Source organism: Grammomys surdaster, unplaced genomic scaffold (assembly GCF_004785775.1).
Source record: "Grammomys surdaster isolate TR1022 unplaced genomic scaffold, NIH_TR_1.0 126391, whole genome shotgun sequence".
In the NCBI taxonomy this organism is placed as follows: Eukaryota; Metazoa; Chordata; class Mammalia; order Rodentia; family Muridae; genus Grammomys; species Grammomys surdaster.
Window position 1 is genome coordinate 16,706,616 of NW_021621185.1, and position 144,179 is coordinate 16,850,794.

General features: G+C 44.3%; 2 protein-coding genes and 1 pseudogene across 3 annotated transcripts in view; 2 read left to right on the top strand and 1 right to left on the bottom strand.

The window, feature by feature from the left end:
• The window catches only part of Lhfpl2 (LHFPL tetraspan subfamily member 2), a 135,201-nt gene extending 104,303 nt beyond the window's left edge, over positions 1 to 30,898 (top strand). For both annotated transcript variants that reach the window (XM_028760203.1, XM_028760202.1), the window contains exons 3-4: positions 12,961 to 13,570; positions 30,449 to 30,898. In XM_028760203.1, coding sequence (XP_028616036.1) covers positions 13,162 to 13,570; positions 30,449 to 30,702 — 663 coding nt within the window. In that variant the 5' untranslated portion in view covers positions 12,961 to 13,161 and the 3' untranslated portion in view covers positions 30,703 to 30,898. The remainder of the gene's footprint in view (positions 1 to 12,960; positions 13,571 to 30,448) is intronic.
• A 9,417-nt stretch (positions 30,899 to 40,315) lies between these two features.
• Scamp1 (secretory carrier membrane protein 1) lies at positions 40,316 to 120,314 on the bottom strand. The gene is made up of 9 exons (XM_028760098.1): positions 120,195 to 120,314; positions 86,765 to 86,842; positions 65,206 to 65,304; positions 64,276 to 64,384; positions 61,902 to 62,030; positions 57,477 to 57,636; positions 49,912 to 50,013; positions 46,629 to 46,746; positions 40,316 to 43,048 (listed from the first exon to the last, which is right to left on the bottom strand). Exons 1-9 carry the CDS (start codon positions 120,249 to 120,251, stop codon positions 42,884 to 42,886), a joined length of 1,017 nt encoding a protein of 338 aa, XP_028615931.1. The 5' UTR covers positions 120,252 to 120,314; the 3' UTR covers positions 40,316 to 42,883.
• A 19,515-nt stretch (positions 120,315 to 139,829) lies between these two features.
• LOC114614474 lies at positions 139,830 to 141,258 on the top strand (annotated as a pseudogene).
• Positions 141,259 to 144,179: the final 2,921 nt, after the last annotated feature.

Consider the following 144,179-nt stretch of genomic DNA (forward strand, 5'->3'; position numbering starts at 1 on the left):
CCCACTTCCCCATCCCATGATGTCACAAACCCTAATATGGGTCAGCTCTTGGTATTATAAGTGCCACCCGCAGCAAAGGTCAGGAAGATTGGCGACGGGAAACTCAACAGGGTGGGGACAGAGCTTTATCTTCTCAGATCTTTATTTTCTCAGATCAATAGTAATTGATCTTGCCAGAGCCTATATCCCTTGGCCTATGCCATTCAGGATCAGCATGTTAACGGGATCTATTTTATCAAAGCTTGTAAAATACTGCCTGTGACCAAACGTTTAAAAACAAAACTTTCAAGTCTACCCATCTTCCCATCACCAGGCAAATAAACCTGAAAAAGAAGAAGATGGTACCGTTCTATGCTGCCCTGCCTGCTCTGTATTAGCTTCTTCATCATTCCATGCATTTCATCTTCTGGACTTGTAAGCAAAGATACATCAAGAAGGAAGGGTCTCCTTTAGGACCAAGGCTTGTCAGATCTGAGCAGTTGCCACGTTTGTCTTTGATGCCGAATGCAAAGGGGACCTTGCCTTTAGCTATTAGCCTAAAGGTTGGCCTATGGCCTGTTCTACTGTATTCCCAAGAGTGAAAGTTAGAATTGGGTCTCACACCCACAAAAAGAGATCAGGAAAGGGAGCTGGTCTTAACTTACATCCTCTGGCCATGGCTCTTGGGCAGTTTCTGTGTAGCACCCTACAGTTTATCTGCTCTGTGTCAGTGTGGCCTCGACCGCTTTTGTCAAGTTTAACGTGTCTTATAACCAGCCTTTATGAGCCCTTTGTGCCAGGAGAGCCTGTGTCCTTTGGAGAAGGTGGTCAGAGGTAGTCATGTGCTTGACATAAGTAAAAAGTAGGGGTGAGGGGTCCCACCAAGTCACCTTCCTCAAGGGAGTAGTACAAGGTCACATGCCTAGGACTGGACTCTTGTTTCCCTGGATTCCTGCCTAGTCCTCTCCACCAATTATTTTGCCATAAGACAGACTTCCATCAATTTCTCATAAGGGCAGATGGGTTTTGCCTCATGGAGAAAAGTCACTGGAAAATAAATGTTGGCCAATATGCAATGCTGACTCGTCCTGTGGAGCAGGACTTACAGTTATCCGTGGCTCGATCTGCCCGGTGTTGCAAGCCACGTGAGCTGGTTATTCCTTCATCCTCATTTCCTTGGGGATGAGGAAATTATTCTTATCAAGGTGAAACTTGTTGCTGGGCAACACAAAGCTAGTTAGTGATAGGGTGTGGGCTATAGAGGTGAAACTGCACCAACTCCAGGCTATACTGTTTGAGTCATATGACTTTGTTTACACAGAAATTAGTATTTGAATATGAAGCTAGGCACCTTCAGACCAATGAGCCCATCACAGAAGGATGCCTTGGCATGACTCAGATGTAGACTTTGAGACACCGGGTGGAAGCAAGGCTGCTGGTTCTTATTCTAGAAGGTAGGATCCCCATCATGGAGGACTGGCTTCGTTCTGGGTTCTGTCCTAAGCTTGTTGCTAGTTATAGAATTGGTCCTCACAACGTCTCTGTTTCAAAGGTTCTAGTATTAGCATACTTTACAACAAGGAAGTAGGGAAAGGGGCATGACCATGGCCAGGGACACCACTTAGACAGCGGTAGAACTTGGATCCAAGTGTCCAGTCTGACTCCTGACTGAGTCTGGTCCTGATGCTACTGTGATGAATGGGCACAGCATCCAGCCTGTGTTCTTTTTCATAACCTAACTAGAGCACAGTTCCATTTTCTTTGCTGACTCCTTCTGTGGAACATTACTTACAGTTATCCCTGGCTCTCGATCTGCCTGGTGTTGCAAGCCACGTGAGCTGGTTATTTCCTTCATCCTCATTTCCTTGGGGATGAGGAAAGGATTCTTATCAAGGTGAAGCTTGTCGCTGGGCTGTCTTCCCTTGTCGTTCTCTCTCATTGTGGAGTGTCTTAGTTTGGTTTCAATTGCTGTGATAAACACCATGACCAAAAGCAACCTGGGTGGAAACAGTTTCCTTTAGCTTACGACTCTTAGGTCACACACCATCACTGAGGGAAGTAGGAGCAGGGACTGAGGCAGAGGCTAAGGAAGAGGGCTGCTTACTGACTTGCTCCACCTCTTTGAATACTCAACCCAGGACCACCTGGCCAGGGGTGGCACTGCCCAGAGTGGGTGGACCCTCCTCCCCCATCAATCATTAGCCAATAAAATGCCCCACAGACTTACCTCCTGCCCAAACTGAGTGAGGTATCTTCTCCATTGATGTTCTTCCCAGGTGATCATGGCTTGTGTAAAGATCACACATGCATGAGAAAAAACACACACACACACAAACACACTTTAGCCAGAATGGGGATAGATGACTTCTTGGGGTACTGTCCATTCTGCCCTGGATTGTGCTAGAAAGCAAATGGTTGATCCTGCTGGAAGCCTGTGAGTCCACAGTACTACATCTGTAACTTCAAAGGGGTTATCTTCCTCTTTGCCTGCCTTGTTCCGTGGTCCTTCCGGTGACCAGGCTGTCCCAGGGACAGGACTAGGAGGTGTTTCTCCCAAAAAACTGTGCCTAAGGCCCTTTCTGCCCAAGCCTTCCCAGCTGTTTGTTTCTGTCACAAACCTCACCCCTGCTACAGTTCATTGTTATGAGGGGCTGTGATAAGAGGCCCCTGTTCCCACAAAGAGGACACTGGGTCATCTGTGCATGGGTCACGGGTTTCCAAAGAGGGCCTGGGAGGGCTGTGTGCCCAGGGTGCTCTTGAACTCCAAGCCTGCAGTGACCTAGGCTGCCCCAAGGAAGGTGGGAACGCTGGGCAGGGCTTTCTCTGCCCGTAGTGCATTCCCCAGCCCTTAGGCCAGCCAGTGTTGAAGGCCAAGGATGCTGTGTGACCTTAAGGATTGCTCTGGGTCAGCAAGTAGGTGAAACTTCTGAGCCATGTATCCAATGTAGTATAGTGTTCTCTCAAAAAGTGGGTATCCTTCCAAGTTTACACTTAAGCCTAATTGTGTTCTTAAGGTCATCTGTTCTTAAAAGATGCATTGAATCCTATCTGGGGATTCTTCTTTAGTTAATAAAGAAAATTTAAACTTTCTTTGTTGATGGTTTGAGATTAGTAGCTCTTATCAGGGAAAGTTGAAAAATGCTACATAGGTCGGACCACTAATTATGAAATCATTGCCACATACCATGTTTAATAAGCTGGGTGTGTATGAGGTTTACACATCTGTACACCACAAATATTTGTATATATGTAGCCCTCGAATATTTCTATATATTTTAATGAGCATATCTAGTAGATTCCAATATGGCATATCCATCCATACCTTATCACTGAATTTTTTTTTATTGATGTTAAATCTCTGACAGAAAACTATTGGAGAGGAGACTTTCAGTACATACGTAAGAGCACCGAGCCTCACGCGTAACATCTTGCTATGTGTTTGTTCTTTATTGCACGTGTGTTCAGCACACAAGACTTGGGCTGCTTTCAAAACTTCACAGAGCTTGCTGGATCTTGGGAGTGGGGACTTACGAGGCAGGCCGCTTGGATCTGAGGCCAGAGTTTGTGTTGTTGGAGGTAAAAAGCCGGTGCCCATGTAAATGAGAAGTAAAGGAGAAACAGCATTTCAGCAACACGCTCAGAAGCAGGACCTGAGCTGAGAGTAGACGTCAGCCGGTGGCTTTGTCACATTCTACTACTGCTCTGTCCTACTGGTGAGAAACAAGTGACCTCAGACAAAGAATTGAAGGGTTTTTTTTCTTTTTCTTTTTTTTTCTTTCTTTTTTTTGTTTTGTTTTTTATTTTTGTTTTTGTTTTTTGTTGTTGTTGTGTTGTTGTGTTTTTTTTATGAAAAAGTAAATAGCCACTAGCATTGTCCCTGAGGGCGTCTTATACCATCAGGTCCAATTTGCTGATGATTAGAAATGTGCTCCTTACACAGGGTTTGTAAGTGACCTTACTGAGGCTGGTGGCGCTGGGGTACGCTTGGCATGTTTGCCTTACTGGGGTCCAGGTCAAGGACTGTGCTGTGTTTAAGGCTGCTCCTGCCTCTGCCCCCCAGGAAAAAGCAGGGGGAAATGGTGTTCCCGCTGGAAGCTGTGGGTCATGGCTGTGGGTCTGTCCCCTTTACCACTCTCCCTTCCTCCTGTCCTGCTTTTGGTTTTTCAAGACAGGGTCTCTCTGTATAGCCCTGGCTGTCCTAGAACTCACTCTGTAGACCAGGCTGGTCTTGGACACAGAGATCTGCCTGCCTCTGCCTCCCGAGTGCTGGTGAGCACCTCCACCACCCACTTCCTTTGCGACTTTAGAGAGAGACTTCTACTTACACCAGGGACCTGGGCTCTAAGGCCAGACTGCATGTTAACTACTTCAGCTTGCTTTTGTCCGGTATCAGGCAGTGACGATGGAAGAGAAGAATTTTTAATTATCTGTGCTTGCGTCCAAACTAACATTTTCTCTATTAGTAGTGTTGAGCTGATAGAGTTATATCAAATTACTGTCTTAAGCAAACAGGGGACAATGTAAAAGGAGACAATGGCCAGATTAAAATTGTTCTCAGTGTAATAACTTTGTGGGGTGATGAAAGTCGGCATATGGAAGACACCATGTCAGCACACATGCGTAGTCCTCACCCTGACCTCTCAAATGACGGTCCTCTCAGAGGGGTTATTAGGGTATAATGATAGAGGTGGAGAACTGGGGTGTGTGGCCATAGTCAATCTCTACCCAGGGATCAGCTTGTCACTCTCCCGAATGCTGCCCTATGGCTGTCCCCCTATTCTGTCATCTAAGTTGTCTTTGCCCCCCCTTGGTGACTTCTTACCTCCCTCTGTTCGTTGTCCCAGCTGTCCTCAATCCTAGGAAAGATTTGCCTGCTCCATGTTGGAGGTTGGCCTCTGAGACACCCTACAGTTTTGTTCTGTGCTAACACCTGGTACCAAATGGTCCCTGAGTTGTCTTTGGAGCTGCTCTCAGGGAGGGGGCCCTTGCCCTTGAGACAAGCACACAGCCCCCTACCTGTGAGTACAAGAAGCAAGCTTCTTAGTCATAGCCCTGACTGCAGGGGGAGGAGGTGGCCATAACTGATCCACCCACGGTGATAGCTCCCAGAAGAACGGTGAATGGAAAGACAGGCGGACTGTAAAGGTGTTTGCTGTGGCCCTGAAATCTCAGCCTGGTTACAGCCGAGGTTTGGTTTTGTTACCATCACATGCTCATAGAGGGTTTCTGTTCCCTTGATTCGTGTTGTCAGGGACACAGCAGTGGAGGGGTCTCTGATGTCATAGCAAAGGGAAAGGGAAGCTGGTAAGCTATAGATTGGGAATCCCTCAAGTTAGAAGGCAAAGCCCTGCAGTCAGTCAATGGGCTGGAAAAATGCAGTTCCCAGGAGAGACGGGACTGCATGAGACAACAGTGTCATCTTCTGTGGGAGCTGTTCAAGAAGCTTCCAGGCAGGGAGTGGCTCTTGTTCTAGTTGATCCTTAGATTTTCTGGTGTTTGCTGAAGTTGTATGAGAGTCTCAGAAACAACAGATGGCATAATCCTCTCTGGTTATCTTGTTTGGGGCTTGTGAAATGGCTGGGCGGGCCCTGGCTGATGGCACTGTGGCTGAACAAGTGGTGTTTCTTTCTGCCTGCACACAGAAGGGGTCGGAAGAGCCTGCAGTTGCTGTGCATATGATGTCAGAGTTCCCTGGGCACAGAGCTGCCCAGCTGTCCCTTAGATGAGCTATTGGTCTCTTCTTGTAGGATCATGGACATCATGGACTCTGGACTGAAACAGCTTGAACAGGAGTGGGGTGAAGGGTAGGACGGAGTGGGGGTGCTGCTTGGAGCATCCCCTCTGCTGCCCCAGAGTTGATTCCCCAGTTCTCGATCTCCCTGTCCTTGTGACCTTTTGTCTGTTTCTTTCCTATTGATCCTGGAATGACACCTGAACCCACATTAGGACTTTGGCCTGACACAGAATGCACTATAAATTAGAAAAATACCTGTGGTTTTAAATGATATAGAATGAGGGCATAAAAAGGCACCTCTTGGAAATAACTTTTTACTTCATTAACAAACCAAAAGTAGCTTTGGACCCACGAAGGCACAGGGGCAGTGCAGAGGCCCCCAGCCCAGTCATGCTTGACTGTCTGCCTGGAAGGCTGGTTTGCTCAGTCAGTCCTGCTCTCTGACAGACACAGCAGCCAAAGCCCTGAGGGAGACCCACCTTCCTAAGAGTTTAAATGGGCATATGTAGAACAGGGGAGAGGAAGTTTAAAATATGCAGGTGATTCTCCATGGTAGGTCTAGGGATACCAGTGTGTGTGTGTGTGTGTGTGTGTGTGTGTGTGTGTGTGTGTGTCTGTCTGTCTGTTTGTCTGTCTGTCTGTCTGTCCCCATCTGTCTGGGTCTAGAGTGGTCTCAGATTAATTATCTCTGCCTCAGTCTCCTGAGTGCTGGGATTATAGGAGTGTGACCCATGCTTGCCTTGGGGAAGCTCCATTTTTCCATTTGCAGGATAGTGATTACTGAAAACAAAAGCTAACTTTAGTGTGTGACCCATGGAAAGCAGAGGCAGGGTGCATAGCCCTAGTCCTTGGCAGTCCTTCCTGGTAAGACAGTTTCTACCCTCCTGCCAACCTGTTTCTCAAGCATATAGATTAACATGGCCTTTTCAAAAATTTAGAAGCCCAACTGGAAACACATTGAGTGTGGTAAGCATTGTGTCTATCTAGGTTGTAGAACAGGGGATACCACTGAAATGCAGTGCACTGGTGTTAGAAATCTATTTTAAGTTACACCGTACATGATCTAGACCTCTGACATCTGGGATATCTTTATTGTCCTTGTAAGACACCTAATAGTATCTGTGGTCCTTGAGAAAAGAGTAGCGTATACACCTCTCTCCCAAAAGATGTGACAGGCAATAGTGCATCTAGATATTGGCACATACCGCTGCTTGGGAGGGCACAGTCACCCCAGGTGAGATGAGAACCTCAGCGTCAGCGTCTTCTCAGAGGATCAGAGATGGGAAGAGGAGATGCCTGTCCTAGGAGCTGATGAAGTTTATTGACCAAAGCTGGTAGGCACTGAGCACAAAGAACACAGCACGTGCTGATGCGTTTGATCCCTTAACAGTCAGGACACCCATTTTTCTGTACCCAGCATGGTCTTTGGGTTCATCAGAGCAAAAGCGTAAGAAACTACCTCTGTTTGTATCTTAAAATCTGAAGATAACAGCAGCCCATGCAAGGTGCTTTGCATTTCTACGAGTTTTGGCCTTAAATCTAAGGCATTAGCTCTCTTGCTGTCCCAGGATTTGCTGGAGAACAGCTGCTCTGCTGCCGGAATCCCTTGTTCCCATCAACTTGAGAGCCATCCCGAGCTGGACAGAGAACAGGTGGCTGGCCACTGGCTGTGTCCTGATCACACTGGGTCACACCCTTTTGTCTTCATAAACTATGACGGAATGTGAGAACTGGTTAGAGACGCAGGTCCCCCAACACCTCCCTGTGGGAGCTCAGGCCTTTGTCCCTACTAAGAGATGGAGACTTAGCCAGGGACCATCCTTCAAGGTAGAGGAGGGTCTTCTTCACTTTCAAAAGCAAACTCACATGCAGTTGGCTTTATCCAACTGTCTCATGCTTGCAGAAGACCTGGGGCTGAAGGGCAGTTTGTTAAGACTTTTGTGAGATTCCTGTGTCTAGGGGTGATGGCAATAATACAGAAATAATAAATAGTTTCTCTGAAGTACATGATTAGATGTGCTCCCCCAGATCAAGGTAGTAAATTTACTGATATTTGGACCTTATATTATTAATTTAATATTTTATTCTTCTATACCTACACCTTACTTACAGTTCATACAGCAGAAAAACACACACACCACCCCCGTTTGGTATTTTCAGTGTAAATTACCTAAGCTTTGTGCTTTGAAACCTGCATGGTATTTCTTTTTCTATAAAGCTCCCAAAGGGCCACCCTAGCCAGGGACCCATCCATCTTCAGTCCCTCAGAGGCCAAAGCTGGAATCAGGAGCATCCTTACAGAATCTGTACTAAGCAGGTTCCTCAGCTAAGACCGGGTCATCCATTTTACCTGAGGTCTGACCTGGGGCCACTTCCTTTTGCCCCACTGATTGGTTGATCCTTGCCTTCCTTTTGCACTTTCTAGAGTTTTTTCTTTTCCTCATCTTCAGGTTGTATCACAAAACAGGAGCCTGGGGGTCCCTGTAGTCTCAGTAGGATGTTAAAACAAAAGGATCCCTGCTTTCCCCCCCCCACTTCCCACCCAAGCTGATATTTGTGAGTACTCCCCATTCCCCACATGTTACGTTAATCCTGTGGTAGCAGTGAGTAATCCTGGCTCTGTGGATTGGATGATGTGCTCGGCATCATTCGGATGCCCACATCTTACTCCTCACTGCAGCCGTGGGAAGCAGGGCACTGTTCTCTTCTGGGGGATGAGGAAGCCAGACATGCAGAGGCTAAATGCAAGCAGCCTCTCTGAGACCACAGCTTTTGATTGACAGACCTGAGCTGGTCCAAGATTTGTGTATGAAGCTTTGAAAAGCACTGCATCACCCCATCATGTGGTATGCATGCCCTTCGCCCAGTATGATAGTGTTAGTTAAGGGGCATGGTGGGCAGACAGCAATGTCAGATGACACCAAGTTTGTCCTCTTCCAGTAGCGTCTCTGGATGGCCTGGGATCTCCAGGCTGCTGTTAAATTATGACCTTCCTGGTTCCAGGAACGTCTTTCTCTATGTAACGTGTATCTTCTCGATTCAAGTAAATTCCCCATTTGGAGTTTATCTCCCTTCTTAGGTCTGCTGGTCTTTCTAAATTTTTATAGGTTATAAACAAAACATGGTTGTGTCACAAGGAGAGGCAGAACTCAGTGCTGAGAAGAAGCATCCCTCCCGGTTTCAAAGTGGCATCTCTTAGACTGGAGCTTCCCAACTTCAGCAGCAGGATCTGCCAAGGGCATCCTCAACCCCTTAGCCTGTCTCCCATCTGTTTTTACAGATTTGAGTTCTCTGTCAGCTAGAGAGAACCCTGGGCACAGTATGTCTGTGTATGTCTGAGTTTTTGTGAAATGGATATGCAGAAAGTTGTTCTGGTCCTGAGGTCTGAGTCCTTTCCTCCCAGATAAGTAAGCGGCAGGGATTAAACACATCACCTCCGAAAGATGCTCACGGGAAATGCTCACACTGGACTCCTTGGAGTGAACATCCATCTCTGTGACACAGACTGTGGAAAACAAGCTTAAGGAACAAGGAGAAAGAGTCAAAAACCTCAGGTTATTGGGTCCTCAGCAAGATAACTGTCCTAGCATCTTCAGGGGACGTGGAGTGGGTGGGTAGTTAGGGATGAAAGACAGCTGTTATCTAGAAATAACCAAATGCAATTCATGAGCCTCAATTGAGTCACAGCTTTAAGATGGAGGAATCAAACTAAAAATGGAGCAGGCTTGGCAAAGGGTGGACGAGGCGTTGGATACGAGTAGGCAGTTTTCTTGAGTGAATTGATTGTCTTGTAGCTGTGCGAGGAAATGCCCTTATTTTAGGAGGTCTGTGCTAAAGCATTTAGGGATGAACTATTAGACACACCATTTGCAGATGGCTCAAAAAACGTGTATGTATGCTTTAGAATAGAAAACAATAAGGGGGAATGTTAGCAGAAACTGTTGACTCTGGTGTTGGGTACGTAGCTGTTCCTTGCTTATTCTTGACTCTTTACGTCTGTGTTCAATGTGATTATAATACAATAATAAGGTGTAAGCTGAGTAAGGACTCTGACCTCGCCCCCTTCCCCTGTTGCTTCTTTGCCAAGCTGGGAGGGTAAGATGGGATGCAGCATTGATTGACAGCTCCAGCTTTCCTGCACCTTCGCAGTGGAGATGAACTTTGTTCCTTGGTATATGTTCCAGTAATCTAAGAAATCTGGCCAACGGGCACGGCCTGATTCCGGTTTTGTGTGCACTTTGTTCCCTTCTGACAATAGGAACTTGGAAAAGACAGAGGCCTTATGTTCTACGGCACACACCTAGCTCCGAACTTCTCTCTTGGACAGTTAGGGGTCGTGAAGACTGTATACCACCATGACCACCTCCTTGCTCTCTGTTTGGATAACGGGAAGATAATCTTGTGTCATTCTCCACTTAGTCTCCCTTCCTCTCCCAGAAGGTTTTTTAATGGGCTTTTCATGACAATTTTGTAACATTTTCTGTAACAGGCTCTCCAGGTGACACACAATCACTGTGCCTGTGACAGTAAGGTCAGGTCTCCTGACTGGAAATGAATTTGTTGGCTTTTTTCCCAGGTGGTTTATGAGGGAGTGTGGGGGCTGAAATGGCAGTTAACCAAGGAGAGGCCCCTGCTGAGGAGTACCAAGCCTGGCCCTGTGGTTCACAGAGATCTATAATGAAGATCTATTTCCCCTTTGACACTGTGAGGTTGTCTCAGCAGGTGCCTGCCTGTCAGTGCCTTTAGCCAAATGGAGCCTCTTCTCAGAACACAGCCTAGTCAAGTCCCCTGCTGCGTTCCCAGGCTTTCCCTTGTCCAGCTAGCATGACTTACCCATCTGGGGAAACTGCCTTGTTAGTTAGTCAGCCTAGACTATCATGACATCCTCTGATGTAGCAGTTAGGAAACGTGCTGGGGACCCATGGGCCTTATCTCCCGGTTCAAAATAACGGCAGCGTTTTCATCTCAGCCATTCTGTTACAAACATGGGACTTTGTTTTTGGGGAGGGAAGTGTTCTTTGGTTACAGGCAGGGAAAATGCCTTATTTCATAAGATTGTAATTGCCTTGACTTTGGCATGGACCATTTACCAACCCCAAGGCCTGAAGTTCCTCGCAGCCTTTCTTTCTCTTCACACTCCTCACCGAGAGCACAGCTGACACTCCGAATTGCCACCGAGAGAGAACATGACAGAGACCTGCAGTTCAGCAAGGGGACACATACGTATAGTCTGAAAAGCCACTTTAAATAGAAGAGGGACAAGGATGGGGACAGGCTGGAAGTAACAGCAAGTTGGTTTTTTAAACAGCTGGGGGGAGGGGCTCTCCAGAGGTCTCTCCACTTATAACAGACTGGGCAACTGCTGCCTCCAGGGAGCCCTCCTGGCTCCTTTGCAGGTCTCCTCCAGCCCGGATTATAAACAGTCGGTGTCATTATAGCCAATCCCTGTGAACCGTTTGTTTCTCAGAAGGCTTTTCTGTTTCCACAGCCTTTGGTTAAGAAGTCCTTGGGAGTGACACCTGTGTTTGTGCTTAGTGCTAATCTTTTCTCTCCAGTTGGATTTGGAAGTCTGGTGTAGGCAATGCAGAAATACAAAATGAGGTCCACGTGCTTCTTGAAAAGCTCACCAGACAGGCTTAGTTAGACACAAGTGACTATCCCTGCTGAAACCAGTGCCGTACAGGGTACTTTATCAGGCTTGTGTTTATCTCTTACAGTTGTCTCATGAGGGAGGGGCAGCCTAGCAGTCGCTGTGTAGGTTGTAGCTGAAGACACACTGAGAAGTTACTTACCCACAGTGCCAGGCAGTGGTGGACCTGGCTCTAGAACCCAGATCTGAGGGAATCCAAGTGTTTTTAATGGAACACATGACCTCCTCCCTTAACCAAGTGTGACACAGCCTGGCAGCTTACTAAACACAGTGTCGTTGTTAGTATTGTACAGACTTCGTCTTAATCACATCCCATGTGACTATTGTGATGCAATTTAAATACATATTTCATGTGATGAGTACTGTCACCGCTCACTGCAGTGTCAGCCAGCCGGCAGAGTGCTGGTGTGTGGTACACTGACCGCCATTTTGAGCTTTGACACTGGACTTTGCTATTGCCACATTTGCCTCCCTCTTCCACAGTTGCCTGCCTCACCCAAGCCCAGCATTCAAGGGGCTCTTTGTAGTCCCCATGGCGTTGGCATGACCTCGGTTAATGAGATGGAATCATTCAGAGCAGGGCCATATGCCCAGATGTCAGATACAAGCTGCATGATCCGGCCTGACCTTGGAGAGGGATGGTGAGCTGGGGCTGCAGACCAGCAGTGCCAACTCTGATGGAGGAAGGGTTCAGGCTCTGAAGGAGGGTTGAGCCACTGGGGCAGAGTCCTCTGGTAATGAAGTCATGTGTCCTCAGAAGCAGAATGAGCTCTCTGTGAACTCAGGAACAATGGGGATGTTGAGTCCCAGACCTGGGGTGAATGAAGGCTCGGGCCAAGGGACATGAGATGAATCGGGACAATTCAAGAGATGCATTCAAGGACAACTTTCTGTTGTCAACAAGTGGACCCAGCTGTAATGACACCTAGTTAATGGCCCTCAGTGTACCATTTTGAATAATTTTCTCAAGTCATGACCTCGTTACGGCCTTTTGAAAAGTTTTAACTCACATAAATTAACTTCTCTAAAATAATGTGAGGAACGCATGGGAAATAAGTTTGGGCAGCAATGTCTTGTTTACCCTTTCTCCCCGGGATCCTTTCCCCTTGCATCTTTACTCAGCTAGGAACCAAATACTTGGCCGGTAATTTGATTTCCAGGCAGTTGAAGGTTTTTTACTCTCTCCTATTAAATAGCTAAAACTGGCGGTGTTTGGGAGAACTTGGCGTCTGTGCGAGCACAGCATGGCCACTGCCTCACAAACTCTCCAAGGGGCAGTCAAAGTTCCCTGCCTGCCGCGTCTGCATCTCTCCGTAACGGTTGGCTGCTGGGGCAGCGTCCTAGGTAGCAAGTGTCCCAGCCGAGGGCCGGTGGGAGCCTGATAAAGTTCCCCACCGCCCGCCACTCAGTGTTGGGGCAAAAAAAAAAAAAAAAAAAAAAAAGGGGAACAATGGCAACCAGAAAGCGCCCCGGGCCCCCGGGGGGGGGGGCTGGGCGGGGGAAGGTGGGCGGGATGGTGGCGGGCGTCCCGGGTGGGGGTGGCGCGGGGCGGGGCGGGGCCTGGCCCGCCTCTCACCCTCCTCCTCTCTGGACATAGGTGAAGCTACTGGCCGCTGGGACTCAGCACTCTGTATGAATGCCGTCAGCTCGGGATCCAGACCTCACTGCTTCTGCTGCCTGGGACCGGACTGAGCGACCCTCGCCGAGACTTCCTTCCCGGACCTCCTCGCAACTCACAGCAGTCTTTCTGGATTGACCCGGTGGACTCCAGCCTCGCTTTCCCACCGTGAACATCAATATGTGTCATGTCATTGTCACCTGCCGCTCGATGCTCTGGACCCTCCTGAGTATCGTCGTGGCCTTTGCTGAGCTCGTCGCCTTCATGAGCGCGGACTGGCTGATCGGGAAAGCCAAGACCCGCAGCGGCGACGACCAGGCAGGCTCGGACTCCGAGTCCCACTACCTGGGCATCCTCTGCATCCGCACCCCTGCCATGCAGCAAGTCCCTCGGGACACATTGTGCGGGACCTACGCCAAGAGCTTCGGGGAGATAGCCAGCGGCTTCTGGAAGGCCACCGCTATTTTCCTGGCCATGGGGATCTTCATTCTCTGTGTAGTGGCCTTGGTGTCCGTCTTCACCATGTGCGTGCAAAGCATCATGAGAAAAAGCATTTTCAACGTCTGCGGGCTCCTGCAGGGAATCGCAGGTGAGTGCTGGGGTAAGCGGAGGAGCCTGAGCTCGGGACTCCTGGCATTTATTGCTTGCATCTGTTGGAGAGGGCTGGCCAAGATCACTTTCCTCTGGCTGCACTGTCTCGACAGTAAGACCCAGGCTGGCGATCTGGCATCGCAAGCCACTCCTCCTTGCTTGTTTTCTCTGAGTCTGAGTTGAGTAACTGTTCTACTTTTTGCTTTTCTCATTAAATTAAAACTGTGCTTTCAAGAGCACGCGCCCGGTGCGCGTGTGGTGAGGGCATATCTGCAAGGTTTGGTCGGAGCTGGTCCTAACTGCAGTAAGAACTCTGCTAACACGGAGAGACTTTGCCTTGGAGCCGGTGTTTAGTTAGAGGCAGAGAGGTTGCCCTCCTACCCTGGTGAGTTCAGCTTTGGGCGGGGAGGACTCCAGCCTCCCGGGAAGGGATTAGCATCAGCTGCTCTGTGTTTAATAATGCTCCACTTAACGTTGTCTCCTGGAGCCTGACAGAATGTTCTGTGCAGTCAGATCGGAAGATGCAAGCTAACTACTTTGGGTACTTCTCACTAACGAGCTTGTTGGAAATCGATTGGAAAGTCTTGGGTTCTTGATAGTGATCCCGGAGAGAAGGCTTCAAGAAAAGGTCTTTGGACCCTGGCACTACCTAGGTTCCACCAGAGGATTTGAAAGGTAGACTCTGGTCCAAGACAACATCGGTTAGCCCAGGCTGAAGGGAGTGCCTCTGTGCAGTTGAGTTAGAACACATCCTCAGAGGTAGAATGAACAGGGGGAGCATGCCTATTTTAAACGGGGTACTGTCAGTTTCAGCTGCAGTGGGAAGAGCAGGAATCTACCACAGCCCTGTTGAAGAACCCAGGTGGTTCCCTCACATCACTGCATTAGCAGGAGAGCAGCTGAGCCCGGATCCAGGGAGGCGGGGAGCCAAAGGGCTTTACTGTGAGCTGATTTACTCAGCCTCACAGCGAAGTCGTGAGCTCAGCCGGGGCTGCTTCCAAATAAACAGATCAAATGACAGGGCTTTTTTCAAACAGCTGATAAGATAACTTTTGTTTTTTTTCTGTTCCTCAAACCTTAGGGGGCACTGTATTCAATGACGGAGGATGGGGTAATGGGTTGAGAGAGATGACACACCCTGCCCTGCAGCCTGAGCTGCCTCCCCGGGGTTACTCTCCTTATGACAGTCTTTGGGCACTCACTTATCTGAGAGTGTCTGCCCAGAGTGGCCAAGGAGATGTAGGCATTCACAGAATCTGCTAGACCAGGCTTCCATCTTTTTAGCTTTGCTGCTAACTAGCAGGTTCACTTTGGGACAGAGTGCCATCCCACCTCTCTATGCAAAGTGGGTAGGCTGGAATGTGATGTCACTTCTGTGCGTGTTTTCAGCTTAGGCTTCTAATTCTGTGTGGCTTTTGGTCCTTTAGATTCACTTGTGAAATCTGAACCTATATCCTTGATATTCTCGGTGTTTCACCTCCCAGAATCCTTAAAGGCAGAAGGGTTGGATCCTTTTTTTTTCTTCTTGTCAGCTTTCTTCTCCTCTGACGTACTGCCTCGGGTGTCTTATCTTAAAACGTTTGTGAAGTGTTACCAAAGTGGTTTAAAAAGTCAAACTAAACAAACACGTAGCCTGCACCCAGAATTCAGTAATCCTCTTGAAGGCCTCTGGTTAGCCTTTAGGGTTTTAACTTTCCGACAGGTCCAATTGACCTTCCATGGTTTGTGGGGTTTTTAAACTGACCTGCAAGAGACTCCTGGTGTGTCCTTCTAGGAGCTCTTCTTCAGCTGAAAAGCTCACAGAAATATTTACGTTCTGGCAAACAAACAAAAAACAGTGGCTATTTACAGCGGTGGGGGGGGAGTAGGGGGCACAGTCTGGGCTCCAGCACATCCTTTGTAGTCTTTGGATACAAAGTAGATATCCTTTATCCTTTGGTCTTGAAGACTGTTCTGGTGCAACTTCTTTTGTTTCTTTTTCTTATGTTTCTTTTTTTTGTTTTGTGTTTTGTTTTTTTGTTTTGTTTTTCGAGTCTGGGTTTCTCTTATAGCCCGGGCTGTCCTGGAACTCACTCTGTAGACCAGGCTGGCCTTGAACTCAGAAATCTGCCTGCCTCTGCCTCCCAAGTGCTGGGATTAAAGGCGTGCGCCACCACTGCCCGGTTTTTTCCCTTGAACATATGGGAATCCTCCTGCCTCAGCTTCTAAGTGCTGGCATTACATACTCTGGACTATCACATTCAGCTTCTTGTTTGGTTTTTAACAAGGGTCATTCCAGCAAACTCTATCCCTGAGATGTTAGCCCAACAAATCTTATCATGCTCTTGTTGCTTCTCCTAATTGGCAAGCAGACGCCTTTGCAGAATTCAGTGTGTATCCATGCCCGTGTGTGTGTGTGTGTGTGTGTGTGTGTGTGTGTGTGTATGCCAGCCTGGTAGAGAGGATACTTACAGAAGTCTGATCTTCCTAAAGAAATCTGAGTAAATTTGAGTTTTCTGTCCATCCCTGTGACTTGGGCACATTTCAGAAATTCTGAGATGACTCACAGTTTAAAATTGACAGAAGGCAGACGGCTCTCCTGACTACAGTCTGCTCTCTAGAGGCTATGGACTTAAGGTGACACTCTGAAATACAGAAAAGGCTGGCTGCTTTGTCCACAACTGGGCTCACAGCACACCACAGTGAGGTGATGATAAACATCAGGGAGTTGTTCTTCCCATATTCCCATGTCTGCTAGAAAGGCTACTAAGATCCTTCTCCTAGGATAGGGGTCCACACCAGGCACTCGGCCCCCTATAGGCAGCAGGCCTTGTCCTGGAACATTTGGCTACAAAAGTAGCCACACCAGTGTGGAGATAGTGGCTGGCCTTCTCTTTGCCGGAGACTGTTTCACCATCAACACAACATGAATGGCTGCCCTGAAGTTTTCTGCTATTACGCCCCCTTGTGGTCTGCTTACCATGAAGCAAGAAAATTCTTGCCAGAGCTGTACAGTACTAACACTGGGGTAGTTAGTATTTCTTCTTGCTCCATGGCAAAATGACACTTTAAAAAGTGACTGGATATAAAATTATGAGATGACATAAGCATATTCCTGAGATATAACTAATTTAAAAAAATAAATATTCCACAGGCTTATATAGAAATACAAACTGTGAACTGTATGTGCTGGTTTATATCTGTAATCTGAGCATTTGAGAGAGGGAGGCAGAAGGAACATAAGTTCAAGTCCAGCCTAGGCCCGCTCTCAAAACAAAACAATATTTAAAATATTGGTATTTCAGTGTTAGAGTTACATGTGAAAGATACTGTTACCTCAGTAGAAATTTCTTACCTGTTACTTTAAAAGCAACAAGTACAGTTAACTGAAATAGCAGGATTTGTTTCAAGGCCTGACCTATTGGCAGCCAGGAAGCTAGACATCTCTACCTTCACGCAGAAGCCTTGGTGTTCAGCAGTCACCTCTGGCCATCACTGAAGTTAGGCCTTACCTCAGAAGGCCTGAAAACCACTGGCCAACTAAGCCCGTTTCTCTAAGCTCCAAGTCTGCCCACTTATAAACGAATCTAATCACAGTGCTTAGCTGAAGGCTGTTTGAGGGTTAAACTAGGCAGTGTGTTAGCATGACAAGCATGGTGTTTGGCATCTGGAAATGGTGGTAGCTCTGTGGTGATCATGAAAATGTTGTTGCTTTCTTGCTAAGCTTTTGGATGTTATGTTCCTCAGAATTTTTGTGTTCCGAGGAACAAGATCTCTTCTATAAGCCCTTGTAATTGGCCACATTGTCTTCATGTCCTGTTTTTTTCTGCATGCTACTACTCTCTGGTTCCTTGATTGTCTGCCTGGGATGAGGCCGTAGGGTGCAGGTACAGGGCCGTCCTGAGACCTTGGACTGTTGGGTCTTCCTTCTATCTCGGTTCTAAGAAGCAGAGGAGAGCATCGAGTCTTCCTCTCTCCTGCACGTACACATCCTCACACTTTCTCTTCCTGGAGGCCACTTCCACACTTGAGTCTGACTGCAGGTGGCTGCTCAGACTCCCCTGGCTGCGGAAACTTCAGACTGGTGTACGCTATAGGAGAGTGTGTCTGGGACTTGGCAGAGCCGGCAGCACACATAGGTTCCCATTCCTCTGGGACTCATTACAAAAGCTGGGTAGCAGGCCAGCAGGGCTGGCTTTTGCCAGCTGTCTTCTATAGGTTGTGACCTGGATGTAATCCATACTGAAACTGTAGAATGCAACGATCCAGGTTTTCCATGACAGCATCAAGCAGTTTGTTTTTGGAAATGCATAGAGTGTGAACGTAGAAGTCCATGGAATCCCCGGTGACTCAGGTTTGGGACAGAAGCCATTCAAATGATCTCAGGACTTGGCTCCGTTGTGTTGGCAGGGATCGGTTCTGCTGGGATTTGCCGTGAGGTTTGCTGGGCCTGGCTGCCTGCTGTCTTCCAGTCCTTCCTCACATGCTTCTTTCTGTCTGTTGGGCCTCATACTCTCTACTCCAGTCAGCCCTCTGTCTGTGTGACCAGCCTCACAGGGCATTCTCAGCGAGCTGTCTCTCTGTTCTGAGCAGACTGCTGTGGGCTGGCATCTGTTCTGCAGGTCTGCGGTGGAAGGTGTAGCCATGGGAACTAGGCCTTGTCTCTGAAGGGCCTGGTGTGGATGATCCTGCTTCCTTAGAAGTGAGCAGAGTAGGAGAGAGTAGGAGAGACTGTGCAAGGGAAAAGCAGTAACAGAAGGTAAGAGGATGTGGGGCCTTTGATGACCATGACATCACATCTAAGTGGGAGCGGCTGTGTTCTGTACCAGCTGCCATCCAGGCTTTGTGTTCATGAGCATGAGTGTACAGAGGGGTACAGCATGCACACACCACTGTTGCCAGCCAGGCTTGGTCTTCCCTCATGAACCTGAATGTGAGTGGTAATATAGAGGGCACATCGGACACCACGAGTTCCATCCAGGATTGACCTTCCTGAACGAGTGTCTGTGAGGGGCGAGTGGGTGAGGCACACCATGACTGCCATCTGCAACTGGTTTCCTTACTGTCCAACCATCATGTGAAATACAGCAGCAGCAAGTGGTACGCACAGTCCAGCTTGGCCTCAGCCTCCATGTATCCTTTTCCTCTCCCTGTTCGTTCATAAAGATCAGAAGGATAAACTCACTAAGAAAGAGGAGAGAAATGAAACCTTTTGGGATGAAGAAGAGCCTAGCCATAATTTTATCTCTGAGAAAGTCACCTACCTTATTCTGAGAAGGCAGAGTGACCTTGGCGAGCAACTTCAGATCTTCCTAGGGAGAGGGGACTTAAGGAGAATTGTGAGGACAAGCCAGCTTTCCTTTTTGGTGAAAGCCAGGCACAGGAGACTCCCAGGCTCCAGGGTAGGGGCTCTTGGTTTCTCTATACAGACAGCACCTCTGTTAGCAGTATCCTTTTTGAATCAATGTTAGAACGGCACAGGTTGGGTCTGCAGAGATAACTCGGGTTAAGAAACATGTGCTACTCTTAGAGGATTCAGATTCCATTACCAGAACCCATATTGGGTGGTTCACAACCACCTGAGACTCCAGCTACAAGGAGAATTCAACATCTTCGGCCTCTCCAGAGGCGCATGCGTGTGTGTGTGTGTGTGTGTGTGTGTGTGCACTCTTTAATACATAAAAATGAATTTTTTTTAAAAAGGATGACGCAGAGGATACATTTACAAATTCTCCAGCCTCTAGTAATCCCTTGGTAGAAAACAGAGAATAATATATGTGTTATAAGGCGGCTGGAATTAAACATCAATCCAAAGAGATGTCATTGGATGCCCACTAAGTGCAGAGATCTGTACACCAGGTCTATACATTTCTTGAATTCCTGTTTCCAATTATTAGAGAGTTACCATTTCATAAACTGTACTCTAAAGAAACACAAAGATGTGTGTGTGTGTGTGTGTAAAAATATACATAAAGGGAACCAAGAGCCCAGTCATACCATGAAATAAAGACTAGTGTTTAACCACAGATAGACCAAGCAGCCATTAATGTGAAGAAACCAGAGACTGAGATGCATTTTTAAAAAATAATCTGTTGTAAGGGCTTGAAGAAAATTGCAAATGCTCTTATAATTCTGATACAGTGTTTGATTTGCAAATAGAATGTGAAAACGGTTTGCCTCGGCACCTCCTTCATTGTAGACATAAACTACCGTGAAGCCACTGATGATGCTCTGTGTTCAGCCTACATCAGCAAGTCATGGGATAAAGGCCTAGACATGGTGCTGGATATTTACTTACCTGAGCAGTTTAGGCACTCTGTTTTAAGTATTTTCCAAAGCTGTAAAACCACTTTAAAAATAATCTATATCTCTGTGTAATAGTACAGACATGAGTCTGTTATTTAATAATGTTCTTCCAAGTAGCTTTAGTAAATAGCCACACACATACACACACACACACTCCCACCCTAAAAATACACATACTAAGAATTTAAAGCCAGTATTAAACTACTGCACATACTTGTAACCCTAGGACTCAGGCAGGAGAATGACAGGTTCCAGGCCAATGTAGGTGATGTGGTCTGATTGTGTCTAAAAAAACAAGAGCAGGGCCTAGAGCCCAACAGTAGTAAGCTGGTTTAGTATGCTAAGGTTCTATCCTCAACACTGATTGCTTTACAAACAGAAAGATAAAAGCAAACAGTGCAAGCCAGTGCCCACAACTCTAGTTTCAGATCAGAGTGACTATGTTCTGTCACAGAGGACAATCCCAGTGGTCCGGTGTTGAGCGGTGACATCTGGTGTGCTGTAGGAATTATTTAATATTTGCATTTGGAGACCCACTGGCAAGAGGTTCATTTACTTCTGGAAGACTTCACTCTCAATCACTTCAGGATTTGGGGTTGGTTGGTTGGTTGGTTGGTTGGTTGGCTGGCTGGCTGGCTGGCTGGCTGGTTAGTTGGTTGATTGGTTGGCTGGCTGGTTGATTGGTTGGTTGGTTGGTTGGCTGGCTGGCTGGCTGGCTGGTTGGTTGGTTGGTTAGTTGTTTGGTTGATTGGTTAGTTGATTTTGTTTTTTAAGTCTTTTCCTCACTGGGAGGTGGGGTGTAACTCCTGAAAGTACATGCATGCTCAGTATGAAGCCTTGGGTTTGATTCCTGCACTAAAGAGAAGAGTGTTTTTTATGTGTATGTGGGTGTGCCTGGCTGTACATATGTGGACCATATGCATAGAGAGGTCAGAAGAGGGCACTGGATGCTCTGGGACTGGAGTCACTGTAAGCTGTCAGATGTGGGTGCTGGGAAGCAAACTTAGGTCCTCAGCAAAACAGCACGTGCTCTAACTGCTGACCCATCTCTCCAGCCCCGTGCAAGCTCATCTTGAATTGTCAAACAGGAACTGTCTTTCATGATAGATGAATCCTTTATGAAATATTTCATAAAGTTCTCCTAGTAACCTACCCACAGCTAATATGCAGGTTCTCACTCTGAATGGGCAATCATTTCCCATCACTGGGAAGGCATAAGCAAAACCATTTGTGGGACGCACGGAGTGGGAGCTGCTGCTGCTAATGCTGCCTCTGTGCTGGGAAAGATCTAGAAAGGCTCGGGCCATGGAGAGACCCCATCTCCTTACAGCCTGTATCTCCATGTCCTCTCAGGGCATCAGATGACTCATGACTACAACAGCAGTGTCTCTTCTCTCGGGGCCTTGGCGACAAGGTCCTTTTATCCTACCTGTGCTCCGCTGCCATCCAGAGGACTCGTTCATTTAGGCTTCGGAGCCTCACATCCCCACTCCTGACACTGGAACAGTTTCCTTGCCAGTTCCTCTGCCATGAGGGTGCTGTTAGTAGAAAGAGCTAGCCTGCTGGACACCTGGAGAGATGCTGTAAGCATGACTTACAAGCCCTTTGTTATTATTAATTATTAACGTCTGAAGTGTCACCCAGTTCCTCTTTCCCCTCCTTCTGTAACTACTATTAATCACATACCAAGGCGACAGGCAGACGATACTGTTCCACAGATATATGCCGGCCATCAGCTGACAAGCCTTTTCCTTAGATGACCTCTGCCTCCTGGTTTAGTCTGGGAAACACTTACTGAACATCAAGAGCAGGCCCTGGCCTGCTTCATCTGCTTTATCCATAAACTCAAAGTTTTCAAAAGCAATCCAACTATGGGGAGTTTGTGGCTAGATAGCAAGAAGACAGAAAACTCAAAAGTAGCCTCCTTCCCTCTTATCTCATAAATGCGCAGGCTCCTCAGGTGTCCCTACCTTACACGGGTTCCTCAGCATGTCCTCTAAAGAACTCTGAACCCATAGTTGCTGCTGCAAAGATCCCTGCCAGTCCACAGCAAAAGCAGAGAGCTGACACTAGATTTCATAGACCCGGATAGATTCATTTAAAAAAATAATCCTTTATTCTCAGATTATATCCTACTCCCTTTTATGGTGTTTCTAGTGTCCTCATTTTAGTAAAATAAATACATTGTTCTCCTACTTGTTGGCTAACCACTTGCTCATAACTTTTATTCAATCTGGCCTCTCTGTATTTCTTTTAAAATTCTTCCATGTCTGTCTCTTCTTTCCAAGGGAGACTAGTGGCTGGCTACTTGCGGCTTTGTCTTCGATCTCTACTGAAGAATGTTCCGTGGTCACTCCCATGCCTGTGAGAGGAACCATCTAGGTGGCCAAGAGTGGCCTGGGAGCCAGCTGTGGCCAGTTATGGTGTGTTCTTGTCAGTCTTTGTAAAGTTAACCCTTGGACTGATGTAAGAAAATGGCACCCCCTGACAACAGCTGTTGACCCAAAGATAGCTCTTGGGGACTGCTAAATGACTTGTGGCTACTGGCATACAAGAGAACTTGAGACAGAGAAAAGTTAGAAGAGGGAAGTGGACAGATAACAGCACAGAAATGTTCTTCATGCCGATGTGAACTAGACAGTCCCTGATGTTTACTGATTGAACTCTTAGTCAGTGAACTTAAGTCAGCTGAACTAAGAGTTCAGTCACTAAATATTGTCTTCCTCTACTGTACACACACACACACACACACACACACACACACACACCTGTGAATTGTACTGTCTTCCAGCAGCTTAGCAGGAGTGAGTCTCTGCCCTTGCCTGGCCCCTCCAGGTGGACTTTCTGACCCCAAACTCATGCTATACCTAGGGACCCCTTGTTCTTTTGTACCCCACCATCTTTCTGCCTTCTCATCCCCATTCCCAGCTTTCTCCCCCAAACACTCCCCTCTCAAAGTGCCCTGGCCCTCCTGTGGGCCACCAGGTCTCTTCTGTAGCTGGTGCTCCTGCAGGCAGCCGGCATAGCTGGAAAGTTTGAGTTTTGTGGTTAAAGTGAGACTGGCCTCTAGATACCTGAAAATCAATTACATTTAGTTAACTGCTTTTGTGTGTGTACGCCTCTCAACAAAGAGCCTTTTCCGGTAGTCAGGGAAAGGATTTCAGTACACAAGGAAGAGGCCAGCCAGCGGTTTGGCCTTGACACAGGTTTCCTGTTGGCACAAACTACCAACCTCTGGGGTTAGTGTTATCGACTGAAGGTCTTCCTCCAGCTATTTCAAGAACTCGGCAAGAACTCTGCACGATGGCTTCATGTAACAGTGCAGTGAAATCTTACGGCTCTAGTTTTCATTCACCCATTCAGTGGAGAATGGATGTACGTGTCAGACATTGTTCCAGCAACAAGGAGACAAACATTGCAGACAGTTCTCTCACCCACATGGGATTGGAACTCAAGCTGATAGAGATGGGAAATAAACAAAGAAAGCAAATTGTGTAGAATGCTAATGGCGGTGGCTCTCTTGGGGAAACGGAAGTGAGCTTGGTTAAAAGTCTATGTCATCAGGTGGAATACTAAGGAAAGAAAACCAGCTGATGCCTTGAAGAAAGAAAAAAGAAATTGACCAGGAGGCTATTCAGAAAAAGAGCACTCCAGGCAAACAGCAAGGCCCAAACAAAGGTCAGCAGGTGTCCTGCCACTGAGATAAGAGTGACAAAGAGATGAGTGACAAGAAGCTTCTGGGCTGAGCAGGTGTAAGACTTGAACTTGAGTTTGCACAGTTGGTAAGTTGAGAGACACGGACACGAGTTCCCTGTCAGACATCCATTCACACCTGCAGCTGGACGTGCAGAGCTGTAGCCCCAACTTGGCGGCAGGAGCACTGGGTATATTGAGAGCCACAGGACCACAAATGATCAGAAGCGTGGGCCTGGGCCTTCAGCATATGGATTGTAGGAAGGGCTGGGAAGAATTACAGGGTCCTGAAAAGGGATAGCCTGGGCAGCCTCTGGCCTGGCGCACACCAGCAAATGGTGCAAATTCCACACGGGAATTCCAGCCCTGTCTTGGTTTTCTTTAATCGGCACCAACAGTGCCTGTTGAACTTGATGGTTGGTATGAACACCTCTCACAGGCTTAGGACAGCTTCTGAGCTGTGTTTCAGAATGCAGTGGGTTTCTGGAGGGCAGTCAATCCTTTGATTGAGTTGATTTGTGGTAGATTGTCATTTGGGGTAGAAACCCAGAGTGGTCTTCTGCTGTGTAAGCTGAGGTGGGTCCACACAGACCAGGCCTGAAGCTTAGGTTAGGGCCTGAGTCCACATCTCTTGAGTCACAGACTGACTCGGTAGGAAAATGCCACAAAGTAGACTCCCTCCACACTCCTGTGCTTCCTCAGAGCCTGGGAAGGGAATGGCTACTGGATGCTGGTAGACTGTCTGCTGTGTTACGAGTTGATGGCTGTCTTAGTATCAGGAATCTCCTGAACTCTTGACGGTGGTTATTCAGTGTTGCTGACGTGCCCAGCATGTTTATTTATGATTGAAACCAGATTATGATGTCTCCTTAGGACACTGACTCAGCCAACAGATAACTTAAGAGCATGTGTCACATATGTGCAATATGGAAGATTCTACAATGGATAAAATTTTTATATGCTAAGCAGCTTAGAGGCCCACACAAGGGACTATCTCATCCCCAGAGCTGAGAGAAAAGAAGTACAGTTGTTAACTCGAATATAGCCACTGAATAGATAAAGATAGTAGTGTGACAAAGGGCCAAACAAGAAGGTCCTCAGGGCAATGGAGAATAGAGAAGATATCCTAACAGGATGTGGTAACAGGACTAAGGTAGTGGCGACATCTCCAGGTGGATGTGAGTCCAGAGCTGGCAACCTACAAGGTCTGGTCCAAGTCTTGGATGTCTCTGACTTGGAGGTGCTCAAAGACTATTAAAGTCAGTGACATCCACTACAAGCACACGCGCGCGCGCGCGCACACACACACACACAAATGCGTGTGTGTGCACTGACCCTCCACACAATGCCAGTGCAAGGACAAGCCCATGGTGTGTGTGCGCTCAGCGGCACCCCTCTCTACATCCAGGGACTTTCGGGTGTCCGGTAGCTTCATACTCCATCTCCGGATTATGACGTGGTGAAGTGCTCAGTGTTCTGCCTCACTGTGGTGTTCCGCAGGCAGCTGTCGTTCCTGCTCTTGGGAAACTTACTCTGCAAACTGAGGTCTCTAGTCAGTTCACAGTGTTAAGTCTGGAGGCCATCTGAGGAGCAGGGACTGTCACATGGAGATCCAGCTTGCACAGACATCACACAGGGCAGGACTGCAGAATTCTAATCAAGCATGGGAAATGGCACACGTGTGTAGTGGGCGATCCACACAGAAGAGGCTGGGTCTGGCCACTTGGTCTGCCAGTGGTGAGGCAGTGGGGCAGTTTCATGAATGGTTACAAGAGAGGTATCAGAAAAGATGCAGGAGAGGCTGCAAGGCAGCCACCAGGCCTACCCCGTCCCTGCTGTGCTCCCTCTGATTCCCCCACACAGCCTGAATGGCTGCCTTCTGACTCAGTACAGCAGTGCCCCTCATATTCGTCAGAGTCCAGTCTTTCCACAGTTGAGTATGAGAAGGCTGAAAACAGTTTTCTTCCCTAAAGGGGTCTGATTAAAATTTACCCCAGCTCCCCGTGTTCGGACCCAGGCAGGCAGACATGAGGATTTGTAAGGCATGACTCTGCCGCTGGTCTTTGCCAGCCAGTGCTGACTCTTGCTGAGGAAGCGGGACTTTGGCTTTATGCTTCCGGTGAGTTTCATTTGATTTTAGCATCTTCTGTATGTTGGACAGTGATAAGGTACAGTTGGTACTCACGGGTGGGAGGGCACACTCGAAGTAACCCAGGAAGACTGCCAAGAAAATAATGTGTCTAAAATAGGGTGTAATTGAGGAGGGGGTCACACTGGGGGAACTAGTAACCCACAAGGCTAGCCAACAGTGAGGTGGTTAAAACATTGTCACTAGCCTGAGGTAGCATCAGAGTAGAATTAACCATCAGTTTCTTTTCATCTTCCCCTCCCACCAGTAAGGCTGAGCCATGCACTACGGTGACCACGGTCATCAGATGCTGCCCTCGACTACCCGTCTTGTCCAATAGACTGGGAGGCTGTGAAAAGGTTTGGTTTAGTTATAATGAAAATGGGACCTTCTGGGACACAGTCCTGTGAGGTATAGACCCACAGCACAGACCCCCGGCAGGTGAGAACTCTCCATGTTGGGTCCACTGTCTTTGGTTTCTGGCTACAGAAATTGTCAGCCATCTGGGTACTACGTTAAGGATCCAGTCAGAAGGAAGCAAGTCAACATTCTCCATTGCTCTCCACAACATCCAGAAACATACTGTGACTAAGGGACCCTGCCAGGGACACTGGGACCTGCTCTCATCCTCAGGACAGTGGAGACAGACCCAGGGCTGTGCTCACCACACTGGCTCATATCGGGGAACAGTCAACTATGGCTTCACATGAAGGGGCCACTAGAAGCAACACATTTTCTGGAATTTTTTGGTATAAAGGACAATTGAGATTTTAAAAGTATGTGTGTGTGTGAGAGAGAGAGAGAGAAGAGGGGGGAGATGTGGGACTGTAGAATCCTGGGTGTTTGGCCACGCCCCCAGAACCCAGAGACCTGCCACGAGGTCTCCATGTCCCAAGTAGAGTGGGGGGGGGAACAGATCTCTGCCTCAAAATTTATGTATTACCTGAAGCCCCGCCCACTTCCAATATATAAACAAACCCCTTCTGACATGTTTTGGGAGAGTTCTTTACCATCCAAACCGCCGTGTCAATAAATCTGGACGTGTTTAACTCCACATGTCTCTTGAAAGCCTGGACTCACTGTGTAAGCCAAAACCCAGGCGGAGGGGCGGGAGTGGGAGAGATAAGTCTTTTGTTCTAGCGGGGCCGTGGGACACTTTCTCTTGAGAGCCAGGGTTCCCAAGACCCTCCCCCCCCAACACACACACACACTGCTGCCTGCCAGCCCACGGGGCAGGGGGATGGGAAGCTTTTCTCTCGGTGGTCGGCTCTGCCCAGCGCGACTGCACAACACGCCCCAGGGCTATCACTCCGCTGTCCGCCACCTGCCACCCTGCGCCCCCGCCTGCGACCGGTGTGCGGGCCGTGCCGGACAGGGAGAGAGTGTGTGTAAGTTATGTAAAGGACCACGGTCCCTCCAGCAGACCTAAGCTTTGCATTTTCCTGGCCCTCCCAGCTGGGGTAAGCGGGTGGTAACTGCCGCTTCTGCACACTTTGCAGCCTCTGGGTGGATAAAGCACAGCCCACTTTCTTTCACCTTTCCATGTAGACTTTACTCTGATCCCACGCCCTTGCTGAGGCTTTGATAGATTCACGCTTTGACACGCGTGTGTGTTCAGTTCTTTTACGAAACTTGCATACTAATTTTTCCCACCAAAAATCTTCCCTTCCCCCTAGTCCTAACCAGAATTTGTTTTTTAATGATAGCCAGGTGACTAGATTGAGATGGAATCAAAGTAGCTTTGAATTGTGATTCCCTGGTATCTGGAAGGCTGGACCTTGTGTTTTGTCTGTGGTGTAGGTGCATGTTGTTTTATAAAAAGAAAAGAGAAGCTGGGGGGGGGGGGGATGTTTGGTGGAGGTGTGGTATGGTGTGGGGGAGGGGGTGCCTCTGTCGGCCTATGCTGAGGCATCCCTTCCCCCTGAGGTACCAGCCACATGAAGGTATAGTATAGAGTGTATTTAGGGCATGGGAAGGAGAGTTGAGGGGTGGGGTGGAGAGGGTGTGTGGAGAGGAGTAGAGGCCGCCATGAGCATGTGGAGAGAGAGGGGGAGGGGAATGGGGAGAGATGGGGAAGAGGGTAAGGGGCAAGAGAATGAGGAGGGGGCAAGCAGCCCCTCTTATAGCGAGTCAGGCATACCCGGCTGTTGCCAGGTAACTGTGGGGCGGAGCCTAGAAGGAGTGCCAACAGTGCACGTGTGCAAAGGCGTGAGGAGGACCTTGGGTGTCCTGCTCTGTCACTCTCTAGCTCTAGTTTGTCACTGAACCTGGAGCGAGGCTGGCAGTCAGCAAGTGAATTCCAAGGGCACAGCAGCAGCCCTGGCTTTTACAATGGATGCTGGGATCCAAACTTGGGTCCTCCTACTTAAGCAGCCAGCACTTTTACTCTCTGAGCTGTCTCCCCAGCCCCCCTTTTTTGAGAAATGTTTGTTTGTTTATTGATGACATTGTTTGGTAATTTTGAGTTCTTATGGTCGGAGATTTTGCTGCACAGGAGCTCTTTAATTGTAGATAATCCTCTTAATCGGTTCTTGTTGCTTGAGTGCTCAGAAAAGTCTGCTTGTGTCTGTATCCTCAAGTGTTCTTCCCTTCCGGGTTCAGGTCTTAGGTTGAGGTCTCTGGTCCACTCTTGTACACTCTTGTGTTCTGGCTAGTTGGAGGTCAGTTATGCAGTCATTTGAATTTTAGCATCTTTTTTTTTTCCTGTCTATGAAGAATGCCATTGGAATCCGGCTGAGATCTAAGCATCAGTTTAGAGCATTTTCTGGTAGAGGGCTTAGGGTTTTTGTCAAAGATCAGCTTTGATACCAGAGTTTAACTGAGGTGGGATGGAGAGTCTGCTTTTGGGAAGCTGTAGCTCCTGGCAATCTGGCTCTTTTGCTCTTTTGGGGCCAGAGCTAATGGCTTCTGGCAGTTAAATCCCTTTTACTCTTCTAGGCCAGAGCTGATAGCAATGGACTCCTGCTGATAGCAGCAGGGGATTAGAAAAACTTAATTACTTGGGCCATCTGAGAAAGAAAAAGACAGAAACCACACATTCACAGTCAACGGATGATGCAAAGGGCTCCAACCAATCTTTATTTTTGCTCCCAGCTTTTCTACCTTCTCAGACAAAAGTTCTCTATGTAAGAAAAAACAAATTACCTCACAGAGGAAGTTACAGTTGTTTTCTCTGTGTATTTCATTCTATAAGCTCATTGTAAGTTCAAAGTGATAGTTATTATACGTTCATGGCCTTACTTTATCACGGTGCACAACTGTGGCCTCGTCCTTGGACCTGACCTAGAATGAATATTGTCTTTGATCATGAATTTGTCCCAAGCCTGTTCTTCTTCCTAATGCAATGTGTGCACTTGGAAGGTATGGATGCTCACTGCACGCCTTTTCATGCAGCCTTAACTTGTATTATTAACTTATTCTGAGGGGACACATTTTATTCTTGATTCTAACTCTACTTATATCTTTTTGACAAAACAACTTAAACCATCTCCTTAAACTTTCTAGCAATTATTCTAATTTCCTAAAATTATTTGGAATCAGAGCAGGAATTCTATAAAATCATTAATTCATCTAAACAGCATTAATCCTTTGAAAGTTCATCTTCATGTTGATCTGCAGCAAATTTACCCAGTAGGATAGGCTAATACCCATGAATCAATCATAACAGACTACAGGCAGAAAGGGTCTTTCTTTCCCAGTCACAGCCTGTCAGAACAATGAGGAATACAGCAATGGCAAGCATGAGAAGGCACATCAGGGGTGGTGGTGGCGGCGCACGTCTTTAATCCCAGCACTTGGGAGGCAGAGGCAGGAGGATTTCTGAGTTCGAGGCCAGCCTGGTCTACAGAGTGAGTTACAGGACAGCCAGGGCTACACAGAGAAACCCTGTTTCGAAAAAAAAAAAAAAAAAGAGAAGGCACATCAGGCGCAAGAGCAATCCTGGGACGAAGTCCCTGGGGTCCAGGTATCTTCAGAGCATAGCCATGTCAGCCATGCAATACGCTGGCCAGTTCCTAAAGAAGCATGAACACATACCTCTCCATGGCATACAGTTCAAACAATGCTTTTCATGGGTGTAGGTTAAGACAGAGTCTCCTTCAGGACTCCTGGCTTTTGTCTATAAAATTACGCTAAGGCTACAAGGTTCTGAGTGAATTACTTTATACCAGTGACTGGCAAACCCTGTCAAAACTAGATCATAAGTATTTTGTGTTGTGCAGGCTACGTGTTCTGAAGCAAACATGGCTCTGTTTTAATAAAGCTTTATTATTATGGTATTTTGCATGTATGTATACCATCTGCCTGCTTGGTACCTACAGAGGTCAGAAGAGGCTGGCTGTCAGGCCCTCTGGACCTGTAGTAAGCTATCATTGGATGCTGAGAACCAAACCAGGTGCTCTGCAAGAGCAATACGTGCCCTTCCTGCTGAGCCATCTCTTCAGACCCATTTTAAAGCCATGTTTGACCTAAGTAGCCCTTACGCAAAGAAACAGTAGCAAACTCCCTGGTGGAGACACACTCCAACATAACACAGACTGGCCGACAGTACTTCTAGGCAAGCTCTCGTCTCCCTGATCTAAAACCCCATACTTAAAACTGTACCTTAGTAAAGTGACATTGGCTATTCAGGTCAGGCTTCCACCCAAGACACTAACACTTGCTATTGTAGAGTGGACGGCCCCGCCCAAAGCCAGCTACCATAAGGGCACAGCAGGTGATGCAAGCTGCGAGGCACCAAGGGCTTCACTTGTTCTCTCTTCTGTCCCTCAGGTCTCTTCCTTATCCTCGGCCTGATCTTCTACCCTGCAGGCTGGGGCTGCCAGAAAGCCATAGACTGTGGACGGTATGCATCTCCCTACAAACCTGGAGACTGCTCCTTGGGCTGGGCCTTTTATACTGCCACTGGGGGCACAGTCCTCACCTTTATCTGTGCTGTCTTCTCCGCACAAGCAGAAATTGCAACCTCCAGTGACAAAGTCCAGGAAGAAATTGAAGAAGGGAAAAACCTCATCTGCCTCCTTTAGTCTGGAAGACATTACTGCCACCGTTACCTTTCTTTCTGGCCTTGTGACACAGTCTTCATCATTTGAACCAAGTGAAGAACCAGTCTTGACCTCCTGGAGCCACATCCCACAGCCCCGGGCCTTCGTGGGACCAGTGAGGGGCACCACCCACCAAGCAGCGCTCTTGGACATGCCGGCTGCAGAGCAACTAATGAGACCAGACAAGGACGTGGCATAGACCCTGTGGAGTCCTGTCAGAGACTCCGTGTCCCCGGGGCTCAATGAAGGATAGAGCCCTGACTCACGAAGGCAGGCGGCAATCTCCCTGGCAGCAGAGGAGAGGATAGCCAGCCTCAGGTAATTTGAGGCAGGTCTTGGCCCACAGCTAGGTGTTTATGGGCATCTCAGAATGCCGGGTAGAGGTGGGGGTCTTGGTTTTCTTCCTTCTTGTTTCATGTTGTCTCGCTTGGAGACTGAAAGGAAGATTACAGACTTACTGATGACAGGTTATATGTGGAAGATCACAGCAAGATACCAGGTTTTGCCTAACTGCACAAAGGGTTTAACAAGGACAGCGCAGAACCCCCACTGTGGAACCACTCCAGTTTGAGTTCCAGGGTAAGAGGCGTCAGTGGAACTCTCCTCAGGATTTGAGTAAAGAAAGACAATCACATAAGAATAAAAGTACAAACCTCTGCCACTAAGGCACCTTCCTGCTCCGTACAGCCAGCCTAGTGCCTGTGATAGCCCCGTCTCCTCTGGTAGTTAGTTTTCTCCTAGGGTTGGGGTTTGCTTGGCTGCCCAGGGAAACCTCAGTGCTCCCTGCTTCCAAGGACTGCAGCCTCTGGAGCAGCTGTGGTGCATGCACATGTTCGCAGGGAGGGGTTGCCAGAACCTCAGCATTTGCAGAGTGAAATTTTCTGTTTGGTTACTGTGTGTTCCAACCCCACTGGCATTGTTTGCAGAGAAAGCAGGAGCTAGCCCTGGAAGCTTCTCTAGCTTCTGGTGTTGATCTGCAGAGCAGGCTGGACAACACTGGCTCGCTGCCAAGGAATTCCTGCATCAAGAGTCCCATCCCCAGGTTAGCACAAAAGCAGGGGCTGGACCAGGCTCATTGCACCTGCCTACGAAGGTCACAGAACCACCAAATGCCTACTTAAGAGGACTCAGGGCTTTTAATCCAGTCTCCATAAATTACCCATTTGACCAAAGCAGCCAGAAACACCAGAGTCTGGTATCACATGAACCTTGCAGATACAGAGACCCTTCATAGCAGTGCAAGTGGAGAGAGAGGCCTTATTTGGATTTAGAGATATGTTCATCTCTTAAAGGTTAAATAATATAAAAATAATTAAAAAAAAAAAAAGAATTACCCTCTTGGAAAATAGAAAAAAAAAAGTCAACTAGTGAAGCACCTTCTCCTGGCAGGTGTTTGCTCATCAGGTACACAACCCTGACTCAGATTTTACAGGCTTGTCCCAGTGAATCACTTAAAGCCATGTCAGTTTCGAGCCAAGCCTTGGTACAGAACAGCTCCCTAATCTACAGATGGGCTAGGCCCACTGGGGTTTATTATAGTCTATTTGCCCTTTGGCCTACAACAGAAACCATCTTATCTCTCATGCAGATGAAGGTTATGGAAGGGTACTAAATCAGATCTTAACTTCAGTTCTGAACCAGTTCTCAAAATAAGCAAGATGGAGAGCCTGTGGCTTCTTTAAAAGAGAAGGAGGAGGCACCTAAGCTCAGGAAACAGGAGCAGATCACTGAGTACTTGCGCCATGGAGCACACGGGGAAGGCGCTCGTCTCCAGTGGGTATTGATGACGTCCCAAGCAAGTCCTCTGACGGCACAGTAACTGTGTTTTCAACCTGGGCAATACTTTGCACGAAATGCAGTTTTTGTTCATTAGGAAAACTGTGACAAAACCACCTTGTTTTCCTAGAATTTGCCAGATTAACTTTTCCATCTTTACCACCTTAGCTCATTCTTCACAGACTAGTCCTAAGCTGCAGATTCTGTGTGCATGCCAACACCTGCTCTTTGGGGTCAAGTGGCAGTGGACTTCTAGCAACCTGGTAACAGTCACAAATGAAGACACGACCTCTTTGCCATACTGTTAACTGTTTCTCATTAATTTAAATGTTAGAGAAGACAGCCCCACCACAAAAGGTCATAATGAAAACTGCCTACATACTGACTTAATGGAACAAGATTGCATTTTATAGCAGAGAGACCTTCAAACCAATACACAGACTTTTACAGAGAATGAAAGGACCATCTACAATTGTGCTAATATAGAATAAAACTTTGCTCCTGACTCTTTAAAACCACTTGCTGGCCAAATACCCATTTCTCTGATAATAGGACCATTACTACTACCAGAAAAGTCTTATTTTGCCTGCATTTGCTTCTCGTTAAACTCTAAAGCAGAAATATTTGGGAGTCTGTGGCTTCTTTAAACCTGTGTGGTAATTCAACATTACATTTATAACTGTGGAAGGGTCTTTGAAGTATCTGTGGTGTAATGAATGGCCTTTGTTAAACATGTATTCTGTAAAGTGCCATAGTCTTTTTTTTTATGTGTAGCATATTTAAGTATATATATTACACATACACAAGTTTGTCTAATAGATGTGCAATAACCAAGATGTATGTACATTTTCTTTGGGGAAACTGGACAAGATTCAAACCAGGGATGTTTCTTTTTGGGCAAAGGAGGGTTAGGCATTTTTGCCTTCATGGCTAATCACTAGTCTGCAACATTTTTAATGCTGTACAAACCTTATGTGAAGAAAAGACTGGTATGAAGTCATTTTCTCCTGGGTCTAAGCTAAAACAATCACTATATTTATGGAGAGTCGATCCAGCAAGCCAGGCCCAGCCAGTGCTGGTCTTCCGTGTGAAATGTGAAGCTCGGTGTTGCCTCTTCTGTCAGCCTGAACACTAGACGCTGGTGTAGAATGAGCAACGATTTCTTACTTTGCGTTTATAGGCCATGGAAACGCTAGACCACTATCTCTAAGGGCTGGTCTCACACCTTCTTAGCCATAAGAGTCTGGCTTAAGACAGACCATTCCGTGCAATAACACATGGCTGCTGGAAATCCCAGGCCTGTATTGTGTTTTGGGGAGCAAAGACTCTCAAGGCCAAAAGAGTTCAAGGGATGTGTTGGGGCTTCTGAAACTGTGGGAAAACTTCTTCCATAGCTGAATGGGTCCTTGGGTGCTCTGAAGGAACTTTAGCACTGTCTGATGTTCAATAGCCACTTGAGCCAAATATAAAATTGTACTTAGAGCTGACAGACTCATTCGGAGCCTTCAAATGTGTGGTTATCCTATTATATGTAAACTAATACATTGTTTGTCTAGCATTGATTAGGATTCTGTACTTAAGGATTTTCACAATGTCCTCCCTTCCCCTCTTGAGATCTGAATTAAATCCAATTTTGCAAACTCATTCTTTCAAGTTTGTTGACTTCAATACAGTGCACATAATTTGATCAAAAATGCAAACTTTAAAAGTTTAATATATAGCACAAAACCAAGACCTTTTCTACTGCCGGTTCTTAACCCAATCATAGGATGTCTTTAATTTGCAGCTAAGTTCTTCTTCCTTGGAGAAGTGATCAACATAATTAGAAGCACCTTAATTTTAAAGTAACACTATGAGATGAAGTACTTTAGAGCATTTGCTAACCAAGAGGTACGTCTTCCTTACCACACAAAAAATACTCAAAAGCCAGTTCTATGGGGCCTTCTGTATCCACAGTCCCTGGAGGAGACCTTGACCAAAAAGTCAGGACACCTAGGCTTTTAATCTGTCGACTCAAGGAAGACGCCAAACACAATTCTCATAAGTTTACTCAACTCTGCACATGCCCAGGAGGAACACGTGCCGTCAGAATAAACAAGAGTGGCCATCTCCCTAACCTAGCTTCTGACAGATGGAAGGCACACACATACATTGGTTTCTGAGGATAAATAACCAGGTTTATAATTGAAACAACTTAAAAGTTAGCACCCCTGCGGGGCGCCGCCTCGCCGAAAAGGAGAACGCCACGCTTCAGGATTCTTCTGGCAGCATTTTTATTACAGCTCTTTTAGTGTTACAGCTCTCTTAGATGGTAGTGAGGCGAGGGACCCCAAGCCCCAAAAGCTAGTGGCTTATATAGCGCTTTAGGAGATGTGCCGCACACTCATTGGCTCTTATGATGTCGCCAAATTAGCATACTGATTTTCGCGCCTTGCGCAGGCGCACATTCAAGCAAGGCTCGCAAGAAGAACCAGGAAGCAGGAAACCGGCGCCATCTTCCGATGGCGGACGCGGCTCCTAACACACCCCATCACAAGGAAACGCTTTGAAACAAACCATCTGACTAATGAAAGGAAAACTGGAACCACACTGTTCTCAAAAGTCCAGAGAAAGCACCAGGACTTCAGTGTGAGCAGAGGCTGGGACAGTTGTGTGTATTCACTGTCCTCGGGTTGTCTATCTGTGGAGTGGGTGCAGGGCTAATATGTAGAGGCCAGAGAAGGACACCAGGAGTTGTTTTCTAGCACTTTCTGTCTTATTTGTCTGCATTTCAGGTAGGCTGGCTGGATAGGAGCTCCCACCTGCCTGTCCCCATCCCCTAACACGGGTTAAAGCCCATGCAGCCCTGCCTAGTTATATGGAGAGTCAAATGTAGGTCCTCCTTGTTTACACAGCAAGGATTCTTAACCATTGAGCCATCTCACCAGCCTGAAACCTAAGTTCTCACAGGGAAAATTTCCCACTCGATCTCCTGGAAAACATACTCAACTTCCTCTCTTAGAGCCCCATAAACGTCTTTATTACCCTGGATATTCCTGGTGTGTGGTCACTGTTTCAAATAACTCCCTCCTCGGGGACACACAGCATGAGTGGTAAGGGCACTGCGGCCAACAGAGAGCAACAAGGTCAGAGGCAGAGATTGGAGCCTTAAGTCCCAGGGGAGAGGAGAGATGGCTTTGATGATGTGCACATCCTGTCAGTGCTTCAGAGAATTCATCAGGCCTATGAGGTAGGAAGCTTTCTATAGACCACACCTGGCACTGGTGTAACTTTGGTGAAGTTCTTTGCCTCAGGTCGGAGCTAGGAAGTGGCAAAGCCTGGCATCAGGTACAGGTTTGAAGCCAAATGGCTATGCTGCACCCCCTTCCTGATGGGAGGAGTGGGGGAACACATGTACTGCATCACTGCAGCAACACTTGTGTGACATCAGCTGTATCTCCACAAGGGTCTTATCCCTGCTCTCTTTCAGGAACCTAGCGATTTTTCACACTTGAAGATGGCACCTTATATTTTAACTTACTGATCACAGTTCAGCTCAATCCTGAAAGCAGACAATTCATCAGATCCATGACAGTGGCTTAGATGGTCTCCCCCGTGTCTTAGTGATGGAAATCTAAGTCCTGGGTTATCTCATACAAAGGAAAAGCAACTGTTGGCATCACGTGGGCATACATAACCCAGGAAATACTTAAGAATTTGTCCTCAACTTTCTCCAAACACAAATGCCAAAGACCACTTACCCCAACACACTGCTAAGAACAGGAAGCAGGAATTCACCTGCACATTCGAAACAGCTTTGGTCAAGAAATGGAAAAGCGGCTGGAGAGATGGCTCAGCGGTTAGGAGCACTGACTGCTCTTCCAGCAGTCCTGAGTTCAATTCCCAGCAACCACATGGTGGCTCACAACCATCTATAATGGGACCTGATGCCCTCTTCTGGTGTGTCTGAAGAGAACAATGGTGTACTCATATACATAAAACAAACAAACAAATAAATAAATCTTAAAAAAAATGGAAAAGCAATGTAATGCAATTTTTTCCCTTGGGTAATGATCCTTTTCCTAAGGTCCACTGTCTATAAAGACGGACATAAGTTACCAGAAGTATGGAAGGGTGAGGGGGAATTCAGAACTGGAGAGAAACCACCCCTGGCTGGACAGAAGCTGGAGGACCCGCCCTCCCTCAGACTTTCACCACTTTTACTCACAGGTACTTTGTTGACATTTCCTAATCCTCTAGAAATGGCGACAATCAGCAATTACACCATAGATTTGGTGCAAGGATTCAGGAGCACATAGAAAGTCTTAGTGCAGTCTCTTCTAAGTCCTCAACAGTAAGAAAACAGAATCCTGTCTTCCCAAATTTCCCAAATACATACTTAAGAGTTTCTTTTGTTTTATTTGCCTTTTCTGGACAGGTAGCCCTGGCTGTTCTGGAACTTGCTATGTAGACCAGGCTAGCTTTGAACTCACAGAGATCCACCTGCCTCTGCCTCCTCAGTGCTGGGATTTTAGAAGTCACACTTTGTGATGATACAACCTGTTGTCAAAAGTGATCAAGTTTTAGTTACTATAAAATTAGTAGCCTGGCTACTTGGGGCCACCATTTCTTTGCATCTCAATATCACAGATCATCCTTTACCTTACAGCTCTCTGGTGGTGGGAGGGTCCTCCATGAATGCAGAAGACAGTTATTCTTATATAGAAAAAAAAAAAAAAGATTGAGCAAATCCACAGCCCAGGGAAACCAGAACGCTTACACACGAGACCTTGCTTACTTATCCAGTCTTATGGGAATGAAAGAATTTTGGAAAAGGAAAACCTAGTGCTGGCTAGGACTCCAAATGATGGAAATATAAACTGATAAATTCTTTCTAGAGAGCCAAAAGTTAACATTTTATTTTTATTTTTTTAGCACACACATAACTTTCAATTCAGCAAATTTTTTCCTAACAACAAAAACCTTGAGCCCCAAGATTTAGCAACAATATTATTTGCTGGCAAATCATTTCTAATTTAAAAAAAAAACTTGAAAATCAGAATCTAAGAACATAAGATTTGATGATAGCTACCTGTAAGTCAGAAATATAAGAAGACATTTTTTGTATATTTCTATAGCAACTGAAAAGAGACAAGAAACCACTGTGTGAATTAAGCCTCTTTGGTTCAAAATGAAAAGAAAATAATTCAAGATAGGCCAGGGGGACTGAAGATAAGAACAGGTTGAGAATGGCATGAGCCAAGTCAAGCAGAAAGGCCTCTGAGCTGAAAGCTGCCGACCTGTCCGAAGCCTGAACGAACACCATTCTCAAGCTCACTTCGATCAGCTGTGTTGGCTGGTGGTTCCTTCTCTGTGGGCCAGTATGGCCGCCCGTACATTCAGTGGTGGTAGAGTCCTGCTAAACACATCTACACTGAGAATAAAGATGTTAGGTGGGCTCACCACAGGATACTGCAGGAGCCCAAAGAAGTGTGGGGCTTGTTACAGCAAGGGAAACAGCCATGGAGGGTTGTCTAGAGCATAGCTTCAAGGTAAGCAATCTCACTGCCTAGTTTTAGAGGAAGAAGTATGTTTTCCTAGAAAAATACAAGCCAGGTCTTAATAAAAAGATTTAAAAAAAGATAAAACTGAGGAATTTGTATTGCCTTCTCTTGCTCGTATTGTCTATAACTTACACTGAAATGTGTAATAAACTTTCATAACTACTGGATCAGTGTGATTTGAGAGGGAAATAGAATTTTGAGAAAATGTGCTCATCATACTGCTTGACTCCATGAAACACATGCATACAAAAAGAATGGAAGAAAGCAGGCAGAGTAAAACAAACCCAGCAGTGGGATCCCGGGAGGAGGGAACAAAAAGAATGGAAGAAAGCAGGCAGAGTAAAACAAACCCAGCAGTGGGATCCCGGGGGCAGGGAAGGAAGGGCTTGCTCTGTTTCCCTGTTTGTCACTTTCTTCATCTTCCAAATGCTTTACAGCCAGGATGCATGGATGGCTCTTGCACTAGGGAAGCAGCTAGGGACTGGGATACTGCTGGAAGTCCTGTGACCAGATAAGGGCAGGGCTTTTGCTTTTCTCCTAGACCCAAACACCTGGCTCCTACACACCGGCAGTAAGAATGGTTTCAGCCATCATTTATTGAGAATCACTGCCAACAAAAAAATAAATAACAAGAACGCAAAAATAAAATCTGCATGGTAGGGTGTGTGTGTTGCAAGAAAGGGCACTGTTTAATGTAGAGAAGGTAATACTATAATGACCTTACAGCATATGTAAGAAAACGAGCGCTTCTCTAATTCTCCAGTGTGGAGGGATGACATAGGTTTCAGCATGAGGAATGTTTTACTACAACAGGAAGTCATATTAGGCCCAAAAATACCAAGCTAAAAAGGAAAACACACAAAATATAATACTCATCACATCGCCCTGCCCCTGGCAGCCCCACTTTCCCTCCGAAAACATCAACCATGCTACGGAAGAGTCTGCAGGATGGAGGCTTTGTCCTAGCCGAACCACAAAGCTAAGCAAAATCCACAGGAAGGGGAGAAAACTCGAGAAGAGCTGTCGCTGTTTTCCAGGACTCTTTGGATTGGTGAAATGAGTCTATCCTAGCAGTAGGTAGTCAATGATGGCACATGTGTGGCACAGAAGGCCTCTGGCTCCCGAGTCTGGGAAGGAGGCCGAAATAAGTTTTAAAACCCCAGCAATGCAACATGCATATTGTTTTATAAAGTGTACCCAAAACTTCTTAGATAACTATTTCATTTTCCTAACCATGGCAGTACAACTTATTAGTCTAATAATATGTGTCAAAAATAAAGTGTTTATGTTTACCCTAAAATTAAAAATTAAAAACATCTCCAATATTTTAAATGTATTATTTTATTGTAAATAAATTTATAATATGATGCTTGAAAAGCCTATTAAAGTGAGGTCTAAAGTAACATTAGCCATTCTGAGTTACTCTAAACTAATCACCCCCACCTCTAAATGTCGTATTAATCACAGATCCCTCTAAGGATTGTTCCTTAAGAGAAAAATGGAAGCGAACGCAGCAAAACTGTGTCCCACATATGATAAACTGTAGACTATAAGCACAAATGTGACTAAGAATCAGACCTCAGCACCGGCATGTCAGGAAGGGCGCAGTGATATCCAGCAGCACTGTTACCAGACCTGCAGGGACCACACACAGTCTGACAGCTCAAATCCCCTCAGTGTGAACCACAGCCACATGGATTACAGAAGGTTCCTAAGTGTCAAAATCCAAACTCACTTTTTAAAATAAAAAATGGAAAATACTGTTTCTTATTTTAATTCAACATATATTTCTCAAAATAAGATCTGCTGTGAACATGACTTTAGGTTAAACTTTACATCATAGTTACCAGGTAAGAAATCCAGTACACAAAGAGAATGCCCCTCTGTGCATACAGCAGCAGAGGGAGTGTGCTCGGTAAACAGCAGGGGTTTGGCTATCAGTACAATGCTTGCACAGAAGCACCTGTTTGAACCCATGAAGAAAATCCTAAGCCAAAAATCTAATGTGCTTCTAGGTAATCTTGCCTACCTCAAAACAGTCACCGCCTTTAATGTGGTGAAGTCCAGTCTTAACCACCTATCAAGGTCTAATGGCAGTGGAAAAACTGTCAGGTTGTATTACTGAGGGATTTACACTAAATCTTTTATAGTATATTTAGCATGTGATAAAATGGTACAAAAATTGGTTTTAATAAAAGTCAAATAAGTATATTAAAGCTACAAGTATAATTTGTGCCTCAACTGCTAATATAGTATTTAAAATTAACAAACAAACATCCAGTAAACATTATTTTATTTTATGACACTCTGCATTAATACAATAAATATACAAAACTTCCAAACCACTGAAAACATGCAACATGAGAGGGCCACGTGGAGGGCGTTTACACAGAACCGTGACATACCACAGGGCAGCGCAGTAGTACACGCACCTACAAAATACACAGACGTCCCTAGAGAAATGAACCAAGCCCCAAATCACAAATCACCAAGCAATGATTTTCCAGTGATCAGATCCTAGTTTTAAATAAAATAGTCACCATTTAATATTGCAAACTAAAAAGTGACACGGATGCCTGTTCTCGGGAAGCTCATCTCATGGCTGTGGTAACATTGGTATGAAATAGAAAACATGAACCGTCTTTCACCCAATCAACGTGCATTGTTGACCGACTGTTGCCGAGAGGACAGCAGAGGAGGGTGTCAAGCTGCTCCCCCCGACCCAGCCGCAGACGCCACCATCGCTGTAACGCTCCTTTGTGTTTTCAAACAACATAATCTCGTTCAAACTTGTGGGAATCCAAACAACTGGATTGAAAACAGCATTTTCCTTGTTCATTCACAAAAACATAATGTGAGTTATAACTATTCTTTGCCATTTAATAACACTGCCTTTGGGGACCTCTACATAATGGAGAGGGAACATTCCCAATTTTGAAAAAAAAAAACCTCTATTTGTATTTTTAAAATCTCTGATGTGTCTCTTATTTGTACCTCAGAGAAGAATAAACATGGAATGGAAATATAAGTGCTGGTGTCTGTGTGCACTTTTATAGTCTTAGCGACCTCAGTGTCATCCAATGCACACTGAACGAAGCACAGACGCTCAGCAGCCACCTGAGCAGGCAAGAATGAAGGAGAGCTTACTGATCAGAACGATCCAAAACACAACTCCAAAGTCATATTCTAAATTCTACATTTTTCTGAATCAAAGAAACGGCTTTGAACTATTGTACTCAGAAAATTCCCAAGCAAACCTAACGTGGCCCTGCATGGGTGGATGTATAATCCGGTACCCAGAGACCTCTAAGAACTGCACCCCGGCTCTGCATGGAAGTCCCTCCTGACTGCAGCCTTGGGGAAAGGATAAAGCGACTCAACTAGGCAAGCCCATTTTTAAAGGATGCCCTGTCTTCGACAGTCCGTCTTTAGTTAAAGTCAACTTGGACAAGTCACAGACTATCATTCTGCAATCTAAAACTAGTGAGTCTTCCAAACTACAACAGTCTGACTTACAAATGTTCTTGAGACATCTAATCATTATTAAAAATGATTAAAAGTCTGAACCCACATAGGTTTGCGCTGCATCACAACAATGTCAATTTGATAATATTAATAATGAACACATTACCTGAACTTTCACTCTCTTGCTTGGTGCAATGTTTGTCTTAAAAGTAAAAGACAGGTACATTAAGAAATCAAGTATTAGAAGCATGAGGGCCTTTTATTTTTAATTCAACTAAAAGAGAAATCCCTTAAATACTGTGTGTTCTTTTTATTCAAGGGCTAGGCTAGCCTTTCATACCTGTGTCAAAATCAATTTCTCTCTCTCTCTCGCTCTCTCTCTCTCTCTCTCTCTCTCACACACACACACACACACACACACACACACACATACATACACACACAGAGAACTGCCAAACACAAATCCCAGTTCAATGAAAAAGATCCACCAGAAGAATATACCAAAGTTTCCATACAGTAAAACTTTACTATATGAATACTGAAAATTAAGAGGGGAGAAGAAATTATCACTATATTCTACTGCATCAATTCACTATCCTCTCTTTTTGGATAATGCACTGCACATTATATTAAAGTCTTTATACTCCAGTAAATTTTTACTTAAAAGAAACTATTACAGAAAATCATTTCTGATTCTATAAAGATCCCCAGATCCTACAACTATAAGCAGTACAGAACCCAAAATACTAATTCATTTCACTTAAGAGACACGGTGCCCATGCAAGGTCAGAGATTGTTATCAAAATATCAACTAGTCTAAAAATAAAATAAAAGAAGGTAAAATATACATTATTACTACAGAGCACACAGGCTCTTCTCTGATGACTGAACCTCATATAAAGCAAGCCAAGTTAAAAACACCCAAACTTTTGCTGACCTTGTTCCATCCATACTAATGGGGGGGGGGGGACGCAAAAAGAAACAAAGATGGTTTCATTTCCAATGTATAGTCTGTATCTCTACTGACTCCTGGAAGAACTTCTGTGGTTGGTATCGAGTGCCTTTTAAATCGTAAGTCACATATTCATTTCAGTGTGTCACCACTGAAATAATCTGAGGAATACCATCCCCCAAAAATATGGAGAATATTTATTTAGCAGATGATAGTTTTCTTCTGTGAGGGGCATGGAAATATTAAGAAACTATTAGGCAAAGTAATAAGACAAGGAAGTTTCTCTGGTTTTTAGACCATGCACATGTGGATAGGAAATACCCATGCGTTGTGTACTGTGTGTTTCCAACATAAAAATATCTGTAGAATACAGTAACTGGAGAAAAAGATACAGTCATAAGGAAATAGAGAACTGCTGTGAGGCTCGCTACATCTGGTTACCCTTGAAGGCATTCTGCGCCGCGCTGGTTGCTGCAGTTGAGGCCGCATTTGCAGCTGCTGTCTGAACAGTTTTATTGGACATCACTCCCGTTGCAAACTCTTGCTGGGCCTTCTCAAAGCTAGCACCTGTTGTGCGATACAGTCCATGTACCTGAAGAGGCAGAAACCAATTGGAGATGGTAAGATGCAATCCACACATGTGCTCCCAGCCGGCTGGACTTAATCAAACCATCCTGCTGCATTCGAGGACCACACAAAGGTCAGAGGGGAGATGGGGGAAGGAGAAAAGAAAACTCAAAATAAACAAAGGAGAGGAACACAGTGGGGCTAACAACAGCATAGTGCTTTCAAAGACAGTAACTGGCACCTTGCGTCAGCCAGACCACCCTTTTATATGCATCAGAGTCTCTTCACAAGCATTTGCTGTAAGACACCAATTTAACTGGTCAGCAGGACTCATTCATCACTATTCTGAATCATATGCTTCCAACTCTACACTCTCTACAAATGAAAACAACATCTCAAGAGCAGGTATTTCAGTAAGTTTTTACAAAATTAAAACACCTAGATTATCTTGGTAACTTCAAAAATTCTTTGGAAATATAAAAAGCCATTAGCAACTAGTGTATTAATATGTGCATGAATATTTATGGACAAGATCCCAAATTTCATAGAAGACATAATGGAAACCAGGTTCTCAAGGGAATCCAAACTGTACTGCCCACTTCTCACTTCCGTGTTACGCTGTCCCAACTCTTAGTAGTTACTCAAAAGGAGAGGTTCGGAGCTCCTGACAGCTCTGCGGCTTGTTCCTGTCTTACTAACTGGCTCCTTTAGAATATCTACCACTTTAGCCCTGAAACATTATCCAGTACTTTCTGATAGTTCACTGTAGAAACAGAACAAACACAATTAGAAACAACTGATAGAAAATCAAACCTATTTGTGGAAGCTAAGGATTTCTGTCTATGAAGAAGCTCAAGAGATATAAACTCTTTCAACACTTAGGCAACACAGGCTAAGAAACAACACATGGCAGAAACCAAGAGACAATGAGTGTCCAAGAACCAACAACAACCCACTCTAATTATGTAAGAGTTCAGAATGATAATGAATTCTCAGTGGTACATTTATTTTCATCAAAACGAACTAAGACTGCACTGCAGGTTTAGCAGGAGGTGAAGAGAGGAGTGGTCTGGCTAAGCCTCTAGTCCAGAGCTGGAACTATGCACAGACCTTCCTGAGGGCATGAACCGTCCATGAAGACCCTGACCCCTAGTGGTGACACGTTAGAGCTACATACTTCCAACAAGGGGGGTTGTGTTTTTATTTTTTATAATTTATTATTAATTTTTAAGTCAGTGTTGAAGAATCAGTTCTCGGATCTTGGTTTACATCAGAGGTAGAGAAGGTAAGAGAATTGATGGTTGCTTCAAATTATAATTTAGTTTATACTGCCATGTATTATATTTCGGCATACTTCATAGGTAAAAGACAGCACCAACTAACAGTGGAAACATGAGAGAGTCAACTAGTAACTTAATTATGGGTTTCAGATTAAACTAATATAGAGTACACATTAAAATATAGAATGTACACAATGCTGATAAACACTTGGACTTTATTTAGGAAATGATATTTATGCCGAATGCCTGGCATGTGGATAGAAGCTCAGTTATACAACTATCCCTTTCATGGAAAAAGGGAAAACCAGAAGGGGAGTTGATTGCCTGAGCCTGCACAGCACAGCCGCTGAGGAGTGAGCGGCCTGCAAGGCCTGACCTCCCAGTCTCTAATGCTGGACTGTTCTGGAGTCTTCTGCCCTTAGGCCTCTTCTGGCTCTCTCTAGCTCTCTCAGGCTTCACTCACCTCAGGAAGTCAAAACTTTTCAGTCTGAAAACCCAGCCTAGATTTCTTTGCTTGCTTCTACTTATCTGTCTAGAAGTCTACCAAGCTTATTCGCATACATGCTCTACTAGTACCTGGCCCCCACCCCCAGCCATGGCATCACCCTGACCTCAAACCTGCTCTTTTTACTTTGTGTGTGTTGTGCATGCCATCAAGCACCTATGAAGGTCACAGGGTAACTTTCAGGAGCTGGTCCTCTCCTTCTACCAGGTGGTTCCTGGGTCAGACACAGGTAGTGTCCTTGGCATAAGCACTTTTACCCACTGAGTCATCTCACCAGCCCCAAACCTGTTCTGAAATGGCCACCCCCTAGACCATATCATTGAGTAGAGCCCATCTAGAATGAACCCTGACCTTCTCCTCCCAGTGGGAGGAGTTAACTCAGGCTACCATCTCTACTGGACTCCAAACCCTACACCCTGGTCCACAAATCCTGTATCTACTTCAGAGTAACTCTTCTAAAGCTTGTCATATCAATCCAATCACTCTGCTCCCTAAAACTCTTCTTTGGTGAACTACAACTTTTTAAAGATTGAAACTTTTTATCAACGTCTCCTAATTTCCACACCCCTGCAGGATCTAAGGGTACAGTTGTGTTCCTGCTCATGTCGACCCTCCACCACGGATACCTAGAACTTTCTCAGCCTATGCACCAACTTGCTCCCCCATCTATGCTTGCCTTTTGCCACCCCGAATTTGCCACACTGTGTTCTCAACTGGTCCTGCTTATCCTGCCTGCTTCCCCCATTCTTATTCCCTATGTAGATGGTCCGTCATCACTGTCTCTCAGCTAAGGCTTTATCTTGGCATGTTAGCACCAATCTGTATTCCCAGCTACCCTGAAGTTGGGAAGCAGGAGGATGACCTGAATCCAGGGTTGAGGCTAGCTTAGCTATCCACAGTGGTACAAGATGGAAATGAAGGACTGCAGGCCTTGAGACGTCCCAGGGCCGAGCTTCAGCAGCTCCTGTGCTTGGTACAGAGAGTTCAGAGCTTCTGAGAGAAAAAGCAGCAACAAATCCAGAAACTCAGGCAGGAGTGCAGCTGAGCCCACAAGGCTCCGGGACATGGGACCCGAGTGGACACTCAGCAGATTCCAAGAGCAAAGCTCTTCAACAGAGCAACCAGAATTCCTTCTATATGTATTCCTGTACATGTTGTGAAACTGCCAGTGTCAAGAAAACCATAAAGGAAATCTAATGCTTAAATAATTTAATGTCTTTAAATTTTAAATATGGACAAAACCATGTAGCTGATGCAATAAATCTACGTGTATTTCCTCATCGAGCTAATAAGCTTCATACAGAAACTGATAAAGCACACATTCAGAAGCTTCTTCTGAATGATGGCACCAAAGATGTCTCTGATTTCTGAATACCTGCATATACAGCATGAACTATCCTGGATGGGAGGCAAGCTTAAACATGAAACTCATGTATTTTTTATAATACTGTATATACATACTCTGTATACTTTATATCTTTTAATGTATTTGCCTTAGATAGTTATAATCATAATCTCTCCTGTGAGGTCAGGTAGGAAACTTTCCTCTTATGGTACCTAGTCCAAGACCAAAAAGTTTCTTATTGTTGAGCATTTTGGGTTCTGGATTTTCAAGTCAGGAATGTTTTCATTTTTATGTCAATCATAAAGTATGATACAATTTTTAAATGTGCCTATAAACAACCATAAATCACAATCCTGGGAGAGCAAACATGCAGAACTCCAGAAGTGAGCCAGATTCCCCCTGATCTACAGCAGCGGGGCTGGGGGACCCTTGCCCAGGGCCACTGTGCTGTGTCCAGAGGCCGGCTCCCACTTACTTTTTTAAACATGACGAGCGAGATGACGGCGGATGCTGTGAAGAGCGCTGCGATGATTATCATCATGATCCCGACAGGAATGTTCTTGTTGAGACCAGTGAGGGACGAGATCCAACCACTAAGGGACAGCAGACATGCCATCAGGCAAACGAGTCAGTGCAACTCTCAAAGCAACAACAGGAGCAGCACTACGATGCCAGGCAACGTCAGCGCTCTTCACACGGGATAACTTCACGAGGCCTCCCATGAGACAGCACTTATTTCACAGATAAGGCCCACACTCAGACCTTCAGTGCTGGGTCCTACAGCTAAGAAGCCCCAGTCTGAGCAAACCACACTGAGCCCCAGGAGCTCATTAGATGACTGTATGTTTTAATATACCATGTCTTAAAAGTGTAGGTTCTTCATTGCATTTTAAATGCTCATTTTCAAGTAGGGAAGAAAATATATGCAGACCACACACCCAAGAAATGCTTCCTTCCCTTTTAGAATACAGACTGCAGGTCACAGCTCAGCATTAACGCTTCCCTGTGAAAGGCCACCAGCACATTCACATGTCTGACCACTGAGGACTAGCAGGAGTGCTGTTTTGGAAGGTTATGGACATTTCAGGAGGCAGGAACTAGCAGGAAGAAGTAGGTCACAGGCCACAGGCCCTGTAGGCTTATCTCTGGCTGCCTCCTAGCCCATTCTCTGCTTCCTCAGCCACCCAATGAACTTCGTTATGACAGACTGACAGACAGACATCTCCTATGCTCTACCTTCCTTGCCAGACAGACTGAAGTTCCTGAAGCCATGACTTATGACCCCGGACACTTACTCTCTTAAAGGACTTTTCAGCATTTTCTCACATAGATGAGAAAAGTAATTATTCAGTCACATCAAAATCAAACACAAACCAAAACAATAGGAAAAAAAATACAACCCAACAACTGAAAATAGGCAAATATTGTGAGACATTTCAACAAGAGTACGTAAAAGTTAAGGCAAATAAACAATAAAAAAGATGTCAACGTATTAGTCATTAGATAAATGTAAATTCAAACCACAGCATCAGGATGGACATGGATGCCCCCATACACACACACACACACCACACACACACACACATACATGCACACGCACACAGACACACCACCCCTATCAGATTGGCTAAGATAAATGACAGTAACAACGCCCACTCTCAGCTCACAAGGACGTGGAGGCTAAATCTCTCACAAGTGTTAGAGGGAATAAAAATGTACAGCTTCTCTAGAAAATTTGTCAGTTTCTTTAAAAAGCTTAACACATGATTCCTAAATGAATTAACAAAATGTAAATACTGTTAATCATAGAAATGAAAACTAAGTGTGCACAAAAACCTGGCCCCAAATGCTCACTGTGGTTTTTTTAGAATAACTCCCAAAAGAAAACAATTTAGGTGTCATTCAACTCTTAAGTGGTTAAATAAACTGTGGTATAGCCATACCATGCAATACACTCAAGAATAAAAAGAAGGGGCTGGATATTGATAACCAGTGATAAAGAGCCCTGGTTGATCTTCCAGTGGACCTGGGTTCAATTCCTAGCACCTACATAGTAGCTCACAACATCTGTTAACCCCATCCCAGGGGCTCTGATGCCCTCTCCTGGCCAGTATGGGCACTGCATACGCATGATGCACAAACTACAGACTCAGGCAAACATTCATACACATAAAATACAAATAAATAAAATCTAGAAAAATTAAATAATAAAAGAAATTAGGGCTACATGTATCTGAGGGGGAAAGTCAACATCTAAACTGTAAGATTATAACCTCTTATAATGACAGGATGACACACAGGATAAACAGCTTATGGATGGATGCCAAGGGTAAGGCAGAGGGCTCAGGAGTCAGAGCGGCCATACACAAAGCAGCAGGACTCCTCAGTGATGGAAATGTTCTGTCAGCGTTACGGTTCTTGCTTTTATATCTGACTGTATTTTATCCTACTGGGGACTGGGTGAAGGATGCCTGGGAACACTCTATGGTCTTACAGCAACATGTCAATCTACAATTACCTTCATTCTAAATATGACTAAAAGCACCTGAGTTACACAAGGCTCATCAGAAACAGGGCCTTTCCATTAGCAGACTCTGTGGTAGCCACACACGGACTGTTACGTTCAACTTCACATTTCTCTTTACATTACAGTTATAGTAAGAAACTGGTGAGACTACTTCAACTTCTAAAGAAGTGTGTGAGTACACCATTATAACATTGCATGTTTGTTTGTTTGTTTGTTTGTTTTCGAGACAGGGTTTCTCTGTGTAGCCTGGATGTCCTGGAACTCACGCTGTAGACCAGGCTGGCCTCGAACTCAGAAATCCGCCTGCCTCTGCCTCCCAAGTGCTGGGGTTAAAGGCGTGCGCCACCACTGCCCAGCATAATACTGCATTTTTAAAACATCTAAAGTATTTCCTCTTGTTCACATATCAGATTATTTAAGATAATAATTAAAATAGCTATTTCCAAGAACTAGCTGGAAACAACTAAAGAACACAGTCTGTTAGTGTGTATGCCGACTGGGTACTTTACAAACTGCCGAGAGCTGTCTGCCAGCCACCCACCCCCATGCAGAGGCAGCATAAAGGCCTCTGGTTCTATGCTCACTGCAGCTTTAGCTAACAGACACAATGGCAAACAGCAGTACAATGCATGCCAGTGCACACCTGTGCATACCCATGCATGCAGAAGCTGGAAGGAGGGCAGTTTGCCTAAGGTAGAAAGGTGAGGCGGTATTTTAAAGACACACCTCTTCCACCCACTATCTCACTCAGGAGTGCTCCCCATGGAGAAAGAAATAAAGAGGTCTGTATTACCTTCTAGCCTGAATCCCAAAACAAACGTGTGTGTATGCGCGCACCCGTGGGCCTGCACGCTTATCTGTGCATGTATGTGTTTATCTAAAATAATGCTTTACACTTAACTTGGACTCCTTTCCTTCAGTTCCTGAAGCTCTTCTCCCCAGGCTGACCGGCCCTCTCTCAGGTCTCCTTTATACAACCCCTTTCAGTGCCCAATGCCAGCACATTTTACTTCAAATAAACACCTCATGCACTGTTTTTTTACATCACAGCATAATCTTTGAAGAAAACAGTTTTTTCAAAGTTTTGTTCTGGAACATTTTCAGTTGGGTTTTCAAAGCACTTTTGTTTTTCCGTGTTTGTTTTTGTCAATCTGACTTTCCTGTTAACTCACTAGGATAACCAAGTTATACTAGTCCTAAATTAGCAATTTAAAAACAGTAAATAACTCACCAATTTCCCCAGTTATGAAATCCTGCAGCCTGGAGCACGTGCACAGCAAACTGACAAATATAGACGAAGAAGAACACAAAGAACCTGAAGGAACTGTCACTCCTTTAAAAGAAAAGGGGAGAATGTCATTCTTCACAGCACCTTCCTATACACACACACACGCACACACACACACACACCAAACACTTGAGGACCCAAGCCCTACTTCAGCACCCTCTGTGCAAACCACCAGGACATCCCTGGGTCACTCCACTGTGCTTTCAGCTACACCAGAATCCATCCTGACAGAAAGTTCAGTTTTCCTTTTATTTTTAAAACAAAACAATAACAACAACAAAAAGTTTCTCTAGTGTTGTACATGGCTGTTTTGCCTGTGTATCTGGCTATGCATCCTGTGTGTGTGTGTGCCTACCTAACCCTTGGAAGCCAGAAGAAAGAATCAGATCCCCTGGGACTTGAATTACAAATGCTTGTGTGCTGGAAATCAAGCCTGGGTCCTGTGGAAGAACAGTCAGCGCTCTTAGCCACTGAGCCGCCTCTTGAGGCCCTACTTTTCCTTTTTTAATGAACGACTTTATAAATCAACACAAACTACTTAAAACCTAATTTGTAAGTATTAATATGTATGTATCTGGACTTTACCCCATTGATACTGAGAACTTATCTTAAGCTTCCGCCTCTCTCCTCTGACCCAGTCTCCTGTCATTCAGGCTTGCTGGGTTTTTTAGAATTTATGAATGGGATGTATGCAGTCCGTGCTCTTTCTTGGTCTGCTTCCTGCATTTAGCAGTGACTCAGTCACCTGTGTTTGGCAGGTGCAAGACTCCAGCCCCTCCCACCGCTGCTGAGTGGTGGGAAAGTGTTGCTTCCAGCTTTTCGCTATTACAAATCATGCTGCTATGAACATTCATGTGTGAGTCTTCATAATGACACAGGATTCCTTTTATCATGGGTAAATACCTATAAATGCATGTGGTAAATATACATTTAAGTGTTTAAGAAACTGCTGAATTATAAAGTCGTTCCATTTCACACTCCAGTGAGAGAGTCTTTCAGGTCCTCTGAATCTCATTAACACTTGCTGTGGTCACATGTACAATCCTAGCACGTCTGATTGTGATGGTTAACTGGGTTGGGCTGACAGACTTCTGGGAGAGGTCAGTAAAGCAGACCTCAGGCTTTTCTAGGGAAATTATATCATGACTAATGAATAGTTTAAGCCCTAAGCCAGGGTTGGATTCAGAATCTGAGTGGACTGTTGGGCGATGGCGGAAGTGAGGACTGAGGAAGCCGGTCACAGGAGCATGCTGGTGGCTTTATCCTGCCTCTCCTGTTACTGTCCACTGTGCCTCCTGGCGGCCATGATGAGAACTGCTCCCTCATGCCCACCATTATGAACCCAAAATACTGACACCACAAGCAGGCCTTTCCCTTCAGCTGGTGCTTTGTTACAGCAACAAGAAAGCTAACAATGCTAGCGCCATACTTAGCTCTGATCTACACGTTCTTAGTGAGTAATGCTGTTCACCAACTTCATTTTATCCATAGCTCTTTGTTAGACTGTTAAAATCTTTTTCTGGTGTTTTAACTAGATTTTCCTCTTTATTCTGGATTTTTGAGAGTTTAAAAAAATATTCTGGATATACAAGCCTTTAATTAGATACGTGTTTGGCAAGGATCTTCTGTAGTCTGGGGTTTGTCTTTGCAATCTGTGCATATGTGTGAGGAAGCACTTGAGGCATCCCAAACGTGTCTTCTGAGGAAGTTGTGCCTTTTTATGAATTCCAATGTGACTAGTCATTCCTTTTGGTATTTGACTAAAACAAACAAACAAACAAACACTTTAGCAAAGCCAAAGAGATGAAGACCTTCCCTCTCCCCCAGAAGTTCCCTGCCTTGCAGCTCTGCATCTAGACGTGTGTGTTTTGAACTGACTTTCTGAAAACACGGTATAACATGTTGTTCTCTCAAAAAAAAAAAATCCCTCCTTATTTCTGAAAATAAGGTATGGTTGAATCTTCTTCACACAGGGATAGCCAAGGGTTCCAGCAATGGTTCTTAAACAGCCTTTCTGAGCTGCACTGCCTTTGAATCTCTCTCAAACATCAAAGTTGGGTGCTAGATAGAGTCCCAACAGCTGCCCTTATAGAGGTTCAGTTCCCAACGGTCACATGGTGGCTCACAACCATCTATAATTCCGGTTCCAACGGATGCCATGCCCTCTGCTGGCCTCTGCTAACACAGCAGGCACACAGTGCACGCGACTGACTTTACATGTGGAAGGGCTCATTTTCATTTTTAGACTGTTCATCTGTTTATGGCACGAGTGTCGTTGACACGAAGACATCACTCTGTGACCACTGGCGCGTTCTAGCAAGTCTTCCAATCAGGGAGTGCGTATCACGGTGCCGTCTTGACTGTTCTTCTGTAGATAGACTTTAAATATTTAAGGCTTTGGTATTTCCATACATCTTTGGAAAAACAATGTCATATTTCTAGAAAACAGCCTGCTAGGATTTTGACTGGGGTTATGCTGCAGATCTGCAGGATCATTTTGAGAAAGTTCACACCTTAGAAATACTGAGTCTTCTGATCCATGTAGAGATATTTATCTCCATGTATATTTTCTACAGAGATGATTATGGATCTATAAATACAGTTTTCCTTCTTTTCAGATCGGGATGCCTTTTGTTTCTTTCTTACCTAATTATACTGGCCAGGAATGCTGGGAATTTCTTGACCTCAGCCTTACACATAGTACCTCATATTAGCTGTGAGCTACAGTTTTTAGATTGTACAGATCCTTTGCAGTGTGAAAAAAAACACTCTTCTATTCCCAAATGTATTCACTGTTTCTAACATAAAGAGACATTGGATTTTTGTCAAATGTTTTTGCTATATTAGGATAGTCATTCAATTGTTAAATTTTAGATTATAATGTGGTGGACTTTCTAATATAAAACCAACCTTGTAAGTCCAGTGTTGAGGCACATGCCCATAAACCAGTATTCAGGAGGCTGAAGCAAGAGGACACCAAGTTCAAGGCCAGCCCAGGCCACATAAGTGAGACTTTCAAGAAAAGCGACCCTCGCACTTTAGGAAGAGGCTCCAGCCACCTGATTGTGGAGTAGCATCTTTTCAAGTCCGGCACCATTTTAATCGCCTTCAGTTTACCTTGTCCTGCCCAGATCATTTCCAAGGCCCAGATCACTTTACTTGCTAAAACTCAACCCCAGACTGCTCCGCAGACAGGAAAACACATGACAGGAGTAAGTCCTCCAGCTCCTTACAGTCCCTTCCTACTTCACAGCATCTGTCAACCTTCCCATCTGAGTTTGGGAAGAGCCAACATCTGGATTCTGGAGACTCACACCTGTGTTGAGACCTGGCCCACCCCATCCCCGCCCACTCAGTGCTGTCTTCTCCTCTGCCCCACAAGCCTCCACTCTCACAGTAGGGTCTTGTCGTCAGTGAATACACACGCACCACAGAGTCTCCTCTATGCTCCTCAGAAAGAAGGGCTTCAGATTGACGCTTTCCATTTTGCCACAGGAGGCTGATTTACAAGTGCTGGAGTTCTCAGAGATCAGTGAAATTTCCCTGTTTCCAGCAGAGTGTCCTGCCTTCAAGGCCAGAAGGTGGTCCATATTCCTCAGGAAGACTGAACTCACTTCCCACCTTCACACCTGCCTGCATCGCCCCGCAGCTGCGCCTTGTGCTGCCGGGTAGCCTGGGATTCTCTAAGGATCCTCCTGCCGAGGGCCACATAACTTGGTCTTTATTTTTTCCATTGCTAAGTTGAGTTTCCACTTCCATTAGATCAGTTAGTGCTCATGTGCCCGTGGCTGGTGCTGTTGTTAGTTGCTGTTCTATAGATGGAACTCAGGGCCTAGTGCATGGTAGTCTGACCCACCAGCTTTATATCTGACCTCCAACAGGAATAGACTATGTCTTCTTTCACATGTGTATGTTCGTATGCTATATACTAAGTGCTTATAAGTCACTTAGTCCTTGATACTCTTTAGGCTCTACAACCTTTGTAAACATCATTTGGAACAAAGTGTCAACCATTCCTTCAGACTAGACGCTCAGAGCTTCTGTCTGTTCCTATTTATTACTATGCTGTGATTTCACAGTGGATCCAGGTACTTCAGAGACACACACACAATGGCTAAACTTACATTGGAATATTTACTACTATTTATCTCTTGAATAGTTGTTTAACTAACATATATATTTGATGTTATTACAACATTCTGTGCCAGCTCAGGGTGAGCAAAATAGATCGTGTTGTTCCAGCAGGCCTGGTGATGACTCTGCAAAGGCCAACACGTGGGCCAAGAAGAAAGAAGGCTGTGTCAGGGCTTCTTGCCAGTAACAAGAAAGCTTATAGTTTAGGGCAACAGGAGCAGAATGGGGGATAGACAAGTGTCCTCCGACCCATCCGCCATGAAGGCTGGAGATCATGGGGAGACACAAGAGCTGCAGCATCCACTGGGACTCTTTCCTGTTGTAGAGAATCTTCAAAACGTAGAAAATCATATTGGGTCCTGCCCTGTAAAGAAGCTTTACAGTAACAGAGGAGATGGAATATAGGAAATAAGAAAATAGGAAATCAAGAAGCAGTCTAAGCTGAAAACAGGACAGGAACGAAGTGATGTGGCAGCCAGGAGCAAAGAGTATTTTTTAAAGGATTTTCAATATTGAAAGTAGAAAAAAAATGAAAGCAGAAATTTGGCTTGGAAATTCAAAGATTTTTTGTGACTAAGGAGTTGGGTAGGGAAGGAGAGCTCTGTGTAGAGAAGCAGCAGAGGGAGGAGGGAGAGGAGGCTCCTTTGACAGTTTGTGAAGGGAAGGAGGAAGGTAGAAATCCTGGCACTGAACCAGGGAACACAGTCACGAGGCAGCCCTGCTACAGGACTTCCTTACTGCAGGTCCTGCTCTTCCCTCAACTGTGTTTTTCAGTCCGTTCTTTAAAGTTAGTTGGATTCTTCGTCATGTAAAGTTATATATACACTAGTTGATAGAATGCCACAAGGGAACACTGAAGAAGCAGTGGTCTCCCGGCCCTCATCACAGGTCCCTACAGTTGCAGTTCCCAGGCACCAGTGAGCGTCACTGGTCACTGGGGGCCACACCCTGCATAGCTTACCCTGCTGCTTCCTAGCATTATAGGAACTGTGACAAGGGAAGACCTGGCTTTCCTTTCAAATCTTCCCCGCTTCTGCCCTCATCCCAGTAGATACCCACGTAACCACGGGTTACCAGGAGTCCTGTTCACTTCTGCTCTCATCCCGGTAGATACCCACGTAACCATGGGTTACCAGGAGTCCTGCTCACTTGTTGAGCCCATGTGATTCCTGAACAGTCACAGCTGATGCATAAAGGATGTGCTGTTACCAGGACTGCTCGCTCACATTTCTGCTTCAGTGGATTTAGAAATTATCTTTTGACAATGGTTTTTATACATACCTATCAGTACTTGATCACTAATCTTCTCCTTAATGTGTAAAATTCTTTTTAACCTGTTCAAATTAATTCTATCAATTTTATCTCCCAGGAACTTTTTCTCTTAAAACCTGACCAGCTTACATCTGAGCTTCTGGAGCCAGGCACCAGCTCGCACAGAATGCAGAGATCCTGGAAACAGCTGACACAGAAAGCTCTGCTCCACTGTCTGCAAGCGTCCAGTGCTGCCATTCAAAACTAATGTCATCCTGATGGTTTGAAAATGAGTTAAAAAAGCTTCCTCCTTTATAGAGGGAAAAACCACAGGGATCAAAAAAAAATGAGAGGGAAAAATAGATTTTTCTATTATATTAGCAAGAGTTTTATTTAAAAGACTATAAGCAAAGGAGAAAGAAATAATCAAAGATTGATACAGTTGACTTTCTCAGAACCTATAGGCTGAAGTCTATACCTGGGCAGGGCATTTCAAGTAAGATGAGATCCCGGGCTCCAGCTCCTCAAGAGACTGACAGGGCCACGGGTGGGGAGGTAAGGGAATGGGGCATAGCTTCACTTATAAAAGACAGTTATGACTCACCAGTTTGGATAAACAGGAAGTAACCACATGATCGTGACACAGACACAGAAGTATCTAGAAAGTTCCAGCACCACTCATGATGAAAGGCCCCATCAGCTAAAGACAGAGGAGAGTATCCTCAAGCCAACAAATACATCAACAACCAAGTCTGCAACTTCCATCACAGTTGACGCTTTCTTCCCCTAATACCTGGAACAAGACAGGGCTGCCACCCCACCTTTGCTCTCACTATTCCAGAAACTGCAGCTGGTTACTAAGGCAACAGAAAGAGGGCAGAATGAAGAAGCAAGGCAGAATGGTTAAGAGAACCCATCTGGAGGAAATGAGAGAAACTGCACTGCACTGGATAATCCAGAGACGTGCGTAGCTGTGAGGAAGGTTAGGTACCACCTGACCAAGTTCCAGCACTCTCCTCTCAAAGCCATAATCGCAGGTGTTCCACAGAAAAGAATGGCTTCATGGTCACATCGCCAGGCACACTAGGCACCTGGAGTCTAAGAGATGAGGAAATGAAGGACTTTGCCTACCTGTACTAACTGTCTACTCTAAAACCAATACTAATTAGCACCCCACAGACTACTCATTTAGAAAATGCATCGCCCTGTATATTTAACTAGTGATTGATTGGATGTAAAATAGTATCCTTCATTTTATAGCCTAAATAGGTTTTTAAATGACACTGTCTTTGGAAAAACTAAAGATGACTGACTGTATACAGAAAGGGTTTCCCAAGCTGCTGAGTAAAAGTGCTTCGTGTGATCTTCCCACCTGGATTGATCTTAAAACAAAAGCTGTAATCACCAGGTATAACTCATAATTTAGACATCTAGGGGACAGAGGAGTAAACAGCGAAGTTTTTCCTAAAGTGACGCATAATGCATGTCATTCAATGTTACGTGTTAAAATCTAAGAATGTTTTCTTTCATTAATTTTCATATTTGACTTTCAAGAGAAACAGTGGTTTATGAATTTTACAATCCAACGCATATGCAGGCAAGCTGTATTAGTACTTTCAGAAAGTATGTTATAGCATAACAAAACTGTTAACTTTGTATTATGCTTATATTTATTTACTGGGGAAGGAGGCATGTTTGCCAGGGTGCACACGTGGAGGTCAGAGGACAACCTGCAGGAGTCAGTTCCCCCCATCTACCATGTGGACCTGGGTATCGAACTCAGGTCACCATGTTTGGCAGCAAGCGCCTTTATCCATTGAGCCATCTCACTAGCCCTGATAATGATAAAAAAAATTCATGAAAATACACCAGTTTTCCCTTTGAGGTGTAATACAGATTATTCATCTCATGAGGTGTTTTTAGCAGGGGCTTGCTCTGTAGCCTCAGCCTGACATAAACCATGTAGCCCAGGCTGCTCTGCCCAGCCTGATATAAGACATGTAGCCCAGGCTGGTCTATTGCAATCCTCCCACTTCATCCTCCTCATGCTGAGACCCCAGGGGTGAGCCATCACCCACACACTTCACAAGTTTTAAAGCACAGATTTTAAACACACACTTTACCTGAAAGCTCCGTATAGCGGTCTGTACCAACAGACAAATGAACAAGGAGTAAACAGCAAGAACCAGAGGATGCTCAGTCCAAAATCAACTGCTCTTGAAGAATCAACACAAAACCAAGCCAAGCATCCGAAGATGTTCAGAAACAGGGTTACGGCATGGACTGTGGGATCAGAAGATGAAACGGAATGTTTACATTAGAGTCACACAATCCATAAGAATCACAAATGAAAACACATTTCCTCAGAGCAAACATGTTCTTCCCAGGCTTCCCTCGCACGTGCTTCAGACACTGCTGCTCCTTACACAGGCTTTAAGGCACAGCGTGGAGCAGCCCCATAGCTAAGACCAACCCTGAGGTTTGCTTTCCTAAGAAGAAAAAAGGTGGTGAACTTCTTGAGGCAGGGCCCAAGAGGGCACACAATGACTGCTCAAACACAAAGCAATAGACCCAGGAGCTGACATCTCTTCAGGGTCTCATTTGTAAGGGAAGACCACACATTAGAACTGGGATATAATTAACATACAGCAACAGTGCTCATGTCTGTGGTGGTCTGGGAGGATTATGTCGTCCTCATGAGAGAGCCATTTTTAAATGAGGGGAAATACTTTAATAGAGGATTCCAGTTATTCACTTCACCCCCACTAGGTAACACAGTGAAATATAGGCTGTGGCAGGGCTTCCCTTTGCTTAACGGAAATAGATCTGGGCAACACTTCACATGCTGCCAGCAACGACTCTCCCTAACAAGTCACAACCCCAGTGTAGCAGCCAGCAATGCTGTGAGCCCTCAAGAGCCATACTTACCTCTATAACTGCTGTTTACACTTACTTTTATTTTATGCATTCGGGTGTTTGCCTGCATGTATGTGTATACATCATGTGTATGCACCATGTGTATGCACCATGTGTATGCAGGGCCTGCAGAGGCCAGAAGAGGGCACTATCTCCCGGAATACAGATGTTCTGAGTTACAATGTGGGTGCTGAGAACTGGTTCTGGGGCCTCTACAAGAGCAGCAAGTGCTCCTAACGCCTGAACCATTTTCCCCACCCCACTATAGTTATAAGTGACTCTGCAATAAAGCATTCATAGGTAGAATTTTACTATGAAAAATAAATTATCATAAAATTAAAATATTGTAAAATGCATATTATCAATAAAAATATCAACTAACTATGGCTTAGATTAAAAAATAAAAGACTATTAAACTTACTACAAACTCAATATACATTAAAAACTAATTTTAAAATCTCTTCACAAATCAAAAATAAAAAACTTTATGGAGCAGGATAAAACCACTCATTCTGGTGCCCTGATGCATTACCATCTGAACACTAAACAAGTTAACTATGGCAAAGGGGCTTCAGAGCCTGAATGCAAAGCTACTGCAGCCTTTAAGGGCTTATAGTTTAAAAGCCCATTTCTTCCCATCACAGAAAACTACTAATTACTCAATTCCTACTGGGACTTTATATTCTCAGGAAAGCTGGCTTTCTAATCGAATGACTCAAAAATCCTTTTTCCTCAAAATAAAGAGTTCTAAGACCTTAAAAATAGAACTGAAATTCCTGTGAAATCTGAAATTATTTTGTAGTTCTAAAGGACTTCTGGCTGTCTTAAGGTTTTTGTTTTTCTTTAATGTTAGCATATTCTAACTTAAATTTTAATCTTTAAGGGAATAGCTTTTTACAGAAAATAAAGACCATGTATGTATGTATGTATGTATGTATGTATGTATGTATGTATGTATATATGTATGTACATATTTTAAAGTCCACAAAAAAATCTTCAAAGTACAGAAAATATCAATATAACCTTTTGGAATATGTTACATTTTTTCTAGATTTTTTAAAGCAACCATGACCAGTAAGTCACCAACTTGTACTTGATAAAACCAGCCTGTCTAGGTACCTAGTGAAGCGCTGTCCACCTGTGCAGGGGCAGGTGATATGAACAAGGTGCTATGTATACATACTCTGCCATCTGTGCTGCTAATCTCAGTTTCTATGCTGGCAGATGCTGAGTACAGCCCAAACACTAAACAAGTCTTTAAGCCACATTCACAGATTTATAAGATAAGCTACACTTTTTTTATGTGAGAGATTTATTCACTTTAGGAGGGACTCAAAGCCAGGATTAGTGAGCCTGAATTTGCAAGTGCCAGTACCATATGATTCTTGAAATACAAATCACAAAAGAAGCAGCCACAAGCAGCGCAGCTCCTTTGCTACCTGGTGGCTGGGGTCCACACTTTGCTTTTCCTTTTTTTCTATAATTCAAAAACACATTCAGAAAGGTCGAGCATCACTTCACAGTGATCATTCTGATTGCTATGGTTCAACCGCAGCTTCCATTATCTGTTCCCATTAAGGGACCGCTGAAAACACATTTTCATTGTATTCATGAAAATGGAAATCACTTCTTCATCTTAGTATTCTGTGGATGGCACACTATGGAATCTAGCCCTGGGCTTAGAACCAAAGTATCCAAATAGCGTGATACACAGTGGCTTGTTATATAATGTTGGACCAGTTGGACACTGTTGACAAGTGCCCCAAACTGTCCAAGCTTTGGCTTCTCTAAGACTATGTAATGTAATACTTGCTAGAGGATGTGGTTGGGGCATGAAATGCATCTCCAACAAATGCTAGCAACCACTATGAATGAATGAATGAATGAATGAATGAATGAATGACTATCACAGCTTCAGTCACCCTGAAATGCACCCAGGTTGGTAACTTTAGAATTACCACACTCAAGCAGTCTCTGCTCTTCAAGTGTAGGTAAACCCCTGAGCTGCTCAGACTTCATTACAAGCAATGCTTCTTTAAAACAGACTCCTAACAAGATATTTAGTTCTTCTCCAAAAGAGATTGGCAAATTAAGGGAGACTAAGAAAAATCTACAATTACCTGTATTACTAGGAGATACTCTGAAAGTTATGCATTCTCAAGACCCAGCAAACCTTTGAAACCATCAGGGTCAGTAGTTATCAGCCACACTAAAGTTAGCCATCCTTCCTACTCATCCTCCATTTGTTAGGTCTACTGCAGGATTTTCTTTCTACCATAAAAATTAAGCTAAAAGACTTATGCCTAAAATACTATGTCTATTTTTAAAATTCATATACAAAAAATACAAATGCATATATGACACATAGAAATATATTAATTAAAACACAGGAATTGGTTAGTATGCACATATAGAATTATACTCTAAGTATCAAACATACAGAATACTACTGAGACCAAGGCAAAAATCTCAACAAAAAACTAAAAGTTTGAAAGGAATAGCCAGCTGGGTGTGGTGCTGCACACCTTTAGTCCCAGCTCTCATGGGACAGACATTGGTGGATTTCTATGTTCAAGGTCAGCCTGGTCTATGTGGCCAGTTCCCAGACAGCCAAGGCTACATAAAGAGACCCTGTCTCAAAAAAAAAAAAAAAAAAAAAGAGTAATATCCACTGTAATTTTTTTGACTATTGAAACAAATGTTCTTTTAAAACTATAACAAAAGTATGTCCATAATCAATTGATTTTCATATGCCAGCAGTGAAGAGATTATTACACTCACTTATAGAAGCTGGACATTCAAGCCTCACTATTGTACAGTAAAACTCTCACACTTCGGAAGGAAGGTACCTACAGATTACGTCCTCCCCCATCTGTCCAGCAGACGAGGAGCCACACTGCCGCCTTCCCTCCTGACAGGCTCTCATCAAATAGGGCTGAGGCTGTTTGGAACACAAGTCAGGGGATGGGTGGGACGTCTGTGTATTCACAGCAAACCTTTAGAAGCCCAACACTCTTTTCAGATTTTAGAGTTGTAATTATACTCAGACATCACACACATGCCAGCGGAAAACACACTCTGATTTGCTGTTTAGTTAAACTGCCCCATACTGAGCAATTTCAAGAACAGAAGAGTCTACAGCCTCTTGAGGATGAAAGGTAAGCTATGCCCAGAGTAACGTTTAAAGTCACAGTTCACACTGTGGCATCTTCTGACTCTTCCTAAAAACTGCCAGAGTGCCCACATTTAACTGACTCTGAATGGTGCTCCTTCACATAAAAAATAGGAAGCACTGTGCCAAAGCAAGCCATGCCTAGATAACGTTCTTCAGAGGAAAGAGGTCTCTGGGAAATCTTCCCATGTGACAGACAAGCTACCTTTCAGTCAGCCAGTGTTGGTGTTCCATGTGTGGGCTTTCCTCTGCCAAACACTTGGACTGCTATCTGTTACACAATTTTTGTATCTAAATATACTGTTCAACTCTGAAACTATGACTATTAAGATCTATATGAAAAGACATTTAATATGCATTTTAATATATCATTTCCTAAAATGTGTCTATTAATAATGAAAATATGAACTCAAGATATATATATATATATATATAATAAATATAAATGTTTTATACTCACACATCCATAAGTAGTACATAAGTTTTACTGTCTTTTGGAATTCTACAGGAATGTCTACAGAAAAATCTTGATAGAAACAAGGTCCCACAGGGAAATTGCTAGGAAGAGGTGGCCAATTATTTTTTCTCCCTGTAAGTAAAACAAACAAACAAACAAACACATTATTCCAACAAACACATTCTCTTCCTCTACTTTGGTTCTAAGTAAAGCACCTTGTTTTAGTAGATGGCCTATAAAACACTAACAGTGCTTCTCTCTTACAACTTTGAAAGCCAAGCTTACATTTTTAACTTTTTTTCCTCAGAAACTTTTTTTTAGAAACAATAAATGGTAAAATAATTTCCCAGTGTCATATCATACCATGTCCAGCATGTTTCTATATAGGAGAATCCAGAGACAAACCCTAAGAGTCGCCTAAAACGGACTCATTTCCAAGTCTGAGCGCCTGGCATCTGTGGGGGGAACCATCTCATTCTTAAGCTTGTTTTCAATAGAATTCTGCTACATTCCTAACTGATCTGCAGGGGAAAGACAAGGCTCTCAGCAATACAAGACTGGCTAAAGGATCAGATCTGGACATTTCAAAAAAAAAATGTTATCTAAGGAAATCAGAACACTGTGAGAAAACATAGGACAGTCTGCAGGTCGTGTGAAGGGACAGGGATGCAGCAGCCTGCAGGCTGGAGAGCCCAGTGATCGGTGAGGAGAGGCTGTGTCTGAGTAAACAGAGACTGACAGTGAGCCTTGGGAAATAGAGGCAAGAGCAAAAATTAAACATAACACACAAATTCAGACAAAAATGTAAATAAAAAACAAAAGTCATTTCTTTCTGCTTCCTCCTCCTCTTCTTCCTTCTCTTCTTCTTTGTGTTTGCTTGCTTGCTTGCTTGCTTGCTTGCTTGCTTGCTTGCTTGCTTCGTTTTTTGAGACAAAAAAAACCAAGCTTTTCCTGCAACTCACTCTATAGACCAGGCCAGCCTTGAACTCACAGAGATCCCCCTGCCTCTGCCTCCTGAGTGCTGGTAAAAGTCACTTTCTCATACTAAATATACTATATAGCTTTTAAAATTCAATTATACATATTTTTACTTATCTAAACATTTTTCATAAAGAAAGTATAACCTGTTATTTATTCTCCTTAACATATGTCCTCAGTTACATTAATAATATTAAAATTGGGGGCCAGAAATGTAGCTCAGTGGTAGAGCACTTGCTCAGCATAAGGCCCTGGACTGGTCCTCCGGGAATACACATGATACATCATACTGTGTAAGAAGCACCAAGAATGGCAATGAGGAGTGGAGACTCTGGAACCAGGAGGTCTCAAGCCACTTACTGGCTGGTGGTCTTAAGAAGTGGAAACTTCATTTCTTCAGAAAGTGACTAACTGGCTACACTTCTCAGTGTGGTGCTGAAATTTAATGTGAATTACAGGAGGGAAGTGCTACAGGCTACCAACATAAACAAAATGTAACTATTAACTGTCTCTCTGTTACTGTCTTTACTAAAACATCTTTCATATCTTAGAGAAATAATTAGTGTCAGTCAGAATGCAGAAAGTAAGACACATGATCATTTTGTCTCCTATAGAGGCATCTGTGATTCTGCAAGCACAGAAACAACCAGGTAAACATGTCCCTGAAAGGGCCAGGACCTAAGCATTCTAAGAGATGGGAGGTTCTCAGCATTACTGCTGCTGTCCTTGTTTGGGGTTTATCCCCACTGCAGACGTGCTAACAATGCCTTCCCAGTTCTGCTTATCCTTCTGCTGGGGCTGCTAACTCTCCCTCACAGATTCTTCAAAGTTATCTTTAGCACTCTGAGCCTACACAGACTGCACAGCAAGTAATTCATCATGCTAACACTTTCTTAGCACTTTTTGACAAGTATGGTGTACCTGTGAAGATACGACCAATAATCTGAACAGGCAAGAGTCAGCGGGGGCACACTCAGCACACTCCAAGGTTCAATGGAGGCCACACCCATGCCCTCCGAGTACCTTCCTTTTTTCTGAGGCCTCCTTCTCTTATCCCTCATGCCAAAGCGTACACTAAGATCTTTCTTCTAAGTCCCAGCTCCTCTTTAAAGAAAGAAAGAAAAGATTCAAGAGAGCCAAATGTGGAAACAAAGGCTCCCTGGCTTGGAGTGAAGCAAACTTATCAGATCTGTCTCACTTTCTCTGAGAGAAAGCCAATGCTTTCTAATCTATCAAAAGACGGTAGCTATCAGGCAAGATCAGAGAGCTGCAGGTATCAAGTAAGCAATCTGCTGTGTCTGACCTCTTTGCTAGAATCAGAAAACAGGGCAGCGTTTTATCACCAAGCCAAATGACTCAGAGCAAGGACAGACACTCATTCCAACTCTGTGGATACTACCATGCTGACTCAGGTTCTGCATCTCTCGCTCTCGACGGTCTAATTCTGCGGCTTTTCTCTCCAGCTCTTCTTGGCGCTTGAGAAGTTCAGCTTGAGCCAAGGCATGTTCCTAAACGAAATGACCAACACACTCGGGTTAGCAGACAGTCAAAGCAGTCCAGCATCGCATGCCTGCCTCTGTACCACGAGAAACCTATGGTAAATGTGCTTCCAAAACACAAAGGTTCATTGAAAACTACAGCTTTGGAAAATATTAGTGAGATATTTGGTTCATTTTGCTCTGTTAGTTATGTAAGCCTTCAGGGGCAATGCTGAGGCCACAGGATGGGACAGACAAACAAACAAACAAAAACCAGCTCTCATTAAGGACAGCCAGAGTTGGGGGTAGACCACCAGCTCAGCAATGAGGAGTATGTGTGCTGTTTGTGCAGAGAAGCCACAGTCAGCTGCCAGCCCCTACGGCAGGTGGCTCACCTACAACTGCAGCCTCTGAGGGCACCCGCTCTCACCACACACGGCTACGTGCTGCTGAAAACAATAAAAATGAGCCCTTTAGGACAGAGCAGCCAGAGTCTACTAGCCCTGTGCTCTAACCCTGTGAGAGTGAGAGTGCAGGCAGGGGAACAGCTGAGGAGAGATGGACGGAATAAAGGACAACTGAGTTAGCTCAAAAAGCAGGGTCAAGTGATAAGGTTCCAGAAATGCAAGGACAGTTTAAAAGAGGGCATCCCGCACATCCGCCAGCTCCAACTCCTCACACTGCCCACTGAGCAGACACTAAGCTCTCACCCAGTACAGTTATTCTATTCTTGTTACTGTAGTGGCATGATGCATTGAGACCAAAGGCAATACAAAGTTCACCATATACACTGCACACCAAAATCATATCCGAACCTCCAGTATCAGTTTATACAGTTAACAGGCACTAACCTTTGTGATCTGTGTGTAAGCTGGATGCTCCTCTGTTGGCTTCATTATTGCTGGCTGGGTGTTGGGTACATTAGGCATTTTCACTCCGCCTGGTGGAGGCTAAAAAAGGTTAAAGATAAATTATACAACACAAAGACACAACCTTAGCTTACTTCACAAGTATCATAGTACTAGAAAGCAAAATCCCTGCCCGTCTCCGTGCCCTCTCAGGCAGTGCTACAAAGTGCTTCTGTATCACTACTTTCTAGCACGCTTCTCAGTTTTACAGTGCTGAACCGTACACCACATAGAAACAGCATAATTCCTTCTTTATAGCAAAACCGACGCCATCAGACTCAGGAATTACACTGCAGAGCGGGGTATGGGGCCATCTGCCTGTACCTGGGAGGCTAAGGCAGGAGCCAAAAGCCCAGGAGCAGCAGCCTGGGAACATAATGAGATGAAAGAAAGGAAGAAAGAGGAAAAGAGGGAGGAAGGGAGGGGAGATACTGACATTTACAGTCAACTCTTCCCTTTTAAGATCATACATGTCAATGGCCTCAAAAAGACTTCATTAGAAATCTGCTGCACAACATCACTTAACAGTTCCCCTTTACCAGGGAGCACCAGCCAACCTGAAGGTGGCTGCAGTACCAAAGGACAAACAGATATCTGTAAGTCCATCTCTGAGGATGAGTAAACTATGACATACCCAGTGCGGACATCCAAGAGAATGAGTTAACAATGTACAAGAAATTTTAAAATGCTAAATAAAATATAAAGAGTAAATTTTCAAAGTGAGTATAGATCTACACAGCAAACTACTGTCAAAGGGATTTTACATGGTCCTCCGTTGTCTGCCTCTCCCAACAGACACATCACACAGTATGGCTGTGTGTCCTGGCTGAACTAGAACTGACGTTAAACTCAAAAGCTCTGCCCACATTTGCCTTCCAGGTCCTAGGGTTAAAGGCGTGCACTACCTTACTCTGCCATATTACTTTTAGAAATTCAAGCGAAAAAATAAAAATAAAAAAAAAAATAAAAAAAAAAAAGAAATTCAAGCGAAGCTGGGACCAGGTGTCATGGCACATGACTGCATTCCCAGGCCTTGAGAGAGAAAACTACTGCAGACTCAAGGCTGGTCTAAGTTACAGAGTGAGGTCTGGGCTAGAGTGTCTTGAAAGAGAACAGAACAAAAACAGCATATGAAATCCCAGGACTCAAGAGAATCACAAGCCTGAGGCTAACCTGGGCTAAATACAAGACACACTGGCGAGCACGGGCGAGCATGTGAACATGAGCTTGAGAGCAAGCAAGGACTAAGGCATGGTAGGCAGGCTGCAGCACATGTCAAGAAAACACAGTCACCCGGGAACCCAATCAGCTAAAACCTTTATCAGCACTCAGCTGGCTTAAATACCAAGCAGTGCTGAATGCAGTATGTCTGTAGCAGGCAAAATGGTACAGCTCACAAACACTAGGGATGTGCAAACCTCTCCCGCATCTTTGCACACACAGCTTCTTTCCATCTGCAGATGTTAACTAAATCTCTACCCAGCTTTAGGACCCAGTGTTTCTTCAACTAGAGGACGTGGGGTTACCTCAAGCCAAGTGCAACACTAGAGAAAGACCTTTTGCCCAATCACTATGACAACAGTTCCTAATTCTCCTACATCTTCACCTCCAACATAAGAGCAGAAAACAATAAACCACTTGTGTGTATGTGAGTGTATACATACAAGTGTGTGAGTGCCTGTGCAGGCCAGAGATGGTGCAGAGCTCCCATAAGTGCAGTTACAGTCATTGTGGCTACCACACAGGTACTGGGATCTAAACTCCGGTTCTCATGATTGAGCAGCAAGTGCTCTTAACTGCTGACTCCCCTCCCCAGACCAAGACTGATATTTCAGTATATGGCAGACCTATACTTGTAGAGAACCATAGTATACAGTATCTAAAAGTGCTAGTTCAGTATTCATTTAAATAATATGCCAAATACATAGTGAAGCTAAGGAATCCTGGAAGGGTGGAAGGGCAGAAGATCTGTAGTCTGAGAAAGAGGTGCTCTGATGAGCTGCCATCTCCAGATTGCTGGGGTTTGAAGGACAAAAAGCAAAGCAGTTGCCTTAAAGAGAGCCAGGACTCACTGAAAACAATACCTGCAGGGGATGTGGGAGAAGAAAAAAAAACCCACAGGACAGATAGGAATATTTATATATCCTGTCTCGATCCTTAATACAGAAGGAGGGAGAAAAAAATACCCCTGAAGATGCCTGACCATAAACCTACCAAGGGGGAAATCTGGGGCCAGAATTCATTCTATTCATACAAACAGCAAATTCTAGGGCTAAGTTCTCATTACAGAGGACCCCTTGCGTCCCTCGTCAAGGTAAAGGAACATTCCTTAAAATGAGGCTTCTGAAATTCACAGAGAGCTCTAAAAAGTAGCTGAGTCATGATTTAAGCATATAAAGAAACAAGCCACCCTTGGCCAAGATCAAAATGAAAACAACTGTTTAAGAGCTGAATACACAGGCATAATCAAATACAAAGTAAGGTTTTTTTTTTTTTTAAATAAATATAAGGTTAGTAAAAGCTTAACTAAGGTAATGATGATCAAAATTATCAAACTGGTCTTCAAATGCTTCGGGAAGCCAGACTGCCTGGAGCAGTGTGTACAGGGTTGGGGGGGGGGGGTGGGCATGATCAGACACAAGTGAATGAGTGTGGATCCTACACCACAACCACCGTAAGGACCCAATGCCCCAGAACCAGGAGAAGGGCAAAGCCTTCCCTAGAGGAGGCCAGTGTGGTGCAAAGCTGGAGGCCATTTCTCAATGCTTTAAGACAGCTTACAACACTATATTTGCATATTCTGTGGTGATTTAAAAAGCTCAACTAGAACCAACCAGTAGAAACTAAAGAATGATCATATTGCCTCAATAGACTTAAGGACATTATAATAACCCTAGTCACATAATCGCAAACAGACTGTTCTATACTGTAAAAGCTTTCTGCTCACTGGAAACTAAGGACATTACACACACAAGAACAACATTCAAATTCTCTGCCTTCTAGGCATGAGAGATAGGGACTGTCTATGTCACATAAAAATTCACATCCTTTTGGGTGATAAGACCCTCTTGTGGAAGATGCTACAATAACAAAGATGATGTTATGTCTTGTGGACATAACAAATCAAGCTGGGACTGGGCTGGGAGCTTCCTCCCTCCTAGCCAGCTCCCAGTGCTGGTGGGAGCTACGCTGAGAGAGAAAAGCCATCAGTTGTACTCAGCTCTGGACTCTGCTGACTCCACAAATGATTCCACACAAGGCTTTGCTCACCACCTCGCTGCCATAGAAGGTGAAGAGACTCGTGAGGCTCCAGTACGCTCAGCTTAGACAGGGAGACAGACAGACAGACATAGTGATACAGCTGCTGGGACGGTACATGCTTCTGTATACAAACCATCACTCATGTTCCTATAACAACCCTAATGAAACTCAGAACCACACACACAAAAGTTAAAAGTACAAAGAGTGTGGGCTGTGAAAAGCACGGAGGGAGGCAAGTGGGGCTGGAGGGCACATGAAGAGGGTGATGGGGTGGATAAGCATAGTGCCTCATGTATGGATGCTATGTGCACGGTATAATTAAATCCTCTATCATCAATAATCAACATGTGCTAATAAAGCTGTTTGCTCTCCTTCCCTGTGTACTTCTGTAGTGTAAACATCTAATCCCCAAAGCAGCCCCATGTTCTCTCGTGCTCAGGGTCTGTGAAATGTTCTCTTGTGTCATATGGTCTAGCTTCAGAAACCCCAGATACTTAGAAAATGTACTCTAGGCCTAACCAGAAACAACCCAGGGGTTGAAAGAGAGGGAAGGTGAATTTTTAACTGGCTAACATGTTAAACAACTTCCTCGGGTAATCCCTCCACAAGCAAACGAGACAGTTTCCTGGAGCAGCTTCTATGACCAATGGAACTGCCCCCAAAGAATCTGGAACTTTTTAGATTTCACTCTTCATAGGCAACAGCTGGCTATGGCTATGCTTACCTGGACTCCCTTGGTACTAAGGACAAGGAGATATATACACTAGCTAAGAACCAGAACAAATAGAATTATTTCAATCAATAACCATACTAAAGCAAGGCTATTAAAGACTAGAATAAGCATTTGGAGGAGCTGCATAGTAGCAGAGAAGAGGTGTGCAGGCCAGGAGCTACGCACAGTAGGGGTGCACACAGTAGGGGTATACACAGTAAGGGTGTACATAGTAGGGGTGTACACAGTAGAGGTGCACAGACCAATATGCAAGGTCATGTACCTTCACCCACATATTTACCAGTCACTGATTACTTCATGGGACACAAATACATAATGGAGCTTGTGGCTTAGTAAGGGAAGACACCACACATCATAACCCAGAGCATCTTAGAACAGCAGGACCATGGACTGAAGGGGTCACAGGTGCAGGCTGAGTGTAGGTCGTCTTATAGACATGAAGTCATGAAGATGAAAAGGAAGTCTTCATGAGGGAAGACCACTCCAAACAGAAGCCACAGCCGATGTGAGTGGGACCAGTGTGCTGGCACACAATACAAGACATGCAGAACAAGGTAAGAGGGACAGGTAACAGGCTACTCCTAAGGCTCCTGATTTCATTCTGCTAAAAAAAATAAAAATAAAAATAAAAAAAAAGGAAAAGAGGAAAAGGAGAAAGAGGGAAGAAAGAAAAAGGAAGAAGGAAGAACAAACAGCAGGCACAGCCGCAGCAGGTAGTAAGGGAGACCTGAGTTTCCAGCTCTACATATAAGGGGTGAGGAATGTATTCTTCAAGAGGTTAAAGAATAAACAAGTTGAAAAATCAGTAACACCCCCATATCTTAGGAAACATGAGGACACAGGGCAAAATGTTGCCCCAAAACTGAGCAGAGACAGTTCACTAGAGCACAAATTCTCCATGGACACAGCAGTGGGAAGCAGTACCAGGGCAGGGGAATGTGAACTATGAATCTCTCCATAGCTCAGAGTTAAAACCTCGGTAGGACCAGGAGACACAGTTCAGTCCGCAGAACGTCTGCCTGGCGAGCCCGAGGTTCTGAACTTGATTGCCAGAACCTACCTTGAGAAGGTGGGCATGGTGCTGTGCACTGCAATCTCAGTACTGAGACAGAGCCAGGAGGATCCCCGCTCGCTGGCCAACCAGTCTAAACTAGTTTTAGCTCCAGGCCAGTTGTGAGAGACCCTGTCTCAAGGAGACAGCCAGCATTCCTGAGGATGACCCTGAAGGTTGACCATCACATGCACATCCAAAACTCACAGGTGCATTTAAAATCATCACAGGACCTCCTTCGACGTGCTTTTGTTCTACCCTCTCTATCAAGAGGAGGAGGAAGCTGGCTCTGGAACATGCTAAAAAACCCTAGTCATCCTCACAGGAAGTGACCCAGGAACACCTCACTGGCATCTAATTTGCTGATGTTTTACCAGGGCAGGAACTCCTACTCTTGCTGCAGCCACTGTGTCCTATCTAAAGAAAACCCTTGGGGGTACAGGTGAAGGTCATAGCTTATAACTCTATAAAACTGAGAACCCCAGTTGCTTATCACCATGTAACTGAAGGGCTGTTACCAGCAGTTCCTGTGACCGAGTATATCCTGCCTGCCTGTCAAGAAAATATGAGGGGCCAAGCGGTGGTGGCGCACGACTTTAATCCCAGCACTTGGGAGGCAGAGGCAGGTGGATTTCTGAGTTCAAGGACAGCCTGGTCTACAGAGTGAGTTCCAGGACAGCCAGGGCTACACAGAGAAACCCTGTCTCGAAAACAAAAAAACAAAAAAACAAAAAAAAAAAACATAAAGAAGAAAAGAAAAGAAAAGAAAGAAAGGAAGAAAGAAAGAAAGAAAGAAAGAAAGAAAGAACAAAAGAAAGAAAGAAAGAAAATATGAGGGATACTAAAAAGCAAAAGTCAACCTGAAGAGATATCAGGAAAGGAATTTAAATAATTCTGAGGGCTCTAGGGGTAAAGTAGACGCCAGAGGAGAACAAGCAGACGGGCAGAGTTCCTAAGAGCTAAAAGAAATGCTTGCATCAAATCCAGGCCAGCAGAAATAAAGAACGCCCATGAGTAAATCTCTGAGGCTGAGAAACCTAAGAGAAGAGAGGAGGGAAAAGCATGTGTGACAACTGGAGACCGCCTGAGATATACAGTGTGCAATGTTAACACACCAGAAGGCAGAGTGTCAATGGCGAGGGAGCTTCTAAAGAAAAAACAAACAAACAAACAAACAAAAAAATATGACTCGGATGTCTCCAAGGTAATGTCAGGCATTGAACCAGAGATCCAAGGATCTCATAGAACACTGAGAAGAATAATAAAATAACAACCTACATATACACAGATATATTATTTCAAATTAAAGAAAGAAAAGAGAGAGAGAGAGAGAGAGAAAGAGAGAGAGAGAAAGAAAGAAAGAAAGAAAGAAAGAAAGAAAGAAAGAAAGAAAGAAAGGAAGGAAGGAAGGAAGGAAGGAAGGAAGGAAGGAAGAAAACCAACAGACTGAAAGCCAGAACAGGCCAACACCCAACTCCCTTGAGAATAGCAAAGGCAATGTATCTGGAGGCAGTGGGCCACTGGCTCTGTGTCAGGAACACTTGTTGAGCTAGTAGCCAGCAATGGTGGTGCACACCTTTAGTCCTAGCACTCAGAAGGCAGAGGCAGGCAGATCTCTGAGTTCCAGGCCAGCCTAGTCTACGAAGTTAGTTCCAGGACATCCAAGGCTACACAGAGAGACCCTGGGGGCGGAGGGGAGCACTTGTACTGGCTCACAACTGTCTCTAACTCCAGTTTCAGTTCCAGAGGATCTGATGCCTTCTATTGGGTACCCACAAGTACTGGCATGCACATGGTACACAAAAACATAGAAATAAAAAATAAAATGAGTATATCTGACTTCACAGAGACCAAAGAAAGTGAAGTCAAAAATAGTAAGTACAGGAGAAAATAAAGCCACCAGCTTAGACTTCCATATCCTTGAAACTATTCCTCGAAGGTGAAGAATATAAGGACTTTTCACACAGACCAAGATGCTCATATATTTGCCTCTGAAAAGAAAGGAAGGAATGTGGGTCAGAATCTAAGAGGAAGAAGATCCGAGGAGAAGATGTAAAGAAAAACAAAAATGATCATCAACTGAGTAGCTGGTCTGAACTGGCACCAGCAGCGTGTCTCACTAGGGCGCCATACATATACACCTCACACAAATGAGTGAGATACCGGAACAGAAGGATGTAAGGCTCAAGGGAACCACGGGTCTTGTCATTATAGGGTGTTCACACATGAAGAGATACAGGGTTGACTTGTATGCACTTGGATTTACGTGGATTTGCAACTCTAAAAATAAAACCAAGAAACATAACTGATGTGCTAAAGAAGAGAAAACAGGTACACACAAGATGCTGAATAAGAACCCCCCAAAATCAGACAAAAATAGGGGAAGAGACAGAAAACAGTGTAAATATAGGAGACATCAATCAAACTACACAACTTCTTTGAATATCAATGGCTTAAATGCACCAAGTAAAACAGAGATTTTTCAAAATGGATTAAGAACCTAGTAACATAACCTACTCCTGCCTTCCTATGAGATGAAAACACAAAAGAGCCGACTTCTAAAGTGGGAAAAAAACTGACATTAAGGATCAACTCTCTGGACATCCCAAGAAGAGCAAACCCCACTGTAGCTGAACACCATAGAGACCCCTAAGCTCTGGACTGTGGACTGAAGAGAAGGAGGACACTCCTTGCAGGATGACTAGCGTCCACTCTGGGTACCTACCACAGAGGCAAGGGAGCAGAAGCAACTCCCTGTGCCAAGCAAGAACTCTTTCCTCCATCCAAGTTCCTCTGCATGGACACACTAGAAATATGTTAGCATAATCTACACACATGCACCCACAGACACACTCGCGCACACACGTGCATGGGTGTATACACACACACACACACACAGACTACTGTCCACATGAACCCTCCCCCAGGCTCACTGATTCTTAGTCAGGGAACAGTATCTTCAAGAGCTGCCAGGACACCAGGAAGGGGGCACTGCCACACAAAGACACAAAGGATGGACTTCAGAGCAGCCCAAGGATGGTCAGGACACTGCACAGTTACAGCTCAAAATCAGCAGGAGGAAGCAAATAAGGAAACCAAAACAGCAAATATAATACAAAAACTACAGATATAATTAATCAAGCTAAGAAAATAAGCAGGGTTGATCATCCTTAGGTGGACTAAAAACAACAAACTACTCAAAACTTTAAAAAATGAAAATAAAATTACCCTACCACAACGTGCCAGAAATAGGAGAATCATTAAGGGACTCTTATAAACAAATCTACTCCCACAATATTGGCTAGGTGAGGGGGAGGGACAGACTCCTTCTAGAGAGAACAGAATGACTAAGACTGAGTCGGCAAAAAACAGACCGCCTGACTGCACAGACAGTGACAATGGAGAAATAATCAAGACCCAGCCAGCAAGGAGCAACGTAGGGCCAAAGAATTCCACACCCGAGTTCCACCAAGCACTGAAAAGTTAATGCCATTTTTCCTGTGTTTCTTTTGTTTGAGACATAATCTCTCTGTATTTCCCAGGCAGGCCTTAAACTCCTGACCCTTCTCTACCAGAGTGTACCACCGAGCCCAGCGACTGTCAGTAGTTCTTGAATTTTTCCCAAAATTGAACTAAAGAGAATATTTACATACATATTTTATGATGTTAATTAATTAATTAGCCTTAACACCTAAGACACCTTAAAAAAAGAAAACCAGGATCAGGCTTGGTGGTCGGGAGCCAAGTCTTAGTTATCCTACTGCTGTGATAAAACACATGACAAAAGCACTTGGGGAGGAAAGTGTTTACTCAACATACAGTTTGTAGTCCATCATCCAGGAAGGCAGGGCAGGAACCCAAGGCAGGAACTGACGCAGAGGACAAGGAGGGTGCTGCTTACTGGCTTGCTCAACCTGCTTTCTTAAGCAGCCTAGGACCACCATCCCCGGGATAGATGGCACTACCTACAATGGGCTGGGCCCTTCCACACCAATCACCTAGCAGAAAATGCTTTGATGAAAGAACCCTAACTTGATTCCCACCACATGCTGAGCATCTGACAACCACCTGACACACCAGCTCAAGGGGAACAGATACCTTCTTTCTTCTCTTCCAAAGGCATTCACAGGTAAACACATGAACACATACAACACACACACCCCAAACATAACATATAATATACAACACACACTCACACAACACAACACACACATAATACAACACATAACACACACACAACATGCAAAATACACAATACCTAACAGGCACAGCACTACACACACAACAAAACACAAACAACATACAACACAACACACACAACACAAAACAAACAACAGACAACATGACACAAGAACACAAAATACAAACAACATATAACACAACACATACAAGAACACAAACAATACACATAATATCCAAAACACAACACACAATACAAAAATCACACAACACACATAGCAACACAATACACAAAAAACACACACACAAATCTTTTTTAAAAAAGTTAAAGAAAACAAAACTACAGGCCAACTTCTCTAAGTAGAATTAATGCAAAACCCTCATAGGGCACCAGCAGACAAAGTCAACAACACATTTAAAAATCACACATTATAACCATGTGGATTTGCCCCGACCCACTCAGGCTGCCTCACTATATAAAGAGACAACATGGCACACTGTGTCAGCAGAATAGAAACTGAAAAGCACATGATCACCTCAGTTGACACAGGATTAAATGTTAACAGCAATCTAACATACTTCATGGCAAAAACTCCCCACAGTTTATCCTGAAGGGAATTCCTTCAACATAAACAAGACTACTGGCAAAACCTCCACAGCATCCACAGGGAACGCTAAAAGCTTCTCCATCAAAACCCAGGCAGGACAAGGAGGCCTAACTCTTGCTGTTTCTGTTTAGCTTAGTACTAGAGGTATAAGAAAGCCACTGGACATGAGAGGAAGTGGACGGAGGGAAGGAGGCAGGGAGGGAAGGTACAAATCAAAAATGTAAAATTACATCTTTAGACACAGAGCAAGATTCTGTATGTTGAAACCACTATACAAATATCAGAACCAGGAGATGAACATAGTAAGACTGTGTCCAATACCAACAAAGCCAGAACCATTTGTATAAACCTAACTGGAAAAAAAAATCAAGAAATGTTTCCACTCATAATAGAATTAAGAAAATAAAAGGTGAAGGTACAGCTTGGTGGGAAATATTTTTAAGTTACTCACTGCTGTGGTGGCAGAGGTGGAGTGGTAGATGAGGGCAGGGGCGGAGCTTGAAAGAGCCGAGGGGTACAAACCCTCTTCCTCTGTCACTTCCCAGCTGTGAGAGGAGTGGCTTTGCCCCACCCTAGGGCTCAGTAAGAATCAACCATTTACTGCTGAATCCTCTTAAACTATGAAAAGCTTATCCTGTATACAGATCATCTCAGGTATGTGTTAAAATGGCACAAAAAACAAACAAACAAACAAAAAAAAAACCCTAACACTACAAAACATTGATTTTTAAAAAAAAATGGAAGAAAACATAAATGAAAAGATGGGCGATGGCCATGGTTCATAGTAATATTGCTGAAGTGTTCATCCTACCCAAAGCAGTACATAATCCAACGAAAGCCCTATAAAATCCCACTGACGTTCTTCACAGAAGTAGGGAAAAAATCCTAACCTTCAAATAGAACTACAAAAACCACCAACAGTCAATAAATTATGAAAAACCTGGCAGCATCATATTTCCTGTCTTGACGTTAAACTACAAAGCTACAGAAATCAAAATAGCATGACTACAACACCAATGTACAAAGAGGACAGAAAAGGAGGATAGGACAAAAATAAATCTAAGTATGCATGGTCAGCTGATATGCGAGAGATGAGGGTGGAGATCAACAGTTACGCTGTACACGGCTCTCTACATATGGATCCTGCCGGTCAACCCCAAGCGAACAGGCAAGCACCTTATGTGCTGAGTCATTCCACTACCCTCAGTGAGTTTCTGGAAAGGCCACTGAAAGAAAGTAGGGGGAAGACAGCTTGTTCAACAAGTGGTTCTGGGGAAAGTGTTTCAACATGGAAAAGACTAAAATGTGAGCTATCTCACACCACATACAACATCTTATCTCAACTCAAGATGCACAAAGCACTCAGACATGAAGTCGGAAACCACAGAACTAGCAGAAAGCACAAGAGGAAGCTCCTGGACACTGGCCTTGGCAATGACTGCTTCGTACATCACAGCAAAAGCTCAGGCCAAAAAGGCAAATTAAACACATGTGTCTAAATCAAGTCAATAACAACCAAGATGGAACAGCAGCTGCCGATGAGGAAAGGCATACCTGCATTATACCATATGAGAAGAGGTTAATATCCAAATGTTGGAACTAGTAGGAAAACAAACAGCCTAGTTTAAAAGTAAGTAAAATACCTGAATAGGCAATTCACCAAAAAAGAAATAAAGTGATCACCAGCCATGTGAAAGATTTAACATCATTTATTCTGAAGAGAAATGCAGATCAAAAGCACAGGAAGATAGCCCTTTATAACTGCCAGGAAAACTCTTATCAAAACCTCAGACAGACAGAGGGGATCATCACAGCTGTTGGCGTGGAGCAATGACTGGTACATCCATTATGGAAAGGAACACAGATGCTCCTGAGGGAACTCAACACAGAACTCGAAATGGCTGAGTTCATCTCTACCCAAGGTCTGTGGATCAAAACTTGACATTGTATCCAGTAGACATATACACTTATTTTTGTTAAGTAAACAATACACTTTGAAAAGATACCAGAGCTACCAAATGAGTCGGCAATCCCTCTTCAAGTGTAACCAGCAGGAAATACAACTATCACACAGTATCTGCACCCCATGCCCTGCATGGCATTACTAACAGCAGCAGGAATCTGGGGCAAGAGGAACTGTGTCACCAGACAAAAACGAGGAAGGTTGAATGGATTCAGAAACCAAGGTATTCTCATAACTAAGACTGGTAAGCAAGCATTTCATCTGCTTCCTCCCCATTCCTGTCCTGGAGCACATGACCATGTCACCTCACATGAATTTCGTGACACTAGTCATGTAGTACAGAGTTCTCCATGCTAATGGGGTATCTAGATGGGCTGGTCCCAAGGGTTTAGCCAATAAGCTTCCCTTCCCAGACATTCCTTTCTGCAAAAGGTTTTTAATCTCCAGTCCACCCCGAGTAAGTTGTCTGCACCCATTTCCCACAATGAACAATGAATAAACAGCTTGGACAAGCAAGGACTGTCTCTCTCATCGAGAACCATGGGCTCCTTTTCCTGACTCCCAGAGCTTCTGGGGTTACGGAACACCAGCCTCAGCCTCAGCTTGCATCCTTTCTCACCCTGGCTGGGGACTCCATCTTAGACTGAGTTCTCCCACCCCTGAGCAGTGAGTGCATCAGTGCTTCCCACAAGCCTGACACACGACAGTAAGGGCGGTATAGGGTAAAATGCAGCCTAGCACCCCGTGTTTCGTCTGCCTGAGCGGAGTTCAAACACCTCAGAGGCAAGAGGGAACACAGAAACACACATGAATGGATAAAGAAGTGGTAGTTTACAATTATTTGGCTCTCGAAAACAATGAGACCTTGCCATCTGCCATACTAATGAGCCCACCAGACATCATGCTAAGTGAAATACACCAGACACAGGAAGAAAACTATTGCATGATCTCATTTGCATGTGAAAGCTAAAAAGAAGGTTCACAGAGGGTACAAAACGATGATTACAGAAGATGAGGAGGAACTGGGGCAGGAAAGAGGCAGATGAAGGCCAGGGAATACAAATTTATAAGGCAAGCAGGTCTCCTGCTGTGACATGAAGACTACAGGTGATAGAGTCAAACTGCACAGGAAATGCATGCTGAACATCTTGTAGCTACTACCAAAAAACAGCAGTGATATGAACTGATGGTGAATTTAAAATATATATATATACTGTTGTAAGGAGCTACCCTCCCAGTGACATGCCTCTAGCTGCACAGGAGTCCATCACGACAGTCCTGTGGATTACCAATATTCCCTTGTGGAAGCGGGCGAGAATGGACATTAGGTCCTGTCTGATATTCCGGTCGTTCCCCTCAGCCACCTGTATGCAGTTTTACTCTGACTGCATGTGGCAGAGGAGCCTTGGGGAGGTGGTAGGGTATACAGACTGGGGAGACTAGAGCAGGAGGTTTGTCAGTGGCTTTGGTTTGTCACTAGGAGCTGAGGAGGGGGTAAAGGTTCACTCTCCACCAGGGAAGGAACATTAGTAACAGCTAGTCTATAACTTTCTCAGATCTATGACTATAAAAGTTCACATAACCTGCTGCATATATAATATGTCATTTGGGACAATTCAAATTCATGTTTCCAGGCCATAGTTACTTATTATTTGGCTTAAAATAACCACTTTTATTTGCCTTTAAAATAATCCTATTATGAAAGGCATATACATTTAATCCTAGCACTCAGAAGGCAGAGGCAGGCAAGATCTCTGAGTTCAAGGCCAGGCTGGTCTCCATAGTGAGTTCTAGGACAGCCAGGGCTACATGGTGAGATCCTGTCTTGGAAAGTGCAGAGGGACATGACTTTACGGTGCTGGATAAAGCTCAGCGGTAGAGTACATACCTAACCTGTTCAAGCCCTACATTCAGTTCCTCATACCAAATAAATGGACACATAAACTTTAAAACTACGTAGTTGTCAAACAGATGGTGACTAAAATAAAGAACTCTGGGATAGGACAGCGGAAGGAGCTTCAGAAGTCAATGCAAAGGGTCAAGGAAACGAGACATGGAAGTTTGGAAAAACGATCAGTAACAGCAAAATAGGAATGGGCTGGAAACACTGACAGTTCCGGTAAGTCAAGATACAAAACCATTAAAAACAAGTTGTGGAGGTCGCTAGATGTCAGTGACTGCTGGCTCCTAATTAAAATCAAGTAAGATACAAAGGTGAGGAATTTTCAGAACCATGGGAAACACAGATGACATCCATTTCTTCTTCATACCTAGTTTAAAACTGTGAGAGAAGAGTCAACTACCTTTTTGAAAAGGCTGCAGATGCAGAATTCTATGGTCTGAATGACTTATCACCCCAAAAGTCCTATATTGAAACCTACTCCTCAATCGACAGTTTCAGTAGATGAGATATTCAGACGGTGATGTGGTTGTTAGGGAGAAACACCCATAAACCCAATCAGTGCCCCTTAAAAAGAAGGCGGTGGGGGTGAGGGTGGGGGCTGGTCTCTTCTACCACATGAGGACACAGCAAGAAATGGCACACAGGCCCCAGGAAAGAGAAGAGTAGATTCATCAGCTACTGAATCTGCCCCATGTGCACCTTCGAATCTCTAGCCCCCAGAACTGTGAGCTATCAATTTCTGTTGTCTATAAATTACCCAGCATACGGCATTTTGCCAAACCTGCACAAAGTATAACACATCACCCTCACTGTATGGTATTTCCACAGCACAAGAAGAGGAGGCACTCAAAAGAGAATGAAGGCTTGAGATGGACCGACTCCGGCAGGACTAAACAGAGTTTAAAGAGCCACACATACAAGGAAGGCGGGCTGAGGACTGCACAGACACTGTCAAGAGTAAACAGCGGCAGAGAAGGACCAGCCCTGGACTCCTGTTTCCTGGACACTGACACGAGGACAAGGGTCTTGGCAGACTCAGGCAGCTGGTGTTAAAGGCAGGCAGGGGGGAGGTCTCCTAGAGGCTCCTCCACTTTGACCCTTTTCAAAACTGAGGTCAACAGACAGGAGGAAGGCAGCCATAGTCCTGATATACTATCTAATTCCCAGTGTGGCACTCGGCTCTAAAGTGAACCCTCCTGTTCTCTCTCATGGTGTTCACATCTTTGAAGTAAAATCCTCCTCCTGAAAGCATTTCAGGGCTTTTAACAAGCTTCTAACCAACAAAATACTGAGGTACAGTAATGGTGACAGACTGCCATCCTCTTGATTCCACTCCTTAAGAATTTACCTTAGCAGACTAGACTAAGAGGCTCTGTAAGAGAGACAGAATGGTCATGTTGGAAGACCCATGTATCCCCTGGGAACTGCAGGGGAGATCTGTGCCCAGTGGAAAGCAGTAACTAACTGCCTGAAAATAGCTAAGACTCTATCATATAGAGTATGGTCTTGGCCAGGAACCTCCAGGAGCCTGTCAGAGATTCTTCCCTAGTCAAACCCCAGATAAGAATAGAGCACAGGAGACTGTAGAGATGGCTAAGCAGTTAAGAATACTGCTCTTCAAGAGGCTCCAAAGTTGGTTCCCAGTGCCCACATGGTAGCTCACAATGGCCTATAACTCCAGCTCAGAAGGACCTGATGCCCTCCTCTGGCATCTGTGGGCACATGCACTTATATGCACATACCCACACACAGACATATAATCAAAAATAAATCTTTAAAAGAATACAACATGGACAATACCTTCAACAAAGCTATAGACTGACTGAATGTGTCAGCTCTATAGAGCCCAGACTTCTGACCCATAGAAACTGTGGAGTAAGCTTAGTATTGCTTCATGCCACTGAGTTTGTGATAGTTCATCAAAGAATAGAGAACCTGTGAGGATGGCTGCCTTGACCCCACTGAAGGGAGGATGACCTAGGAAACCCAGGCATTATGATCACATAGGCCCCTGACTCCTTCACAACAGTAGAAGGCCAGTCAGGGGGTTTCAGGGAGGACTGGTGTGTAGGGAGACAGACAGCTTTGGCTAAAGCAAACAGCACACTAGACTTGGCCTGAGGCAAGCCTAGATGGGCAGCCTGGAACACACTGGGCTTCCTCCTCAGTTTTTCTATAAGTGAAAAAATAAGACATGCTAAGTTCAAGTCAGCTGGCCCCACATGCTGAACTGCTAAGTGAAGAACATATAATCACTACTAAGGAAAGTAGGTAAGTTCTTCTGATCTCTAAGAAAATAATTCCCTAACAGTATAAAAAGTAATCTAAAGACAGACTGGAGGCCTTGCATCTCTGGAAGGCCACCACTGTGCCATTCTGCAGGCTTCTAAACTAGGACAGCTTGGTTTCAGTTGAAAGGACAGACAGGTAAAGAAAGCTCTTCAGGGAGTGAGGATGTGGCCACTGATTAGATATTGGAAAGGAAGCTATCTGAGCCCAGAACCATTTGTACTTCTAGCCACTAGGACACTAGGAGAACAGAAGCACAGTGTCATTAAATGAGATGGAAACAGAGACTGGCTCTAGAGGCGAAAGGTAATAAGCTCCCAGAATACTAGGCCAGGGAGCTACAGAGAGAAAAGAACATGCACAGCAAGAGGCAAATAGGTGTTAAAATGGAGAGAAGGCACTAGCAGCATTAGAAATAGGAACTGCTCTATGCAATCACAAGTCAGTCCTGCAGCTAAAGCTTCATCCTGCAACTATTTAACTCATTGCTTTCCTCCCTGCCTCCCTGTGAGATGAATGAAACCCAAAGGCATTCAGATGCATGCCTGAAGTTATCTACTAATCAGCAGTCAGAACTGGGCTAAAATGCAGGTCTCCAGGCCCTCCATCTACTGCATGGCCTGTGTGGTGAATGTTAGAGACAGCTCTTTCCTAGACAAGCCACTAATTTATGTCCCTTACAGTTAGGATGACCACCTGGCAATCTCCCTCTCATGGTTCTTTCTGCTGGAAGGTACTAAGAGAGAAACTGCACATGATACAAGGAACAAAGCAGAAAAGAAGGTAGACCAACCCTCTGCAAGGAACGGAAACATGGCAGCAAGTGAGGCCCAAAGTGTGTCCCAGGACTTCTATCCAGAGCACCGCATTCCAGCCTATGTGTCCCCTTTTAATATCTGTCAGAAGAAACCCTGTCAGAGGCCATGAGCACCCTAAGATAATGTAAACCATTACCTGGTTAAAGGGAAGTGTTCCTGATCAGTTTTCAAGGATCAATCATTGCCCTAGCAACTCAGAAGATAGACCAGGGGACCTACCTAGCATGTACTGTATATGTACACGATCTCCGTAACAAAATACACCTTACATTCAAGCAACACAGATGACTTCATAACTCCAGACGGCTATATTTAGAGCACATCTTAAGTCAGAGGAGGCCCACTCCAAGTGCCCAGAGCTCCCACACCAGCAGATGCTTTGGCTACATTATATGGCATCCTGGGAAAACTCTTGAATTTATAACTGTGTAAATCAAAACTTGAAAAAGTATTCAACTTTTCATCCTATACTCTTTAACTACCTGAAGTTTTCTTTCAACAAAAAAAATTACACATCATAAATCTTCTTTTGAGATCATAATTACATCATTTCCTCTTCCATTTCTTCCCTCCAAACCTCCCATATACTCTTCCTTGATCTCTCTCAAAGTCATGGCCAAAGTGCTAGCTTATGACAACTTTACAGAAACTCAAGTCATCAGAGAAGAGGAAGTCTCAACTAAGAAAACTGCTTTAGCCTGGAAGTTAGTGGCACACACCTTTAATCCCAGAACTCAGAGGGCAGACAGATCTCTGTGAGTTCAAGACCAGCCAGGTCTACAGAGTGAGTACTAGCACTATACAGAGAAGCCCTGTCTCAAAAAAACCAAAAAGAAAGAAAGAGAGAGAGAGAGAGGGAGGGAGGGAGGGAGGAAGATGGATGGATGGATGGATGGATGGATGGATGGAAAGAAACACACACACATACAGAGAGAGAAAGAGGACTCTACAAGATGAGGTCCTAGGCAAGTCTGTAGGGAATTTTCTTAATAAATAACTGATGTTTGAGGGCCCAAGCCCAATGTGGGTGGTACCATCCTTGGGTTGGTAGTCCTGGGTTCTATAAACAGACTGAGCGAGCCATGGGGAATGTGGTGGTTTAAATAGGTATAATCTCATAAATTCATGTGTTTGACTGCTGTGTACAAAGGGAGTGGTGTATTAGGAGTTGTGGCCGTATTGGAGGAAGTATGCTCCTGTGGTGGCAAGCTCTGAGGTCTCCTGTGCTCACACTTTGTCCAATATAGCACACAGGCCCCCTCTGATGCCTGAGGATCAAGATGTAAAACTCTCAGCTCCATCTCCAGCACCATGTCTGCCTGCAGGCGGCCATGCTTCCCACCATGGTGATAATGGACTAAACCTCTGAACCAACAATGTAAGCCAGTATCAACTAAATGTTTCCCTTTATAAGAGTTGCCTTGGTCATGGTGTCTCTTCACAGCAATAGAACCCTAACTATAACAGGGAGGAAGTCAGTAAACACATTCTTCCACGGCCTCTGTATAGATCCTGCCTTGTTTGAGCTCCTGTCCCAACTTCCTTTTTTTGTTTGTTTGTTTTGTTTGTTTTTCGAGACAGGGTTTCTCTGTGTAGTCCTGGCTGTCCTGGAACTCACTCTGTAGACCAGGCTGGCCTTGAACTCAGAAATCCGCCTGCCTCTGCCTCCCAAGTGCTGGGATTAAAGGCTATCCCAACTTTCTTCAGTGATGAACAGTAATGAGGACATGGAAGCCAAATAAATCTTTTCTTTCCTAAATTGCTTCAATCATGACTTTTCATCTCAGTAACAGTAACTCTAAGGCAGCCTCTTTTTTCATTACTTGCTGTTACATGCATATATGTATACACATATATATTCCTAAATACAGCCTCCTTAGTCTATATAATGTTACATTTATGTATGTTTTCAGGGTTGACCATCTGGTGTTGGATAAGCAGCTGGGATGTTCTTCTGTGTGGAAGACTACTTCTCCCACTCTGAGCATCCCTCAGCTGCCTGTAGTTCTCCGTTTAGGGTTGACCTCCTGACTTTCTACTATCCATTTTGGCATGTCTACTGCTGCTGTCCTCGCTTCTCGAATTACTAGGAGACACAATTTCACAGCCAACTCCCTGATCTTACAATCTTTCCACTCTCTTCTGAAATGTTCCCTCAGCTTTAGGTGTGGGAGTTGTTTTGTAGATGTATCCATTGGATTTCACAGAACAGAGTCTCACTGTGTATCTCTAGCTGGTCTGCACTCCCTACATGGACAGGCTGGCCTTGAACTCACAAAGATCCACTAGCCTCTGCCTTCTGAGTGCTGATATTAAAGACACATACCACAACACCTTGATTGAAATCTTTAGGATTTATTTTTCATGTGTATGAGTATTTCGCCTATGTGTGTGTGTGTGTGTGTGTGTGTGTGTATACCAAGAGCCTGGTGCCCATGGAAGCCAGAAGGAGGCATCAGCTTCCTAGCCCTGAGAAACCTACTTTTAATAAAATAATGTGAACTTTTTAAATCTCCGCAAGGCTATACACTCAGCCGTCCTGCTGTAGAATCTGCCTGCTTGACCTAAAGTAACTCATATCCTTATGCAATGAACGATCTAGAAGCTTCCATGTCACACATTCATTCGAAAACAAATAGGAATACACCAATCAACTAAAAGAGTATTTGGACTAAAGTCAAACGCACCATTTAATTAAATTTGTCAGGAAGTTTTAGGGGCTGGGGAAAGCTCAGTAAGGGCACTTGCTGCTCTTGCAAAGGACCTAGGTTTGGTTTCCAGCACCCACTGAACAGCTCACACCCATCCGTGAACTCCTGGGGAGCCAGGGCCCTCTTCTGGCCTCCACCAGCACTACAGGCACATGGTACACACGCAGACAAAACACCCATGCACATGAAATAAAACATAGCTTAAAAAATAAAACTGCAGCCCACGCTTCACCGGGTTCTCTGACAACAATCATGGTCCTGGTGCTGATGCGCCTGTGCAGAAAACTCGCACTGGTGGTTTAGTTTTAGACACTCTCACTACAGCCTAGCTAGACGCTCTTCCTTTAGAAAGCCTTTCTGGGACTTCAGAGGCTCAACACTCAGGACCATATGTTACCATTTTATGTTTCATTTGTCCCATATGTATCTTCTTTGTATGTACGTGGAGGGTTTTAATCCCATTCAGGTGACAAACTTTCCAAAGGCAGGACTTCAATTCCTTAATCATCTGTCTCTAAAGAGAACATGATGTGTGCTGGCTAGTTCTATGTCAACTGGACACACTCTAAAGTCTTCTGAGAAGAAAGAGCCTCAGGAAAATGACTCAATAGGATGAGGCTGCAGACAAGCCTGTAGGGCATTTTTTAAATTAGTGACTGATGGGGGAGGGCCTATCCCACTGTGGGTGGGGCCATGCCTGGGCTGATGGTTCTGGGTTCTGTAAGAAAGTAGGCTCAACAAAACATAAGCACCAAGCCAGAAAGCTGGCTCGGCCTTTAGGAACACTGGCTGCCCTTACAGAAGACTTGGACTCAATTCCCAATACCTGCATGGTAATGCACAACCATCCTTAACTCCCAACTCTCAGGAATCTGATGCCTCCTTCCGGCTTCCATGGGCACCAGGCTCTTGGTATACACACACACACACACATCCTGAAGCACCTAGGGACACAAAGCTACCAGTCACCTCATTAACACCCATCAAATTCCAAAAGCTTTAGGATCTATATACCCAGAACTGAGGACATAGACCTAATACATTTTTGTTTTTAATTACAACTTTGTATAAATCTCCTATAAAACTAAGGAGTCAGTAAAATACACATTGAAGAGACCCCCAAGGAAATTGTACATTATCTTTCAGAATAATCTTCTACACTATGAAAAATACTCACCAGAAGAGGTGATCACCAGTTAAGGATCATTATAGGGTGATAAAAGTCCACATATACAACTCAAGTATCCATGGCGTGACTAACATTTTCAGAGTCACAAATATTTATAACTAGGGACCTGGTGTACAGCTGTATAAGATATCAACAGAACTTTAGAAGACAACATTATTTGAGGAGAAAGCTACTTCAAAAGGTCTAAAATCTTGATCAAATAAAATTATCAGAAAGGCTTTAACAAAAAGCCCTAACTGTAACTGGTTGTGACCTTACTGCACGGCCAAGCACGGTCCTTTATCCTCTAATGAGCACACAGGGTAGCAGAGCACCCATCAGGGGAGTTCTTCTCATACCTTGAAGCAACACTGAATTTTGAGAGGAAGAAAGTTTTTTCCAAGAGCAAGTAGATTTCCAGAAGGAAACTGCTACAGCAGCAGGTGACTCAAAAGACAAGCACACAAATGCCAGAGGCAGTCCCCATTGTAGGAAAGCATGGCCCACATTCCCACAAAGGCAGCACACCATCAAGTGACACGCTCCTACTTCCCAATGCCTCAGGTACTACGAGACAGTCCATGTAACACAGGGCTAGCACTTTAGTTTACACAATGGAAGAGGAAATCTCAGGAACTTCCCTAGAGCCACCATGGCAATTTTCAGGTTACCACCAATCCTAACTTGCTGAATTCTAAATAACACATTCACATAGCTTGTTTTACATTCCGTTAATCCATAAGCTGAAAAAAAACATAATTAAAATATCACCTATTTAACTTCCATTTAAAAGAAGTGCAAAAAATAAATAATGTTACCGTTCTAGAGTCGGAGAAAGGATTATATTCATCAAGGCCTGGTGGTACATTTCTTGTCACCTGTGTGACAGATGGGTCCTAGAAAAAGAATTAAAAGAGAAAAAAATTATGAGTTAATAATTAAGACACAATTTTGATATTTATATACTATTTGCTTTATCTTAACCTTTGGTCACTCAGCAAAACAAAGCAAACTGAAAGTACTGTCAGATGTATTCAACATTTCAACAAAGGTAATATTTAAACCCATAGCCCTCACACACCCTCAAAGAAAAACAAATAAAACACGTGTTAGACGCAAGTTATCTGCTAGTCTGTCTATAAAGACTGAAGCAGGCCCACTTACTGTGTGTTGCTGACTGCCTAGGACAGATTCAACATATGAGATAATATATGACATTTTTCTTTAAGAGCATGACTTATTATTTTAAACATGATTTCAAGTTCCATACATTTTCTGGAAGTTGCTATTGTTTTCATTCCTCTTTTATGGATGGATAAAATTCCTCTGTGTGTGTGTGTGTGTGTGTGTGTGTGTGTGTGTGTGTGTGTGTACAATTCCTCTGTGTGTGAACCTCTATGTCTTTCTGAATGTCAGAATGTCTGTGTATCTGTATATTTATCAGTGACTGTGTATGTTTGTGTCTCTCTGTGTTCTATCCATATACTTCTGTTAAACCCACCATTTCTAAGATCAACAACATAAAGTTCATACTCTCACCCCGTTATGCCACAGTTATGTCTCACTCCACAGCCCAGGCTGGTTTTGAACCCTTGGCGGTCCTAATGCCTCAGCCTCCTGAATGCTGGCTTCATAGTCTCCTTTTTATCTTTGTGATGTTTTATTATTTTGAGAGTTTCACACATGAGTAACTATCAATGTCACTCCTACCCCTCCCCCTAAACCCGCCTATGTTCTACATCCTACATCACCATCTCTTCTTTAATTACCATTGTTACGTGCGTGCGTGCATGCGTGCCTGTGTGTGTATGTGCAAACACACATATGTATGTATGCACGCAGGTATGTAGAAGTATATAGAGTTTATGACTCCATGGTAATCAGAGACAGCATGAGGCCGAGAAGCGAAGGTGTGGTTAATGTCTCAGCAAAATAGTAAATGCTGGGATCTTTAGGACAACCTTTAAGTGTGTGGAAAGGAACTCTAAAAACATGAGTCTGGAATTATATAATTTCTCAATTATGCAAAAATATAAGGATGCAATATGAGTTGAGTTGTATACGGATCTTCACAGATCCAGAGGAGCAGAGGCAGCTGCACTGAGCCAGCTTGTCAGACAGATGCTAAGGAAGGAGATGAGAGATTTAGGGAGTGGAGATTGGAAGACCCCACCCAGCTGAGGTTTGTAGTTTGCGCTCACAAAGGCAGGTGGATTCCTGAATTTAAGGCCAGCAGGAAAGAGCTAATTATGTCCAGGTCTGGTCAGAATGCTAATCTCAGGACAAGGGGCCCTATCCAGCTAAATTTACAAAGAAGGCAGATCTCTGATTTTTTTTTTCCCAACGTTAAAAAAAATGTACTACCTGTCCTTTTTTTTTTTTTTTTGAGTCACGGAGCTAAGATCTGGAATGTAGTTTGTGGGCTGGTCAAGAGAGAACTGGAATAAATAACTGAGCTGATAATGTTTGGGCTGTACGAGCTGAACCAACAGAAAGTGATGGCAGTTCTGTTTGTTCAATTTTTCTAGTGAGAGCTAAACAGTCTAGAGATCTCTTTAAGAATTTTTTAACAGAATTTTTTATTTTAGTTAAAAGTCCATGGAAAGGGAATGTAGCTCTTTTAGAATTTTTAAAAGCTCTTTTAGAATTTTTTTTAAAATAGGATTTCTGCCCTGGGTTGGAAACTCCAAGAATTACTTAGAGAGCTGACAACTATTTCAGAACGCTCTCTAGCAGCTGTCCAGAGAAGGTTGGCTGAAGAGCAAACACAGCTTTTTAAAAACTTTTTCTGGCTTTCTGATTTCGATGGGAAAATGCAAGAATTACTTTTACTTTTAATTTTTTTCTAACAGGATTTCTGACTTGAATTTTTTATAGCACCTTTTCTGATTTTGGTCAGAAAACCCATGAGCTATGGAGAGAACTTTAAGAATTTTACTAGCAGAGAGAGCTGTCTCGAACAGAAAGTTAGCTGTCTCAACCACAGGTTTTTAGAATAGCAAAAGAATAAAAATTTTTTAAAAGACACACACACACACACACACACACACACACACACACACACGGTGGGGTGGGGGAGAACAATCTAAAGAGCTATCTACAGAGAGCAATCTAGGATGCCATCTCGGGCAGAACACAGGATCCAGGATCTGACTTGAGTTCTTTTCACCGCTCCCAGACTCCCCTTCTCTCAGAACCATCTCCAAGCCGAGGCTGGTCCTTGGTGATACATAACCCACTGAGTCCACGTGCTTCTGTATTAGTGTACCCGAGGCTGACCACCTTCATCAGATAACTTCTGGGGGAGCTCATCCCTGAAGGAAGTGGATCCGCCCTCTCTCAGCAGCCACTGACCCACTGGCCCCTCTAACACTTTTTCTACGAGTGGGAGGGTCCTCTTTTTAAGACAGCACCTCCAACAGTTTTCCCAATTTCAGATTAAATACGTTAGAAATCAATGTCATATTCAGCCAACATCTACAACATTCAAGATTCCGTTCCCCTGACTTTTCTCTAGGTCAGTATCTCTACTTGTCTGTAGTTTATGCCTCTACTTGGCCTGGGCTCCCTCTCCCTTTCCAAATACATCAGCACACTTTCCTAGTGTGCTAGGAAATCTTTGAATATTAAGCTTTCCTAGAAAAATTACTAAGTCACAAATTTCTATTTTATTTCCTTCAATTTTAAGTGTCAAACACAAATATAATGAACATGCCAAATAAAATCAACTACAGACTTTATGTGAAATACAGTTCACAATCTGACGATGTTTCCACTTTCAACTGCTGGTGTACCAATCAAATGAAACAGACCATCCACACCAACCTGGACTGACCCAGCGGTTCTAGAGTGGGGCTTGAAAATCTGTTTGCTTTGTTTTTGTTTAGTTTTATTTGTTTGTTTGTTTCTGAGACAGGATTTCTCAGTGTAACCCTGGCTGTCCTGAACACACTTTCTAGACTCAAGCACAGAGATCCCCTTGCCTCTGCTTCCCAGTGCTGGGATTAAAAGTATGCACTCAGAGGTTAGAACACTGGCTGCTCTTCAGAGGACTCAGATTCAATTTCCAGCACCCACATGGCAGCTTGAAACTTCCTGTAACTTCAGTTCCAGGAGTCTGATACCCTCTCACAGACATACATACAGGCAAAACCACCAATGCACCCACAAAAAAAAAAAAAGTAAAAGAAAAAGAAAGTCTGTGTTTCTAACAAGTTCTCATGGAGTACGGCTCCTGTCAGGACCTACTGCCCAGTCAATTACAACTCCAGTCCCTCACAGTCGGCTTCTGACCAGGCAAAGTTGATTTTGTGGTTTCCTTTTTCTACCCTTCACACATTACAGATTTTTTAAAAGTCTCCTAGCATGGGCTCCTGACCATTAGCCCAGCCCCAGCCTACTTCTCCAGGCTTGCCAACTCTCACGGTCACCTCACCTTGGCATAGCCTCTTCCTCAGAAAAGGACCTTCTACTGCAGGCGCTACACAGGTGACAGAAAAGTCCACAAGCGCCTGCTCAGCCTGAGCCTGGCTGGCTCACCTCCTGAGCACGACTGGCTCATCCCAGCACTCATCCGGAATCCACTCCCTAGCTCTCAGTATTCATCATTCTCAGCACTGATTATACTAATAATATACACTTTCATGCAGGTCCCCCTCCCACCCCAATTACTCTCAAAGAGCCTATTTTAATTAAAAACAGGGTGGACATTTAATTAAGAACAATGTAGACCTGCCTTTGATCCCAGCACTGAGGAGCCAGAGGAACGCAGATCTCTATGAGTTCAAGACCAGTATGGTCCACATAGTGAATTCCAGGCATGTGAGGGCTACATACTGAGATTCTGTCCTAAACAACAACTATATCAAAAAAGAACTAGGTCTTTTGGCTGGCCAGGTATGGTAGAACTTGCCTATAATTCAGAATTCAGGAAGCTGAGAGGGGAAAATCCAGAGTTCAGGGCTAACCTGGGCTACACAAGGGTAGACTGTAAGGTAAAGAAGGGGAAAGAAAGCAAAAGTGAAGAGGAAGGAAGGGAGAGGAAGGGGGAAAGATGGGGGAGGAAGGGGAGGAAATGAGAGGCTAAGAAAGGAAGACTAGGGGAGGGGACATGAAGCAAAGGGAAAAGATGAGGGAGAAAGGGAAAGAGGAGGAAGGGGAGGGGAAGGAGAGAAAGGGAAGGAGGCAAGAAGAGAATGAGACCAGGAAAGGGGAAGGAAGGACCAAGAGGAAGGAAGAGAAGAGGGAAGGAAAGAGAGAAGGAAGCTGGAGGGACAGCTTGAACAGAGGCAAGTGTAGCACAGGAGTCTCAACCGACTCAAGGAGCACCTGCCATGACACCTGCCATGACACACCTCAGGACACCAGCCATCCTGTAGGAGAGGATAAAGACAGAAATAGAGCTGGGCTCCAGAAGTGTCAGTGAGGTACTGCATCTTGACACCAGGGCTGCTGTCCACCCATTACTGTTACTGCAGGAGGTCTCCCTCCAGACAGTAGCAGGGAATATACCCAAGCAAAGACAGCTCTCATCAGGGAAGACTCATAAAACAAACAAAACGGAAACACAGCCACTCCCCAAAATACACAAAACCCAACAAGTATACATCAAATAATAATAATGATACTAATAAAAATAATAAATAAGCCAGTGTAACACCTTCACAAGTTCATAACTCAATACTAAAACCAAAGATACTGAGACAGATAAAATGGCAGAAAAAGAAGAGTTCAGGCCGTGGCTGGAGAGAGATCTCGGCGGTTAAGAGTATACACTGCCCTTCCAAAGGGTCAGGACTCTGTTCCCAGTGTGGACTTCATGTGGCTCCCAGCTGCCTGTACTCCAGCACCAGGAGAAGCAGATGCCTCTGAGCTCCACGGGCATGCACCTGCACACGTGTGCACACACCAGTCACCTCACAGACACATACATATATGTGTAACTTAGGGTTTGGTTTTTTTTTAAGAGTTTAGGGTCTTATTTTTAAAAGTACCAATGACTCAAGGTCTGACTATAAAAGTATGTAATAAAAAGAGGCATTAATTCAAAAACAGGGAGGAAATTTTTAGCAAGGAAACAAATTCTGAAAAAGAACCAAGTTAGAAATGCTGGAAATAAGAGTCCATCGGACAAATAAGAAACATCATAGAAGCCGGGCGGTGGTGGCGCATGCCTTTAATCAATCCCAGCACTTGGGAGGCAGAGGCAGGTGGATTTCTGAGTTCGAGAGTTCGAGGCTAGCCTGGTCTACAGAGTGAGTTCCAGGACAGCCAGGGCTATAAAGAGAAACCCTGTCTCGAAAAACCAAAAAAAAAAAAAAAAGAAACATCATAGAAGCATCACCAACAAACATACAAGAATAAATATTACTGGCAAATGGGACAAGCTTAAGGCAATGATACATTCAGATACATACAAATAAAGACATATGTAACATGGACAAAGTCTCTGGGAACCCTCACGAAACCACACCCAAGAACCAAGGAGAGGAACTAAGGTAAAGTCTAAAGGCAAAAATGATCTATCCCAAGAAATCATTCCAACAACTTTACCATATTTAGAGGAGGAATTGGGCTCCCAAACACCAGAGAAGAGTGCCTACAGACATCTCACAGTCAGGAAGTTGAAACTACACAGCAAATAAGCAATAGTAAAGAGGAAAAGGGGTTTAGGGTAGCTCAGTGGGAGAGCACTTGGCTACTATGCACAACACTGGTTCAGTCCCCAGCATCTGAAAATAAAATAAAATAAAATAAAATAAAATAAAATAAAATAAAATAAAAAGCTTTAAGGGGAAATCATCAACACAGTGACAAAGGCAAACACATCAGATCTCGATTAGCAACCCAAATAACCACAGAAGTATGGGATATGTACTTCACTCCAAAAGTAAACAAATACCTATCAAAATGACTTTAGATAACCAAGCCACTTTTTAAAAACTGATGGAGAGACAAGGACAAACTAGGCAGTACAAACTGAAGCAACCTGTGACAACCAAGCTACCACTATGTATAGAAAATGCTATGCCCAGAAGGCAAAGGCAGTCTTCTTCTTAAGAGGACAGGGAAGTACCGATCTCTCAAGAGGAATAGATGAACAAAGGGACACAGGAATGAGTCAGTCATGTAAGCCAGCAACCCTGTGACTGAAACCCTCCCAGTGATAACTTCACTTGGAAACCATAACTGTGCAGAGCAGGCCTGATTCTGTTAACAACAGACCCAGGTGGATGAGATGGCTCAGTGGATAAAGGTACTCGGCAGCCTGTGTCTGACTGATCCCTGGAAATCACACAAAGGTAGAAGGAGAAACCTGAAGTTACCCTTTGACCTCCACATGCACAACACAGTCCAGGCATGCACACATGCACACACCCATAAATAATAAAACTTATAAAACAAGGTTCAATTATCTTGGTCTTAGCTAGAAGAATAAGACAGGATGAATGTAAGAATTCAGACCCTACCCATAGATGACACTACTCTCTACTTAAAAGGGCTGTACTAGAAAGAGTCTTAAAACTGATAAACATTCTAGCAATGCAACAAGATACACGAATCATAGCTTTTCTAAGACCAGAAACATAGTTTCTGGTGTGAAAACTAAGCAAATAATCCTAATAAAAATCTCATTAGCAATGGCTTCATAAACATAAAACACCTAGGAATAAGCCTCAGCAAGGAGGTGAACGGTCTCCGTAATGCAGATGAGAGTGAAGAGGACTGGACAACTGGGCAGCCCTCCATGCTCCAGATCTGCAGAGCAAATAGTGTAGACGTGTATGATATATACAGCCAATGCAGTCTCCATTAAAATTCCAATGACATTCACAGAACTAAAAAAACAATCTTTAAATTTATAAGGAAGCACAGAAAGCCCTAACATAGAAAGCATAGGAATCCTGAGCAGAAAAAGCAATGATGGAGACATCACAATTCCAGTTCTCAAATTATACTACCATAACAAAACTAAGGGAGTTCACCAAAGAGACACATACATCAACAGGTGCAATGATTTTTGACAACGGTGCCTTTCAGAAGCCTTCACTGGGAAAGAGGTGCTTCAACAAAGGCTGCTGCTCTGAGAAGCCCAACAGCCTCTGCTCCTTGCCCTCATCTAGGGGTCGATTCAGTTCAAAATGGAGTAAAGAAACTATCGTGAGACCTGAAACTTTGAGACTGGAGAGAAACACATGTAAAACACTTCAAGAGGCAGGCACTGGCAAGGCATCTCTGAAAAAGATATTAATTAGCAGAGTTGACAAGGGACTGCGTAAAATAAAAGGGCTTTGCACAGCCAAGGAAACCTCTACCAAAATCAAGGGATTGTTTTACCCCATAGGAAACCTTTGCTACCTACATCAGATGGGATTAAAATAAGAATTAAATACCCCCCATCACCCAATCAATAAATCCAACCTCAATGAACTGAATACAGTTCTTTAAAGAAGGACTACAAATGGCCAAAAAGGATCCTAGCAAGTCTTCAGCATCCTTCATCACCAGGACAATGCAGATTGAAACTGCTGGAGAGTCCTTGTTCCCCAGTCACCAGGGCCACCACTAGAAAAAACAAATGACAATAAATGCTGACAAGGATGACAAGAAAGAACAACCCTCCTTTGCTGCTAGTAAGAATCCTACAGAAATGCTTGTGCAGGCTCCTCAAAAGAACGGCAAACAGAACTCCCAGCCAGCCAGTCCCACAACCCCCAGATAGATACAAGAACTCTGAGTTAACATGCCACAGATGTATCCACGGGTTCTCTTTTATTGCTGTACTATTCACAAAGACAAGCTATAAACTACCCTATATACCCATCAACAGATGAACAGATAAAGAGGGATAGTATATTTAGCCATAAAGAAAAACGAAATCACATTTACAAGAAAATGGACCAAGACAGACATCACCATGTCAAGCAAAATAAGCAGAGAGACACAGAGAAATACCTGTGTTTCTCTCATATACAAAATCTAGATTTAAATTTATATACACATATATGTATATTCCCATGTACAGCTCATGAAACTAGAAAGGGGTCCAGGAGATGGGAAAGAGATCACAGAAGAGGCAACAGAATACACACGGCATGAAACAAGGTAACCTGTTTGGGAAACTGAGAAGGAGCAACAGGAAGGGGCGGATGGACAAAGGAGAACACAGCAAACTGGGGTGTACTTAAAAAAAAAGCCGGAACAGGTCCTTGTTTTGTATAGTTTAAGTGTTAAACAACACTTCTCAAAAGTAAAGAGGAAAGCACAGCAGGTCTTCTGGGTTTGCTGCTTAACCAGACATGCCTGGTGATACTTTCTTCCTTAAGTACTGTAACTCCTAAACAGAAACACTAAAAGGAATTATTCAACAGCAATAACCAAAAACACTTCCTTAGGAGAGTAAAACTATAAAGATCATTCAAAATGGAGATGAAAAGATATTAATTCCATCCACAAGAGAAGACTAATTAAAAGTATACTGATATAACAACCACTTCACATCTCTCAGCTAAAACACTCCCTAAGTCTGACACTCGCAGCAAGCTACAAAGGACTCAGTTCTCAGACCTGGTTAATAGTACAATGCCAAATTACATCTACATTATTTCTCTGAGCCACAGTTTTACTTCTGGGAACCCAGCCCAAGGATACACTAGCTAAATATTAGTCATTATAGCAAAAGACTACATGGAGAGTTAGTCCAGCAGTAGCTAGCCAATGATGAAGTGTGGCCAGCTGAGTCACATGCAGCTTTGAAGTTGTATAAAGGGCTATGCAGACTGCTGGACATGGATGAAAAAAGCAGCGTCTAAGGAAAGCGTTGACTCTGAGTAAGAAGAGAAAATGACTATGTATATTTTTAAAGAAAAACTAACCCCAAAATTAATATCAGTGATGTCCTATTGGAGGAGGAAGGGAACCTGGGAGTCCTAGGCTCAGAATGGAGACTTCACTGATCAGACCTTCAGAGCTGTGATATTTGGAGGCATGAAATACTTATCATTATCAAGTAACAAAATCATTTGAAAAACAAAAGGACAAAGGCAAAATATGCCTCAGGAAGATGAGCATCCCGCTTGGAGCCAGGCTCTCACTGGGCAGCCCTAGCTAGCCTACAACTCACTAAACAGGTTAGCCTGGCTCCACCTCCCAAGGACTGGGATACAGGCTTGGAGCACCATGCTGTGCCTGGGTGTTCTTACCCAGCATTTCTGTCGTCAGTGTCTCTCTGATGCCACAGGAGCACAATTGCGTCCAACTCTGATATTTTAAACATACACACTCAAGTTTTTTCAACTACTCCAAAATTCACCTTACATTCCTAAAAAGAAAAATCAAGCATATAAATAAATGCATAACTTATACCAAAGAGACTCAGGGAAAAGCATCCTTCCAGTCGTCTACCTTCAGTTACTGAAACCAAACTGTACACGTTCCTTCTACAACAATCCAGGTCAAAGTTAACTGTCTCAGGCACACTCCCCCTAGTCTCTTTGGAACCTTCACTAAGGCAGTATCACTGACAGAGCAGCAGCCGGCGAGAGGACACTCAAATTTAAAAGACAGAGAACTCACAGATCTGAATTACCACACAACTTGTTCCGGTTACTTTTATACTTGTTTGTTTCCTCAGACAAGTACTAAGCACCCAACCTAAGCTGCCTTTCACTTAAGTTTGAGGCGTCTTGCCCTCAAGTGCCTGAGTTCTGGGACTGATTACGGGTATGTACTACCATGTTGTCTAACTTCAAATTGAATCACTTTATGCAGTGTGGAGATGCTGATAAACCTGAAGCTTTCCATAACAATCTTTTACTGCCTGCTGTGTAGCCGGCACCCGCCTCTATGACTCCCGATGCCCGTCCATACAGCCTTCTCAGAAACTGGACCAAGAACAGATAGTGGACACAGTAGAGCATGCCTTAAATCCCAGCACTCCCAAAGCAGAGGCCTGAGTTCAGGACCCAACTGGTTAACACAGCTAGTTCAGGTCAGCCATGGCCGCACAGTGAAACCCTGTATTTAAAAACAACTTTGAGTACAGGCTTCAGCGCTGCTCATTAGGAGCCCCAGTACTTAAGGGGAAGAAAATGGTTTCCCTTTAACCTAATGAAAATAAAGCTGTTTCTCTGACAACATAGTTGGTCTGTGTCACTGAATCTCAAGTGTCAGCACACACATGAACAAACCATCTAGAAAAGTTGTTATCCATGAAGTCCAAACCAGTGAGCCACACTCTCCATCAGTCCTGGGTGGAGACTGGAAGGCTGACTCCTAAAAGGACCCCTAGGACAGTACTATCTTACTGACTGAAAGGAATACACCAGCTTCAGATACTCATTAACCTCCAAATAACCTTGTCCTCAGAGTCGAACAAGCACACACAGGACTTAAAGCCTTTCCCTAACCACTGCAGTGGAGCCAAGACTATTCAGCCAAACCTTTGCTGATACTACTTTGGTTAGTATTTATTTCATTTAAAATCCAAGATGCAATATGAAAACAAGAGTGTTTCCCAGTCAATGAATTTTACATCTAATATAATTAGCTTTTTGATGTTTTTAATCTCAGAGTCTTTACTTTCAGGCCAGTGTACCTTCATTGTATTTCTTTCTTTCTTTTTTTTTTGTTTTTTTGTTTTTTTGTTTTTTGGGACAGGGTTTCTTTGTGTAGCCCTGGCTGTCCTGGAACTCACTCTGTAGACCAGGCTGGCCTCGAACTCAGAAATCCGCCTGTCTCTGCCTTCCAAGTGCTGAGATTAAAGGCGTGCGCCACCACAATGAAGGCTAGCCTTCATTGTATTTTCAATGCTCACCTAGGGTGCTTATTGTTAGTATTCTGTCTAAACTCCACCTCCACAGTTATCTGGCAACAGCCAGGTAAGCTCCTCCCCACAGTTACCTGGCAACAGCCAGGTAGGCCTGCCCACTAAAAAAGGGGCTGCCTGCCCCCTCCTCTCCCTCTTACTCTCTTGCTCTCTTAATCTCTTGATCTCTTGCCTGTAGCTCCTCTCTGCCCCCTCGCCCCTCCCCCTTCCCTTCCCCCTCTCTCCAAGTGGTCATGGCCGGCCTCTACCTCTCCACTCACTCTCTCCCTCTCTCTCTGCCTCTACTACCCTCCTGGCTCCCCTCCCCATGCCCTGAATAAACTCTATTCTATGTTATGCCTCGGCATGTGCCCGCTGAGACATCCCCTTCCCCCAGACCTCTCCACACGCCCACAGAACATACTCTTTATCTCTTTATCTTTTTATAAACACAACAGTTATTCCTCCATTAGAATCCCTCCTACTCTCCACAGCTCTCACTTTTCCTAAAACAGGCACTGGTTTGGGCATTTCTTAGTGTCCTGTAGCACTAGTCTGGAGGCTGACTCAGCAGACAATGCACTTGGCTGACAGCCATACACTGCTTCTTGTCTCTGTAGGTCAATACTACTGAGTCACACCACACAGCCATGAATTCCGTGTCTCTGACGGCACACCTGTTACCACTTCAAAACCTGGGCACTGCTCCCCAGCGGGCAGGAGCACTACTGAAGGACTCCAGACCTGTTCACAACCCCGACTAGCTCTGAGCCCTTATGTAACCTAAGGGGATCTGATCATCACTCTGCCCCCACTGTAGACCTGGCATGTCGAGCTATGGACTGTGTCTCAATTGTTTGGAATGCTCACTGACTGTTTCTATTCCACTTAGAAGACAGGAACATGGAGCCCGACACTTCTTACTTCAACTGTCTCTTGGGTTGTCATCAGTAAAGGGAATCACATTGTTCAATGTTGCTACACACTAATACAATGCTTACAATGTAAAGTACTCAGCGACCACCGTGGCTATTATTATCCAACAAGGACAACAAAAGAAAAGCTCTCCCATATTTACTGATAATTTAATAAAATATAGCACGTCCTAGGTGAATTGGTCAAATCATCCACAACCACCTCTGAGGGAAACTACCAGCAGTAATTCTTTGTCAACCTTGGTGTGTGATCCTATTGTCTTAGGACATGAGGAAAGATGAGGCAGTCTCCTCTCTGTCAAACGAAACAATCCTTACGTCAACTAGACATAGGATTAGAACTAGAAGTGAGGGCTTTTGGAAGGCCCAGCAGAAGAGAGTCTGGATTGGATAATTCCCCACCAATCCAACTAAGTAGATCCTGTTTCTTAGAAAGACCAAATAGGAACCATTGTCAATAAATAAGGAACAGGAAAAGCTGACGCCAGTCAGAGCGATGCTCCATAAGGAAGTCACCACAGGGACACAGGGATGGATGGCACCATGGCCAAGAGAGCTGGCTGCTCCCGCGGAGACAGCTCACAGCCACATCTATCTGGTTCCAGTTCCAGAGGATCCAAGGCCCTCTCCTGGCCTCCCTAGACACCAGGTGTGCACAAGGGGCACTTGCAGACACACATTCATACACATACATATAAATAAATCTTCTATACAAGCAAACACAACAATCTTTACAACTGAACGTGAAGGGAACTTTTTGTTTTTAACGTTTTTACAGGGCTAGAGAAACGGTTCCATGGTTAGGAGCACACTGCTTTTCTGGAGAACTTGAGTTCAGTTCCCAGCACCCACATTAAGCAGCTCATAACCACTGGCAAGTCCAGCTGCAGGGGATCCAAACCCTAAGCCTCCAGAGGTACCTGCCCACACCCAGGCACACACATATACGTGTAATTCAAAATTAGTACAAATTAATCTTAACGTGACCAGAAAGGGAGCAGAGAGCAGCAGACAGGACCTGTGGGGAATAACAGTCAGATAAAGCTGCCAATGCCTCATCAGAGAAAAGGAAGATACGCAGCCTCCCACCATTCTAACTGGTGAGCAGTGACAACTCTCACACAGTCTTGTAGTTAGTTCAGAACTAACTCAGCCTTAGAGCGGAAGGGAAAGTGGGAGGCAGTGGGAGGGGAGGGAAAGAGCAGCAGCCATCAGCCTCAGTTTGAATTCAGGCAGCTCTACCTTTAGGTTTTATAAACTCTGAGTTCACTGAACGTGGCTTACACTGCTTTAGGGAAGGCATGGAGTACAAAGGAGGGAGGGGTTGGGTAGCATCTTAGCCCCTCCCCATCAGAGGCTATTTGTATTATTGTTATTGTTGTTGTTGATATTATTAGTATATGGTGTGTGGGCCTGTTTGTACGTGTACCACCTGTGGTCTGGTGCCTGTGGAGGCCTGAAAAGGGCACCAGATCCCCTGGAACTGGACTTACAGACTGTTTAGCGCCACCTATGTGTTGGGAACCAAACCCAGGTCCTCTGGAAGAGCAGTGTCTCCCCAGTGGCGACGGTCTTTACAACTACAGAGGGCGCTGTTGAGCTTCCTTCCCTCTCCTAAGACTCTTAATAAACCCTCATCACCTGAGGGAGTGTCTCTCTTCCAGAATAGTCAGAACAAATTATTTTTGCCATTTTACATCTCATTAAAACTTTATGTAAAAAGTTAACTTCCATGAGTGTATATACATAAAATCTGCTGTGAAAGACTTTAATAAGCACAAGTATTGGCCACATGTGTGTGCGTGTGCTTGCATGTGCATGCACTCATCCCAACATAATTACTGATCTACAATTGCTGCTAACCATTGCTAATTTCACATCGCCACTCCCATCCCTCCCCCCTCCTCCCTCCCCCCTCCACCCCTCCCTCCTGATAATTTAGAAACTAAAAGAGGAAGAGAAAACAAATACAACTCTAGTCTTTTGTATTCTCTCCCATACTGATATCCCCTGAAGTTCATTTTGTAAGAATTTGACAAAGAGACACAAGCTAAGAAACACAAACACTGCTTCTACCACACTGGCCCTGAAACTACACCAAGCTCGTCTTTCAGACTATACCTCATGCTATCCCAAATCACAATCCCAAATCAGGCTACAGTGTGTCTGTCTCACTGTTAAGAATAGCCCCTCCCTCTCCGCGCTTCCACCCTCTCGTCTTCAGAAGGAGCCCACGTGAGCTGTTTGACGTACAAGCCTGTTCACACCATGCCTACAGATTTGATTGATATGAACTGGAAAACCTTTAGGCATCTGAACATTTTTAAATAATTGGAACTGAAAACTCACTTAAGGGATAGAAATGGCAAAGATGAGCAAAGCTTCGCCGTTTACCTAAATGACTGCTGAGGGACAGAGGCGGACACACTGCCATCACTACTGTTCTTATACCCCATACCTGACAGTGAGCAAAAGGCCAAGATATCGCAAGTTCAGTTAATAACAATGTGGCCCAAATTAACAAACAACCGTTCCACGTTCCTACTGGAAACTGAAAGCTTGACTAAAATCCCAGACCACTGTGAAGCACTCAGCACTCACTGCTTCTGATGGACTGTCCACCGATCTCAAAACTTTGCCGTTCTTTGTGATCCTGCTGCTGTTCTCTCCAGCTAATGCAGACAATGTAGACAAGCCTGGTACAATGGCTCCCGACACAGATCTACTCCAAGTTCTGTCATTCCTGAGTTAACTTACAAAACGGTCTGACTAAGCGTCCCTGTCTGTATATGAGGAGGGGAAGTATGAGACCTCCAAGCCCACGGGCCCGACTGTGCATTTAGTGGCAGCTACAGAGTAATCAATTCCTCATTGTCTAGAAACACCACAGTACACTGCCCCTGAAAGATGTGTTGTTTCTCTTTCCTAACCATTATATCCCAGATGAAACACACAGACGTGTTGGTGTGGTGGTCTTACTGGTCTTTATCCCTAGTGTCTATCAAGGTGTCTGGCCAGCCTTAGGTGCTATGTACATGCTTGCCCAGTCCCGTCCTTGTCCCCCCTGAGCAGCATCCTTGAGGAAACAAGCCAGTGTGGTGGCATTTAACTCCGATGCATTGGTCACAATGTGCACCCACAGCTCTGCAACTATAAAGACTGAGGCAGAAGCTCTCACTTCAGATGGAGGAAATGTGAACATATACTTACCACTACCAGAGTCTGCCAGAGTCCACACACGTGATGTTAACTATGTGACCAAAACAACAGAGCCTCACACAGGAACTGAATGGTACACTCACTGGGCACAGGGACTGAATGGCACACTCACTGGGCACAGGGACTGAATGGCACACTCACTGGGCACAGGGACTGAATGGCACACTCACTGGTCAATGATAGCAGATGCTACTAAGGCAAAGGAATTGTGTTATTCCAAAATTGGTTTTTGCTTTTTTGTTTAGTTTTGTTTTTGACACAGAAGTTTCCTCTTGTAGCTCTGGCTGTCCTGGAACTCACTATGTAGACCAGGCTGGGCTTGGAACTTCCTGCCTCTGCTTCCTGGGTGCTGGGATTAAAGGCATGTGCCACCACACTCAGCAGCTGCCTTTCCAAATTCCACATTCTAATTTACAGCACTGTATGTAAACTACATGAACTTCCACCAAACAGACGGTAATCTAGAGCCAGGCCAGACAAGCACTTAAGAGTCTCAGCCACTCAGCACAGTACAACCCATCATAGAAAAAAACGGGGGACAGGCAGGGGAGTAGAAAAGATGGCTAGAAATAAAGCAAAAACCAAGACAATTACTTCTTAGGGAAATACATAGGCCAGGGAACTGTTTAGACGGTACCCACGTGTCTGGCAGCTGCAGTCAAGCCCTCTAAAGAATTGTAGAGGTGTTTATTTATTTAGATTTATCCTATCTTTTATGTATGAGATTTTGCCTGCCATATGTGTATGTGCCCCATGTGTTGGAAGAGGCTGTCAAATCCTGAGAACTGAGTTACTGATAGTTGTGAATGAGCCACCATGTGGGTGCTGGGAATCCAACCCAGGTCCTGGGCAAGAGCCAGCAAGTGCTTTTAAAAGTACTTAGCTATCTATCTCTCCAGCCCCATTGGCTGAAGCAGAGACTTATCCCTGTAGCTCAAGCTAGCTACCCTGAAACTCACTATGGAGCTCAGGCTGGCCGAGAGCGCTCAGTGATACTCTGCCACAGCCTCCCACACCTGGGATTACAGGCATGATCCACCACACACGGCTCTTGAACACCTTTTAAAGATTTATTTATATATTTTATGTATATGAGCACACTATAGACATCTTCAGACACACCAGAAGAGGGCATCAGATCCCATTACAGATGGTTGTGAGCCACCATGTGGTTGCTGGGAATTGAACTCAGGACCTCTGGAAGAGCAGTCAGGGCTCTTAACTGCTGAGCCATCTCTCCAGCCCCTCTTAAATACTTTTAAAACAAAGTAATTTTCAATTAGAAATGAGTACCTCTATAGTACATAACAGTTAATTCAAAATGAATCAAAGCCCCAATGTACACATTAAAACTATAAGACAAAAAAGAATGTAGACTTACCCTTCACTATCCTGAGTTAAGTTTTTTATCTATACACCAAAGTACAAACAAAGGAAAAATATTGAAAGCTAATTGGACTTCACCAAAATGTTAAAAATGCACGTTGGAAATGACATCAAGACAAAAAAAAATGCACAGAAATGGGGCAAATGTGGCAAACCATTTATCCGATGTGTGCCCAGTGTCTAGAATGTATAAAGAACTCACAGAGCTCCAGAATTAAAAGAACACAGGCCTGGGATCTTAATGCGTTTGCTCTGGGATTTTATTGCGTTTGCAATAAATAAGGACGTGAGACAATGCCTTGCACCATCAGGGCATCGGGGAAATACAAAACTATGACACCACTGCTCTTCTAGACATAAGAAGACAAGCATTGCCAAGGATATGGAACAAAAAATAGACTCTCCTTCTCTACTATGGATAATATAGTATAACCATCTCAAAAACTAGTTTGGCTGTTCCTCTGTGACATGCAGTACTTACTCCTAGATACGTATAACACACCGTGAAGGCATATATGCAATTTGGACAAAGCACTCACAGTCCACAGCAGCGTTATTCATAAAATAATATTGTATCTGAGAATGGACAGTCAACAAAGCCACACAACCCAACGTTGTTTGGCAGTGAGAGAAAATGATGCACGCTGGCAGGGGAGATAACCCCAACAGGAAGTCCGTGCTGCACATGCGCAAGGACCCATGTTTGACCCTTTGAACCCAAATTAAAAGGCTGGCATGGTGAGTGCCCCGCAATCCCCATGCTGTGCACACCGACACAGCACCCCTGCAATCCCTGTGCTGTGCATTCTGACACAGCACCCCTGCAATCCCTGTGCTGTGCACACCGACACAGAACCCCTGCAATCCCCATGCTGTGCATGCTGACACAGCACCCCTGCAATCCCCGTGCTGTGCATGCTGACACAGCACCCCTACAATCCCTGTGCTGTGCACAGCGACACAGCACCCCTGCAATCCCTGTGCTGTGCACACCGACACAGCACCCCTGCAATCCCTGTGCTGTGCATGCTGACACAGCACCCCTGCAATCCCCGTGCTGTGCATGCTGACACAGCACCCCTGCAATCCCTGTGCTGTGCATGCTGACACAGCACCCCTACAATCCCTGTGCTGTGCACAGCGACACAGCACCCCTGGGATCCCCGTGTTGTGCATGCTGACACAGAAGGTCTCTACAGCTTGCGGGCCAGCCAGCCTGGGAAAATCGGGGAGTTCTAAGCTATCGAGACTCAATTTCAAAAAACAATGTGAATGGTGGGTGGCTCCCAAGGTAAAATATCTAATGTTGTTCCTTGGCTTCCACAAACACACGCACACAAGCACGCATATCTACACACATGGGTACTTGTACATATTACATACATTTGTATTCTTGTACATACCACACACACATCAAAGAAAAAAGTTTTGATCCATACCACAACATGTATGAACCTTCAATGCATTCAAGAAAAGAAGCTGTCACAGCAGACTACATATTTCATGGTCCCATTCCTATGAACACCTAGACCTGGCAGACTTGGGAGAAATACAAAGTGACTATTAGAGAACACAGGTTTCCTTTTGGAGTGATGGAAATGTTTCTAAATGTACATAAGTTGCCCCAAGACAACCTCAAGTATGTTAAAACAGCCAAGAGTGCCTTTTAGATGTCTTAGAAACTGCATTTCAAGGTTTGATGAATTTTTCTTTTTGGGGGTACAGAGAGACAGAGACAGAAAGAGAATACAGAGAATAGGAATGAATATCAGAGATGATATTTGAGGAAAATAGCTAGCTAGCTAGCTAGCTACAGATCTTCACAATGCAACCATGCAGTGCCCTGTTAAATAACTGAATGTGCTCACTAGTAACTAGAGAAGGAAGATGAGGCTGGGGACTAGCAACAAGAGACTCCATCAATACCCTGCCGTGAACACTTAATTATTACGGGCTTCAGCACCGTTACATAAAATCACCAGAGTTTCTTCGAAGTTTTGAGAAATCGGGTAGTGAATGAGTTAGGTGCCCACAGATTAATGTGCTGAATCCCATGGATGATAAAAGGCTGCTCACAGAACAGGGAAATACTGGGTCACATATTTGTTCAGGTGACACTTTCCCTACTGGAGAGTCACTGAATTGATATGTAGTGCTGAGAGAACAGCAGTGTCTTCCCACATAAATACCCTTTGTGGTGCTCAACTGTTAAAGAAATTCATTTCCTCATGCAGAATAGTCCCACGTCATGACTAATAGTGTTACTGTCAGTGTCTGATCATCTATTAAATAGTAAAATACTATGCTTACTTCCTCCTCCCCCTCATAACTAGGGACCACTGGAATGCTTTCTGGACTTTCTACATCAATAGGACCATGTAACATGCATTCACCTACATACTGTGAAGAGGTTTTACAAGTTTAATGGCTTCCTATATTCTAGCCAGTCAACTTCTAAGTGTAAGCTTTCCTCCTGGGTGTAAGTGTATCATTCCTGTAACATTCTGATATAAGTTAACTGATAGTTAAGTTCCAAGTCCAGTACTGGGACCCCTGGCACCAGCTACCTTGACCACAATGTATCCACGGGGCTGGGGGCGGTGATCATTGAAAAGCTAGAGATTTATCTCCTTGCTGGCCTTCCATGACTTCAAAAGTAATCATAACTTTAAAAATCTATTCATGCAAATGTAATGAAAAGAGCACAGGATGTTCTTTTCAAAAACCTGTAACATTAAACAGCCAAGATCAATGACTCCCATCCGTGAACACTGTATCACAAGGTAATTGGTCACAAAGGTAAAATAAGCTTCCCTTACTTGTTCTCAGTTCACGTTGTGACACATAATAGCTTCTAAAATCCCTAAAGCTTTAAAGGCAACCAATAATTTATGTTTTCTTTTCATTACTATTTTTTCTATTTTTTAAAATATTTTATTTATTTATTTTATATATATGATGAGTACACTATAGACATCTTCAGACACACCAGAAGAGGGCATTGGATCCCATTACAGATGGTTGTGAGCCACCATGTGGTTGCTGGGAATTGAACTCAGGACCTCTGGAAGAGCAGTCAGTGCTCTTAACCACTGAGCCATCTCTCCAGCCCTTCATTACTATTTCTGTTACTACCAAAAAGTTTAAAAGTTAATGAAAATTAGAGAATGCTTTAGAAAATAGACACTTTGAAGATGAAGGAAGAAATGATCTCATGTTGCAACCAAAAGTAAGCTTGCAGTCTTACTTTCATCTAACTCCTTGGCACTCCCACTGTATCAAGTCTAAGAAGATAAACAGCACACATATTCTGAAGGTAGAAAATTAAGCAATTTGTCTAAGGTACCTAAGCAACTTGGTTCTTTCTGACTCTCTTCATCCAGAAGATAAATGTCTTCAAAGTTTCATCTATTTCTTCCCTCAAATTCCCCTAACATCAGGACAAAAGCCCAAATGTTTGCTTATGATGTACATAGTTCAAAGAACATTCACTTACAAAATCAATTCTAAATGTTAAACTCTCCTGAGACACAAATCTAAACATTTCCATTAAAAAATTTTTTTTTATTAGAAGAAAAGTCATCCATTACACTTGTATTAAGCTTAGGGTGTTAATTTGCATTTTATAATTGCTACTTACCTGTAAGCAATTCACTAAAATTCATGGTTATTGAAGACATCAAAGTTAGGATTATATTAAACCATGGAGTTAAATCAACTTAAAATAAGCAAGGAAAACACTGCCAGACAATGCCACAACTGTACCTAGAATACTGTCCCTTTACCACCCACTGGTGCTGTCCCATGTCACCTAGCACTTTTATTTGTCACCATTTTGCATTTGTTCCAACTCTCCATGAGGACTCTCACTGCCCTTAGAGGATTCCTACAGGTAAAATGCTGCTCCCTTCTCTGGGGACAAGCAGGAACTTCTAGTGTTTACTAATAGGCAGTGTGTCCATGCTGTGCGTTATTCTCACTGTGTTTGACATGCACATGTCTTTAGTAACCATATAGCTGGAAATGTCACACAGTAGTGGGGTACTGGCCTGGCCTGCATACAGTCCTGCTTGTGACTCCCAGCAGCTCACACAAGAAGCAAATCTTGTACATAAAATCACTTACATTCAAATATCTGACTAGAAGGGGTGAGCCAGCTCCCTATCAGTTGGGTTGGGAGGTTCCTGAGGCCTCTAAAGCAATGCAGGCTATTACCACTGCTGTTAGTTCCTCACTAGACAGCAAAACCCTAGTGCTGAAGAGACCAGAGCCATGTCAGAAGACACACAGAAACTGGAACTGAGCCAGAACCTGTGGCAAAAGATGCTAGGCAGGCTGCTGGAGTACAACCCTCTTGAGCAGCTCTGGACCCTGGGTGCTACACTACTGACTAGCTAGACTCTAGTGGAACGTCTGTGGCAACCAATCACTTTCTGATTGGATCTGAGGCCAGCCAGCTCCTCAGGAGCAAGAACATACCTGGCATTGTGAATACAGTCAAAAAACCTCATGGTTAGAAGATGTCATAGGCCCTAATAGAAAACCTGCTGCTGTCTGCTAACTGAACACTCATGCGTCTATCAAATAGCCTTCTAAATACTTCTTTTTAAAACCACAGATCCGTGCTGATTTCAGTTTTCACCAGAGAGGCTTATCTTTGCAATTGGTTACTAGAGAGACTTATAACTCAAGTACTGACAGTAACTGTTGAAAACTAAGCCCTAAATGGGACACCTACAACTCCCTCCCTCCAGGGCTTGAGAGCATCAAGGAAGAGAAGATGGAACACACGTAAAGGCCAGAGGAAGGAGTGCAGTGTGGAGAAGGCTCTCTTCCCAGAAAGGCACGGCCACCGTAGTACTCAACTCTCAAAGCCTGAGCAATTGGGGGCACTCAGCATTCTGCGGCAGAGAGGGTAGAGGATCCTGACCACACCGCTCTGAGGATATAAATGCAGTTAGTGGTTTCTGGGGGTGAGGGAGACATTTTCTTTAGTGGTTTAGCCACTGGTAAGACACCCATGTTCCTGTAAATAACTCCTCACCCATATTCTTACAAGCAATACTTGTTTAACTCTGTAGGTCACAAGAGAGAGAGGAGTGGGAAGAGGAAAGGAGGGAGAGGACAGACAGACAGACAGACATGACCATGGAAGAAGAACTGCTTGGGAAGAGAGCAGGAGCAGCAGAAGTTGGGGGAGAGAATGAGGAAGGGTTATAGGGATATATCAAGATAATCAAAATACATTAAAATGTATGAAAATGTCCCAGTAAAACCCATTACTAGGTATAATTAATATATGCTAATAAAAAACTTTAAAACAAAATATTTTATTTTGCCTCCTATTATTAAAGTTAAAATTATCAGTTCATAACAATCACCCACATTTCTCCTTTGTAGCACAAGTATCAACACTCAATGCTGGACCTGGCTGAAGCTCAAAATGCTCATGCTTCATACAATATGCCTCTTCCTTTGTGAGTTCGAGCAGTTCCGGTGTTTTAGCCTCCAGGTAAAAACGTATTCCTTAATTCTCCGATATTCTGCAGAACAAATGCAAGATTTCCTTTTAAGGGAATCTTTAAGGAAAAGGTTATCAAGTTGGTAACACAGATATTGATAACCACAATGGAGCCAGGTAAAATCTACTGTGTTGGGTTTAAGTGTTCACATGCTCATCACGTTAGAGGCAGGTGCAGCACTAGCACCGTGCAGCTGACAAGCTGGGCAGGCTATCCAACACTCTGGAGATCCCAGTCACTCAGCCATCTCTGCATGAAACATGAGGAGTTTTGTAGATAAAATATTGCATTTTCCTTTGTAAGAACAAGCATTTTAAAAGGATTCTGTGGTGTTCAGCCAGGTGCCAAAAATCCTGGAGAAAGAACACTGTTCTCAACGAATGGTACTGAACAACTGATGTCCATATGCCAAAGAATGAGTTCAGTCCTTACCTCACACCGCACATAAAAATTAACTAAAAGTCAATCATAAAACTAATGCAAGAGCTAGATAAAACTGTAATTTTTTTTTTTTTTGAGACAGGGTTTCTCTTATAGCCCGGGCTGTCCTGGAACTCACTCTATAGACCAGGCTGGCCTCGAACTCAGAAATCCACCTGCCTCTGCCTCCCAAGTGCTGGGATTAAAGGCGTGCGCCACCACTGCCTGGCTGCAAAATTCTTAAAGGAAACACAAGAATAAAGCCTCCTCATCTCAGACTCGGGCAAAGAAGGTTTAGATATGACATAAAATATGAACAACTGAAAAGGACCTGTCCTATGTGGTGGCAGACCTGTAATCACAGGACCTGGGAGGAGGCAAGAAGCCCATCAGATCCGATCATGGTAAGATCAAAGTTAAAGGCTGCTGTGCATATGCACGTGTCCATGTGTGTGTGTAAGTGTGTTACTGGGGACCAAACCCTGAGCCTCACACAAACCAAAGCAAGTGAGCCAACAGATGCAGCCCCACTGCAACTTGTATGATCAAAATTCAAGGAAATAAAAAAAAAATAAAATAAAAATAAAATAAAAATTCAAGAAAATAAAAGTGGGAGAAATGTTTCCAAGACAAATGACTGATAAAGAACTCTCTTAGAGCTGGCAGATACTTCTCCCAAGATACACAATACTAATATGTAAGCAGAGCCATCCTCAACGTAGGGAATACAAATCAGCAGCACAAGACTAGCTGACTACAGTGCTGCACACCTGGAATCCCAGCACCCAGAGGCTGAAGCAGGGGGATTAATAGCTAAGAGAGCTAGAATCAAAAGCAGGTAGTAAGAAACATTGCCAAGACAGAGAAGTCTGCATCATCCACAGCCATGGAGGAAAACGGTTCCTCAGATGAGAGCGGCCATATGACTGGAGTACTACCCAGGCAACTTAAAAACAAGCACTCCAATGAGAATCTGCACAAGTACAGCAGCATCATTCAACATGGCCAGCAAAGAAGAGAGAACGGTCCAAGTGTCCAGTAGCCAATGAACTGACATTCTGGGGAGCAGGCCAAGGGCCAGCTACAGAGCAAACCCAAGCCTTCGGCCTGCTAAGCAGGAACTCTTCTACTGAGCTCCACTGGCTCAAAACCATCTTCATTCTAACGCTAAAGGCCAGAAGGTGGTTACTGGCTTGTTCCCTGGGTAGAGTCTACAGGAGATTCTCATGGTAGCCCTTACACAGGAAAGGGGAATGGGCTTTGGCCCCAGGACAGAAGAGAACTCAGAAGCAACCAAACAGTAGAGAGAGCCGAGATCCACAGGGACAAATGGCAACCAACAAAATAGCAAGTGCCCTTGTTACAGGGTCAAGCCCACCCCTTCATGCTTTATATCCCATAACTGTTGCTAGAGCTCTCCTGGTCATTTAAAAACACAAACTGGATCTGCACTGTTCCTGCATAGTATCAAAAATTACAGGCTGGGGAGATGGCTCAGTGGTTAGGAGTACTGACTGCTCTTCAAGAGGTCCTGAGTTCAATTCCCAGCAACCACATGGTGGCTCACAACCATCTGTAATGGGATCTGATGCCCTTTACTGGTGAGTCTGAAAATACCTATAGTGTACTCATATACATAAAATAAATAGTACCTTTTAAAAATTACATATAAATATGAGTTTTATTCATCATAGCTTTGAAAAAAGTCACAGTACATTTACGGTTTATCAATGTTCACTGCAAACAAACGGATGCTGAGGGGCGGTGTGCTGTTTAAACTGCACACAGAAAGTACGTCAGCCTCCAGACACCAGCTCCTTCATTGTCCCTAGAGCTCAGAAGCAGCTAGACTGCACAACAGAAAGCCTAAAAAATGCCCCTCAGCAGCCCCAGAGAGAGCAGACGGCTCCTACTCCAGTGCTCGCCTTAACCAAGGACCCTGATAAACTCAATCATGGGAGGCCAACGTCACTCAGGAGAGGACATGACTAAACAGCTGTATTATGAACAACCACTGAGGGCTGCTCCTTCCTGAGGAGCTGACCTCAGAGCACAGCAGTCCCCAAGAACATGAGGCCTCCTCTCTTGCTTACATGATCAGAGTCAACGCCAATGTCCACTAGGTAGAGCAGAACATCGACGAAGGCGTGCATTCACAAAACACTATGGTGACAGAAATGGAGCGAAGCAGTCTCAAAACAGAGGGAGCTCACACACAAATCTCTACATGACATCGCTATAGAGTACTCAGCTTCTGCTTGAATAACTCCATCAAGTGTTGGAGGAGTTACATTTATGAAAGCATTGCCAGGCTATTCTAATTGATTAAATAGTCTCTATGTCTGGGCAAAGTCCACCTTTAGGCAGAAAGCCAGTAAGCGCTGGGTACTTAATCTAAAGCAAGAAGTAATCGGTTTGTTCACTTAACCAAGCAAGAGACGTCAAGTACCTGATGGCAGCTCTACTTCCTGCTAGCCTTCCATCCACTAAATGTTCAGTGACTGCTTATAAGGCTGCCTGTGACTTACTTTGGGACCTTCCTGGCTGCTCTCATTGGACACACTTTACTATGTGCAAACCATTCGAACGATGTACTCCGCCAATGAGGGCAGTAACTAAACGATTACACTAGAGCAAAAGACTGTAGGATTATTAGCTTTTTTGGAACCTGACACTCATCATTAATCCAATACATATATCTGTATCAAAGTGGTAGTTCATCATAGTAAAACATAGCAAGGGACTAGGACACTGTCTCAGTGGTACAGCACCTGCCACACAGAGGGAGGACTTGACTTCAAATGCCCAGAACCCATGTAAAGCCAGGTGCGGTGCCCATATCTGAATCCCAGTGCTTCTACTACAAAGGGGAGGCGAACACAGGAGAAGCCCCAGACAGCAGCAAACAACAAGCAACTCTGTCTCCAACTAGGTAGAAGGCAAGGACTCACACCAAAGGTTGTCTCTGACCTCACAACAACGTCCGTCACACGGCCTGTCCACCCATGTTCCCACAAATACAACATCATTTGCACATACCCACAAACATACAAAGAAAAGAACCACTAAGTTTATCAGGTATACATTCAGTACTACAAAATATTAAGCACACTTAAACATTTGTAATAATGTAAGCTGAAGAACAGTTTAGGGTCCGCACTCATTCCCTCAGGCATGACTGCTGTTACAGCTTTGAGCCTGTTCTAGCTTGCTTTCCTGCTGCTGTGACGGAACACCCTGGCCAACAGCACTCGAGAGGGAAGCACTGATGGCCTTACAGGTAAAAGCCAGCATCACGGGAACCAAGCAGGAACCTGAAGGCAGGAACTCAGGCAGAGACCACAGGAAAATGCTGCTCACTGACTTGCTTCCTCTGGACTCCTCACCTATCTCCTCACCTATCCTCCTTACACAACCCAGGAGCACCTGCTCAAGATGGGGGTGGGGAGGGAATGCCAACAGGGGCTGGACCCCCCTGCATCCATTAGCAATCAGAAAGTACCTCAAAGACAGAGGCAATTCCTCAACTGAGTTCTCTTTGAAGGCATGTTAGTTGACAACTGGAGCCAACTATGACGATCCCTAAATACAACGGTGCCTGAATGCTGGCTTTAAAAGGTACAGCAGCTCCTCACTGTACCATACTGAGAGTGTCCACGGGACCCAGAAAACACCCAACAGGACTGAAGCACTTCTAAACTGAGCTGATCCTGAGCGCCTGAAACTGCTGAGCACCCAAGTACAGAAGGCTTGTCTCAAAAGCCAACTGTAGATACGGTTTTGAACATGGTTTGAACTTGCATAATATTAATGAAAACTGTTAAGAGACTTGTACTAGCAAGACTGGAAGGAGTTATTTCAAAATGAGAAGTGGCTTCTGACTCCCAGTGTTCAGTAGTGGAAAAAGACTTCTTAAGAGAGAACATCGAAAACTAGAAGAAGGTAGAGCTGGATCTGAAGCAAGGAACCCAGTAACTCTCCTCTGCACGGGGAGCTACCCTGTACCTGATGAGATGCGGAATCTGCCAGAGCCAGTGACTGCTGGATACCTCCCACTCCTCCTCTATTATAGTGGGAGCCTACTGAGCGACCTCGGGACCTGTCTCACCATTCTATGCCAGGTACAGCTTTTCAGTCCACAAGTCTCTGTCAGGAGAGACAGCCATTCTTGTCAAGAAATGGAGTCGGATTCCCCTGTCACCTCTTTTTTTTAAAATCTAAGATGACTTGAGGCTTATTTTGACCAATAGCAGGAGTGGCTTATGATCCCAAAATCCCTTAAAGCCTCTGCTCTTGTCCCCTTCGACACTGTGCCTTTGTGTTGGCAGACTTCAGACTGTGCCCAGCAAAGAAATCACCCGGGAAAACATCACAATCACTGCCCACCCCAGTAGTTCCCGGTGACAAGCAGGCAGTGAACTGAAGGCACCTTAAACCACGCATTCAAGCTGTCAAATGACTAAGACACATTAAAAAAAAAAAAAAGCCGTCAACTCTACCCTGACCGTGAGGATCACCAAGACGCAACTGACTGCTGTGACAGCCACTGAGTTTGGACACTGTTTATACTAACTGGGAAACTGAGGCAGTAGTAACAGTGCTGCATTTAATGGGCAGCACCTAACTCAACTATAATCAATAGCTCAAAAGTGCTAACCCGAGGACAACAGAGCCCAGATTCTGACAGTTGACATCGATGAATCACTGTGTCCCTAAGTAAGACTGAAAGATAAGATCTTCAAAATGTAGCAATTGCAGAAAAAATACTGAAGTCTTTTCATAATGCTATCCAATCTCCAGACTCCAAATTTTAAATGGGTGGAGGAGAGAGATCACTGCAAATGTCACTATAAACACGAGATGAGACAGATGACACTGTCCATGTTACAGAATGAAAGCAAGTAATCCTGGGATCAGAATATGTGCCCCGCCGGGCAGTGGTGGCGCACGCCTTTAATCCCAGCACTTGGGAGGCAGAGGCAGGCGGATTTCTGAGTTCAAGAGTTCGAGGCTAGCCTGGTCTACAGAGTGAGTTCCAGGACAGCCAGGGCTACACAGAGAAACCCTGTCTCAAAAAAAAAAAAAAAAAAAAAAAAGAATATGTGCCCCACCCCCCAGTAAATGTTAAAACCTAAAGCTAAGGCAAAACTACACAAGGTAGAGGCCTTCAGAGGTAGTTAAGTCACAAGGGCTGTGGCCTCACAGATTGAATTAATGCCCTTACAGAGAGGACCTAGGAAGTCCATCTCATTCGAGGCCTGTCTGAATGCACCATTTAAAGAATTATTGGTTCGGATGCAATATTCATTATGTTAGAGCCTCAATCTTGGACTCCCCAGCATCTGGATTGAAGAGCGATAAACCCCTGCTGTTTGATGTATTTCATCACAGCTGCCTGAATGCTGACTAACAACCTTGAATTATGGGAAACATTTTTAGTGACAAAATTCTTGCCCAGAGACCTTTCTAAAAAAAAAAAAAAGCCCAGGCTGGCCTCAAATTCATGATCCTCCAGTCTTCTCCAAGCAAGGGAAGAGATTACAGGTGCTGGTACCCCACCAGGCTCCACTCAGTTCTTAATGCTACTAAAATTACTCTAAGATGTGGAGAATACTGCTTTACGGGCTGTTTTTTTTTTTTTTTTTTAGATTACAGGTTCAGAGGGCAGGACTTAGCTCTGCAGGAGAGCACTTGCCTAATGTGTTCAAGGCCCTGGGTTCCATCCTCTAGACTACAACAAAAGAAAAAAAAACAAAAAAGATTACAGTAGCCACTGAGACATTCTGCAAGGCATTAGAAATCACATTGTATCTAAACTATGTATTTTTTATACACATACATACCCAAGATGAAGTTTAATTTTTAAATTAGGTACTATTAGAGATCAACAACTAATAAAATAGATCATAACAGCATGCTGTTTCTAGGAACTAGAGAGATGACTCAGGGGATGACGTACTTGATGAGCAAGATGAGAATCTGAACTCGGAGCCTGAGCACTGCCACACAAAGGCAGCCAACCCCAGCACTGGAGGGGCAGACACAGGAAGCTCTCCGGGCCAGCTGGTCTAGCCAATCATGAAGCTCCAGGTTCAGCGAGAGACCATGTCTCCAAATATAAGGTGGAGGATGGTAAGACAGCTGAGCGTGTAAAGGTACCTACCATATAAACTTGACAACCTGAGTTTGATCCCTGTAACAGTGCAAACATCAAAGTTGTCCTCTGACTTCCACACATACACAGTGGCATATGCACACAAGCACACATACATGGTAATAATGAAAATGTTTAAATAAAAATGATTAGAGAAAGACCCATGTACCGTGGGGGGGGGGGAACACTAAATTTTAGATAGCCTTGGTCTGGACCCAGAGCCTAGCAGGCAGCCAAGGACCTAGCACCTTACTAAAGCCACCATGCACTGAGCACTTTGTACATGCTTCCATGTAGCCCTTAGAGCCTGTGAGTACTCCTATGGCGCACACATGTCCTAGTAGTTAGCATTAGTTACCTTTGCTGTGATGAAACACCAAGTCAAAGCAACTTGGGGAAGAAAGGTTTTCTTCAGCTTCCACTTCCAGGTAACCATCCATCGCTGAGGGAAGTCAGGGCAGGGATCTGGAAGCCGCAGCTGACAGGGAGGCCATTGAGGAATGCTACTTTTTTTTGTTTGTTTTGTTTTGTTTTTTTCGAGACAGGGTTTCTCTGTGTAGCCCTGGCTGTCCTGGAACTCCCTCTGTAGACCAGGCTGGCCTCGAACTCAGAAATCCGCCTGCCTCTGCCTCCCAAGTGCTGGGATTAAAGGCATGCGCCACCACTGCCCGGCTGAGGAGTGCTACTTACTGGCTTGATCTCCACGCCTTCTTCAGCCTTCCTTCCTTCCTTCCTTTTCTTTCTTTTCTTCCTTCCTTTCTTTTCTTTCTTTTCTTTTTTAAATAGCACCCAGGATCACCAGCCTAGGGATAGTATCACCCACAAGGGGCTGGGCCCTCCCATATCATTCAGTGAGAAATGGTCTACAGCAGTGGTTCTCAATCTTCCTAATGCTGTGATCCTTCAATACAGTTCCTCATGTTGCGGTGGCCTCCGAAAATAAAATTATTTTGTTACTACTTCATAACTGTAATTTTCTACTGTTATGAATCCTAATATCTAATATGTAGTATATCTGATATGTGACCCCCAAAGGGGTCTCAACCCACACGCTGGGAACCATTGCTCATCAGGCTTGCCTATAGCCCAATCTTACGGAGCCATTTTCTCTAGTGGGGTTCCCTCCTCTCAAATGATTCTAGACTGTATCGTGCTGACATCAAATAAGCCAGCACAAGACACTTTATCCAACTTTAGGGAACAGTGTACCGAGGCTTAATGACTCTAAGTGACTTGCCTAGCAGTCACAGCTGGTTAGTGATAAAACCAGAACCAAGACCCTTTTCAAACCTTTTTAAAGCTTGGTGCTCACACTTAACCCTCCCTCCCGCTCCCACTCCACAGAGCCTCAAGTCTCAGCTCCTGATTAAGAATAAGGAGCAGAGCTAAGGAAACAACTGGACCTGTAAAGGTGCTTCCTGCACAAACCTGGAGACCCAAGTTTGAGCCGCAGGAGTCCACATAAAGGTGGGAGGGGAAAACTTCACAAATCTATCATCTGACCTCCACAAGCACACTAGCACTGGCAACCCACTCCCCCATACACACAGAAATACATTTTTAAAAACCAACAACCTTATAAGACACTACCAACAATGAACTAGGAACCTGGACACCGTACAGTCTAACACCAAATTCCACACACAGAAGTGATCTCACATCCATAGACCTAACCAAATGTATCTAAGGATGGACTTCCAAGCTCTGAATTCTGATTCTCCTGGTGTCTTAAATGTTACGTCTATTATTTATCTAATTCAATTACATTAAGACGTAAAAACGTATTAGAAAGCCTAAAGCTATCTTTGTCCCTTATTAATGCTGCCCTCTGAACAAGCGTTCCTCCTTCTAGCCTTACTCCTTTAGCTTTTGATCAACTACAGGCATCCCCATATTGGCCTCTTGCTGGTTATTAAACACCCCTTCACCCTATAGGCATGTGTGCCCTCTGAATTAGACTAATATCCACAAACTTAGAAATACTGCTGCAATATCTGCTGGATAAGTGGAAACTGAACCGAATAAGAAACACGTAGCAACTGTTCCCAAAGTACATGTTGAGTATGCAAAAAATACATTTAGTCTACTTTTGGGGGGTGAGGTTTCCCCACTTTAGCTGTGGCTGGCCTACAACTCACTACATCAACCATGCTGGCCTCAAACTTGGAAATCCTCCTGCCTCCACATCCCCAGTGCTGGGATAAGGCATGCAGCACTATGCATAGACCTTCCTGGCTTTAACGTCACATTTTAACAATTCAAAAACAATGGATTGTTTATAAATTTCCCAAAATTAATATTGTGTTGGGTTACCATAGACGTTTAATTCTTTCAACTTCCTTACATAACAAAGGACCCTGAAATGTCATAAAGCCATTCACTAGGCCTACTGCAGTCACTGGGGTAAAACAGGGGCCAGAGAAGACTATGAACTGAAGCCAGGAGAGCAATAAAATCAAGTCAGCCTTGGCTCATCCTGGGATATTGGATTCTGAATGATTTTTCAGGACATGACTCAAATGAAGATGTTTACAAAGGTGTTCCTAACACAACGGAGCAGGAAGGAAACAACCCAAGGCCTGAGGTATGCTGGCAAAGGCCGGTAATCCAACCATCAGGAGTTCAAGGCCAGCTTTCTCTACAAGAGTCTCCAAAAACAAACACACAAACCAACATCAAGTAGGAATGAAGTATGGAGCATGGCTAACAAAACGTCACCACCAGGATTTAAAAAGAAAATCGACCAGAACGTGACAGCAAGAACTTTGTAAACAAGGGCATGGAAAGAAATCTTATTTCAAAAGTCACTTCTACACAAAATGAAGCAAAAGCAGCAGAAGGAAAATAACCTCCTGCAGATATAAAGGTTACTCTGAGAGACAGAAGGGTGACTAGCTACAAATGCAAAGATAAAGCCAGGGACACTATCTGTCGTGTCACTACAGTGGAGAACCATGGTACAAGCATTCAACCAGACCTCCTTAGACACAAATTAGCCAGCCTTTAGAACAGTCTATGGACTTGGATAATCACAGTCCTGAACACATCTCCTTACAGAAACAGAAAATGTTCATCATTTTCTACCATGATTAATCCTTGAAAACTACTTGTGTTTAGAATTATCACAGCAATCTTATGCCCAGAAGAAACGGAAGGTGTCATGGCAACATTACATAGAACAAAATATCAGTCTGTGATAAGAAACCAGGATCTTGCCCTAACAGGAGACTAATATGAAAGGAATCGTGAAATGGATAACCAGATATAAAACAAACAGCCTTGTCATTAGATACTCAAAAACAGCATCACTGAATTATCTGAGTTAGGAGAGGTGAATGGGTTCTTAATGTTTCCTCTTTAATTATTTTTAAATGACACTCACTTGACAAATTATGAAGTGTTTCTTTTGGATATCCATAATATAAGAAGAATCCAATTTTTCACTACATGGAAGTGAGTCCAACAGTAAATGAAACAAAACTTCAGGGAGTCAGGGGAGCATGGACCATCCTTTAAAAAGCACCTAAGTGCTTTATCTGTGATTACAGCATTCGGCAGGCTGAGGTAGAAGGCTAGAAAGTTCCAAGGCCAGGTACACTACATAGTGAGACCCTGCCCCACAACAACAATGAAAAACAAAAAAACAAACAAACAAAAAAGCAAATGAATAGAGCAGGGAAGGAGGGTAGTGTTGAAAGTTACAGTCAACCGAACCACGGCAGAGCTTTCTCTGTACTGCTGCAAAATGAGTCCAGCTGTCAGGTATAAGCGGATAACTTCCATAAAATAATACTTCATGAAGTCATGAGGTTAAACCATCAGAAGGGGTGCTTTATGCTTCAATACTGTAGGGAAGCCACAGAAACCCTAAAAAGAGGTAAACCCAACAGGCCAGAAGCAGCACTTGGGTGGCCACAAATTAGTTCGCACTTCACCTTTGAGACTACAAATTAAAGTTTGCGCTGCACACAGTCAGAGAAATTAAGAAAGAACTAACCAAGCCAACAGCTGGAAGAAATTGCCTTGCTATGCCTCACAGTCTTTTTAGAAACCCAAAGTACTTTTCAAGGTAAAGTTCTCGGACGCAGCATTACATTTTAGAGCAGATGACCAACATTTAAATGGCCTGCCTGGGCATTTAGTTCTATGCCAAGCCCTTCGGAGGCTGGGGATCATGTCCACTCCAAGAAGGAAAGCAACTCACTCACGTGAGGAACGGAATCCTCAAACAGCTCGGATCCCCAGTGACGCACTCCCAGCTTGGAAAATGGCCCAGGGTACACCTCGCTAACAGCAGCTAGGTGGGGAGATGCACGCGTGCACTATTGTTTCCAGATGTTTATTTATTTTTAACTTCTGTTTGATGCCCGTTCCCCTAAACTGGGCCCGGTGGGAAGGGGGACCTCTGACAGCGCTACTGGTGGCTCTGGGAGCAAGCGAGTTTCGATAATAAAAACACCCCTTTATCCTTTTATCGCAGCGTCCGTGTACCCGCGCCTCTCTCCCGCACACCTCGGCCGTCACCGGCACGCAGCGCCAGTGCCAGGTCCCCATGACAACCCCGGCCCCGGGCGCCCCGGCCTCCCGGCCCCCGCCCCGCGGCCCGCCGCGCCGGCGGGACTAGTGGCGGCCACACCTGCCCCGCTCCGCTCCGGACCCGGCTCCTGGTCGGGCCAGTCCGCGGCCGGGTGCGAGCCTCCAGGCTGGTGGCGCGGCCGGTGACGCTGCGACCCGAGACCTTCCCGGCAGGGCCTCCGCGGCCACCGCGACGCCCAACGCGGGCCAGGGCCGCGGCCCGGCGCTCACCTTGAACGGGTTGTTGAGATCCGGATCCGCAAACGGGTTGCTGTCAAAATCCGACATTGCCCCGGCACTGCGCGTCACCCACCCGAGCCCGGCGCCGAGACACAGACGAGGCGAGGCCGCCGCCCCCCTGCGCGCTCACGTCGCCGCCGCCGCCGCACAGATCCGGGTGCAGCTCGCGGGCCACCGAGCCGGCCGTGCCACTGAGCATGCCCGGTGCGGCGGAGGCCCGCGGCGCCCAGCCATCCGGCAGTCCCTTCCCGCCTGGATCTGCGCTCCGGGCTCTGCCTCCGACCGAAGGGCGAGCGCAGGCGGAGGGCAGGTTACGAGCCCCGGGCGGTGGACCCACCTAGCGCGGCTGAGGGGTGGTGGCCTGTGTAGGGGACACGACGGTGTGTGCAGGTCCCACGTGGCAGGTGGAGGAGATGACACTTGGAGAGCGAGTAGCTGAGGTGGGAAAACATCCTCCGCAGCTGCCAGAGATTCCCGACCCCAGAGCGGGAAGGAACCCTAAATGAAATTTAAAACACCCTTGCCACACACACCCCGACCTGGGAAACCCGGCAGGTCCCCTCCGATCCCAGGTTACTGCTAAGTCACGGAAAGTGGCTTCACGCTGAGGATCCGGAATTGCTCCAAGAAAAGGCAACATTCAGTGCTGGGCCCAGCCCCCTGTCTTCCATCCTCCCTCCCCACTCATAAATGATGGGGGGCGTGGGGCAGCGGAGTAGGTGGCACAGTCTATCGACCCAGGCCCTCAAGTTAATGATAGTGGAAATTGTTGACTTTTATTTTCAGGCATTTGGATGCAGAATACACACACCTCCTGACTTTTTTCTTCCCAGTGCCGGGAATGACTACCAAAAACTGTATAGTAAATGACATATCAGTGATTGCGCCACCCGGAACTTGTTGAGAGGACACAGCTTTCCCAATTCTATTCTTCCTTCCACTTTTAACAGAAGGGCACTTGGATGAACCTATGACAACCCAGAATTATTATTATTTGTCAGGGGCCTAAGAACTGGAAAAACACAGATTTAATTATCCATAGCTTTTTTGAGGGCCTTGCATTAGGCAAAGTCACCTAGGCAGTAATAACTTTCCCCAATGTGAAAGCGCACACACCCACCCACGCGCAACTTGCTGAAGTCTGGTAGGATCCGGGTTGGGATGACAAAGCAGCTCCTTCTAGGCAGCCATCTAACAGCATCAACTAATTAGGAAGTAGGCAGCCAACAGTGAGCACCACAAGGTGGTAAGACTCTAAGCTTTGGGGAGAAAAGCAATCTGCTCTGCTCACACATCTTCAGCTGCTAGCTGCCCATACCTGGTTCTGACTCAGGGGTCAGCACCTGTTGACATCCAAGCTCAACTTAGATAGTTACTTTGTCCGGCTGTGCTAACCTCTCTGAGTGTTAGAGGCTGAAGAATAAATATGAAATGCCGTGTAAAACGTGCTCTGCATGTCTTCAGATCCAAGCAAATACTGGGTGAATGTGTACAAACAGTGAGGGTACCCTGCTCCTTGTTCTGTGATTTGTCTCCTCTCTCCTGAACCTGACCTTATTCCCATTGTTTGAGCCCTCGCTCCTTCCATGTGTCCCCCAGATGACTCAAATATTCACTGTCTACTACACTTACCTTCTGTATTCCAAGGCCATAAGGATCAGCTGAGCATGCCATGCAGGGCGGAAATTTCCAACTGTGCTCTCATTTTTTAGCTAAAGATGCACTCTGTACAAAAGCCTAAGACTTCACTGCTCCAGCCCCATGGAGTCCCTAGGCAGCCGCCCAGGCCTGTGCATCTCCTAGCCCCAAGAGTTTGCTTTAGGGTTCTGAAATAGGGGCCCTGCATCTGCATCTTTAAAATGTCTTTATATAAAGATGGTATTGTATATGAATTCCTAAAACAGGTTCAAAACATAAATATGGGCTGTTATGATTTTGTTTCCTAGTACTGGGATAAAACTACCCTGGCAGTAAGCAATTCCAACAGAAAGGAGGTCTAGTCGGCTCATGTTTCAAGTTGTCTATTATTTCAGTATGTCAAGACAAGAACTTGGAGCAGCTAAGAACTCAAATGTAAGGAAGGATGGTGCCCACTAGGGGCTGGCTCTGCCTATATCAGTTAGCAAGCCAATCCTGTACAGCATACCCAGAGACCAAACTAGTCTAGGCAGTCCCTCATGAAGCCTCTCCTTCTAAATGGTTCTATGTGTGTCAGACTGACAACCAGAACTATCACATGGACTGGGTTTGATTCTGTTTGTTGGTGGTGGTGATGGTGGTTTTGTCTTCTCTTACCAACTTTGTAAAGTATTCTCCCGTTATTATGTATGCTCTAATACCATATGTCACTCAGTCCTGCAAACATACTTGTGCTCATGCCGTCCTGACACTGTGGAAACAGGGCATGATCCATATTTGTCTCCAGTCTGTTTTCCTCACTGGTACCTGTGCAAAGTTTCTAAGCATTAGCATTTTGTCTAGGCTCCACCCCACAGTTACCTGGCAACAGCCTGGTGTGCCTGACTCACTATAAAAGGGGCTGCTTGCCCCTCCTCTCTCTCTTGCCTTCTTGCTCTCACTCTGTCCTCTCCCTCCTGTTCTCCCTCTCTCCCCATTTCCCTCCCCTCCCCCTCTAAGTTCTCATGGCCAGCCTCTCTGCTCTACTTCTCTCTCTCTCTCTCTCTCTCTCTCTCTCTCTCTCTCTCTCTCTCTCAACTCCCCTCCCCTCCCCATGCCTTGAATAAACTCTATACTGTACTGTACTGTACTGTACTATACTATACTATTGTATGGCTGGTCCCTCAGGGGGAAGGGATGCCTCAGCATGGGCCCTTGGAGGCACCCCCTCCCTCCACATCTGACTGCACTCCACCAAACACATTCCTTCTCTCTTTATTTTTATAAAACACAACACTAAGTAAGCTATGTATTTGTCAAGGAGACAGCCTAAGGTTTCTTCACAGTTGCACAGAAATATTGCCATTTTTTATTTGAACATTGATGATAGAGGAGGGGAGGGGGCTTGGAAGCATAGCCTAATGGAAATCCCTCCGAATTAACTATGTTTCTCGAGCATTATTTTAAAAACTGCAAGACTTATCATATTTCTAGCTTCCCCTACCCAGGTGATTCTGACAGTGGTGGTGTCCTGAATACGCTTCAAGAGCACAGACGTTAGGCTAGTCAAATAGCGTGGTCAGTGAGGGGCCTCGTTCCTTCATTAGTTGTTCTGAAACCAGATGTATAGGACAAGGAAAGACCCTCACCCTTTCTCACAGCCACTGAAGAAGACAAACCAGGTCAGGTCCAGTCATTTAAGAATGTAATTTAGTTTGTAGTTTTAGTAGAGAAGGAAGGGAAGTGGGGACTGGGAAGCCGACTTCTTTTTCTAGGATCTGCCTCCTAAATTGGGCAGGCAAAACAAATGACTCAAAACTGGTTTCGGGTCTCAGCTATGTGTGACCTAGATCATAGCGGTTCACCTTTCTCATGTGAGTTTCCAAGGCTAATTCCTCACCAATTAACAATTAACAATTCTTTCTTTCTTTTGGGGAGGGGGTTGTGTGGGCTCCTGAGCCCTCTGCTTCCACCTGCAGAGTGCTAGGATCACTGGCTCTGCCTCCGGAGTGCTAGGATCACTCCCTTGCATCATTCACCCAGTTTAACTAGTATTTCCTGAACCCTACTGAGAGGCAAACAATGTTCTAGATGCTATGAATAACACAGTTTACCTGATAGAACAGTAGGGCCTGTGGGAGCCCTTTATCAGAAGATAAAGGTACTTGCCACACAAGTATGGCAACCTGAGTCCAGTCCCCACAACCCACATAAAGGTGGAAGAAGAGAACCAACTCCACAAAGCTGTTTTCTGACCTCCTTGCATAAGAGAGAGAAAAATAAAATAATAAAATAAAATCACTTCGCATACACACATGTACACACAATAAATAAAGAAATAAATGTGATGATCTTTGGTTTTTGTGGGTTTTTGTTTTGTTTTTTCGAGACAGGGTTTCTCAGTGTAGTTCTGGCTGTCCTGTAACTCACTCTGTAGACCAGGCTGGCCTCGAACTCAGAAATCGGTCTGTCTCTGTCTCCCAAGTGCTGGAATTAAAGGCATGCGCCACCACCGCCCGGCTGATCTTTGTTTTTTTTAAATTGGGCATTCCTGGACAAATGATGTGGGATTCGTTTTTCTTCCTTGGCCCCATTTGAGTTTTTTTTTTTTTCTCCTTGAGCTGAAAGGTTTGCCATTTAGACATTTCCTCAGATTCACAGTCTCCCCTTTCTTCTCTTTCCATACTTCTAGAGGATGTAATCCTCGATGCCCATTACTCTACCGAAGCATGAATACATGTATACATGTGGCAGTCAGAGGACAACTCGGGACTTGCTCCTCTTTTCCCATCATCTGGGTTCCGAGGATTAAATTCAGGTCGTCAGCCTTGGTGGCAGGCAAGTTTACCTGCTGAGCCATCTCACTAGCCCCTTACCTCCAACTCTTACTAGGTGTGTAGAACCGGAGAGGTATTGTTTTGAAAAGCATATATAAACCATCTCTGTTTGGCATTAGAATTAATGTTTATTTTATTTCTTGAAAAAGAAATTTAAAAATTGTTTTTATGAGTATTTGCATGCATCTCTGTGTGTGTGCACCATAACAAGTATTTGTGTTTGGAGCCCATGGTGGCTCCCCTACAACTGGAGTCAGAGATGTTTGTGAGCTGTCATGTCCTCTACACGAGCAGCAGGCGCTCTTAATAGTCGAGCCATCCTTCCAGTTCTTCTATTTGTTTTTCGGGATAAGGTCTCACTGCTTAGCCCTGGCTGCCCTGGAAATCACTATGTAGACCAGGCTGGCTTTAAACTCAAAGCTCTGTCTGCCTTCTGAGAGCTGGGGTTAAAGGTGTGGACACAATACCGGAACTTTTTTTTAAACAAACAAACAAACAAAAACAAAAAAACAAAACAAAACAGATCTACTTTTCCCTTTACACACAGACAAGCCAACCAATCGTCAGTGAGAATAGAATGTATCAAGTCTTAGGTCTGGCTCCTTCTCTGGACTTACTCTGTTCCAGGAAGAGTCATTTAACAATTCATTTCCCAAAATCCTGTCAGGATATTTATTGCCCTGCCCATAGCGGTATCTTCATTTTGCAGCCCCACCACCCGACCACAGCGCCTTGAAAGCAAGAACTGTATGTCCCCAACATTGCATCTTCTCCGTCATCTGGCACAGTGCTACCAAGAGTAGACAGAAGAAGGGAGGGGAGACAGGAAAGAGGGAAAAAGAGAAGGAAGGAGGGAGGGAGGGAGGGAGGGAGGGAAGGAGGGAGGGAGGGAGGGAAGGAGGGAGGGAGGGAGGGAGCGAGCCACAGTTTCATCTGGGCCTCCTCATCTTTTCAGACATGGAAGTGCCTTCTGAGTAGCTATCCAATTGCAAATGTTCTGAATTTGAATTGCTCCCTTGACTAAAAATTTTCTCAATCTTGATCACAAAGCGACAAATTCACTACCATTAAAGGCCTTTCTAATGTAGCCTCAATCTGTGCTTCTAGCCCTACTATTGTCTATATTTATGCATCGTCTTCCCCTTATTATGGTTTCCTCCTCCTCCTCTTCCTCCTCCTCCTCCTCTTCTTTTTTTAAATCTTCAGACTCAAGTCTTGAAACTTGAGTTGTTGTTGGCTTGGTTTTTTATTTTTCTAAACTCAAACTGGTCTTGAAGTCCAGCCCTACAGTGAATTGTAAAAGCAGTTGAATAGGCTATAACCAGCACATTTCTAAAAGCAAACAGAAAACATCTAAGCTTATGGTTTGCAATAAACATATCATTCAGAAAACTTGTTCCGGTTGCATGTTGGTGGATGTCACCCTTAAAGCTTGTTCCCCCTTGGGTACTGCTCTAAAACAAAAGCCTGTCCGTGGTAGAGAAAGGTTCAGTTCATTATCGTGACTGGTTTTGTTTTTAATTCCTAGTACTCAGTACAGTATCTGGCAAGACACTTATTTTTGCTTGTCAAATGAATGAAAGGCTCAGACTGAGTGACAGGCATTTTAGGATTAAAGGCTGCAGGGATCCACCAACAGCACATAAACAGGGCAAGCCTCCATTCCCACAGCATCATCACACAGGGACTGGGCTTTGGATGGCAACGACACGCTGGTCCCTCTCGACTGGCACGTGAATCACTGTAGAAAAACTCTGGGTTCACTTTTTGTCAAAATTAAGAAGAGTCAGTGACACACTCTGGGACTTGTGGGCTACATGAACTTCCTTTCTTTACAAATTATATAACAGCAGGCACTTTCTTACAGCAACGGAAAGCAGACTAAAATGGCTGCCTTCTAGACTGTATGTTCTCGGTCAAACCGGTCATCCTCCCACTCTACAGTCTGTACTGATCACCATTACCACCTAGTATAGTTCAGACATGAAGCATCCTCCAAAGACTCAGAACAGAAGACGTGGTCCTTATAAGTAACATTCACCCATGGGGCTTTGGAGAAATGAATGGACCATGAGGGGTTCTGCCTTCAACATTATTTTATCGGTGTGGATTCACATTTTGAAAGAACTATTGGGAGCTGACAAAATTGTGGAAGATGTGGCCCCATGGAGAAGTGGCTCTCTGAAGGCAGCTCCCTTCTTGTCAGTCAGTCTCTCTCTCTCTCTCTCTCTCTCTCTCTCTCTCTCTCTCTCTCTTCCACACCATGAAGTACATGGCTTTGCTCCAGAGTATCCTCTCTGATGGCCCGCCTCACTGAGACCCACAGCAATGGAACCAGCTGGCCAGAGACTGAAGTCAAAATCAGTTTTCTGCCTCTTAATTTTTTTTTCAGGTATTTGTAACCACGACCACTAACGACCCATCTCTCTCACTTGGATCAATGCAGTAGCCTTTTAATTAGTGTCTAGATTATGCCCTTGACCCCCAACAACTTATTGCCAAGACAGTGACAAATGGTTTCCTGTAAAATCTAAATTTTGCCATGTCACTCAGCCCCTGTGATCCCCTCTGGATCACAGGAAACGTTGGGTTATTAGACTGGAGAGATAACTCCATAGTTAAAATTATTTTTGTACAACAGTGAAAACCAGAATTTGAATCCCCAGATGGAAAAAAAAAGGTGCCCAGTCCCGCCTTGGAATGAGGAGACAGGGATATGCAGAGCAAGCTGGCTAGCAAAACTAGTCATGTTGGCAGGCTGTCGATTTGACGGAGAGACCCTGCTTCAGTGAAAATGGAAGAGAGTGCAGGCTGCTTTGGCACTGACCTGACCAGGGCTATGGGGGATGAATAAATGATAGACTCTTTTTTGTTGTCATTGTTTTGTTTTGTTTTTCGAGACAGGGTTTCTCTGTATAGCTCTGGCTGTCCTGGAACTCACTCTGTAGACCAGGCTGGCCTCAAACTCAGAAATCCGCCTGCCTCTGCCTCCCAAGTGCTGGGATTAAAGGCGTGTGCTACCACTGCCTGGCCTAAATGATAGACTCTTAAGGAAAGCTGGGACTAGTGGGCTGTGGGCCCTGATGGAGATGCACTAGCAGCCCAGAACCTCAGCAGGTTTATTATATATGGCTGAAAGAGGAAGCAGGTTTGCCAGTCTTGATAGAGAGTCTTTGAAAGAGAGCTGCTATTATCCAGGAGGAAGAAGCTACACACACTTTCTGCACACATGGTCAATATGCTCAAGTTACAGCCATACATTCACTCAGGAGTTCATCTGCTCCCCATAGAGGAGCAAGGATGGTTTCTAACATCAGATCCAGGCCTCCGTATGTGCATATACCCACAGATATGTGCAACTACACACAGGCAAAACATATGCATCATATATACAAGCACACACATACAATATGGGACTTAGCATCCTTACAGTGGGCTTTGCAAGGGTTTGTGGGATCAAGACCCTATGGATAGGGCCTATCAACCCTCTAATTTGATTTCTTATTGGTATTCTGGACATCATTCTGACCCATGGCATGTTGTCCACTCCTAGCATGGTATGAGTCAGTAAGTACAAAAGTAGCAGTCCTGGCCCACTTACGTTGTCATAACAAAACACCTCATGTTGGTTATTTATAAACTACAGGTCCTCCTGATCATAATTCCAGAGGCCAAGACCTGCAAGATCAAGGAATTCGTGGACTTAGAATCTATTGAGAACTCAGTCTGCTTCATAGATATTGTTTCTTTTTTGAGAGTTGATTTGTTTTGAGTATACATATATATGTTCATGCTATCAGGTAATCCAGGCTGACCTCAAACCTAATAGTAGTTCAGGATAACCTTGAATTTCTGATCGTCCTACTTCCAGTTCCTAAAGCTGGGATCACAGGCATGTATCACTGCACCAGGTTAATACAGTGCTAAGGATCAAATCCAAGACTTTCTGCATGAGGGACAAGCATTCCATCCCAAGAAGTAATGTCCCCAACCTTCTACTTTACAGATGGTGACTTCTTGCTGCTCTTTTGTTTTTCTTTTCACAGGTCAAAAAATGCATAGTCTTAAGATCTGCCCTCATGACTTACCTCCTATTGTCCCCTCTGTCAAAGGAAGGACATTGAAAGTGCATTCAATACACAAACTTTGAGGGGTGCTGAATCTACACCATAGCACCAACTACAGGGCTCAGTGTGTTTTCTAGGCTGGTTTGCATAACATTTTACAGTGAAGATATCCTTATCTTGCAAAACAGATGTTATTGACATCTGTGTGCATAAATGCATTTATACTATATTAGTTAAGGTCCTCCAGAAAAACAGAACGTGTGTGTGCGTGTGCGTGTGCGTGTGCGTGTGCGTGTGTGTGTGTGTGTGTGTGAATCAGAATGGCTTTCAGGCTGTGGTCAGCTAGTCCAACAATGGTTGTTTACCAACAGAAGGTCCAAGAATCCAGTAAGTTATTTCAGTCCACAGATGTCTCAACTCATCTTCAGTATACATCAGAATCCCAAAGAAATAGGCTTTTGAAAGAATGGACTTGTCAGCAAGAGCTAGAGCAAGCAGGCAAAGAGCAGAAAGCGTCCTTCTTCCGTGTTCTTTATGTAGGCTGTCACCAGAAAGTGTGACCCAGATTAAAGGTGGAGCTTTCCACCTCAGAAGGTCTATGTTAAAAGTAGGTCTTCCACTTCAAATGCCGTAATTAAGACAAAGTCCCTCACAGGTGTATCCAGTTGTGCCAGACCCACTGGCATGAAGTCAAACAGCTTCTGAGGGGGGAGTGAGGGTGACTGTAGGAAAAACAGAAAGAAGAGCAAAGTCAAGAGTTAGATCTGAGAGGGCTACAGGTCAGCACCACATCAACCTCAGGCTTAGTTCTCTTAGCATTTTTATACTTCACAGTACCGTGGAAAGGAAAGCCACAAGGTAAGCAGAAACAGTTGCTGAAATATACACATATGACATCTGTTCTCATCCAGGAGCCTCCCTGTTCCTTCCACCAAGGTCAGTAGAATCTTCAGCCCCTTGCCTTGAGCCTCCAGTGCACCTCCTCTTATCCTTCCATGCCTCAGCAGGCCGTGATGTCTGCCAACAGACCCTGACCCGCCTTGACTCTGCCTGCCTGACAGGCAGACTTTTCTCTTCTCTTCTTTTCTTTTCTTCCTTTTTTTTTCCTCTCTGCTTCAGAGAAACGACAAATGGCTCCTGACACCCAGCTACTTGGGTTTTAGTTAATTCCAGATGTAGTAAAGTTGACAATCAAGAATGGCTCTCACATATGCTTATACATAGGTATTAAGAAGGCGTTTGACTAATGATCATCTGGCATATTTTAAGTGTTGCACATGGCAGTCCTGGATTCGAGGTGTTGCAGTAGTTAGACTGTATTGCTGCTCCATTTACCTACATGTAGGGGGGATCAGAAAGGAGGACTATGAACATTTTTATCTAAGTATTTTTATTCAGTTTTGGAAGTTGCATTTTTCTCTAGGAATTATATAATTATACTTTATATTCCTTAATAGACATGCAATTTCATTTTTAAAATCTTTAAAGTAAGGGTGGCTTACAATTCTGAAGGTGTAAATTAGGAATAGCTCTCCAGGGAACTTTGTAAGACAGAAAATAATCAAGCAACCCAACCATCTCTGATTTCCCAGAAGATACTCTCCCAAATCTGCTTCTTTTTTAAGAAAAAAAAAAGGGGGGGGATATTTTCAGGTTCTCCAATTCTGATTTAATGCTTAGAATGTAAAGAAAACTTAAATTACTTTAGAATGGCTATAGTCTGCCCTATTTCACTGGACGAGAGAGAAGAGACAGTTGTCGGAATGTGTCAGCACGAGTGAGCTGGAGCCTCACAGGCAGTTTTCCCATAGAGCAGTGTATTCTGAGGAGGTAAATGCTATTGGCTGCAGTTTACAAATGGGAAACTGGGAAGACAGGGAAGCAACGAGAAGCTGGGTTATTTTTAGAATTACCATGAGAAACAGCTCTGCACCTGTGGTGCTTCCTACTGCTTGTCCACCTTACATTCCAAACTGATGGGTTGTTTAGTTCTTTATTCATTTTGGGAGAAGGTATCATGGCGCCCAGGCTGGCCACAAATTCGCCAAACAGGAGTAGGAACAGTGCCTGTGGAAGCTGTTTCCCTGTATCCATGCTTCAGGAAAACTCACCATTCCACTTTCCTCTTGGCACAGTTTTAGTACCCTGTTCATATTCTCAGTACCCAGTACAACATCACATGTATGGTAGAGGCTAAGTGATCCCATGCATAGACAGGTGGATGGATCTATGGACAAATGAAAGAATAGAGTTAAAAGTAAATCATGCATGTGTGCGCGTGTGCGTGAGAGAGGGACAGAGAGAGACTGAGACAGACAGAAAGACAAAGAATATGTATTCGTGTTCAGGTGGACTTAACTGGGTACACTCAGCGCTTGTGCGCTCTCTCTCTCTCTCTCTCTCTCTCTCTCTCTCTCCCTCTCTTTCTTATTCCATTTTCGAAACAGGGTCTCTCAGTGAGCCTGGAGCTCAATGTTTTGACTTAATTGTCTGGCCATGACACTTCAGGGATCTGCAGGACTCTGCTTCCCGGCATGCACCAATACCCAGCTTCTTACATGGGTACTGGGGATCTGAACTCAGGACCCTGTGTTCATTCGACAAGTACTTTACCCACAGAGCCCTCTCCCCAGCATTGAAATTAAACTTTCTTTCACAGAAGATAATTACTCACCTGACACGTTTTCTAGTTCCTTTTTATGACCTGCCCAGCCAATTGTTTTGTTTGTTTGTTTGTTTTTAAAGATTTATTTATTTTATGAGTATACTGCAGCTGTCTTCAGACACACCAGAAGAGGGCATTAGATCCCATTACAGATGGTTATGAGCCACCATGTGGTTGCTGGGAATTGAACTCAGAACTCTGGGAGAGCAGTCGGTGCTCTTGACCACTAAGCCATCTCTCCAGCCCCCAATTGTAGCTTTAACTATCTATTCTGAATTGTGTGGCACATCACTATATGTTTGTAGAGTACATAAAAGTTATAGTAAAAGTTTTTTAAAAGTTTTTATAATGAAGTTTTCTACAGAAAATAAAATTAGGAAGTAATTTCTCTTCCTTTTTGTTTGCTTTGCTACTGGCTTGCACCAGAAGATTGGCAACTGTAAATTAAAAGCAAAAACTTTGTTCAGCAAGGTTCCAAAAGAAATTAATCACATTTCCACAAGGACATTAGACAAGTTTTCTGATTAAAAAGTAATTTGATACACAAATGGATCTGAAAGATTAACCTCAGTGGGGACTTAGTGACGTGAGACTTTAAAATGGATGTTAACACAAAAATAATTCAGTTCAATAATTTCTAACTAACTAGGCTCTGAAGCTGAGAACTCAGACAGCTTTAAACATGTCAGAGTAGCCTGTAGACAGGCTTACCAGAACAACACCTCAGAAGAGCCAAACATGGTGGGGAGGGAGGCAGACAGCTTCTGATAAAGTTCTAGACTTGAAGCCACCAAGAATCAAGAAACTCTTGCCTTCTCTCACAGGCAGTGCTGTTGATAGGAAGAGTTGAGTCAAAAAGGAGAAACCGAAAGCCCAGGCTTGCTCTGTAAGCTGTGCAGAGATCCTAAAAGGAAGCTCCAAGTGCTTTGTGATCAGCGTCCGGCTGGCTTCCGGTCAGGCCCTCAAAAACTCAAGGTAAGTTCCCAGGGAGAGAAAATCAGCAACGGAGAGGAATTTCTAAAGAAAGGCCTGTACTTCCTGGGGGCACAGGGAGGAACTGAGAAAGAAGACCTCTGCCTGGAGTGGAGAGATTCTTCACTTTCGAACAAAGAATTCTGCCACTCTTGGGAGAGTAGAGGAGGGGGTACATCTCCACCTGTGGGTATGAGTAGGTATGAGTAGGTATGAGTAGAGGGTGGCCAGTAGACACCTGCAAAGATGAGCCTTAGCATCTCAGAAGATGAGGAATCCAGGTGACCAGCCAAGAGGCTGAACTGAGAAGGAAAACCACAACTCCACACTCTACGGTCGCCAGCATCAAGAGGCACTCTCTGACCTTCTCTACCATGTGACTGCCCGTCATTTGCCAGACTCGCTGCTTTCACCCTCTAGAATGAACACACCCACTTTGATTTCTGGAAACGTTATTCTACTAAACGTGCAGATGAAGCCTGGTGTGGTGGTGCACTTGAAAGAGACATCAGCGAGAGCTTCACTGGAGGCTGACCGGCCAAGGTCAGCCTGGGCAATGTCAGAGACCTCATCCAGATAAACAGAGAATAGTTTAATTTTTTTGAAACACACAGCTGAGGCAGAATCGAATATTTCTTGGTGTTTGTTGACAGAAAGACAATTATAAAGTTATTTGACTTGAATATTAAATTTCATTCCTATGTAATGAACTGCAGATGTTGTGTAATAAAATCGACAGGCAACAATTAGATGAATGGCCCTGCAGCATGTTATTGGTTTCATTAATTGAGAAATATCAGAGTGACAGTCTGGAGTATTCTTCCAACAAGCCAGAAGATGTTTTGAGGGAAAATACAGAAAACTACATACAGCCAAATGGTTAAACCAATAATAATTTCAATAATATTTTAGAACTTACAATAAGATGGAAAATGAATAATAATGAAGGGGGAAGATAGGTGATCTATAAGCATAAAGTACAGAAATAAAGGTTGGTTTTAAAAGCCTAAATTAGGGACTGAAGAGATGGTTTAGCAGTTATACACTTGCTGTTCTTAAAAAAAAAAAAAAAAAATCCAAGGTCGGTTCCCAGCAGCCACATTGAGCAGCTCAAAATCATTATACTCTAGCTCCAGAGGTACACACACACAACTTAAAATAATAAAAATAAATCTATGTTTTTAAGTTAGAAAAGAAGGTAAACAAGACAGGGTTGTGTTTTTCCTTCTTTGACTTCCATTTTGTGGCTTAGATGTACTCTAAATTGTGTGTGTGTGTGTGTGTGTGTGTGTGTGTGTGTGAGAGAGAGAGAGAGAGAGAGAGAGAGAGAGAGAGAGAGAGAGAGAGATTTGAGACACTCTGGCCTAGGATGGTTTGGAACCCACTCTATAGCCCAGGCTGATCGTAAACTTGTGGCAAATCTTGTACACAGCCTTACCTCTCAATCCTTCATAATGGGGGTGGATGTGGGGGTAGGGAGAGAGAAAAATGGTTCTGGCTCTAATTAGTTTTTGCCTTAGCCTGTAAGTCATGCCTCACCTCCCATATGGTATGAATCAGATGTGTCAAAGTCCAAGGAAGAGAACTGCACATGGTGGTATACACCTGCAAGCTGAATGAGCACTGGGAGATGGAGGCAGGAGGATTACTACAAATTCAAGGCCAGCCAGGGCTACAGAGTAAGGGAGTGTTACTGTAATATTTTTAAAAGGCTATTTCTTGGGCTGTCTATCTAACCAGCGGCAGCGGCTCTGCTTAGCTCTGCCACCATGTTCCATGGCCAGAGGCCACGTGCGTGCCACAGCTAGAAAAGGCCAGCCAGAAACACCAGCCTTGGCACCCACGAGACGCTAGAATGGAAGATGGCTCTGCCAATCTACCATGCCATCTCCACAATGCTTGGCTGAGCCCAGATCATCGCACCATCCACTTGGTACCTGGTAGAAATGAGACTCTAATGTTTAAAGATTATCCAAAGGCTTTATATATTTGGTAATGCTTAAATAACAAGATGCCCACACAATTAGAGGTGTTTCCCAATATCTAACCTTATGATATAAGTTGTTTCCCAGGTCGGCTCTGGATACATGCATGGTCCTCCATGGCTCCTACATCTCTCCTCCTCCAGCTCCTCCTCTTCCTTCTCCTTCCGGCTCCTTACTCCGCCTACCTCTCATACAGCCCAATCGTTGAGCTTTATACAAATGTAGTGGGATGGTATCCCACTACAAGGGAGTGTCTCAAAAGAAACAAAAACTAAAAACCGATATATATACATATCAAAGATTGGTGTACTTGGCAGTTACCATTTTTGCTAAACAAAAGGAAAAAAAAAATCAACCCTAAGAGACTGTACACATAATTCTTTAAACGCTAGAATGATCAACCCATGGTAAGTATAGGAATAAACATTATTATGTTCCTGGCATTAACATTCTTTAAAATTTGTGTCTGGTTTTAATCGACAGGCACAAAACATTTCTGAATGGCAAGCCCTATCATAACTTTTAGGAATGTCTTTATTTAAGCTGTGACCTGGCTAAGTCACAAGGACTTGGCAGTTTAGCTGGCATGCTGGAGCTGTGTCATGTGATATCCATTGACCCAGAGACAGCTGGGCAATCAATCAGCTGCTAAATCAGGCTTGCTGAATGACATTCCAGTGTAAAGCTATGAACATCAACACCAAAGTGACATCCCTGGGTAGTGATACTCCACCATTTTGGTCGCACAACAATGCATCAGGTCAGCGGGCTCGTTATCACATGAGAGAAGACCCTGAAGGCTTCACCCTCGGAACCCTTCCAGACTCTCCTAGTTATCTCTCTCTCTCTCTCTTTTTTTTTTTTGGCTGATTTAGACCTATGTCATGGCCCTGTTTTAAGTGAGAACCAGAACATAATGGCTGTCAGGAAATTCAATAAAATGTAGTAAATTATCAGACCTCTTTCCTTGGGAATCACCTCAACTTGCAGGTAGTGTCAGAAGTGAGACCAGTCTTGAAACTAACTTCAAGCATATAAACAACCTAAGAGCAAACAATGTGGCTAAGTCTGGCCCTTCAGCCAAAGTTTGCCAACCTCTGTTATAGCTCATTAAAGTATGTGTGCATGCAATAATCATGCTTGTGTTCACAGCCGCCCCAGTCTACCAATCAAAAGGGGCCTGTATACATATACACGCGTGTGTGTGTGTCTGTCTGTCTGTCTGTAACAGGGTAAATGAACATTTTGTGACAAAGCTGACGCTAGACACACATATGTGTATATGTACATATGTATAGGTAGATACACATATGAAATTAGTATGTGTACCCTCCTAAGCGTCCCATTTCCATTTATATTTTTAATGCCTGTGAAGAGGTCTAACCTCTGCCAATCAGCTCAAGTTTCCTACAGTGCTATTGTAGAAAGCCAATAACCCCTCAGTGTGTGATTATGTCTATTAAATAGTTTAGTAAGAGTCCCAGCATACTAAAATATTTTTTAAAAGATCTCAGAAAATGTTGCAGAATTTTCCTAGGAAACAGAAGGAATCTATACCTTTGAAACTGTAAACCAGTCCCAATTAAATGTTTACTTTTATACAAGTTGCCTTGGTCATGGTGTCTCTTCACAGCTATAAAACCCTAAGACATACTCCTTCTCCAGTTTCATCTCCTAGACTATTATGAAGTAATTGTTTTACTCCAGGAATCGTGTCCACTTATATTTCAGCTATTGCCCTATGGGTAGATGCTTGCCACTCAGCTAAGGTGTCCATTCAACTCTGTGACAACTCTTACTCATCTGACCCCAGGGGAAGAGGTGGGACAGGGAACCACATCTACTGTTTCAGAGGTGAGTGGAGTTCCATTCCTTCCTTCCCCACATTTGCTTTACAACTTGAAAAATATTTCTTTTTTTCTTCCATTTTCATATATGCATGTGATTGCATGTAGTATGCATGTGATTGCATGTGGTATGCATGTTTTCATGTGGACGGGCACAGCCAGGCGGTGGTGGTGCATGCCTTTAATCCCAGCACTTGGGAGGCAGAGACAGGTGGATCTCTGAGTTCGAGGCCAGCCTGGTCTACAGAGTGAGTTCCAGGACAGCCAGGGCTACACAGAGAAACCCTGTCTCGAAAAACAAAAACAAAAAAAACATGTGCAAGGGCACATGTGGAAGTCTGAGGTTTGTGCCAGAGGTCATCCTCTGTCCTACAGATCCCCTGTCCTGACTTCTGAGGCCATCTTCATGCTTCTGAAGCAAGCATTTGAACCATTAAGCTATCTCCTCAGTCTCCTGCATGGAAAATATTAAAGGGGTATTAGAGCCTATAAAAACAAAAACTATAAAGTAAAAATTTACGTATTTGCTCTACAGCCAATCAGCTCCTGCTGCGCACTGAGAATTTCCTAGCATGCATTTCCCTTTCCAGCCCTTAGTATGTCACAGGTGACCAAGGTCATTTTGTCTTCTACAAACCTGTACAGAGCAGAAGAGAAACTAAAGGACAGAGTCTTCAGTCTCCCAGCCCAAGCCTCCTTTGTTTCTTTCTCTAGGAACTGACAACAGTTCTACCACTCTTTTCAGAAAAGATTTCGCCACTTTTATCACCAGGAATCCCACTGCGGACTTCAAACATCCAGCTCACAGGAGGCTGCAGTGATTCAGGGGAGTTTTGAGGCAGCCTGTCTCTCAAAGTGCACTGGGAGGAAATTAGATCTACACACTTCCTCTGGCACGGTGCAGTCTCATGATTTCCTGTGGGGCAATAACTGAATAAAAGGCATCTCTCAGAAACAATTCTTTTTGACTCAGTAGAACGATTCCCTGCTTCGCTCTGTAGCAGCCTCATTCCAGGAAGAATAATGCAATTCAGACTGCTAAACGAGGTCTGATAACTCAGCCAGACACACAGTGTTCACGCAGTGGCTGTGTACGGTTAATAACGTGGCTTTAAAAGTTCACAAAGGGCCGGAGAGATGGCTCAGCAGTTAAGAGGATATGCTCCACTCAGAGGAGCCCTGGGTTTGGTTCCAGACACAACTACCCATAACTCCAGTTTTAGGGAGTCTGGCCTTCCTTGGCACTAAAGCACCTACATGGTGGACAGACATACATGTAGGTAAGACATTCATACACATAAAGTAAAAGTAAACTAATCTTTACAAAAGTAAAAGTTGTCAAAAATAACCATATCTGTGACTCTAACCTCAAGGAGAAATTCCAATTCCCACAAATGCACACACTACTTCCCTGAGGCACAGGTTACACCACAGTGTGTGGTACAGCTGTTGAGTGTTTTGTTGTTTTTGTTGTTGTTTGTTTGTTGTTATTGTCTGGTTGGGTTTTTTGGTTTTTTGAGACAAGGTTTCTCTGTGTAACCATTGGTTGTTCTGGAACTCACTGTGTAGACCAGGCTGGCTTCAAACGCACAGAGATCCACCTGGCCACTGGGATTAAAAGCATGTTCCACCACCACCCAGCTCAGCTGTTGAGTCTTGGCTGAGTGGATTCTCTGCTGGATTAGCTGTCCAGAAAGTCAGTTCGTCAGGGTCCAAAATCCCAAAACCCATCATTGCCAAAACCTGTTTCTGATTATCTATTCACATTCCACTCCCTCCCTCTCCTGGGCAGCATTTTATTTTTATTTATTCTGCAGTAGAAATATACTTCCACCGTCGAGTTGTTTGAAAGTACAAGCACGTCAATGTTGCATGAGTTATTCAAATAATAAACAAACAAAACAGATGAGTGGAGCCAGAACACCATCAAGCAGAGATTCCTGAGTGTTAAGCATTGTTATCTTAGGAGAGCAATTACTGTAGAGTGGACTATGTGAGGCCTGAGATATGCATCTATTTTATCTATGAAAGAGTTACTTTAACCACAATATATGTATTAGTCTTTATAAAAACCCAGGACCAAGACCAAAATAATTTTAAAAAATTTAAATGTATTTTGGGATTTATAAATTATCTCTTTTCTAATGTATTAGTGTCTATAGCTTTTATTAATCCTAAGATTATTTTACAATAATTCTCAGAGATTCTTTTTAATGATATTTTTATAAGTAGTTTGAGAATTTTATGCAATGTATTTTGCACATATTCACCTCCCTTCTCCAAGTCCCTCCCACAATCACTCCGTCCTCCCTCACCTTCCCTTTCAATGTTGAGTTTTCTTCATTTTTCCTCCTACTCAGTCCAACAAGTCTCAGGAATCATGTCTACCCTGGTGTACGGCCAACCTACAGGGATCTCATCATTAAAGAATACTAACCTGTCCTCTCCCATCAGATATCAAATGCCAACAGATCTTCAGCTAGGGGTACAGTTTCATAGCCACCATCCCACTGTGGTGGTTTGTATGTGGATGACCACCATAGGTCCATATATTTTAATGCTTGGTCCCCAGCTGATGGGACTCTTAGAGGAGTGGCCTCGGAAATTGTAAGCTCCAAATAAACTCTTCTATACATTGCCTTGGCCACGGTGTCTTATCACAGCAATAGAAAAGAACAAAACATCCTGTTGAAGGTGTGATGCCCTGGGCAGGGACTTTCCACTATACAAACCATTGCTCCCCAGTTGAGTTCCTGTTTGTGTTTTTCTCTCCCCAGTTTGGTGTATATATTGAACCTGCTGAGTAAAAGCTTCGGCATTCTTTCATAACGAATGACCCAAGTCTGTGTCTTCCTTTAATCCCCCAGGCCTATCTCAGTATAGTGGCAGTGCTGGCACTGTCAAGTGGAGGTCCCACCGAGATCAGGAAAGTGAGGAGAACCTGACGGGATCATTTCTGAGAGAAGCTGGCTGGCTCAGTGAGTGGAAAGTATTGGAGCAGCATCATGGGATCAAATTGAAAGTAAGTAGCACTACTTGAGTTTTGATCGTTTTGATTATGCCATGGGGACTAGGAGTTCCTCCCTACAAGTAGTGGCACAGGATGATGAAGCTAAGAAATCCTTGCATGAGGCAGAGAATAGCTCCAGTTCTGAGGATGAGGGGGAAATTTTAGAAAACGAAAAATTGAAGAAATACAAGGTTAAAAAATGGAAGGAGAGCCTGGAAAGGGGGAAGTGAGAGCGCACGATGGCCGAGCTGGGGGCATTTCTGCTGCAGCAGTGGCAGTGGCAGCAGGTGGCTGCAGGGGCTGTGGTGGCAGCCTGCACCAGCCATGCTGAATAAAAACAAGAAGGAGAAAGAAACACCAAAACTGGTTTAAAAAAAAAAAAGTGGAAAAGGTTCAATAGAAGGACAAGATACAGCAGAAGCAGAGATAGCCAGCAGGAAAAACAGCCTCACAGCTGTCCAGTCTTCGACATCTACTAAAATAAAAGTACCAGTCCCTCAGCCCATTGTCGTCCTTGTGAAGAAAGACAAATGGCAGAACTCTTCATGGTTTAATGCCAGCAATAATAGAGAACTGCAAAAACTCCCAATTAAAAGATGTTCCTCCTGCGGGTCAAGAGAAGCTTTTTATCCAGAAGCTACGTCAGTGTTGTGTCCTCTTTGGCTTTGCTTCTGACCCATTGAGTGACCTGAAGTGGAAGGAAGTAACGTAAGCTGTGCTAAGCGAGATGGTGGAGTATATCACCCACAACCAGAATGTGATCACAGAGCCCATTTACCCTGAAGCTGTCCACATGTTTGCAGTTAATATGTTTCGAACTTTGCCACCCTCCTCCAGGAGGAGATGAACCAACGTTAAAAGCAGCCTGGCCTCACCCACAGCTCATTTATGAATTTTTCTTAAGATTTTTAGAGTCTCCAGATTTCCAGCCCAATATAGCAAAGAAATATATTGATCAGACATTTGTATTGAAGCTTCTAGAACTCTTTGACAGTGAGGATCCTTGGGAGAGAGAGTTTCTAAAAATGACCCTGCACAGAATCTATGTGAAGGCCTGTGTGCTTACATCAGGAAACAGATCAATAATATATTTTATAGGTTTATCTATGAGACAGAGCACCACAATGGCATAACTGGAGATCCTGGGAAGTATAACTAATGGATTTGCCTTACCACTAAAGGAAGGAAGAGCACAAGATTTTCCTGTTGAAGGTGTTGCTGCCCTTGCACAAAGTGAGGTCCCTGAGTGTCTACCATCCCAAGCTGGTGTACTGTGTCATGCAGTTTTTAGAGAAGGATAGCACCTTCACTGAACCAGTGGTAATGGTACTTCTCAAATACTGGCCAAAGACTCAAAGTCCAAAAGAAGTAATGTTCTTAAATGAAGAAATTTTAGGCCAGGCGGTGGTGGTGCATGCCTTTAATCCTAGCACTTGGGAGGCAGAGGCAGGAGGATTTCTGAGTTCAAGGCCAGCCTGGTCTACAGAGTGAGTTCCAGGACAGCCAGGGCTATACAGAGAAACCCTGTCTAGAAAAACAAAAAAAAAAAAAAAAAAAAAAGAAAGAAAGAAAGAAAGAAAGAAAGAAATTTTAGATGTAATTGAACCATGAGAATTTATGAAGATCATGAAGCCTCTTTTCCGACAGTTAGCCAAATGTGTTTCCAGCCCTCATTTCCAGGTGGCAGAGTGGGCACTCTATTACTGGAATAATGAGTATATCATGAGTTTAATCAAAGACAATGTAGCAAAAATTCTGCCTATCTTGTTTCTATCTTTATACTGCAACTCAAAGACCCACTGGAACAAGACAATACATAGATTGATATATAATGCTCTGAAACTCTTCATGGAGATGAACCAGAAGCCCTTCGATGACTGCACCCAGCAGTACAAAGCAGAGAAACTCAAAAAGAAGCTAAAAATGAAAGAACGAGAAGCATGGGTTAAAATAGAAAATCTAGCCAAAGCAAATTCCCAGGTACTAAAAGAGAGTAACTTGGGAGTGTTGAAGCGTTGTTCGACACCACCTAGGAAGGAGAAATTTAAACCTTGAAAATGAAAGGGGGGGGTTCAGAAAAGCAGTTGTCCTTTCTCCAGCTATGTTAGTAAAAGAGAAGGAAAAGGCTGTTTCAGAGACCTCCTGGGAGAAAATCGGGAGATGTCCTGCTTTCTCTCTGGCTCCTACTGGAGTGTAGCTGCCTGTGGCCATGGACAAAACTGGGTTCACCTGAAAGGGGAGCTGGAAATGAAAATGGGGGGACAGAGAGGCGAGAAAAGCATGATGCCGAGACAAAATTTTCTGATCAAGGCTTGGAGTTTAATATTCAGCTCTCCTAATTTAAAGGGAGAGCCCCACCAAACCCATTCTTGTTTCAGCCAGAGATGGGTGGGGGGACCCATCCTTTGTCACTGTCAGAGATGTCTCAAGGCAAGCTCAGCAGACCATCTATTCTTCTAAGTTCCTGTAGCAGGTTGTATGTGCAAACAAGGTAGGTAACTCCACCTAGATCCTATTATTTGGTCTATTGTGGTAAACAAGGTCTCTCAGGCCTGCTCAAGGCTGGGTTGGGGGGCACACTGGAGAAATCCTTAGTTCTGCTTTCTCTGTCTATTGTCAGTTCTTGGCGCACCAATCTGTCCACTTGTGTTGATTGTCTGTTTTTTGTTTCATTGTTTGAATAATTGTTGTTCTATGTTTTATATTAAAAATGTTTATTGGGTATGGTTAAAAAGTTGCAACTTTGATAATATTAAGTTGGTTTAACTAGTAACTCAGGGCTGGAGAGATGGCTCAGCCATTAAAGGCCAGGCTATAGTGGAAAGAACGTGTTTAACTTTGAAAAATTATCTTGAAAAAAAACAAGAAAGGGGGAGTTTACTTCACATCTCATGCAAGATTTTAAAATTTTTATTAGTGGATAAGGATTGTCAGCCACAGAAAGACATTAGAAATGAGCCCAGAAGGCACTGGGCTTAGTGAAATTAAAAGAATTGTCATCAGGTGTATGGAAAGACCCAGACCCTGTATTAGTCAGGGTGAGAGGTTCTGTTTGTGTTTTTCCTAAAGATGCCAAAAGTCCTGTTTGGATTCCTGAGTGTTGCATGTGCCCTATAGCTACAGAGCCTTGCCCAGGCAGAGATCTACTGGAGCCTTGTAAAGAAGCTCCCAGTTCTGATGTCAGTGGGGATAAGTAGCTCAGCCTGGCCGGTCATAGTTTCCACCAACAGAACTACTGGAAAAGCTGCAGCAGGATTGATATTTCTTTGCCACTTTTTTGTTTGCCACTTTTGCAGACAGCAAACCCAGCCCCAGGCAATTACTAAGCAGGTGCTCATGTCACTGACATGAGAGAACCCTACTTCCCAGGTTTCTCTCAGCCTTTACAGAGAATAGTTAGTTAATGACGAGCAACTCCTTTGATCCTTACCTACCTAAGACAGGGGCCCTGAGGCTGGCAGGGATTCCCAGTGAGGGGTAATTGGTATTGATGGAAGGTGACCTAAGACAGACGCTACTCGCCTATAACATAAAAACAGGGGACCTGTAGGACCCCAAAGGGCTGAGACTTTCCATGTGCTGCTATCTGCCAAGTAACATTCTGTAGTTTTTCTAAGAACAAAACATCCTGTTGAAGGTGTGATGTCCTGGGCAGGGACTTTCCAACTATACAAACCATCACTCCCTAGTTGAGTTCCTGTTTGGTTTTCCCTCCCAGGTTTGGGGTATATATTGAACCTGCTCAGTAAAAGCTTCAGCATTATCTCATAACGAATGACCCAAGTCTGTGTCTTCCTTTAATCCCCCCAGGTCTATGCCCGAGCTTGGTACAGTGGCAGGGCTGACACTCTCTGAGGGACTGGGAGAGAATCCCTTGGTTTCTCATTCGTTCTGACTATATCTTGTTGTATTTTCCCTTTCATAAAAGACATGTTTTCATATATAAAAAATATGGCCAGAATAAAAATAACAAAAGCAACCATTAATCACTAAATACTCTTTAGCTCCTTACCAGGTCGCTCAATCAGTGATATAACCTACAGGAAAATGCACTGTTAGACATTTGTTTTCTTAAGAAGTTGTGAAGATCAACTACCCAGATCTCCACCAAGGAAAGACTTGATGTTTGGCTCTGGGTAAGCAGTCAGTGTCTTGTTTTGCTGTTTTGTTTGGTTGCTTGTTTATTTCCTGAGGTGGTTTTGCCCAAAGGCTCCCTCTCCCCAGGGTTCTGGGCATTTGGTAGCAGTGTTTAGCAGAGGTGTAAGTTTGATCCATTTGGGATATTATTATCCTAGAATTTTGTGCTATGTCAGATAAAGCCTTTTTGACTTTCCTCTGCCTGGTCAGCTCCCTTCTCTTCTCCTCCATGAGCATTCATCCCTATTAAACAAACCATCTCATGGCAGAGCTCCACCTCTCTCTTAATTTCTAGAGAACTCTAACTGTCATACAGACATTTTCTTTTACCTTCATACATGAGGGTTCAGACTGAGGCCAGACCTTTGACTGTTTACCTAGTTCCAGACATCAAGTTCTTCTGCTCTACAGAGGAAATTCAAAAATACTTACGTTTTCTGAAAAAAAAACAAAAAACAAAAAAAAACAAAAAAAAAAGAATGTCGATTTACATATTCATTTCCAGGACAACACAATTTTATTAAAGATGACAACCAGTTTACACCCTGTCATGGATGAGTGCTTGTTTTCTAGGTCACAGCAATGATCTCTGTGGCAGCATCAGTCTGTCAAGAATTAAAGCCAGCCGAGTGAAAAGCAACCTCAAACCCTCAGACTCCCAGGCTTCATTTATTTCTAAGTAACAGTTTTCTGGAATAATGACTATATTGGATTGTTTACCTGTTGTTTATACCGGCTTCCATCTTACCAAAGCAGAGGTGAGTGGTTACAACTGAAACCACATAGCCTCCAAACCTAAATACTCTTTCCATACTCTTCTGAGAACAGTTTTCAGGTGC

What these genes read in the sequence shown, in the direction of transcription:
- Scamp1 (XM_028760098.1), bottom strand. Translation starts at nt 120,251, where the DNA reads ATGTCGGATTTTGACAGCAACCCGTTTGCGGATCCGGATCTCAACAAC. An exon ending in CTTACACACAGATCACAAAG is followed by an intron (nt 64,385 to 65,205) that starts GTTAGTGCCTGT and finishes CATTTCGTTTAG; the next exon opens with GAACATGCCTTGGCTCAAGC. An exon ending in TTTCATAACTGGGGAAATTG is followed by an intron (nt 46,747 to 49,911) that starts GTGAGTTATTTA and finishes GCTGTCCCTTAG; the next exon opens with TGGTTGGATCTCGTCCCTCA.